Here is a 127,593-nt window from a genome sequence, read left to right as displayed (position 1 = left end):
AAATGAAACCCATTTGTTGGCTTGATTGTGCACGTATTGAATTTTAACGAACATTTATATTTTTAAGCGGAAATTGAAATGTGTGATATTTATATTCATTGGCAGCGCTGACTTATTGAAAACTTTTTACAATCCGTTACTTTAGGGTATGGTTTAAATCAGTACTAGAATGCGTTTTCTGGAAGAGGAAGAAAAATGATGATGCTTTGGAAATAACTGCCGGCTGAGAGATGGCATTGATCAAAAATCTCGGCCGAAATCTTCTTATATATCTTTGCTCCAAAAGAAATCTGCATTTTACAAAATCGAAATGGATAATAAGATAAGTCTAAGAAACGGAAATTGAAGAGTTAAAGTCCTTTGCGGCAAAATGCTATGAAAAAAACTAATCATAAATCAACCAGTGAACGAATTATTTTTATAATCTTGCAACATATTGCTACAGAGCACAATAATTTTGTTCAACTAACGGTTGTACGTTTCACCTAAAACTAATCGACATAGATATAAGGCTATACGAGGGCTGCTATATATATTTCTGACCTAATAATGAAAATAGGAATATTTATCAACGAAAATGGTTTTATTGTTTTTCAAAATATTCTTCATGAAGATTTATATAATTTGCATGCGCTTAAACCAATTTTCGAAGCACTTTTTCCACTCCGAGTGAGACGCCTCCAAAACATGGTTTTTGAATGCTTCAACAGCATCTTCTGGCGACGAAAATCGTTGACCACGCATTATTTTCTTGATGTGTGGGAATAAAAAGAAGTCATTGGATGCCAAGTCAGGGCTGTACGGCGGATGACCCATCAACTCGACGTTTTAGCCGGTCAAAAAGGCGCTGGTTTGAGCCGATGTGTGAGAGCTCGCATTTTCATGGTGCACAATGATTCGTCTTCTCTTGTTCGTTTTTCGAATTTCTCCGAAGACTTCAGACAAACAAATGGTGGTGTACCACTCAGAATTGACCGTCCTACGTTGCTCAAGCGGAACAGTCGCCATATGACCAGTTTTGCCGAAGAAACAGGCGACCATTTGCTTCGAAGTGCTTCTTCCACGAACAACTTTCCTTGGATTTGGCTCGTCTTGGAAGACCCACACGGTCGATTGTTGTTTTGTTTCGGGCTCATACACATATATCCATGATTCGTCACCTGTGACAATCTTCTAAACGTCTTTTAAAGCACCGCGATCGATTTTGAGCGATTGTCAAATTGTGCGGGATCCAACGAGAACAAACCTTTTTTACGGCCAGGTGTTCATGCAATCTGAAGGTATGTTACATGACGGTCTTGCATTATCGATTCACGTACGGCATCGATGTTTTCTGGCACAACGGCTGTTTTTGGACGACCTTCACGGAATTCGTCTTTGAGCGAGCGTCTTCCACGATTGAATTCGTTGTACCAGTTTTTCACAGTGCTATAGGATGGTGCTTCATAGCCATAAAAAGATTTTAGTTCATCGATGCACTCTTGTCGTGATAATCCACGTCAAAAGTTGTGCAAAATGATCACACGAAAATGTTCACGAGTTAATTCCATTTTTTGGCCGAGATGAATTTTTTAATTCCCTGTAAATAAAACAATTCACGATTAAATGACAAAACGTTCTGAGTGATGTTATGCTAAAAAATGTCAAACTTTCCGATGGAAATGTCAGATTGCACCTGGCAACACTTAGTGTTGCTTAGGCCAGAAATATATGTATGTATATAGCAGCCTCCATATATAAATGATCAGGATGACGAGAAAAGTTGAAATCCGGGTCAGACTGCCAGTCTGTCCGTCCATGCAAGCTGTAACTTGAGCAGGGTTTGAGATATCTTGATGAAACTTGCTACACATTTTCCCTGACAAAAAAGTAAGACAGCGTTCGTAATCGAACTACTGTTATGCCCACACACCATTAAAGATAACCCTATAAAGTGCAATAACTAAGCACTAAAATAAGATATACATAGATACCAAGATACCAAGAAGAAATCACATATCTCGGAACCTGCTCGATCGATTTCAACCAAATCCGGTACATAACATTCACCTAACAGCGAAACTGGATTTCAACCACACTTATGTAATTCCCATATAACACCATGAGAATTTTTAAATTTCATATCATTCACTATACAAATCGGTATACAAATTAAGAAGCAATTCATATAAACGAATAAAACTTTGCACTAATAATTCTTTTAAAGTATGCCATCTTATGACCAAAAATTTCCCAAATCCAACCAAAACTGTCAAAGCCCCCATATACCGGAATGTGGACTCCAGTATCTATTGTTGACTTTTGACGGAAAATATCGGTCAATGTGTGAGATATATAACTAAACTTCAGGGATAACCTTTTCCTGACAGTGCTATGTCTGTGTGTCAGAAACAAGGAGATTATACCGCATATATCTGCAAACATGAAAGTTATCTCTATGAAAATGAGAGGGCGTGCTTCACTGGTAAGAGTATGGCTTTGTGCCTGAAATAGATAGAATTGAGCGAAAGCTAGACCTAGTCCCCATATAACAAACATTTAACAACCGGGTGTCTTTTCTCTATATGATTGGTATACCTTAATAAACCACGGGGAACATTTTCTAGTATGCGGCATATTCATAGTATGGTGTATTGACAAAATTGACTTTGAATGTTGGTCCACTGTGATTCCCAAAACTACAAATCAACTGATCCTTATAGATCGATGAAGCGCTTTGAGACCACCACAAATTTGTTAGGGCAGCTAATAGAAATCCCTACAATCTCGCCAGGCTCGCCGAAGCAATGATATGGTAAAAGCTGGTAGAAAATGTTTAAATGGTTTCATCTCGCTTTCTTTCGTATATCTTTTGGCAATTTGCGTCCGACAAGTTATGTGACCTCACCGTATGTAGACTTATTGCTCAGTGTCTAACCAGAGCGCCTACCATGACAGCGAGATGAACCTTGCTAATATGTTTTTGATCAGCGCTAACCAAGCAGACGGCAGGTCACAAATCCAATGCTAAAGCGGAAGAGGACGGCAGAGAACCGACTCGATGCCAATTTGAAGAAATTGAGGTAAGGGTAGCCTCTCCAACCAGCAGTTCCGGCGATTTCTCTGTCAGACAGTAATACAAATACAGTAGAATCTTACTTTCAATATAAATTTTTAAATAAAATGGGTATTTGTTAACGATTTTCTAGTCTTAAACTTAAAATCACGTTATGTTATGTTTTATTAATATCAAAAAGGAATAAAGTGCCAAAGAAAAGTGAACTTTCTAACTGGTCCGTTTGTAAATGTGTTTTATTGATAACAGATAAACAAAGCGACCGAAAAATCAGTTCAGAAATATTTTGACAGGGAACGCCATTGTCTGCTAATATTACATTAAACAGGGATCGATAATAAAATGTACGCCAAATAGATCACGGCAATGAAAAAAAAAAAAAAGCAAAGACAAAGACTAAAAGTTTACCTAAACTGGTGATAATCTTAGAAAATATTCTAATATAACCAATTAAAAATATTTACCTAAAAATATGTGCCCTCTAATTAAATATCTTTTTTGCACTACACTCCTTTTTATGGAAAATCCTTTTCACTGTCATTTTCAATCTACGCTATTTTAACATTAACCAAAGTGCCCAATTAGCTTTTAATTTCGCTAACTTTCGTGGCATATCGAAGCGTTTAATCCTCTTCTAATAATCAATTATGTATCTTTGTATGTGTGTGAGTAAATAATTTATTATTACTTGCAGTAAATATATTCGCTAGACATAAATATCGCGTTCGTCTGAAAGGTCTGCACATTGTCTATTTACTAGATTTTCATCATTTATTTTAAAAGCACTAACAACAACAGCACACATGCAAGCAACTATGTAATGTAGCTGGATTGTGAAAAGCAATTTAGTCTGGTCATTGGCATCCACAGCTTTTTGTTGGCAGTCAGCAGATTGCACTTGACGTCGCCTGCCGGTCTCCAATCGCCTGGAAATGAAATCAATTTCAAAGCGCTTAACACAAACAACCAAATACATATGCACACATATCACACGCATGATACGCACACAAGTGTACATGGTCGTATATGGGTGTGTGTGTGTGAGGGTATGTGTGAAAAGTGTTGTAAAACTGTGCGTGAGCTTTAAAATATGTGGTCACCGAATTAAGCTACCTTGGTGAGTGGACGAAGAGAGAGAGAGGGCGTGAAGTCGATTGTAGGAGGAGATTTTCAACGCCCAAAACAAACCCAATTACAGTTAAGCCGAGCGAAACAATAGAATAAAAGAGTGAGTGGCAATGCGTAAACGGTTTTTTGACTGCCTTTAGTTTTGTTTGGGCGAATGTGTGAGTGTATAAATTTAAAACGATTTTATGTCGCTCATACGCAGTGTATGCCCCTCAAGCTGTCATTGTACGCACAAACGCACACGTACATTCTCGCTTTTATGCGATTAACCGCACTATTTCAATTTATACCACACAAATACATACACCTACATGTGTGTGTGTGTGTAAAAGCTTGAGCGCCGTTGGCTTTATGGCTTGAGCACTATGAGCGGCCATTGTAAGTGGTGGCATTTTCTCACATTACCACCATAACTGGCTATTTTGTAATTGAGTTGAAAATGAGGCGCTCACAGTGTCAATAACTGTTAAAGTGTGTGGTTAAAAAAGCAACAACAAGAACAATATTAAATGTGTACACTACAAGTTATTGGCGATTAAAAGCGGTGAAGCGGCATTGTTGTGATTGTGCGAGAGAAAAAGTGGATCAATTTGGAGGTGTTAAAAATAACACGCCTGAAGCGTGTGTAGTGCTTATTGCCGTAGCTCAAAACTAATCGAATTTTTCCAACACTTGAAAATTGATTTACAAGTTTTTTTTTAGTCAAGTTAGTCCGAAATCAACGCTGACGGCGGTGTTGTGTTTTGCGAGGGAATAAGTGACGTAAGCGAACACGCATGTTTGAGCATACATATATGTATATATGTACGTATGTGTACGGGTATATATACATGTATGGATCAAGTAGATATTTGCTCAAAAGTGATTTATGATAATCGAGCGCCTTCCTTATTTATATTCACAATGCAGTTTTTATGCAGAGCAATGCAAACAAGGCAAGGCACGCTTTTTCAAAGTTATTAGGTTACCGTACTTCAAGAAAATTAAGTTGCTAAATTAATATAATGTTTTCAGATTATCAAACGGTATTAAAGAATTGAGAACTGATTTGAACTGGCAATTTATTTCAAAGCTAGAGTAAAAACGTTAACTTCGGCTACAAAAATTGCCTTCACAGGGGCATTTTCTATAACAACAATATATAAAATGATGTAATTGAAATTTTACAATTATTTTTTATTAATTTTACTTTTTGCAGAATTGTATTATGACAAGTTAGGTTTACGAATTAAAACTTGAATATAAGGAAGCTTAAAACTAGAGACTAAGGAGTAGCGTTCGAAGTCTCGCGGGCCTTCGCTAAAGGTCACCAATTGCTTTCCCTTTCAACTTCTCCGATTGACATTCGCCTGAAACAACTAGCGAAGAATTTTCAGACAGCGTGGAAACAGAAATTGGCTGAGTCAGGACACATGTGAGTTTTCCGGTTGTGGAGGAGCTAACTCAACAATATGTTCGAAAGATGTAACATTGCTTTAGTTATATGTAAGCCCATGCAAAATTTTCTGAAGATATTTTGTCAAATGAATGAATTTTCTATATAAGAGCATACAGGGTTTGTCAGGAAAGTAAGAAATTTATTGAATGAATCGTTACAATTCTTTAAAACCGTCGATTCTGCGCTACCAGCGCGATTTCCAAGCATTTAAGGCGTCACGAAAGTCATTCTCCGGAATAGTCATTCTGCTTGGTTCCCAAGTCCGAGAGGCCACATCTGGGCTGTAGGGCTGCTGCAGAAGCGTTGGTATGCTGACCTTGGTTAGGTAGCTGTTCACAAGAAAGGCGGTGCAAACCGGGGCGTTGTTGTGATGCAACTTCCAATCGGCTGCGATGTCTTGTCGGACCCGATTGACCCTTCGTTGGAGTCTCTTGAGAATTTCCACGTAAAACTTGGCGTTGGCGAATTGTCCATTAGGAACAAATTCATGGTGGCCGATGCCTTTAATCTCAAAAAAAGACAATGAGCATCGTTTTCACTTTGGATTTGCTCATTATTCCGGTCTTCTTTAGCGACCTTTTCCTGACTATCCAAAAACCCCTGGTGCCCCCGAAACACACCACTTTTTGCTAAAACAACATCTGGGCAAGCATGCTTGATCATATCAAACGTCTCTGTCGCAGATATACCGAGTTTCACACAGAATTTAATCGCGTTCCTCTGCTCTAACGAACGTTGCATTTTCGGCTTGCATCACTCACAGAAACACGTCGCGCGAAAATGTTTATCCTGACTCTCCATGTGCTCGGAGACAACTGTCCAGCCGCTCGTTCGTTAGCTAGAAAGCCTTATATCGAATCCAGACGGTGCGCGCAGGCTACGAAGTACAGTCGCGGCGGAAGAAAATCAGTCCTACTACTTTCCGTACAAACCCGGTAATTCTGATCAGCTTGTACTATATGTCACCTCTATGTTGTAGTCCGATTTTGGTGATTCCGAATGAGCAGTTTGTTGGGGAGAAAAGGACGTGAGAGAAATGTCAGAGCTCAAAAATTTATTGACTCGAGTTTTTGAGAAATCGATCAGAAATTTTTCATTTATATACAAACAGACGGACATGGCTTAATCGACTCAGGCTTTATATGGTCTCCGACCTGCCCTTGTGGGTGTCAAAAACTTCGTATTATACTTAGTATAGACTGTCCAGGGTATAAAAATAGAAAAGCTATATTTTTATATTTTAACTGTAAATTTTATAAGCAGACCAGCAGACCAGCGTTTATAATTTTTGAATGCCGAAAAACCATGAAGAATTGTGAAGCACTTTGGAAACGAAAAATGAAATAACAAAAATGAGAGGAAAAATAATTTTCGCGATCTGTGGTCGGGTAGAGGAATGGGAGGGCCATGATTGAATTTTAAAAATGATTTAGTTGCAGTTTCGACAAAATTACGAGACTTCTAGAAAGAGGTTATATGGCACAGTTGGAGGTAATAAAAAGATCTCAAACTTTTGTATTAACACCTTTCATACATAACCTCAAAATTTCTCTAAAAATTTCAAATATACCAAAGACTTGTATTTTTTTTTACCCTGAACAGGGTATATTAAGTTTGTCACGAAGTTTGTAACACCCAGAAAGAATCGTCGGAGACCCTATGAAGTATATATATAAATGATCAATATGTCGAGCTGAGTCGATTTAGCCAAGTCCGTCTGTATGTCTGTCTGTATATATACGAACTAGTCCTAGTGCTCATTTGTCGGAACGGCCGATATCGGACCACTATAACAAATAGCGGCCATACAAACTGAACGATCGGAATTAAGTTCTTGTATGGAAAACTTTCACATTTGACAATGTATCTTCACCAGATTTGGTATAGATTATTTTTTAAGGCAACAACGTAATCTCTAAAAAACTATAGCATATATGTAGCTTCCATACAAACTGAACACATAGTTACTAACAGAAATGCACCTGTGAAGGGTATTTAGCTTCAGTGCAACCGAAGTTAACGTTTTTTTAGTTTTATCTTAAAAAAAATATTTTTTTTTAGGAAATTTGCTATAAACTTACATTCTTATGTCCCAAACACATTTTTTTATTTGAATTATCAGGGAGTAACCCTTGTTCAGATCTAAAATTGAAGAAAAACTATAATTTTTACTGTTTGAAAAGTTTCTGATCCAATAAGTTATTAATAAGAATAATATAAATAACAATAAATAGTTTTGGTGATGGCTATATATGTATATATATGATATACATATATATATATATATATAGATATATTTTTCTAACATTTTTGAAGAATCAACCTTTAATTTTTCTCTTCAGTTGATAGGAGTACATCAAATAGCAAAACAATCTTAAAAGAACTTTTTTCTACAGGGCTTTAGTGACACGCACACTCACATTCAAGCGCACCTATTCTTGTAGATTGGTAAGTGTGTGTACCCAACTGCTAATCGTTATCTTAGTCGCCTGCTTACCTGCCATTTAGCCATTTAGTGGACGTTGTGATTGCTTTTTGTTTGTTCAATGCTGCTTTTACGGTTGTTGTTGTTGTTGTCTACCCTGTTGAAGGATATTTTCTTTTGTGCTCTTGTCGCTTTTGTTATTTCACGCATACCAACATATTTTCTTATGAATACCGTTGGAAGATACGGCAAAGTGTGCTCTGGCTGTTTATCAGTCAGTTTAATCCAATCTTTCCACCCGGCGCCGCCCCACTCAAATGGCAAAGTGCCGAAATTGCCGGCGTCCGCTTTGAGTTGGGTTATACATGATACCGTTTATTTGCGTCTGAATTGAGAGTGAGCCAATGGGATGAGCGCGGCTGAGCTGATGTGTACACAAATGCCAGCGTAAACATAACTTTGCTTAAACGCGTTTATACAGGCGCACACATACACACAAACATATGATTTACTAACGAGGCAAGCATGAAATTTGTGCAAGCGTGAAGAGTTGAAAGAAATATTTTTACTAATAGTTCCGGGTTGTCTTCAAACTTACATAAATATGAATTTGAAGTATGTACTAAAAAAACTTATAAAATATCTTTGCATAGAAAAAAAGTAGTTTTCGTATGTTTTCAAAATAATCTAAAAATATTTTTTAGTTAAGATACTGTAGTCTTTATAAATTAAAGAAAGAAGTATGGTTGTCGAGAGCTCCGCTGAGCCCGGCACATGGGTTTGCCAGACTTAATCTTTCGATTCACATCGGACTCGGTAAAGTAATTATTAAGTAAATTTTGAAAAATACAATAAGCAAACAATAGTAAAATTTTCTATATAATTTTAAAGTTTCTAATTAATTCTTTAAAATGGTTCCCCTCAATAGCCCTTGGCCTCAACACATTTGTGCCAACGTTTTTTCCAGTCCTCGAAAAGGTTCTTAAAGTCAATTTCCCGAATAGCCTTCAATGCGAGTATCGACTCACTTTTAATGACTTCAATTGACTCAAAACTGTTACCCCGGAGCGGTCGTCTAAGTTTGCTGAATAGCCAGAAGTCACTCGAACCTAAACTAGGCGAATACGGAGGTTGCGACATTATATTGGATTGGATTTAAGCTTGGCGAAAAACCCACGAAAAAGTCAATGCAGTTTGCGACGGTGCTTTATCGTGGTGCAAAATCAAGAGTTGTCGCTCTATAATTTTGACCCGTTTTAGCAATAGCTTCGTGCAAACGACACATAGCACTCTAATAGTATTCCTTGTTGACACCTTGGCCGGTCGGATGGAATTCGGTTTGCACCACTCCTCGATAATCGAAGAAAACTGTCAACATAACCTTCATTTTTGACCTGCTTTAACGTGTTGTTTTCGGCTTCGGCTGAGCTTTGCCACGATATTCAGCCGAATAATCGTTTGCATGCGGGTCATAAGCATAATCCAACACTTATCGATAGGAATAATACGTTTCATGCCATCCTCGTAGTCGGAAAGCGTTGTTTTACAGACATTACCACGATGCTGCATTCGAAAAAAATTAGTAATTCGCGCTTTTACTTTTCTTAGGCCTAAATGATCTTTCAAAATGTTTTTCACTGATGCTTCTGATTTCTCAAAGAAATTAAAAGGTCTTGCTATTAATTGCCCACTAATCACTTAAAACAACACAATAACCAAAAAATAAAAAGAAGTAAAAATAAGGAAACGTTTGAGCTCAACAAATTGTAACATTCATTTTCAGAATAACCCTCATGGAATTTCTTTAAGATATCTCGTTATATATAAGAATTTTTCATAAAAGGACTTGTTTTTGAAGAATAAGTTTGATAGGAATGCGATTTGGAGAGTTACTGACGATATAATATCCACCGAGACAATAGTCCATGTCAAATTTCGTAAAGATATCTTGTCAATGTTAAAAGATTTCAACACAACGACTGCATTTTGATCGATCAATTGGTATGGCAGCTATGTATATCATATAGTGGTTCGATATTGGCGATTCCAACAAATAAGCCGTTTTTTGAGGAGAAAATGATGCGTAGAAGTTTTCAAATCGATATCGCAAAAACTGAGAGATCATGCTGAACATTTATTTAAATATATATCCTTAATGGAATCTCTTTCTCTCTGACATTTTCTTCTTGGTGATACAAACTTGGTAGCAAACTTAATATGCTCCGTAGAGGATACAGTAAAATATGCCAGGTGTTGTCACATAAAAAATTTTTCTCAACTGAGAGAGAATTTTTTCGTACATTGTTCTCATTAATATTGGGTAGTCGAAAAAGTCGTTTCGTATTTCTAATCAAACTTCAACTTATTTTTTTGATATTTATATCATCAATACTTATTTACCATTTTGGTCGACCACTATACGCCGCTTTTACGATAGAGATATTATTCCACCAGAGTAAATCGAAATTTCGAAATTTTCCGTGCGGAAGCGAGCAAACCATTACTATGCTACACGAACTGATACAGCATCGTCTCCGTAAACTTCACAAATTTCATTCGTAGCTTGCGTGGCATTCTTCCCTTTTTTATACAAAAATTTCAAAATATAGCGAATTTCTTCATTATTTTCACTCATTTTTAAACAACTATAACTTTTTTTCAACTTCCCCGAAATTAATTTTTTTTGCTTGAATGAAACTTAAAATCTCACCTTTACACTATATGCTATGTCACAATGTGATTGGTAGCACTGGAGATATACTTCCGCAAGCGATATCTATTGACAAAGTACAAGACTTTTTCGACTACCCAATATAATATCCTACTTTCTTAAATAGCAGCTTGTGTTACTACTGGAAACAGAACGGCTGAAGTATCTATTTTTCAGACTACCAAGATTTCAGTAGATACGTGTCCCCAATTTTTTTAATATTTACAATTTCTAGCATCTAATGGTTTGTCAAAAAAGTCTTGCGGTATTTTTATTGAATTTTTTTTTATTGAAATTGAAATGAATTTTTGATGACTCATGCCCAGCTCTTGACCGATGCTACGGCTGCTACTATGCTGGTCTCTTTCGACCAATTCAGCGCTTTTATCGCCATTTTCGATGACAGGGCTTCCGGAGCGTGGCGCATCTTCGACCACCTCTACACCAGAACGAAAACGTTGAAACCATCGTTGTGCGGTGGAAATGGAAACTGTATCGGGCCATAAACTGCACAAATTTTATTGGCGGCTTGAGATGCATTTTTGCCTTTATCGTAGTAGTACTGTAAAATATGCCGTATTTTCTCTTTATTTTGGTCCATGTTTGCGACGCTATAACTCACGAACGACTTAAAAGAAACGACAATCAATCAAACACGTGTTAGCGCGTGAAATGAGCTTTCCAAAAAGGTAAAGCATGACCCGATGCGACGAATAAAACTAGAACTACGCGCTTTCAGCGCTTATAGCAAATATATGGCAGCTGAGAAAGTGTTGCAACAAATGCCAAAAAACTAACAAAATTGCAATTTCTTGAAGCAGAAGCCTTAAATGTAAGCTGCAGTATTGAAAGCGATTTAAATTTCTTCTCTGTCGCGAGCGAGTGAAGGCAGCTCCTTCGTCACTTTCATTAGGTATGCTAGAGCCATAAGCTCTGTTTTTCTTCTACATACCTTAATTACATATGTACATGCTACATACATATGCCTGTATGTCAACTTACAGTAAATGCTTCTGCTATATGCAGACTATATGCATACCATACATGTGCTTGAGTGTGAGTGTTTATATGAGCGGCGACAAGTAAATATCTGTATTATTTTAGCATAGATACAGTAAATAAATATATGCTTACTTATGCTAACTTTGAATATAAATAAGTAAACAAGTCCTAAACAAAGGCGGCAGTCTGAAGGCAAAAGCAAAAATAGAAAAGACCAGCTGAATAACAAACAAAACCTTTGTCCATCAAAATTTCGTTTTTGCCAAAAGGTAATTTGCCACTTGACGCGCATTCCGCTAACACACACATACAAACATTTCAATAGCTGAGCAAATTAGGAAGGGGCGGGAGCGTTAATTTTGGCTGCCAAGTTGTCAGACATACACACATATGTCTGTGTATTAAAGCTTTGTGGATTTTCGGGGGTTGGGGTTAAGAGGACTCACACATCTACACATATGTCTGTGTATTAAAGCTTTGTGCGAATTTGTGAGTCGGCATTTTTGGGGGTTGGTATTAAGAGGACTCAATTGCCGCTGCTCTCATTGTGTACTTTTCTTGTATATTCACGCTGGGATATCATATAACCTTTTTATTTGGATAATGGCAATAAATACTTCTGGTAGAAGGGGCAAAGGCCCCGTAAAAGGGTTGAGCTCTTAATCTTATATTTATATGGCCGTTTTCAAGTTTAAATAGGCAGACAATTTGCTCGTTTCCCATATGACAAACCATTTAAATATATCTCATAAAAATTGAAATATTTGTTCTACTGTATGTCTTCCAAAGCCACGCCTACTCTGCCCTCTTTCACAATTCCCTACTTTATTCCCTGTTCGGTTCTTGATAGGACAATATTTAATACTAAATAAGAAATATTTTGACTTTAGCTTAATCCAAAACCATCGAAGCAATCAAAATCTCGTCTGAAGTTCTTCTAGGTTCAATTGGGCAAGGCGAAAGTAAGGCGAAATATCTCCAGTCATCAAACAAACAGTCGTCGCACTCGCGACTTCGCTCCTACGTCACTGTTGACAGAGTCCTTTGTGATTTACGTGAGTACCTGCCTGCGAAGGCCTAACCTCATGGCGCTTTCTATTTCTAGAAGCACGTAGATCAATACAATGCGTTGATCAGCGCTCCAAGGCATAAATGCATTCAGCACTCATACCTTGGAGAACCAAAGTATGAATGCATTCTGTACTTATACCTTGGTTCCAATTCGTTCGGGTGGATAGGGACACCCTAGCCGCCTTGGTCGGGTACGAGGCCGACCTAAGACCTCTGCCATACCCTAGGTCCGGCACCCGGCTACAACGCGACTCCACATTGGACAAAATGCCCTGCCTGCATTTAGGTTCAAACCACAGCCACCACGAATCTCTACAAAGGGCCAAACCCAATGACCAGATTGGAATTACCTCCAAGGCTAACTGCTCCCCGTGCTACCAGGTTAAAGTCTCTGGTGAGACTTTGTAGCTTTTGCTACTACCAGTTGAGTCCCCAAAAACTCAATGACTGGTGACATTTGTCGCTTGTTAAACAAACGCCTTATATTATGTGAAATAATATGAAGCCTAAAATATGATTTCAAGCTGAATATTATAGCACTATTTCTGACTTAGACCATGCTGACATTTAAAATAAGACCTGTAATGACAGACACAGTACATGTAGATTTTAGTCGCCTTAACGACAGGCATGCTTTACCACGGGTATATTCTACCCCCTCCACACAGGGGCCCCCCTACCCGCAGGGGGAGTCACTCTTGACAGTCATAACTTCGGAGTCGTAAATAATTTTGTCTACCTTGTAACCATCATTAATACCAACAACGACGTCGGGCTTGAAATCCAACGCAGAATAACTCCTGCCAACAGGTGCTCTTTTGGACTGAGTGGCGATTGAGAAGTAAAGTCCTCTCTCGACGAATAAAGACCAAATTCTACAAGTCACTCATCACCCCCGTCCTGCTATATGGTGCAGAGTGTAATAGGCGATGGCAAGATGAATCAGTCGACGTTAACAGTTTACGAGAGAAAGATTCTGCGGAAGTTTTATGGTCCTTTACGCATTGGCAACGGCGAATACGATGACATTGACATAGTTCAGCGAATTAAGAGACAGTAGCTACGCTGGCTAGGTCATGTCGTAAGAATGGATGAAAACACTCTAGCTCTGAGAGTATTCCACGCGGTAATCGCCAGGGGGGAGCAGAGGAAGAGAAAGCCAACCACTGTGTTGAAAAGACCAGGTCGGGAGAGAGCTTTACCTCTCAATTGCTTACTCAGTCCGGTGCTACACCTGTTGGCCAGAGTTATTTTGCGTTGGATTTCGAGGCTGACGTTGTTGGAGGTGTTAGTTTTGGTTTCAAGATAGACGAAATTATCTACGATTTTGAAATTATGACTGTCAACAGTAACATTAAAACAAAAGCCAAAACAAACAGTAAAAATGGGATACAAAAGTAGTACATAACTGTTCAATCGATATTTTTCGATTATACATGAATCGAATTTTCTTGGTCTTTAAAACTGTACGAACTTTTCAGCATGTCTGGTATAGAAAATTTATTTGCAAAACTTAAACAATCCCCCTACTAAGGCATTTGCAAATAAGCCACTGCCTTTATGTAAACAGTTATGTGTCTAGGCAGTTAAGTTAAGTTCTTAGGCATATTTTCACGCCAAGTGTGCAACTTTTTCGTTAAATTTTCCCTTTTGTTTTTGCTGCTTTCATTCTCCGGTTTCATATTCAAGCATTGTTAAATGCGGACGAGTAGTCTTTAATGGAGAGGACATATGCATGGGCGCATACTTAACACATGCGGTGCATAATTTGTGTGAATGTGTAGGAGGATGTGTGAGGCGAATACGTGGAAACCGTGTCAAGTAGTAAAGCAAGCAAAATTGTTGAAGGATATTATATTCTTAACCTTTAGTCACACTTGGCTTAATATAATCATGATATATACATATATATATTATACATATGTATGTATATATACATACATATATGTATGTGTTTTTCGTTGTTTCATGTTTCGTTGTTATTTTTGTTGTATTTGCAGTGCGTGCGAGTGTTGCTTAGAACAATACACGAGAATTAAAAGTAATAACAACAAGCAGCTGGCAACCACTGGAGAGCCACTTACTCAGCCAAAGCAACAGAAGATAAAGAAATAGAAAATTATAAAACAACAACAGCAAGAACAAAACAATAATAATACAAGTCGTTATAACGACGCTAGTGCCAACGTTGACCTCACTGGCGTGGCAGACGACGCCTGACGACCCCGACCGCGACCTCCGTTCATCGATACAAACGGGTAGACAGACGCGTGTATGTGTTTATATGAGTGTGTGTGGGTGTGTTGGTGAGTGCAAAAGTGTTGTGGCACACCAATTCAACCAATTTAACCACTGGTATCCCGCATGCTGCTTTGTAGAAGGATAAGCATCTGATGGCGCTGTAGTGGCAGCCCACAATATTATTGATAGCAAACACCAATACCAACAACAGCAACGCAGATTATTTGCTTATGCAGCAAACAACAATAAAAAAGCTTATAATTCAAGCAGCAGATAACTAACGAACAAAGCGCTCGGAAATCGGTGGAAAGTGTCGAAGGACAATGGCTGAGCGTCAGCTGCGGAGCGGCGAGCAGCGGGCAACAATGCAAATAAATAAGTTTAAAATCGGCATTTGAGGCGTTTAGAGTGTTTAGATATACATACATCGAACAAAAAAAGCTGATTGTGGTTATATGGACGCGTGTAAGTGTTGTTGAGTGGCAAATTCAGCGCCTGCCGACTCCAACCATTTTCGATTTCGCTGCTGTCTCCACTCTTGCCACAAACACTCGACTGCGCTCTCTACACTCGTTTGCTGTCGCCTCTAACCATGCCAAGGCGTTAATGCTGTCGTGTGCATTTATAAATAGGTTAGGAAATGGTTCTATTTCAAATTATATCCAAAGCTTGCTACAAATCTAAATTGAATCAACGAAATCAACCGAATCAATTTGCTGAAAATACACGCAACGCGGTTGAAGTGTACGGCGAGAGAGTATGCTAGAGGGGAGCCAAAAAATAGAGAGAGTGAAAATAGAGCGAATTCCGGCTGCCAATCAGCCGCGCAGCCAAGCGTTCAACCAACCGACCGACCAACCAAATATCCGAGCCGCGCAATCAAACAGCAAAAACAAAAGAAGCCAAAGCTACCAAATAACTAAATTGAAAGTCCGCACGAAGACGAGTCAACCAACCGAAAGACATAAAAAATCGCAAATAAATTGGGAAAATCAAGCAAAAAATAAGAAAAACTTAAACCCAAGGCAGATAAACCCTTACAAGGACACAGCACTTAATAATAATACGAGCAGCCTTTTCGTAAACAACAAATACTAACAACTATCGACTCGCTGAACCAAGAGCGCTTGCAACAAGCGCTTAGAAAAACAAAAACCGAAAAAAATATAAATAATATAGACACATTCGTATCGCCATCAACATTTACCTCATCATCCTCGAAACACTTATTGCCCACTTACCGCACTGAAAGTGAGCAATTTCTTCGTGACCGCCCCTTCACTAAGACTCTTGCAGCACATCAGCCCACGCTGCTTTGAACTATAAACCAGCTGCTTTCTCACAGCTGAGTTAGTAAAAACAACGAACGAAAAAATGGAAGATGCTCCACCGCCGCCGAAGAAGAGCACCACACTCTCCGTGGACCGTGCAGCGTTCCTGCTGTTGCGTGTTAAGAAAGCATTCAAGAAGAAACGTCAACAACGCAAAGAGAAACAGTAAGTTCATGTCATTTTTGTATAACTATGTATATACATACAAATTTTTATTTACATAGAAAATTATTTATATACATATGTAAATAGTGGGAGGAAATTTGGTTGTGGTTGTGCAATAATATAATTATTGTTGAAACTTTTTGAAGTATTTTTTATGGTTTAGTATAGTATCAATTGTGGAGACCCTATACAGTACAATACATAGTGAGGCGTAGAGCCAACGACCACGGTCTGAAGCACTATATAATTTAAGTACATTGTATTACGAGTAAGCGAATTGAATATAGCACAAACTTTACTCAGATTCTTTCTTATGAAATTTATTTATTCATACTAGTTTCCTAGCCTTATTCTTTAAATAAGTTCTCATCGTCAAAACCTGTTAAACTGTTTACTCAGCTTATCTCTAAAATCTGTAATGCTTATAGAGTCTTCATTCGATGTTCATTAGTTCAAGATGTAAAAAATATTGACCTATAAAATATATTATGAAAAAAAAATCAGGATCAGCGTGTAAAATTAACAGATAAGTCTAAATTAAGAACATGCATCATCGCAATAAGCACTTGTCTGTAATACAGATTGCTGAAATGAAATGATTCGCAAGCAATAAGTTCCAGCAAAAAACGTCGGAGACCCTTTAAAATATATAACTATTTATAAATTATTAAATTATCAACCTACTGAGTCCCTCAGTTTTCTAGATATCCATCCGATATTTTGAACACATCCGTTTTTCCCAAAAAAGCTGCTCATTTATTGAAACTGTCGGACCACTATACGATATGTATCAGGACGTAGCGTTGATCCAAAAACTTCTCAAGTGCTCTTAGATCGATGTTTTGAGCTTACCGCAAACTTATTAAGGCGGTTAATATCAATACCAGCCACTTCGCTGTGCTTTCCAAATGTGTGTTCCTGAGATTGTTTAATTTCAACAAAGAGCGTCAGTCAGAACATTTAGAAAGAGGCGAGAATGACTTTTCTAAATGCATGTAGCTCAGAACACTTCTTGAGGTTCACTTTGGCTCAGAAGGATCTTGTAATCGTACGCTTGCCGAGCTCACTGAGGGTACAGCTTTAGAATGCAAGAATATGTCGGAAAACCGATCACTTCCAAGCGGAGTAATTGAAGTGAACTACTGTGACCGAGTAGTCTACAAGTCTAACATGCAAAAAGCTTGAAGCCATTGCTAATGAGGTCATGCACTCTTCGACCAGTTTTGAGCGCACTGTCACTCTGCTTGCACACCACTCTGAAGTAGACAGTATGTACTTTGGTTTAGTATATTTACCGCAACCTTAATGGCAGCCACCTCCGCTTGAAAGACACTACAATGGTCTGGTAGCCTGAAACTAGAGTTGAAGGAGAGCTCCTGATAAATTCTTTCAGGTTCGCAAAGCAGAGGACGCATGGGGCAGGTTCCGCGATGCAGTGATCTAAATTGTTATGGGAGAGAAGGAAGTGTGAAAATTTTTAGAGGGATAGCTGAAAATAGAGGGACTCGGTTCGTATATACAGATGAACCGACATGCCTAAATCGACTCAGCTCGTCCTGCTTATATACTTATATTTTATCCTATTTATATATACTTTATAGGTTCGCCAATGTTTCTTTGTAGGTGTTACAAACTTCCTAGCGAACTAAATATAACCTGCTCAGTTCTAAAATTCCTTTTCTGTTCAGGTTATATAGTATTTAGTTTGGACAGCACAACTTTTTCGCTGCTTTTACCGGGTTCTTTTTCAGATAAGAAATGTATCTGTGAAGATTATTAAAGCTCTGGTGCAGCCGAATTTTACTTTTTTCTTGTTTATGGCTAAAAGTGTTTCCATTGAGGATGCTATTCATCCGTCGGCTTAGAGTTTGGAACCTAAATTAAGTTATTTCTCGAATGCAATATGATCTCTCTGAGAAATAAAGTATCTAAACTTATGCTATTTCCGATTCCGACCAAGGATTGAGAGGTTATCCGACAGCCACCACTTCTTCCTTCCAGAGTCCGGACATCCAACATCCAATTCCAGGAGAATTTTTAGCTGAAAGACTTTCAAAAAATGCCTTCACATATTTTGTATTTATATAGAGGTCAAATTTAAACACTGTGTTGTGGAAGATTGTAGGGAAAGGCGTCATAAATGAATTATAAAACATTTGCCATAAATTTTTTAAGAATCAGAAACTCTTTGTGAATAAAGTGGTCTTCTCTAGACGTTTTTGTTGAATCAGTAGATATCGATCCCAGTAGATACTTCAAAACAGTGAAACCTGAAAAAAAGTTACAGTCGTGTATTTGATAAAAACAAATCTTCTCTGCTTTCTACTCACCGCGTATAATCAGTTTTCAAATCGTTAATGACTGCCGCCAAATTGAGTATAGATTTCTAAATAAAAACGACAATTCTTTGATTGCAACCATTTAATTTTCCTTTTTTCCGTCAGTCACATTTTGCTTTCTTAAATAATTAAATTACTTCGCAGCTTACTGCTCTCTCTTTGTAAGAATCAAAGTCTACCCGCCAGTCTGTCTGACTGCTTGTCTTTTTAAGCCCGTTCACAGTGCCGTTATTTTTCCACCTCATTGATTTGCTGGCAGTTTGTGTGCTGCTTCAGCGTCTTCGGTGTCTTCGCTTACTTTTCAACTTTGTAGCATATTTATAAGGCTTGCCAACCGCATTTTTCAACCGCTTGTCATCCCTGTGCGCAGTGTGAGAAGGAAAAAGAAAATAAGCACATAAATAATACAAAGAAGTGGGGAGGAAAAATTAAGGCGACAGCAGGAAGAGACAAACAGTTTATGAAAATGCGATTTTTTAGCTTTTATCCCTCCTACGGCGCAGCGTATTGTTTGTCTCTACCTCGATTTACCGCCTTAATGTGGTGTGGCTTGGCTTTAAGCGGATGAAAAGTATATACATATTTAAAAACAATATAGGTTCGATAAGTTAGTGACTTTTTGAGTAAAGTGATTTTAAATGCAACTTTGCTTCTGCCAAGTGATCTTATGTGACAAAAAACCAAGGTGTATCGAGTAGCTGACGGTTTTCTTTCCGGTTTGGTTAAAGACTATTTATTCTCTTTTAAAAATCTAAAAATAATTTGAGTCGATTAGAGAATGTCATCTTATCAAGTTAAAGTCGATTTTACAACAGCGCGCCAGTCGTTCTTTCTTTTCACTGTTTGACGCCAATTGTAGATTCCAAGTCTAGCCAAGTCTCTACGGGATCTTTCCAACGGAGTGGAGGTCTTCCTCTACCTCTACTTTCCCCGACGGGTACGAATAGTCTCAGAGATAATAGTCTCAGAGATACAGATATTATCAAGAATACCAAATCTATCGCTATCGATTAACGATAAAACTTTACCAAATGAATTGAAAAAAAACCGATAAATATGATTATAAGAAATTACTTATTAGTATATTTCAATAAATAAAAAAGAGTAGTAACTGATTTATCAAATCACTCGCGTTTCTATTTCATTTTTAAAATATCGGATTTATCGATACAAGCATTTGCCGAATTCATCGATATTTTTTATCGATATACATACATGTATAATGAACGCATTTATCAAAGCACTCGCGATATCAGATTTATCGATACAAACATTTACCGAATAAATCGATATTTTTTTATCGATATGCATATAAAATGAAGTGATTTATCAAATCAGTCGCGTTTCTATTTAATTTTTAAAATATCGGATTTATCGATAGAAACATTTACCGAATTAATCGATATTTTTTTATCGATATGCATATAAAATGAAGTGATTTATCAAATCAGTCGCGTTTTTATTTAATTTTTAAAATATCGTGTTTATCGATACAAACATTTACCGAATTGATCGATTTTTTTATCGATATATATGTATTTATATTAGCATATTTCAATAAAACTCTCGAAGAAAAAATATAAAAGTCACTGTTTAATCCAATCACCCTCGTTGCTAAAACCATATAATATGCACACACACTAATATTAACAATATAAACACATATGAAGTACATAAATATCAACTACCCAGCACAGTTATTATCTACAGTTAACCTGATTTGAGATCCTTAAACCTTTTGCTACTTAAATGTAATAACTCAACTTTCTTGTGACAGAAATACAATATTTATGCTGTTGTTGTTCCTATATTCAAGTAATAAAACTTCTAAAGAGTAAATCGCGAAATGCGAATTTTCATTATTGTTTATTTTATTGCTTTCTTGTTGAATTTTATTAGCAATTCGGGGTTTTCTTTCATCCATCAACATAAAAGCGACACTAGAAACCACAAAATTCATAAATGCACCCACACATACATATGTACTTACACTAATGTATACATTTATGCATATCTTTCATCGACGACTTGCGCTGGCGGCATTCAGCTGTTGTTCTTATTGCCAATCCTAATTTCGCCTTATTGCCAATGGTAATGGTCGCATTACATTGCTAATGCTTTTGTTGTAGTACTTCTGCCGCTTGGCTGTGGTGAGTGGTGGACTCGGTTGCTGCGTCAATGCAATGTCATCAAAATTAATTATGACAAATCGTTGACAATGGCGATGCAAATGCTTAAAATATACGCGCCAGCGTGAGCAAAGCGAAAAGTGCAGAATTTATATACAGTTATATTTGTACATTTGTGTGTGTGTATATCTAAACATTTATGATGTGACGAAACTTGAGCGCATAGAGAATGATGACTTGAAAAACGCCATTATGCGCCATTTATGGCCATTTGAAGTGAGTGACGTAGCGCTTTCGATTGCGAAATTTAAGCTCAAGTGAAATTCTCTCTGATTCTCTCGAGTCAAGTGAGCGAAAAGAACACGCAGTTTAATGTCGCCAACATTTTATTTTATGAAATGGTTACAGCTTCGAAATTTTTGATAAGATATACAATTTTTTATATTATAATTTAAAAAAAAATCGCAAATAGTTAGAAGCCATTTTTACTCAAACTTAGTGTCAGTGTTTTCCGAGAATTTCTCAGGAATGTATCTAAAATTGTCTTTGCATCTCTGTATTCTTTTTTCAGACAAGAAAAGCTTCAGCTTATTCTTTCAAATGGCGATTTAAATTATAGTTCAAAATAAACGGTATAGAAGATAAATGATGTTAGGATTATATTTCATTCATAAGCGCACCAGCTTAGGAGCGATCTTCCTTGCAGTCCACCTGCAGCATGCCTCTTCAGAAGTGGACCTCATGGAAGGACGCTGCGTATCCAGATTCTCTGAGCACATCTTCCATGGGGAGATCCCTGAGCACAGTAAACTCCTCCTGCCCCAACGTCTGCGCCGGGTAGCTAAGAGGTAGCGCAGCCATTTGGATACCTTGAGAGCATCCGCATATCTGCGCCGTCTCTACTCCACACGGGGGAGTTTGGTGCAGAGGGTTAGCTTCTGGTCACCTGTGCGTTGCTGCCCTTCAGTCGTTTAGAGCTGGATCGCTCCTGTCACGTTATTAACCCTCTCTTCCGTTTCGCGGTTTGGAGCTCTTTTGCCTCTCGGACGCGGATTTGCAACCTTTGCATTCCTTCGATGCAGAGGAGGCACTACTCTCTCTGACCCGGTTCCGCGCTAGTACCTCTGCTACCTCAGGAGTCTTCCGAAGGTGCCTCAGGTACCACTTTAAGTTAGCACCGCTCATGCCCTCAAATCGAGAGGCATCTTTCCTGCCAGTGTAACCGGCTGGTGGTAGAAGGGCAATTGGCCCCTTTCTTCTTTCTCCTTCTTTTACGAGCGCCTTCGGTATCCGCCCAATGCGATTCCCCGAGTCTGAGCAGCGGAGCCTGCTTTCTTCTTGGCCTGTTCCTCAAACAGAGCAAGCTCCTCTGGCAAAAGCTGCCAGAGTGCTGACGTTATTGTCCATGTCGTCCTTCTAAGTCTTTCCTTGTGTACGTTGTCTAGGTGTAGTTTTTTGATTAATAATTGTTTTATGTTCTGTCATTATTTTCTTACGACCCTTGGCTCAACGCGGCGAGCTGTCGGGTCTACATTGCTGTAGGGGAACGACAGGGTCCGCCGCGATACTTCTCTATTCGGCACGGTGTGGAGTGGTGCCACTCAATACCCCTCATACCGGTTGGGTGATGTCATGTATGTCTTGCATCTTAAGCCCCAGCACCACGAAAAGGTACTTGCCATTCGCTGAGGTGTTCATTTTTGGACTTTTGTAATTTTTTCAATTTTTAGCCGTAAGACAGAAATAATGGTCATTATGTTTTAAGTTGGATTCTATGTGAAAATGTAGAACTTTGATGGGTAGATTTTACATTTTAGCATCTGTGAAGATTTGAGTATCATATAGAGTAAATATAAACTTTAATTTTTCCTGTAATACTTACACCCTTCTCATCCGATTTGTCTATTTCAGTTTTATTTATCAATAACGTTTGTTTTTGATATAGTATGTTAAAGAATTGACAAATAAGTATTCATTCCGATTTGAAACAGAAATAAAAGAATCTTTTAGACGCTTGCTCTTTTGAGGTCTATTTTACATGAGGTACATATATGAACTTGTGTTCGAAGTTAATTTTAAATATAAACATAAATATTATTACATTCCTATTAAGCACTTTGGATTAGACAAACTTATGAGAGCGGCGAATCGAACATGCTTTGGTAGAAATGCACTAAACTAGCATAACTAAATAGAGTTAGAACAGCGTGACAGGTGTAATCGATTTAGCCATGTTCATCTATTTAAGATATCCCAATAAGCTTTTCATTCATCGGAACCGCCGATATCGAACTATACTAGCCTATAGCTGCCATACAAACTGATCCATCACACTCAAATCCTTTTATAGAAAACTTTTTTACATACTGTTCAATAAAAATCAAGATAAAATAGTTTTTAACCCTTTTTGTGCTAAAAGAAGTGCATCGGTGAAGGGTATTTTAGCTTCGGTGCAGCCGAAATCGCTGTTTCTTGTTTTTTAAATAAATTTAGAGATAATAAGAACTTAATACAACTGTTTCACCTTTCTATACTCCCTTTTAAAATATAAAAAATATTTTATCCAAGCTCACATAACTATTTTATACATAAAACGAACACCAACAATGTTTAACAAATGCAAATCTGTTAGCATAATCAAACTTTTTATTAAACTAAATCCTTCCATTAAAACTATAAAGCTCGTTTTAACTTCATTTACACCAACTTCATTTCGTTTAACAACCATTTACAATATTGCACACCGCCCTAATGTCCACAAAGCAATTAAATTGGTTTAATTAAAATTCCTGCATAAATCATTGACCTTTCGCGGCGCGCACTCGCTTTAACTGCGTCCAAACCATCGCTGCAATGTACTGTCATGTGTTGTTATGGCATTTCCCCCGCCGCCTGTATTTATGTTGTTGGCAAATATTTCCGAACTCAAAATATCTGAAATTCCACCACTCGCAGCTATGCTGGTAATCCGTTAAAAGCTGCCTCAAATTTGTGGGGCGTTGCGGAATGTCTGTGCGCTTGTATTGGCATGTGTACATATTTGCATAAGTGTGCGTGTGTTGGTGTGTGCCTGCCAAGCAGCATTAAATTTACGTCTTTTCTATATAAAATGTAAATAAAATCTGATTGCCTTCTGCACAAACTCTATTAAATTTAATTGTATTTGCTGAAATTTAATTTTTCATTTCATTTATTTTATCGTTATTTAATGGTTAGTCAATTTGATTTGTGTCTGTGTAAACAGGATAATTTCAACCAAAATAAACAATCTGTGAATAAAAATAAATAAATATAAATCCACAGTGTAAATATTCGTTTTGCATTGTTTTAATAGTAAACTTTTTGGAATCAAAATTTAAAGCAACAACAAATACATACTCATATGTGCATATATTGTTGAAAATGATTCGATTCCATGATATTAAAAAGAAACAAGAAAAATGTTAACTTCGGCTCTACCAAAGCTATAATATTCATTACAGGAGCTTACCTTACAAGAGCATGGTTTGGATAGGTCAGTTTTTATTTTTTACTGGTCTCATAACGGCGATTCCGACAAATGAGCAGCTTCTTGGGAAGACGATGAGCGAAATTTCAGATCGATTTCCTAAAAACTGTGGGACTAGTATATACTTTATTGGGTCTCCAACATTTTAAGATTTAAAAAATTTTAAGATCAAAAGGATTTTAATAAATTGTAATAAATTTCGTGACAAACTTAATATACCCTGTTCTGTTTTCTATATTGAAATTGGTTAAAAAAGAGTTAATAAGAGGATAAAGAGGGAGTAAGATAAGAAGGAAGCAGAGAGAAACAGAAGTTAGATCAATTCTGAGCATTCGCAGTAGATACTTTAAAGTAGAGGCAATATTTACGGAGGATATTGCAAAACTTTTTGTAAAAATGCTGCATATGTTATGAATAATCTTTACAGATCATCTTTTTGAGAGCCTTTCAGTGATATATGTACATACTATACATAATCCGTTTTCGGCCATTTTAAGTTTTAGATGAAAGTTTCAATTTTAACTGCTTCATTTGGTGACTCTGAAACGCAGTGTTCATCTGATTCATCCTCTGGTTCAATATCGTCGTCCGCATTACCTACCTCAATATCTTCGTTCCATTCACGAATGGTTGGACAAAAACAAACCTCAGGGTTTAAACTATGTATGAGATCGAGATGTGTTGCTCTTCAAGCAGCGAAGTACGGTTTTCAATTTCTCTTTTAAAACAGCCACCGCCATGATCACAATCGTTTTCCGCAAAATTAAAAATATTCTTCCAGCAATTAGTTAGGGTTTTTTCACTGACACGACTCCAATTACCTTCCTAAGACTTATTGCATTTTTTATTGTTAGCTTCTTCATTGACTGGAGAAAAGCAGATTTCGTCGCTGCTATTGCAGCTAGAAGGCTCTTTCTGTAATGCAGCTTCGTGATATTTGTTACATTCTGATCCATCGGTTGATGAGTAACAATTTGTGGCATAAACATTGCGAAATTTTTTCATCTTTCGCTAACAGGCCAGCTTCATCTGAATGAGAAGAAAAGTTTTCGATGAGGAGAAGACCTTTAATTGCAAATTTCTTTCCTTTAAAAATGATTTTACGTTAAAAACGACATATTAAGAAATATATTGACAAAATTCAAAAGGAACTTGTACCTGCGGAACAAAGGATTCATGAAGCCGTTCTTTAAAAAATAGCCGAAGTCATCATAGCGGATTTTGAGTTCTGTTACTCAGTTGGACACCGAAAATTTTGAAATCAGCGTGGATTCTTTGCCTTTCCAATTGCCAAGATTTAGAGTTTATGGGTTCCAGTGTAGTTTAAGCACACACAAAAACGTGATGCACTGCTTCTTTCAACTCCTTTTCCCCACTACAGATATGCGTTTCTCTGGCAGAAGCTTCCAGTATAAACCAGACTCTTCAACATTATATAGCTGATCCCTGACCAAGTCCAACTCGGTCATTTTAACTCTAAGTTTTTCTATAAAAGGTTTAAAAGCTGAGACTGTGCAGACAACTTTTCGTTTGATATTCCATCGCTAGCGTAAAAATCAGCTTCGTTTTCCGTTAACTTTGAATGCAGGTTTTTTGCTTTTTCTTTTGGCATTAAAGCACTTACTGACCAGTTCGAATTTTGCACATGGATAAACCAACCATAAAGAGCTTTCACCAGTTTGGACAGCTCTGAAGAATGCAGTGTTTTTCTTTTTCCAGGTTAAAAACACTCGTATTTTTGTTTTAATGCCTCAAATTGTGGTTTTAGAAACATTATATTTCTTCGCTAAGAACGTCATACGGACCCTTTTGCTAAATGACCGCGAATTTCTGAATGCTTTCAAACATTGAAACGTGTTTTGTTTATGTTTAAGAATAGTTTTTGCCTAGTTCACGTGCTTCCCAAAGCCTTCATATGTGTACATATGTACATATGTATTATTCTTCGAACAGGTTGCACCTTAGCCCACCCCTTTATGAGATTCTGCATTTTTTGCCTGGAATTTCTCGTGCACACATACTTCTTATCCAAGCAAACAAAGGTCGAAATTGCATCAAACTAATTTCCAAAGAAAATCATTAACCTGTTACCTTGAACTAAGCGCTAAAATAAAGGGTTTGCCATTAAAAAAAGAAAACAAAAGAAGAATGGCTGTCAGGTTTCTGTGCTGCGCTGCTTGCTTCCTACCTGCGCGCTTTACTATATATCCCTCCACAAAAACACTTTCCACACACAGTTCATTTTTTTTCTAAGCAAAACAGCACAGCACAAGTACACCTACCCAAAATCACCTACAATCGCACCTCAGACAACAAATATTATATTGAAGATGTGTAAACCAACTAACGGTCATATTATTTCGGAGAAAGCAACTTCTGCTGCATTTTTAGAGAGATATGGCAATTTTGATACGCTGCTTTCTGAAAATGAATATGCCATAATACTTTCGTGGTTTATCGTCTGGGGTTATATGAGTCTTTATCTCGAGATGCGTGATGTGCCGAACGATCTCTCAATGTAATGGGAAAATTGTCGAAATTTGGAACAGTGATACGAAACCTTGCACATGACTGTAGTGATTTGTTGATTGAAAAGTACTGGGCATACAGAAAAAAATCTGTGAACGAGAATTTATAAACATATTCGTAGGACGAGTGAACTTGTTTTATATTAAATATTTGAATAAATTATAAATTCTTCAAAGAAGTTTTTATAGTATTATTGTTTTAATATATTAACGGCTTGTGCCTGTACTCTTAAGTGGTTCTAGGATTATTTTTATCAATTAAACAATGAAAACATTGGAGGACATATTTTTAGGGGAATTGATTATCGATATTATTGAGTATTCATAAAACATTTTTCCAAAGACTATTAAATATTTTTAATTCCAATTTGTAACGAAATATAAAATATGCAACAGAGGAGCTTCAAGGTCTTTCTCAAGACATTTTTTGTATTAAAATATAATTTTAGTTAAAATACCAATTTTCTAAAAACTTATAGATGCGTCACTTTGTTTAGGTATATATCAAACGATTTCTCAACGCTGAAATATGTTTTCTATACATTTATTGACCTGCATATGACTAAATCTTTTTGGCTGGCGATGAGCAGATAATTTTACGTCTTCGATCGGACACTTTTCGGAATTGTATGGAATATTTTATAGATAATTGTCAACATTATATCTCTGCGAGCTAATTTGTAACTATCAACTGATCGAATAAATGAAGCAAACTAATTTTCCTGACAGTGAGCTTCGGGACCAGATGAACTTATAAAACATTTAGTGCTTAGTTTGGAAGTAATATTCTCCAAGTAGAAATCTGTAAAATACTACTAGTAACACCGATTTCTGGGGTATTGCGTTAAGCGGTCAGTAGGGTAATCTGAACTGTTTTTTGAAATTTTTTCATAGAAATTTTTGTTTACAATAGAACTTTTTTCACATATCATGAGGTATATCGTGGAGTATACAAATATAAACAAATTTTTTCGGAATTTTTTATCACATCTGTCGGAGAAGTGAACGAATCCTCATTTTTGGATCATCTGAAACACAAAAACCCAATTTATTCTTAAAAAGTACGTGATTGGTTATCGTCCTTATTAGAATCATAAAAAAATGTTGATAAATAAAAAAGTTTGTTTTTTAATTTTTCTCAATTTTTTTGCATACATTTTGTTATAATATTGTCAATAAATTATAAAAAAAATATTAATCTAATGTGGACGATACTCAGGCGTTTTGTGAACATTAAACGAAAAAATTAAGCAAATCAGTTGAGTTCGACCGGAATCATGTCCGCCAGTTTAAAAAAGGGTGTTTGGAGAAAAACGCGTTTAAAGTTTGAGTTGTGCACTCCGAGCACTCGGAATGTCGAACGGTATTTTTATTTTTGGGTCTTTTTCGAAACCTTGCAATGGTAAAGTGGGTTTTCTACATTAATTCTAAGGGTCTAAGGGAACAGAAAATGCAAAAAAAAATTAAAAAAAATTACCCTACTAACCCCTAACCCCTTAAGGTTCCTGAAGGTTGTTAAAGCACTTTATAATCGTTTAATATCTGGTAGATATGTATAGTTCAATGTTAAGAACTTTGTGTAAAATTTCCAAAAATTATAAAAATTCTCGGGTGTGAATGATATCTTTTACTTGGAGGCTAATTATCGAGCTATTCATGACTGACTTACTGCATAAAATTTATATTGTGAGTATGAGGATTTTTCATTTGAGGAATAAACAATTCCTGCTGGCAACATTGTTTGCTGTTCAAAGACATTTGTCATAATTATGTGATATAATTAAATATAAAAAAGCTGTTGAACAAATTGTCAAAAATAATGTGAACGCTACTAATATCGGCTCGATCTAAATGTCGCACCCTGTATATAACAAGGGCTTGCTTAGGACACATAATTATATTTTGAAAACTACAGCAAATTTTCCGAAAATTAAACTTTACGACGAATAATATACTTGTATTTACGTCGAAAGTTTCAACGAAGTCGCCACAAAGTCGAAGACCATTCGGTTAAAGATTATAGCGGAAATGCATCAATAAACGGTTTATGATAATCTGCTGCGTGAAATCTTTGCAAAATACTTCTAGGTACCATTAGTGGGTATTAGATATATGTATGTATGTGTGTATATGTATATTCTCATAGTAAGCTAAATTAATTAAGAGTTTTCTAAGTTATTGCCATAATTAAAATTTTATTATGTTGGCATAAATATTTTGCAAATGGCAAACACTATCACACCAACAACTACAATTTGCTTGCAATCATAGCGCTATTGTTTAAGTGATATGCAATTACAGCACGCACTCCCACACACTTACAAACACGCACACGCATACAGCGCGATATGACACACACACATGCTTGACTAAGTACAATCCATACAATCAAGTGGCACTCAATTAGTTATATTCTCTCTACTATTCCTTCTACAATTTACATAAATCATAGCCCCCGCTCCCGCTTGCGTTCGCTGCGGAGAAATAGAGCAGCTGCTAAACTTAGCTAGCGTGAGAACAGCGCATTTTCCATGTAAATTCAGCAAAGCGAAATGTGCGTGTGACGTGCGTTGGCGACATAAATTAAATAAATTACCGAATAAGGAACTTGTCTGAGCTGAACATAGCAGTGCTTACTCAACAACAACACACACACATACATATGCGTGCACGAACGCAACTCGGAAGTATTTAATTTCCTCTGTGTGGCATCACTATCAGCAGCGACTAAAGCTATGTTGCGTTCGCTTGAACTTGGATTTTGTTCAAAGGATTGAAATACTTTCCTTTTTCTGTTTGTGCGTATAAATTCAATTTGATGCTTTAGTTGAAATGCCGTTGGTTGCTGACGTGTTGGTGTGCGTGGCGTGTTGGGAGTATTTTGATCCGCCTGACAGCTGCGTTGAAAGGCTTGTAGCGTAGCGGATGATTGAGAAGTAGTCAATAAGCGTTGACGTTTTAACTGTCAACTAGAAATTCAATGAAATGATTTTTTAGAAATAAAAGGGGGAAAATACCTTTACGTTCAGTAGGGAATTAAGAGAATTATATACACATGTAGATGTGTATAAATATTGGGTAGTCGAAAAAGTCTTTTCGTATTTCTAAACAAACTTCAACTTATTTTTATACCCTGAACAGGGTATATTAAGTTTGTCACGAAGTTTGTAACACCCAGAAGGAAGCGTCGGAGACCCTATAAAGTGTATATATAAATGATCAGTATGTCGAGCTGAGTCGATTTAGCCATGTCCGGCTGTCTGTCCGTCTGTCTGTCTGTCTGTCTGTCTGTCTGTCTGTCTGTATATATACGAACTAGTCCCTCAGTTTTTAAGATATCGTTTTGAAATTTTGCAAACGTCATTTTCTCTTCAAGAAGCTGCTCATTTGTCGGAACTGCTGATATCGGACCACTATAACAAATAGCTGCCATACAAACTGAACGATCGGAATCAAATGCTTGTATGGAAACCTTTCACATTTGACAAGATATATTCACGAAATTTTGTATTTGTTATTTTCAAAGACAACAATGTAATCTCCGAAGAAAATGTTTAAATCGGTTAACTATAGCATATAGCTGCCATACAAACTGAACACATAGTTACTAACAGAAATGCACCTGTGAAGGGTATTTAGCTTCGGTGCAACCGAAGTTAACGTTTTTTCTTGTTTTTGTCAAAACTTGAGCGCCGAAATATTTATTTCAGGAAAGTGTGTGTGTGCGTTTGTGTTTAAATACATGTGACGGACTAGTGTCATGAATGCAAAACATATATTGCATGCAACAACGAAATTGACGAGTCAACACCACAATGCACTCGCTATCACACACACATTTAGAAGCACGTACATGCACATTCACATAACATCTCAATATTTGTCTGTGTGTCAGTATGGCTGTGTCAATGCTTATTTACGCACAGCCTGTCAACCGGATGCGATTTGTGTGCAAGTGTTTGTTGTACTTAGTTAGAGTTGAAGCGTTGTTGTATTGTTGTGGTAGTAGCTGCTGCTGCCATTATTGTCGAATGCCATTTCACGCTGTTGGCTGACATCTGCTAAAAACGATTTTCACCCAACACGCATAACCAAACATCTCCAAAGGGCGCACAATGTCAGTGCCACGCACACATGTAGGCGAGCAAACCAACTTTCACACACACACACGCATACACAATATTTAAATGTGTTGCCAGCATACACACATACATACATATGCGCTTGAATTGCTGAATTGCTTGGAAAACAGGAAGCTACTCCATTTTGACCGTATAAGAGTCAGCTGTGTTGCAACGACAACAAAAACAATAACAAATACTGCGCGCTCAAATGAAAAAAACAACAATTTTTTTTACCGTTTTTCCACTGCAGCGTGTTGATTTAGCTGCGTGTGACAGCCTGTGTTAACAAAGATTTATAAAAATTCCGAAAATTTAAACTGCAGCAAAAATTATAAATTGCATCACATACATGTGTGTGTGTGTGCAAAAAAGCGCAAAAATATAAATTTAATTTTTCACTAAAATTTTTAAATTACAAACATAATGAAATATGAAATATGAATTATCCGTTTAATAAAGTCAGTGCGCAGTTAGTTGTTTCTATTGTTGTTGTTTGCGCCATCAGTTTTCGTTAATGACCTTCAAGCGCTGGCGTTCTGCTGCTTTGTTGCGCAGTTCAGCTGTTGCGTTTGTTGTTGTTGCCTTTGCGGCGGATGTGTTTGCCGAAGCTTTTCACACTCTCAGCCATGATAATCTGCTTGACAATAATGCATTGTTATTGTTCCTTGCTTTGCACTTGACAAATATGAATGCTGCATTTAGTGCGCACAGACAGTGCGATGCCGCAAATAAGGGGGCACGGGGTTGTGCTGCCATCCCTAAGGGAGTGTTTATGTTGGCAGATTGCTTGGCTTTCAAGAATTAAATTTAAAAAGTTTTTAGAGGTTATGACTCATATGTGTACATGTGTGTATGTACTAAATATTTAATAAATATATGAAAAGGGTGATCCATTTCGAGGTTCCCTACTTTTTTAAAGAACTTCAAATTTAATGGGGAATGTTAATCATCATTAGAAAAAATATTCTTTGGCATTTATATTTTGAAGATTATCTCTTTCATTTCGACTGAGAACTGGCGAATGACAAGTGGGATGTGTTGCTCCAAGACTCTTAGACTTTAGACTTTACATATCCTACAGCAAAAAGTCTAACGGTATGATATCACACGATCTTGGTGGCCAATCGACCGACACAAAACGTGAAATTATCTGCTCACGGAAGTGTTCTCTGAATAAATCCATTGATTGATGCGATGTGTGGAAAGTGGCGCCGTCTTGTTTAAAGTAAATGTCGCCGAGATCACGATCTTCAAAAGCGCGATAATGGTGGTCATTGACGGTAACGTGCTCCCTGGCATCATTTTTTCAAAAATATGAACCAATAATTCCACCGGCTCTCAAACCACCACAGACCGTTGTTTTTCTCGATAAAATGACAGCTCTTGAATCTTTTTAGGTTGCTTTTCGTCCCAAATTTGGCAATTTTTCTCGTTTACATACCCATTGAGCTAGACATGAGCATTATCGCTGCACAAAACTTGGATAGAAAACGTCGGACTTTTTAAGAGCCCATAGAGCGAACGATGTCGCTTGGAAATGTCGAGCAGCTTCAGTTCTTATACATGCTGTATTTTGTATGCTTTCCATTTAAGATCTCGACGAAAAATGCACCAAGTCGTTCCAGACGTCAGTCCGAAAAAGTACTTCTATAAACATAAAGGTTATCTGGAAAAACTCGAAAAAGCACAGGAACTGCTCTTGGACTTAATATTTTTTTTTTGGTATTTTACTCTTTACTAAAGAATTAGCAAAGAATACAAGTCTGTGCTTCACTTACGTGCTTTGGTTTATGCCCAGAGTTTCATTGAACCTAGTCAAAAGGGAAATAACTGCTACACCAAGTTCAAATTGGCCAATTATCTGAGGCAATTAAGGTGTTAAATGACTTATTAGGCTTGATTTTCAAATTCATCCATCGCAATCGAATCTTGATTATATATATACATAATTTAGAAAATTCGGTTTGTAAGAAAAACGAAAATCCGAATCGAAAAAAAATTTCCACGATCAAAAATTCTCCAAATCCCACCTAATCTATTGAAGCCCCAAATACCGAAAATGCGGACTTCAGTATATATCGATGACTTTTGACCGAAAATATCGATCATGGGATATACAATCGGAATTCAGAGAGAATTATTTCGTGACAGTAGTATCTCAACGAAAATGAGAAAGCGCGTTTTACTCATATTACTCATTAATGAATATTTAAAATATTTTTTGAGTGTACCCGTTGAGTTGAATCAAAAAAAAATTATTATTAAAAAGGAAAAAAATTCTTTAGAATTATACCCTGATTTCATAATTGAATAGGAACTATTGCATGGAACTTAATAAAAGTAAAAAATATATATATTTAACCCTTTAGCTCCCTCTTGTTTTACAACTCGCACGTGCATGTTGAACTGCAATAAGCCATGACATGTGACACATTGCGCTCCACAGTACATTAACACCTGTAAATGTGTAATAAGCTAATGTGACAAATAACAGAGTTGCATGTAAATCTGCCAGTTTCTGCGCACCTGCTGGCAAGTTGAAAATCTGCATATATACTAGAGATGCATATAAGGGTTTGTATAGCATGTATGTTTATTTAGCAGTGACCTTGCAGGAAATATGCCCTTTGAGGCGTTAATGTGCGCCATTTGCATAAATGGAAGTTCCTGACAACGGTTATACGATTTTAATTGAGTCATTGTGTTTACTACTTTTATTGTTGCACTTCAATTGAGAACAACTTAAATGTAATTATTGAGCTTTGCCGAGTATTCGAAACGTCAACTGTTTTCTTATATTTTTTTTTTTTGATGAAATGACGTATTTAGAACTTTAATATTAATTGGCAATTAAGTGCTAATGGCTTAATTAGTTAATTCTGTATATCAAAATTAAAACAATTAAGGATTCATTGTTCGTCATTTAAAACGCTTATGCAAATTAAATAATTCATTAGTCATAGGAAAGTTCCTCAGTACCGTTTACGAATTGACACAGAGATATATCAGCGTCGTAACAAATTGAGCGGACTCGCCATCAACCCAAATAAGACCGAGATAATTTTATTCACTGGAAGCTACAAGATCCTGGTGCTACCTTTGCCGCAAATAGGAGACATCTGTCTGCAAGAAAGGCAGCGATTGCCTCGTACTGCTGTAGAGTACCAATAGAGTACCCATCCTTCACATATTGCCCGTAGACATCCTCGAAAGGTATATGGCTGCGAAACTTGCCATCAGATTCTGAGAGTCTGGGTTCCTAAAAGAACACGTGTGTGAACACTCGGAAATCCTCACTCACTTTGACTTCATACCGAATCACTTGGATCATTCTCTACCTACACACCGGCGAGGTAGCTGTGGGTGGTAAGAAGGTGTTAGATGAGAGGCACAGTGACCTTCTTTACGGATGGGCCAAACCTTGTGGGGAAGGTTGATGGAGGAGATTCTGGATCAATATTTCCTTATTTTTAAGTTGATGTAATTTTAAAAGATGGAGTAAATATCATTCGACAATAAATGTTGAGACAGTAAGCCTCAACCAGATTCATTATAAATTTTTCTTGATGAAAAAAAAACGTGCCTCTTCGTATTAAAACTGATCGTGAGTTATTCGAATTTTTGTATTGTAGAGAATTGATCATGATTTTGAGTTAACCAATGGTAAACTCCTTTCATTTTAACAAGATTTTTGATAAGGTAATCACCCGTTAAAATATAAGAAATAATAGACTCGTTAAAATATAAGAAATAATAGAAAATATCGGAAGCATTGTTTATACGACGAAACGACGGCGTTGCCTATTTAGAGCATGCAATCCTAATAACCAAAAGGATGAGTCCCGAAATTTCGGGATTTCTAAAGTTGAGATTTTTTAAAGCTTTTCAGTACTTTATCATTATTATTTTAATTTAATTTATAGCATTTCATTAATACACATACTGGTAGATCCCGAAATCGTTAAAAATTGTTTTTTTATTCATTTTTCGAGAAACCTAACTGTATTACATATAAGTTATTATTCACATAATACGTTATTGCATTCATTCATAAATTTTATTTCCAAATTCTATACCTTCGATGTTGCCTTAAATTCAAAAACAAAAAATCGGGAATTCAATATTGTCTGGAATTAAAAAAAAAATCGGGATTTCCGGATTTTGGATATTAGTCTACTTCAAATTCAAAAATAAATAGAAAATCCCGAAATATGTATGTACATATATGTAGTTTCGGGATCCCGAAATCCCGATTTGTTTTCGAATTCCAGAGAAGATCGAAGTCACATTTTTTTTTAATTTAAAGGAATATCGATCTCATAAAGCTGCTAGCGGCAAAATCACATATACAAATATGCAATTACACATTATTTCAAACAGGATCCCATACAAGTTTTAGCATTATATCTGTAAGTAATCTGGTTAATACAAGTTCACTGAAAGTCTTATTGATATCTTAAATACAAGTTCTTTTAGTTTCCTGTTACAAATATTTATCGTTTGTAATTGTTAATAGGAATACATATGTACTATATATATATAAGTATATATGTGTATATGTATATATATGTAATATATAATATATAATTTTACTTGAAAACTTTAATATCTGTTATTTGCGCCTTAATTTTCGCAACTGAAAATACTTAATTGGCAGTATAAAACTTCTACTTCTTTCACATACAGATTCCGCTACACGTAACATACATATATACATATGTACAATCATTAAAAAAGTATTACATTTCCGCACACACAAGCAGATACGTATACATATTAACGTATATTTTACATATTATTCTCGTAAAAATGCAAATTACTTTCGAAATTACCTTTCACATTACGCCAGCAGCGCTGTCAATAATATGAGCGCGCATACATCACGGTATATAAGTAGTATTATATATTTATATTTATTTACACATTGTTATTACATACTTTTACATGTTTTTCTACTGTCACTCACTTGTCTCATTTCCTTTTACGCTCCACCTCCCACTGCCTGTCGCTCTTTCTTGCCTTTGCTTATAGCTATTTCTTCATTGTTGCTCTTTTCCTGCTTCACTTTCAGGACGCAAGCCGCCAATGCCGCCTTAATATCACAGGCGCGCTCTGGCCGTAAACTGCCGCCCCCGCTGCTGCGTTCGCGCACCCTGCCAGCGATTATTGTGCCCGGCATTCCGGTCGTCTCGCTTAATACGGATCGGCAATTTGGTAAGTACCGACATGCTCGCATGCTATTAAAGTATTTAACTTAAGACAAGACGCCTGTGTGTGACAGTCTGGCTAACAGGCAAATATTTTAATTCTTCGTAATTACTTAGTGGAATCCGACTATTCGCATTTGGTGAACTATTGGCTGATAAATAATTGTGGGATGGGGCTCATGTCGTTATTATTCGAGGAGTGTCTTCTCGAAATGGTCAGCATAGTTACAAAACAATATTATTTATTATGTTATTAACATTTTTATAGAAGTATTTCAATGTCTAGGGCTCGTATAGGGTGACTTTAGCTGGTGTTCTATGTGAGTAATTTACTTTATTGAGGTTAAGTTTGACAATTACTAGTAGAAGATTCTTTAATTTTGCCGAAAAAAAGAGAAAATACATGATAAATACATAAACATAAAAACTTTAAAGTTTCCAGCTAATGGTAAAGAAGTGGTAACCGAGTCCTAACAAAATGTAGAGTCTTATGTGATATATTTGACTAAATTTTTAGGAAATAGCTGAATTGCTATCATGTTTTTATCCAGTATATTCCATAGGAGGAGTATAGTTCCTTAGCAAAAAGCAAGAAAATAGGAAACCAGTTGCCTTCTGTGAAATATCCCTCAAAGAAATTTATGTGTCTGTGAATAAATAACCCAAAAAACAACGCATAAAACATTAAGGCTTTTTAAGTTGGAAACAATAAACGATTTAATTAAAAATCTTAAAATAAACTTAAAGCGCTATTTTGACCACGTAGTGATATGTGCCCTCCAAGCGCTCTTAGAAGACATCCTTGGTCACATCGTCTTTCTCTTCCGTTGGAGCGTGAGCGCAAATTAGCGATATGTTGAAGAACTTTGCTCTGATGCGGTTTGTGGCTAGACGTTCATCCATTCCTGACAGAACTCGCCGACGTAGTCTCTCTCCCATCACTAATCCTACACCAAATTGCGCTCCATTATATGACCATTGTAGAAAATACCACAATTACCTACTCGTCTCAGTCCTTGTCCACCTATGGCATTTTTTGAACGGCGGTGATGTCAGCATTCACTCTTCCAAGAACATCAACCAGCTGGGCAACGGCATCTTCGCAATTAAGAGACCGGACACTCCAGGTGCATGCCCTTAAATCGTAATCCTTAATGCGTTTGTAGTGGTCGTCATCAAAAAGGTGTTTCTTATCCGAGGCTGTTGTTTTCTTTTTAATAAAGCCCTTTTTTTCGTGGCGAGTCCCAAACCCAGAGCATAACCATGGAGAGGGATTTTTTTTGGCTACTCAGAGGATATTTGATCTAAGACCGGAAGTCGTGAACTGTTTGAGACTTATGTAAAGGTCACTCTCAAGGGAATAGCGCTCAGAGAACTTTCCTCACTAGCGTGAACTTCTACATCTGACTCCATCCTCCATCATAGATTGATTATGCTATGCAAATCTCTCGAATATGCAATAATGAATTTTCAAATAAGGACCTACTTAAAAATAAATATGCAGTTAGTGTTTTAATAAATTTCACTACAATCAAAAAACATTCTTCGATATCCCGAAATGTTTTCGAGTATATAATACCTATCAATACAAGTTTTGGAGCGAATGGATATGGTACTCCATTTTTACATATGGAATCACCACAATTTTGAAATTTAAATTTGAAGTTAGTTCAATTAAGAGACCATTAAAATCCATTCCACATAAGAATTCTTCACAATTGTGTATCGATGTTTGAATAGTTGAAGAATCGCGAGAATTCATATTCTAAAAGGTGTTCGAGATGTTCAATCTTCTAAGTTTCTAGTTCCTATATTAGATGCTCCTTATTATTTGTTTATTTCCGCACTATTTTCTTCAGAATTTTTTTTATTTTAAAAGCTACACTTTCAGCGTTGTAAATCAGACTGTTTCTCCGTTTTCTCTTCATTTGGCCTAATTTACGATGATTTCCTTTTATATTTCGGGATTAGAAAACAAAAGCAGATACTTATTAATCATTGAAAATCGCTTTTTATTTTAGAAATATTCTTTATTAAAATATATAGACTTTTGTTTATATTTAAATAAAGTTTTCAAGCGGATGGATTCCTCATTCAATCGATGTTTGGAGTGCTCGAAAATGCAGTTGCTTCGTTAGAAACTTAAGATCTTGCATTGTGGTTGTTGTTGTTGTAGCACTGCTGTGCAATATTCCTGAAGCAAATTCGAAGAATAGTGCGAGTTGACAGTCCTTGACGAGTCCGTTTTGGATACTTAGACCCAATTGTCGTGGGAGAGCTTGCATTGTCGTTGTGATCCGTCTTCGGCAGTTGGTTTTCCTGATTTCTTAAAAGGCAACTTGCAAATAAATGTCTGTGTACCACTCAGAACTTACTGTTCTGCTTTTTTCTAGAGGTATAGTTGCGATATGCCCAGTTCTTCCAAAAAACAGGCAACGATTTGCTTAAAAGTGCTGGACTGATCTCGTTTGAAAAAACCCGTACAGTCTACTTTCGGCCTCATACGCGTAAATACCTGTTACGATTTCATTCAATTTAATAATAAAATTTAATGTTTTAATCTGGAATCGCGTATGTTCGATATCGGAGAATTTTAGATATAACCGATCTTATTAGCTTTAAGCTTCTTAATTCTTAGTGACTAACGTACCACATGCCATCATGCCATGCTATGCAAATACTTATCTTAGGAGCAGGACTTAAAAAAGAAAACAGAACAAATGGTTTTTTTCGGTGGTTCAATTCATTTATTTATCCAAATAGCCTATTTCTGCTTCAATACAGCTTTTTGCATGGTCCAAAAGCATGTCGAACGAGTGTTTTAGCTCGTTGGACGGTATGGCTGCCAGTATGCCGGTGCAAGCCTTTTGAATGGCCTCTACGTCTGCATAACGCTTTCCTTTCATGGCCAAATGCATTTTTCCGAAAAGGAAGAAGTCGCACGGTGCCATATCAGGTGAATACGTGGAGTGGTTAATGGTTAAAATGGAATTTTTGGTCAAATAATCGGTCACAAGCTTCGATCGAATGATGGATTCTGAACAATTTTTGGTTGTCAGTCAATTTGTGCGGAACAAACCGTGCACACACCTTTCGTAAGCCAAAGTGTTTGATCAAAATGCGATAAATCGATGTTTTGGAGATCAAGGATTTTCATTGCCCCACATGTTGATCGTCATTTATGTCTTCAAGACCACTTTGAAAACGTTGAAAACACTCGTGCACTCTGCTACGGTATAGGCAATCATCGCCATAAACTTGTTTCATCAATTGAAACGTTTCGGTAAAAGTTTTACCAATTTTAAAACAAAATTTAATGTTGGCTCTTTGTTCGAAGCTCATTTTCGCACCGATAACACAAATATACTGATACTTAAAACGCAATAACTCATGAAATTCTCACTGGACAACACTAGATTCAAAAAGTCCTGTTTACTTTGGAAAGCTCCTTGTATTATATGTTTATAAAGTTTTCTCCTTTACAAGCTACACTCTCAGCACTGTAAATCAGTCCTCTTCAATGTTTATTGCTTGGGCAAGTTTATCCTTCATTTGCCTCAATTTATTTCCAACGAATCTCGCAAACACTCTGTTTTATTACATTTGTACTGACACACGGTGGCAGATCGAAGCTCATGCTGTTGGTACGGCTCCTGCGTCAGCCGTCTGAGCAGAAATGTAAATGTCAGCAATGTAACGGGTAGCTTGATAAACATATAACTCCGAGTGTGTACATACTATATATAATGGAACTTCTAAGGAAACTTTTTTGAATGCTTAGCACTTGGTTTGGATGGATGTAAAAGTTTATCGTTAAAGTTGTTGCAAGTAATTAACAGTGTGACACTGCAACGACAAACGGCACTTGAAGGGAAAATATACGAGGGTGTACAAATAAATTGAACAACGGGAGTAGTCGGCAGAAATAGGTAGAAAAGTAACCGGAAAATGTAAAATCAAATGCATAATATTTAATTATTCATCAATATTTATTTTGTTGCCTTCAAAGTAATCCCCACAGGATGTAATATACTAATGCCAATGATTTTTCCAGTCCTATAAACACTTTCTGTAAGCACCTTTTGGAATGGCCTTGAGCTCTTTCAGCGAATTTTATTTTAACTCTTCGATCGACTGAAAACGAGTTCCACGGAGCGGCAATTTCAGTTTGGGGAACAAGAAAAAGTCACACGGAGCCAAATCTGGTGAATACGGTGGTTGATTTTTGAGCGGTTTTGGGGTATTTTTTTTTTGGTTTCAGCTCGTTCTTCCCTCCATTTCACTTGTTTGTAAGTCAAACTCATAAACCCATGTTTCATCGTCAGTTATAATGCTCGCCATGAATGTGGGATCGGAATTCGCAAGATCAAGCATGTCCAAAGAGAACTGTTTAAGATACTCTTTTTGAAAAAATCAGCTTTATCGGGACGAGTCGAGGAAGAATGCCTTTCATACCAAATATTTTCCCCAAAATCATTCGAATGGACTCATGAGCGATGTCGAGCTCTCTTGCCATCTCTCTAACACTTGTCTGACGATTTTCAAGCACCATATCCCTCCCTGGTTTAATTGAAGAGGTCTTAAACGATCTCTCGACTGTCTTCGAAGGCTTTGTTCCACTCATAGCCATGTGTTTTTGATAAAATTTAAGCACCATAAGCCCTTTCCAACATTCGCCACGATTCCGCACCTGAAATTTTATTAGAAGTACAGCATTTAAGATTCTTTGTTCGATATTTTTATCCATTATCCAGTTAAGCAGCTGCTGTAAACATACACATGGCATAGTAATTAAGGACTGCTCTGCTAACTGGTTGAATTGTCCATTCAACACATAATTCATTAATTTTGTGCTTCCGAGGATAGTCTTCACTGACTTGTAAACGGATCTTTTCCTTTGGACTCTGATGTGATGTCATTGCTTGGTTAATGATATCGGTATTTCTTATATGACAAGTATGCGATGGAAATAGAATTTAGGGACGACTTTTGAATAAAAATGTATTTTTAGTTAGATGGATCTATGCTTGACTTTAGTATTGACAGAGCACGACCTTTTCTTATTGCTCGGTCAAAATTTACGATTTTATCTGCTGTCATGGAATTTCCAACCTTTACCCCTTTATTAGTAGTAAGCGCCACCGATCTGGAGTATATAAGAATCTTACGCAAAATCCACTACCGTCTAGAAGGTAATTATGTAGCTAGCCAACCCGCTATAGTTTTCTGCTATTTAGGTAAGTTCCGCTACCTTCCTAATAGTAAGAAATATTCTGATATAACTGACTACCCTCGCTTTTCAAATGCTGCCTGAAGTTTCGCACCCACGCTATGTGCCGCTCTCGGTAGCATTAGTTGTAATTCAATTAAAGTTCCACCTCTTCAGGCGACACGCCGCAGCTGATCACCATTGACAAGTGTATGGCTAATAGTTTGCGTGTTGTTCTAGCTGCTCCCCTGTTTTCCTGTTCTGGGTTACTCTTTCGTCAAAATTTGGCTTAAGCTTTTATTGGTATTTCTCATCATCATGAGTTTGTCGCTTGTACATATATTTTTGTTGATTTGTATGTGTTGGTGTTTGTGAGCTTTCGAAGGTTATGTAGGAGTTGGCCTGACCAATCCAATTAGTTCGTACGATGTGCACAACAAATTTGCAACTTTTCCACGAAACAATTTATGTAATTTTGCATTTCTATGTCACATACTCTCACCACTACTACTATGCTACCTCTATCTCTTTCTATTCCACTCTCTTTGAACTTACACTTATCGCGACCTCACGTAGACGAGCGCGCTAGCGGTCTTCTGGGCACCAAGTCTGGCAGCGGCACAAGCACCGGCGGTGGCGGCACAAATCGTTGGTCTCTGCTCACCCGCCAAACACCGACAACACCTGGTTACACCAATAACAACAACAACAACAATATGGTGAATATAAAATCGTTGAATTTGCCAAAAGACGACATGGGTGTCTATCGACGTAAGTCCTCCGGCAGCACTACAGGGCACAGCGGCAGCAGCGCCAGCATGAGTGGCACACCAATCGTCGGCTCACAAGTGGCGGATGCGGCTTTGCTAATGCCGACCTGCGAGGACTTCGAGTGCCATGCCGCCGATGGTTCAGTGTTGTTAAGGTAAGTAGCTCCTTCGTACTAAATTGAATTTTCCGTTACCATGACTTTAACTAATTTGTAAAATATTTGCTCTAATATTTATTTTCGCAACAATTGCTGTGCAGAATTCCCGCACCGCATGTTGTGGCCGCACGTGCTTATCGCCTGGCATCGAAGAAGCGCAACAGCAGCGCCAACAACACCCACGACAGTCAACAGCGACAGCATCAACAGCAGCTGGGCGGCAGCAATATGTCAACAGCTGCGGGTATAGCGGCAATGGGTGGCAACGCTGCCGAGCCACAACAGCCGTCAACGCCTGAGGGCACCAGCAGCGGTGGTGGTGGCGAGGTAACTGGCAGCACCGCGAACACGGCGTTGACACGTCGGCTGGCCAAGTTGCTGCACCAGTCGAGTGTGACGGCTTCGAGGCTAACGTCAGCCGCGTCGCCGCATTCTGATCACACAACTGCCAGCGCCGCAGCCACCGCAAACAATCTCCTGCCAATTATGGCTGCTGCGGCGTCAAGAGAGGGCGGTGGCCGCGATGGCAATGGCAGCTGCTTGGAAGAGGCGCCACGGCGACTTTCATGGGAGCGGTAAGTGATAATGCTCGCACAGCTGCGAGCTATTGAAACTCGTAAGCGCTTGGGTCATAGTTCAGCTATTCATTAGAATTGAAAATTAAATTGGTTGCGTGTTATAATTTAATTAAGTTGTTAACGAGACACCGCTTATGCGAGCATATAGATTTCAAAGCCATTACACAAGTATTTCTAAACTACATATTTTTGAGTATATGAGTGTCAGATTTTTGTTGCTGTATGTAGTGGGTTTGAAGTAACAAAATAGCTTCTTCATTAGCAAGCAACTCTATTCTGGGAATTCGAGTTCTATTATACCAGAGACATGAAAATAGTAATAGAATATGCTCTGCTTCCTGGTCCAAAACCGGTATAAATTTAGCTGTTGCTTCAGCCTGTCGTAGATGTGACTGCGCAACTATTGGTTGAAAGAACTTCTGAGTAGATGATATTCCAAATGGTTAAATCGTATGGAATTGAATGAAAGTATTCAATTTATTCACGAAAAAACTAGGGTAGTATCGTAAATCGTGCATTAGGTAAGAGGTAGGTCATTTCAAAATGAAATTTTTGGACATTAAAACTTGTCTTAGTAATAGTACTATTATTAAGGATGTCATTAAAAATAGTTCGAGTAACAACTTATATATTTCAAAAACTTTCGTTTGATATCAATATTGATATTTATTTTTATAATTCGTAGTGGCAACCCTTTTCAAAAATATTTTTAACATGACATTTTCTAAAGTCTATTTAGATTGTACTAGTCCTTACTGTAATATTTGATCAAATTTTATATATTAAATAACAAGTAGATAAGAGCTAAGTTAGGGTATAACCTAACAATTAATACTTCTGTAACTTGCTAGGATTAGCCAAGGAAGTACCTTTAGGTACATGAGGCCTGTTAGTTATATGGGGTCCCGAAAATGTTTATATCAGGTATATGGGGGCTAAGTAAAGTATTAACCAGATTCAACCCAGTTGTAACACACAGGTAAACTACTACTAGAAAAGGATTCGCTCTGAATTTCAATATAAATCTGCCAAATTGACCAATATTTTCCGTAAAAAGTCAGCCTATGGTTGGGTACAAATATTCGGAATCTAAGGGCTTAAATAGCGTGTCGTGGATTTGGCCAATTTTTGCTCATAGGGTGCCAAAAATTGTTCAATTGCAAAGTTTTATCCCGTTATATTAATTACTTCTTGATTCGTACACTCGAAAGAAGGTATCAGATGGAATTTAAAATTGCGTTATATGGGAAGTATGTGTGTCTATAGTCCTATTTGTTCCATTTTCACACTGTAACATAAAGATGTCAGGTGAATGTCACACACAAATTAGGTTTAAATCGGTCGGGCTGGTCTCGAGATATGTGTTCTTACGTTCAAGTGTACAGTGCCACGCCTATCGTCCAGTTTTCAACAGTGCGCCCACTTTTTCAAAACGTTTAGCCCACAGGTTTCAACTCTACTTGTCTTCCTGATTATTTATATATATATGTATATATAACCCTATATCAATCTCGTTTAGCTTTAGGTGATATATACAACAGTTCGGTTTTTAGTAGTTCTTCTCATAGTCACTATATACATATGTATGTATGTATATCACAGTGCGAAAGTGGCCGCAATCGGACTACAACCACGCCTACTTCCCATATAAAACAAAGTTAAATTGCATTTGATTCTTTCACTTTCCATTACAAAAATCAAGAAGTATTTAATACGACGAGATACAATTTTGCGCTAATAATTCTTATAAAATATGCCAGCTTACGACTAAAAATTATAGAAGTCCAATCAAAACTGTTCAAGCCCCTAGATAGCGAATATGTGGACCCCAATATCTATAGTCAACTTTTGGCCGAAAATATCGTTCCATGTGTGAGATATGCAATCGAAGTTCAGACAGAATTTCTTCATGGCAATAGTTATTCTGTGTACCACAAATGACTTGAAACGGGTCAATACTTCCCTGAGCCGCCATATGCCTGGTATAAAGATTTTCGAACTTCCTGGTGACTTTATGCCTGATATATTGCTCAATATGTGAGTTATCGCAATTGAGATTACATGTTTTACTCGTAGCAGTATATTTTGTGGTTTGTAGATTGCTTAGATTTCGATCCTCTGTTTGATATTTTACACTTTAAGGTGTACTTAACATTCTTTTTTTAATATAAGTTTCCTTAAAGCCTTCAATTTAACATTCTTATTGTAGATTTTTGTATTGTTTTTACGTCTCTTCCGAATTTTCAATAAGGTGGCAACCTTAAAATTCTTTTTTTGCAAAGTGTTAAAATATTAGTATTATGCAAATAAATTCAGCTCCATTAAGGGGGTATTCTGGTCTAGAAGCATGAATTTCAGGTAATTTTTAAAGTGTCTTAAAAAAAAGGGAATTAATATTTTTACCATCTATTTTTTTATTAGTCGTTTGTTAATTTTAGAAGAGTACAGAAAAAAAATTAAGAACTAAAAAAAGTAAAAAATTTCAAAAATTATGAGCTGACGAAGTGGGAGGTCTCTAGAAATTTTCACGTGACCATATACATGATTTCAACCCTCCTAGTTATCTGAAAGCAAAAAAAAAGATTATTAATCTAGTATAATGTCGCAATGCCCGGAACTACGGAAAAGTGGGAAACAGTTTTTTTTACAAAATGGCGACTGCCTGAAAAAAAAATTTTTTTGGATCACTTTTTCTGACTATTTCGAATTTTTTAAAATAATAAAAATAAAAATTTGGGGATGGGGCTAGTTCCAACCATAGACAAGCTTACAAAGAAGACTCTATAAAAATTTCAAGTAAATCGGTCCAGTAGAACCTGAGAAATCGTGGGTATCGTTCCGAAAAAGTCAGTTTTGGGAAAAACGGGTTTAAAGTTTCGCGTAAAGTCTTTTGTTCGATTAGTTCCGGTCGAACCAGTTTGGATGCCGGGTCAGAAAAGTGCCTATATCTCCGAAAATAATTTGAATTTTGAAAAATCCTCTTGTACGCATTTATTGAATAGTTAAGCTTTGAAAATATAAACAAAAATTTCGATTTTTTTAAATTTGTAGACCAGAATACCGCCGTAAGGAGCTCTTTATGCTGTCAACGTGACGGAATTTCATTACGTAACACAATTTTGTTACCGAGCATAAAAAAATTTGCTTAAAAATTTTGATTATTGAAAATAATAATTAAATTTTGCTTAATTATTAACATTATTTAATTTTAATTATTAACATTATTTAATCTTAATTATTAACATAAATTAATGTTAATTATTAACATTAATTAATCTTAATTATTACACACGCGTCACCCTGTAAAAATTATCTAAATCAAATATTTACTTTTAAAAAGCACACACACACTATACATACAATGTGTGCTAACAAAGCATTGTTTATTTATGCCTATGTTCGCATGTGTGTGTAAATGAACTTGCGCTTTTGTGTGCTTGTGTGCTAATTTGATACTCTAAGTATGCCTGCACATATTGTTTTATCTGCTTAACACGTTGTAATTAGTCAATTTCATAAGTAAACTTCTATACAAATTTATGTGTGGTTGTGTGGTGAATTTCACAGCAGCGACGACAACAACAACAAAGGCCACACAGCATACCTGGAAGTCACAGCATAGACTTAGGCGCAAAGGCGCATATTTACGAACACAGACTGGCACTCACATATATGCCCATACAAATTTACATAAGTGTACATATAAATGTTAGTATATATGTATGTGCATATATTATATATTTTAATACATTTAACTGTTAATGCTTATCCATACAAAGGCAACAGACCTAATCACCAAAACACACCGATTTGCAAACATTTCAGCTACAAGGGCAGACACATTGTATGCCTTATATAATTGTGTGCTTGAATGTGAATGTAATTTCACACATACATGAGCGTGTGTTTGACACAAGGCGGCTAAGCATATTTATCAGCATTCATTGAAATCTGCATAACAACAACAACAATAAGTTTGTTCATTAAAGTCTGGCATTTTGGTGTTCCACGTCAGTGCTTTCACATACACACACACACACACAAGCACTCATATATGTATGCAATAGCTATATCTAAGCTGTGCGTTTGGCTTCACACAAAAATGTCAAGGTCATTTTGATAAAATCTCAAATTTGTCGGAATTGTCGCTATTAATATGATTTTCGAAAGCACTGTTATTTTGAATGCACATTTTAGCAGTGTTCACACATGCGTGCGTTTACCGTTTAAACTCGAAAATGCAAGGGTGTAAACGCCAACGAATTTAAATTTGAATGAGTTATTAAATTACTCAAAATTTAATTAAAATATTCATTGTTGACAGTTTATACCGTTATGTAGTTACTTTTCGATAATTTCCAGGAAGCGTGAAATTTCACTAAGTGATTTGGTTAGCTTCAAGTGCACAGAACTGTCACCCACCATGCTGGCATTCATAAAATATTTTCGAATTTAATATAATTTCACTTCATTAAAAGTGATGCTAAGATGAAATGACTGCCGATAAAAGAGTATTTTTACGAATATTTTGGTTTTTAGTTTTTATGAACGTCTAACGATTGCAATATTTAAACATGTTTTGTAATGTCCAAATCAGTTATTGACGTTTTTGGCTTTAAAGCTTCTAAGGTGTGTAGCAATGTAAATGTGATTACTGTATTATGTTATATCGTTACCTTATTTTGATGTTACTCGAATAAGCAACCCTGATGTAATTTTTAAAACTTGTAACTGGCGACATGAAAGTGAGAAAAATAAAGAAGAGTCAGTTCGGACGCAGCCACGAAACGAATCGGTCTTCCTACAGGTGAAGTCTTTTGGGCCTGTCACACGTTTAAAATTTATTGTGATATTTAGATCTTGATCCATATTGATGATTAATGTATCGCTAGTGAATGCCACACGTTCAATAATTATGACCTCTATATTTTATTCGAAATAAATCGATTTTTTGAAACAAAAATGTTAATGCACCCGAACATTTTATACTCTTAAAACTTTCAGGGAACAAAGCCAGGGACTTTTAGGTGTAAAATGTCAACCAAAGTATCGGAATCCATGCAATTTTATACATATATACACTATATATAACTCATACACTGACCGCCATATTAGAAAAATGATTTTTTTCTGTTAACTATTGGGTAGTCGAAAAAGTCTTTTCGTATTTCTAACCAAACTTCAGTTTACTTTTTTTTATATTTATAATAAAAACAAAGAAACAAATTGTTGTGCTATACGAACTGAACAGCATCGTCTCCGTAAACTTCATAAATTTCATTGGTCGCTTGCGTGGCATTCTTCCCTTTTTTATACAAAAATTTCAAAATATAGCGAATTTCTTCATTATTTTCACTCATTTTTGAATGGCTGTAACTTTGTTTCAACTTCACCGAATTTATTTTTTTTTTTCAATTAAATGAAGTTTGAAATTTCAGCTTTCTAACACTATATGATATGACACAATGTGAAGAACTGGAGATATACAACTGGAACGACATCTATTGACAAAATGCGAAAAAACTTTTTCGACTACCCAATATTATAATGCCACATACTAAAACAGTATTCCCTGGGCTTCAATAAAGTTCCATGCATACAATCAGCAATTACATGAAGTAAAGTCAGCCGAATGTTCGGAAATACTGATATTAGTTGTACGGGGGCTAGGTCAAGTTTTCGCCCAATTTTGTCTATTTTGGCGCAAGGATTCAGTATTATGAGCAAAACAGAGTCTCTGAATTTTATTCAGATAACTAACATACTGTCCGATATATATACATACATATGTATGTGGTATAAAGTCACCCGGAAGTTCAAAAATATTTATATTAGCTATACGGGGGCTCAAGGAAGTATTCAACCCCATTTTGATACACAGAATTACTGTTGCCATGAAATAATTTGTCTGAATTTCCATTGCATACCTCACATACTGAACGATATTTTAGGCCAAAAGTCAGCTATAGATACTGGCATCCACATATTCGGTACCTAGGGGATTGAATAGTTAGCTTGGGTTTGGGAAATTTTTGGTCATAAGATGGTATACTTTAAAATAATTATTAGTGTAAACTTTTATACCGTTATATTAATTATTTCTTGATTTGTGTACTGGAAAGTGAAGGAATGAAATGAAATTAAAAATTGTTTTATATGGGAAGTAGTCCGATTTCGTCGCTTTTTCGCTTTGTGACATAGAAATATGAAAAGAATGTCACGTACTAAATTTAGTCAAAATCGGTTTGACGAGGAAAATATGAATCGTCAGCTACTAAACTAGAACTCCACGGCGTATGAGGAACGTTCTCGTGTGCTTTATAAGCGAATTGTTCGACGTAATGTTTGAAAGCTTAACTATATTTCAAAGAAAATCCACTTTACATGCTTCAATATTTTTCGCTTGATGCACCGGAATTGTTGTTAGGTGGCTGTGAATTAATTTTTTTCAATTTACCTTCCCTTATTGATAGCTTTATTAACTTATTTTGAGGAGCAACAAGCGACTGTTTGCTGGTAGTGTTTCTTGTGTTATTCTTCCACTAGAAAAGGGTGTTTCAGCTAAAATATTATATTAAATACAGATCGAAGCTGCTAATTTTTCACTATTGCGAAAAGCTGCCAACAAACTGATCCTTTTCAATCAATTTATACATTTTTTTACACTCTTTTACGCTAAGAATAAGAAATGCACCTGTAAAGAAAGTTCTATAGTATTATACTTAACATTTTTATGCACTTGCAACATGTTGCTACAGAGTATATTAGTATTGTTCATTTAACGGTTGCACGTATCAACTAAAACAAAGCGAGATAGTTATAGGTTTATATATATATAAATGATCAGGATGACGAGAAAAGTTGAAATCCGGTTGACTGTCTGTCTGTCCGTCCGTCCGTCCGTCCGTGCAAGCTATAAATTGAGTAATAATTGAGATATCTTGATGAGACTTGGAATGAAAGTTCCTTGGCAAAAGAAAGTACCCCCACAAAAGCCATTAACCGATAATCTGTAAAGAAAAATTAAAATATAAAACTCTAATTTCGCAGCGGCAAGGGGCACCTGTGGAAAAAAATGTTGAAAAAGTGGGCGTGGCCCGCCCTCTTAGAATTTTAATGAAAATGGATGAAATCGGATGATATTTCCGCCCACTCCTCATATAACGGTACTGTTAAAAACTACTAAAAGCGCGATAAATCAAAAAGTTAATACGCCAGAGACATTAAATTTTACCACTTTGAGGTATGAGAGGATTTTTACCATCAGGCGTAACAGCGCCCACTTTAAGGTAAAATCATATAAATCATATCGCATCCGTCATCAATCCGCTTGACTAATTTCAACCGAATTTGGTATGAGGGCATTTTTGTTACAGTGTGGAAAAGCAACCCAAACACATTTTTAAATTTTTAGAAACTTTTTAAGCCCCTTTAAATATAACGCATATTTTCCAAATTATCCAACTTTTGCACTGCTATTTCTCCTCTCTACTTTTCCCAACTTCAACTCACCAAATTATGTTCCCGTCATGCAAATGGCTTTCACGTGGAAATGTGCCAGCTTTAAAGCACCGTTTCTACAATTTTACAGGATTACACTTTAACCAAAAAGTAAAAGCAAAAATCTGTTAAATAATTTGTATGAAACGTGTTCGAGCTTAATCTTCAAATCAGAAGCTAATTTGTTTTATTGCCAAACAGCTTGTTAAAAATACAGTACAAAATACAAAATACATGCACACACACACACACACACACAGCGCGACAGTCATGCTAAAACAACTGACGTAAACAGTTTGGTGAAAATGGAGGCGAACGAGCGAAACCATTTCACTTGTGTGTGTGTGTAAGAATGGATTTTTCTCACGTGCACTTGAATTATGCATACTTTTGGGTGCACGTGTGCGTAATAGCCTGTGTGTGGGGGTGTGTGTGTGTGCTTTCAGCTTTACATTGTAAAGTTCACGCAATAATTCCAACAAAAAACAAAAATCGAAAAAATAAACTTCTCGGTCTTAAATGCTCCGACTGTCGCTATTGTGGCATGCCACACACATGCACACTCAGAGAATTTCACGCAAACAAGATTTAAGCACAGCAGCAACGCAAATCGGAGAAACGCATAGCTCAGCCCATTAAAATGGCGCTTTGCGGGATTTGCTTTGAATTTACTTTCGTTCGATTTTCGCATTTTTGGGTTCTTCGATTCTTCAGCAACGCGCTTAAAATAGCTAGAAATAGAAACTTAAATCTGAGCTAAAGCGTTTTAAAAATAAATTTTGTTGTATTTTTTGTTGGTTTTTAATGGAGCAGATGTTTTGATTAAGGTCATATAAAGGTGCAAGTGTACATATATTTGTTTATACAAAGTAATTTATTAAAAAAATAACAAAAATGTGTTTTCATACATATTATGTCAGATTAAGTTTGGTTGTTGCTGAGTTTTAACAAATCAAAATCAAATCAAGTCATTTTTATACCCCAAACAGGCTATATGACATTTGTCACAATGTTTGTAACGCGCAAAAGGCATCGTCCCAGACCCTTTAAAGTAAATTAATCTAAAACAAAATACAAAAACAGCGTGTCGAGTTGAGTCTGTCTGTCCGTCTGTATATACACGAACTAGTTTCTCAGTTTTTCAGGTATTGGTCTGAACTGTTGCTCATGTCCTTTTCTCAGTAAGAAGCTGCTTATATATTTGTCGGAACTGCCGATATCGCACAACTATAGCATATAGCTGCCTACAAACTGCATGATCGGAATCAAGTGCCTGCATAGAAAACTTCTTTATTTCACGAGGTATCTTCAAGAAATTTGGTAGAGATTATTATACAAAACATCGCTATAATATACAATGAAATTTTTCACATCAGATTGCTATATCAATAGCTGCCATAATACTGACCGATCAAATTGAAAATGTTTCATTTATTAAGGTGTCTTTATGACATGAGTTTGCACAAATTATTATTCAAGGCATTGCTACGAATTCCGAACATATTGTTCAGATCGGACCTATATCTTATTGCTGCCAACGAAATTAACCGAATAAATTCAGAACAAATATATTTTAGAGGTTAGTTCAGGTTAATCTGGAAGGCCAATAAGCCACGCATAGACCAGTTTTGACCCTTTGCGATACCAAATGGAGTTCAGTTCAAGTCATCCTTTAGGATGCCTGCGCATGACGAGAATTTTAACAGACACTGCGGCCTCACTGTTGATACCTTCTCCAGTGTATCAAACCGTGGGGGCCCCAAATGCTTACAGTGTAGTCTTGCCAAAGTGGGACAAGTGCGCAAGAGATGCTCCATTGTTTTCCTGCTGCCCTGCTCTAAACATTTCTTTTAGTCTTCTCGTTCTGTCAGCCCCATCCTGCGGAGGTGTGTCAATTAGTATTCGCATCAGTCTCTTCTATCGAGTGCCAATAGGACTTGTGTTCTTCCGATCTACAGTTTTGCTCATGACTTTTGCAGTTTTGCACCCAGGTAGCTTGTTCCATCGGATTTTGATTTTCTTTCACGTGCTTCTGTCGAGCTCGACGTATAGATTATGCATGAGTTTCCCAATGTTTATCACGTTTTCGGATGTTTGACGTGCACCATTCTTGGCAAACTGGTCCACAAATTCATTTTCCTCGACGCTTTTGTGGGCTGACACCAGTAGAAGTGAAGTTGCTTGCTTCTGGCAACACTTTCCACTGATGCCCTGCTTCCCAAGACACTTCTGGCCGATATGCGATGCGAGGTTGCTGCTTGGCTGTCTACAATTCCTATGTTTTTTTTTATCCTTCTTTTCCTTGATTTCCGTACGCCGTACGCGTAGTAATCCCCTTCCCCTGCAATATACTTATGCCAACGAATTTTACAGTCATCATAGCACTTGGAAAAATCCTCCGTCGTGAAGGCCATCAGAGCCTTCTTCGATTCAGCTTTTATATTCTCCATTGAGTCAAAACGGAGTCCTCGGAGTGGTCATGTGAATTTGCTGAATAGCCAGAAGTTACACGAAGGTAAATCAGGCGAATGCGATGATTGCGGCACGATATTAGTTAGTTGAAAATGTGGCGAAATGATCACGAATAACCAATGCAGTATGAGACTGTCCATTGCATAGTAAAAATCGAACAATTCACTTTTAGAGCCTCACAAAACGACGCATATCTCAAATACTAATGAATATCTTGAAGTGAAATTTAGCACAAATGTCACTAATAGTACTACCAACTTAACGTAAAAAATTAACTATTCGAAAAACACGCGAAGTATGAATAAAAAATTCACTTTTCAATTTGATCATAGTAGTACATTTATATCAAAGGGAAACTCCGTAGAGGAATTTTGTGCTTTCTTTTTATACAATTTAATGCTACAAAAAATGGACCTGTGAAGGGTCGGAGAAACCGAAGTTAACGTTTTTTCTAGTTCAAATGTAAACTTGCTTTACAATGTATGTGCTCTGTTGTCATTACGAGTAAAAATGTGGAAAATATTTTCAACTAACTTAATTTGTTCGAAATATTATATCTCCGAACTTTTGTTTTTACTATGCTGACAATCGCTGATATTAACTTTTTTATTGAAATTCAATATTTAATTGCTCTCAGTGCAACCCTAAATGTAGGCAACGATAATTTTTGTTTAAAAATTCAATTATAAATAAAATTGCCAAATTATGCTTATTTTTTCATTGTTTTTAACTGAATAAAATGACGCCTACAAACTCCGAAAATGCTCGAATCCCATTTTTTAATCCCAATAATTTAAAAACTTTAACTCTAGTTTGTTTGAAAATTTAAAATGACTCGTATAATAAATATATTTGAAATGAAGTAATTATCAAAAACCTTTTCAAAATCTTTAGAAAACTTTTTTTCAACATCAATTGTTTTTTTAAATTTCTAATACACAAATTGAAAAAAAAACAAGAAAAAAAACGTAATTTAGCCTTAAATGCAAAAAAAAATATTTTTGTTCGAATGCACTTTTCAAAATACCAAAGCAAAAACCCCAAAAGCAACTTCCAAAAAAACTTTTACTTTTGAAAAATTTAGGTCAACTACTTAGTAAGTTAATAAATTAAATTTTACTAGTTTGTCATTTTAAAACTAACATAAAAATTATAAGATTGTGCGCAAAATTAAATCCTGAATGAAATGCTTCCCTAAATGTAGGCAACATTTGCTGATTGATGCATCCCTAAATGTAGGCAACATTTTCTGATTGATGCATCCCTAAATGTAGGCAACACTTTCTGATTGATGCATGCCTAAATGTAGGCAACATTTTCTGATTTCTAACCGAATTCCCTACAATGCTTAAAGAGAATAAACAAGTAATGAAATGAAGATTTTGTGTAGTAGAGTCATCACTTGTGTGATCACCATTGATCGCTCATAGCTTTATGTACCAACAAGAGTCTTGTTCCTTCTCTTTTTTCTAAAAGTGTTCAGTTCTCTATAGCGCTAAACTCTTTTCTGTCAAAATTCATCGAAGTATCTTAGGTATAAATTATTTATTATTATTTTCATAAAGTACACTAATAAACTTGATACTTGTATGTATCTACATACCTAAAAATTATATCAAAAACATTATTCACCTAAAGTCTGCTTTGAGTATAAAGCAGTTTCGATTCTTGCTTACATTGAATTATATTTGATTTCTTGAGTTCTAAAAAATGCTAATTTTGTAAAAATGTCTAGGTATTTGTGCCCGATTTATCAAAACTTTATAATTTGATTTCTTTTCAAAACTAAAATCAGTTGAAGCAATCACCGTACATAACTCAAAAAGTTTCAAGTTTATTTACTCCTTACCAGAATATGATTTTCCAATAGAGCTCCGATCTGCTCATTAAGTCATACCCCAACAATTATGCATATCTGCAGTTTTAGTTAAACTCTCGCACGCATACACTTTAAACTAAATATGGAAAATCCATAAACAACTAATTTTCAAAAAAAATTTTCTTTAAGCAATAAGCTTAAGTTGGCATGTGTGATTAAGTGTTCACGAGTGCATGGAAACGACGTGCTTGAACACACCACAGGAAAACAGGAATAACAAACATAGACACTAACTAACTGACACGCAGCGATGCTTCAACAATGCCGAACAACATTCTTATCTGCTGAAAGGAGACTAAGCAAGATACATAATTCCACCAGCGCTACTTAATTGTCATGCATTATTCATAAGCTGGGGAGCCAGCGAGTGGCATGAGTGAAGTGGGGTGGAGGTTGGGCTGTGCTAAAGGCCTTGTGTAGCAAAAGAAATACACAAGTGAGCGCACTTGTGGCGGCAGAACGCCCTACGAGAGGGCTGCCACTGATTGGCGAAGGACAACGAGAAGTGCGTGGAAGTGCAAGAGAGAGGTTAAGGGCTTACGCCAAAGAACGGGTTTGCATTTTAGCTGAATAATTTGCCGCTATTTCCGTGTTGCCAACACATAGCATATTGCATGTGTATCTATAGATTTAAAAGATAATTAATAAAATCGGAGGACTGTGAAAAGTGTGTGTTGTGTGTATGTGGCGGCTTGAATATGCCATTGTTTGCCGCTTATCTCCATCTTCTGCAACGCTTTTGTTGACTTTCAGTTGACTCTCGTTGGTTAAACAATTTGCTCTCACATCTTAACCGAACTTTACTTCACTCTCTCCTACTTTTTTCTTGCTGCTGTTAAACACTTGTACGTTATTTAACTCTTGCGCCACTTTTTCTTTATTAAAGCTTCCTTTTGGTTTCCTTTCTTTGGTGTTATTTTTGCTTTCGGCTTGTCTCGATTCCGTAACCTAACATTATTGCCAGCAAAAAGGTATGTAAGCAGTGCGTAGCTGCCTTTATGGGTTGCATCACGTATAAGCTGCCGTTACGCGTTTTACGCTCCTTTGGGCTGCCGCTCATTGCGGCACGTTCACGGTGCTTAGGTCGAAAGTCGAATGTATTTAATTAGGCAAATGAGTTGAGACTTTGACAGCAAACTAAAATTTTAATGCTACCCAAAGGATTACAACAAAAATAAACTTAATTTTCCCAAAGCGGTGGGAATTTCCCTTGGAAAGGAAGTATGCACAGATCTCCTAATTCCTGGAAGAGTGTCTTAATACGATAAGTGAAAATTATTAATTTAACAGCCGTTTTTGTGCCCTCGCTAACACATATAATTTTTGAAGAAATTACCTAAGACGAATCTTTGAAGCTTATACTTTGCAACAAAACCTCAGGCGGAAATTCCAATTAAATTCCCCGTGTAAATGATATTTCTAAAATTATATTTTGCTAAGTTGGTAGGACTGTCCTTATTTACTATGCCAAATATTGGTGCCTCGAGAGATTATGCTGAGGTTTGGTGGGATTAGAAAGGAATCGCCTTGTCGGACGATTGATTCTACATTTGACTGAGAACAACTGATGAGATTGATGTTTCAAGCAAATGAAAAAAACGGCCTGAATTGATCAACAGAAAGGACAACGCTTGACCACACCCACCTTTGATGACTCGGCAAAAACTGGGAGAGCTTGGCTGATCCACCATATAGACCTGACCTTGCACCATTGGACTAACATTTGTTTCGGTCCATGCAGAACTCCCTTAATGGCGTAAAGTTGGCTTCAAGAGAAGCCGGTTAAAATTACTTGTCGCAGTTTTTCGCTGAGAAACCAGAAAAGTTTTACACTGATGGAATAATGTCTCTAGCGGAAACATGGCAAAAAGTGGTCGACCAAAATGGTGCAAATTTGGTTCGTTAAAGTTCATTATAAATATTAATAAAAATAAGTTGAAGTTTGATTAGAAATGCGAAAAGACTTTTTCGACTACCCTATATGAGACCATTTCTAACCAAAATTCATCTGCGGAATCGGTGCAGAAGGATTACGGTGAATCAATTTTATCAAAACTACAAGCCTGCGAGTGGTACAGGCCTTCGAAGATGATAAAAAGATCGTTAAAGACATGTCCCGTTCTGGACGACCCCAGACCTCATCATCTGAAAAAAAATATTAAAAAAAGTAAAGAATATGGTATTTGAAAATCGTCAAGCAATTGTTAGAGAGATGGGAAGAGGGCTCGACATCACTCGATAGTCCACTCGAATGGTTTTGGTGGATATTTTGGGTATGAAACACGTTCTTGTTCAACTCGTCCCGATAAAGCTGCTTTTTTTTTCAAAAATAATACCGTAAACAGTTTTCTTTGGACATGCTTGATCCTGCGAATTCTGATCCCAGATTCATGAAGATCTTCAATGAGACATGGGTTTATCAGTTTGACATATACAAACAAGTCAAAAATCATGGGAATGGAGGGAAAAAACGAGCGCTGAAACCAAAAAAAAATACCCGACCCCGCTCAAAAATCAAGGGCCGTGGTCTGGTGCGTCATGAATTTATTCCGGAGGGACAGACGGTCAATAAGGAATTCTATTTGGGTATTGAGGCGTTTGCGTGAGAGCATCTGTCGAAAATGGCAGGAATTGTGGAAGAACAATACATGGATTTTACGCGATGACCACGCAACCAGCCACGATTGTGACCGAATTTTAAGCCAAAAACGAGATGGATACCACCGTATTCACCAGATTTGATTCCGTGTGATGTTTTCTTGCAGATCATACTTAGACTCTTATGTACAATCCCATGTGAAACGAAGTGAAAAACTCCTGCAGTTGGATATCAGTAATGGACAAAGCCCTCAGAACCTATCACGAATCATTTTAGGCGCCTTATTTCTATTGCCATTATTTATAAATATGAGATCCGAGGTTTTTTTGCCTTGATCTGGCTTTGGCGGGACATTCGAGAAGCAAGTGTTGAGGTGATTTTATTACATCTTTGTCCAAACAGCTGATGCAACTCGCATCCGGTAAAATGATAAATCTTACCGCATGAATCCCGATCAGAAAGTGTTCAGTTAGAAATTGAAAAGTGGACATTTCCGAAAGCGCAGAGTTCACTAGAACTTTTACGATTTTCCGTGCGCCAGGAAGGACTTGCGACTGCACAGCTACTAGTAGCGGATCAACGCTAGCTGAGTTAGTATGAGAGCCATTAATCCAGTAGTGAATCATGAAGAAGCCAACGCAGTTCCTACCCGTGCCCATTCTGTAGTTATGAAGGCTGAAGTACCTGACTTAACAAACTCATCAGCCTTGCAGTTTCCTGCAACACCGGCAGCGAATATGACTTCTCTCTAACTTTTATACTTGTTTATCAAATATTTTTTTAAATCAAATTACATTCATTTAACCAACATTAAAGTGTTCTCTATGGAGCAATACAAAAAATAGAGCACAAAAAATTAAATTGAATAAACTTAAAAAGCTGACAAGAAATCCATATCGACACACACACACAAATAAATATACTTTGATGAGGACGTAGCGAATCAGCGGCTAGACAAACTGAACAAGGGTCATAAACCTCGAGTGGAGCACACTTGTGCGGCTTCATCAAAGAAGTTGACAATTTTCGCTATGATTTCCAGGAACCACGCATACACAACCATATCCACCATATATTTGTACCGGCGCGCATTTAAGTTTATTATTTGTGTGCTTTCCTTACATATTCACTCATGCAAAATAAGCTTGAACTCTCGTCAAATTATTAGTTGCAAAGAGAAGGGCCAAATATTAGCGCCCGGAAATGGCTCAGCTACAGTTGTGGGAAATGTTTTTACTACATATACAGTTATATATGTACATATACTATATATAAGTACGTTGATATGTACTTTGTGCATAAATAAAATGTTTGCAAGTATTCTGCAGTGAGAAATTAAAATTTGTTGAGTGAACGGCGGGAGCAGCGTAAAAAGGTCACCTAACACGTGTCAAGAATACACAGTCATACATAAAAGTATGTGCGCATATAAGTAGAGATAAGTTTATGCTATTTTTGAGAATTCATATGAGAATATGGTTAGCAATGCTGATGAAAATAAGAAAGCACATGAAAACAAGTGTGAATTGAATGTAAAAATAAATATGAAAACAACTATGAATGAATATTAATGGATAATAACGCCAAACATAAAATAAATTACCGCTCCACATTTTTACTATAAATATGGTAAATAATATGGTATACATTCATATAAGGATGAAAGTGCAAAACAAATATTGTTATGTTTGAGATTATGAAAATAAAATTGTAGTCCAAATAGTTCTTAGCTTTTTATGTGTTTTGAGCATTTGTATAATAAAATTTTCAATTTTCTGTCGAAAATTTTGAATATATGATACTCCAGAGGCTTTTTTAGGTCGGTTCTGTGCTCTCTAACATAGAACTGACATTCTATCGTTCCTAAATGTAGGCAATGTTATACTGTTGGTGTAAAAAATATATATTTTCATATTAATAATGTAGACAAAATGCAATATAGGTTAGATGGATGATGTAGAGGGATCGCACGTGGACTGCTAAATGAGTCCTTTGTGAAACCATAGAAAGGAAGAACTCTTGTGTTCGAAATTATAAATTAGCAAAACGCTTAGTAGTCAATACAAATTTGCACAGGCGTTTAATGTCTACACCCGCCAGCCAAGTGTTAAAGTCTTGACCTCCCAAACGCGGGACAATCAAGAAGCAAGTGTTGAGTTGTTTCCACGTCATCTTCTTCCATACAGCTACTAACATCTGATAGGATTCCCAGCCTTACTGCCGGGACGCCAATAGAGCGTCAATGGTACGTTAGAAGCCCTAAAACTAGGGACAGCCTATTTTACTGAGGTCAAAGAGATCACTAGATCTTTTACGATCGATCTTGAGCCGAAAGGCTTTTGAGACAATGCATGTACCGACGGTGGTCCATAAGTATACTAAGGTTCTAGTGTGCCGTTTCTTGCTAGCTCATCAGCTTTACAGTTTCCTGCAAATTTCGCTGCGGCCTAGCACCCATACTAGTCACTACAGTCTGAAATGTGAAGTGAATTCCGCTTTGCATTACTTTAAAATAAACTTTATTGACTTACAATAAGAAAAGCAGGCCAAACCCTGTCTACCCCAATGAAATTATGCTGCTAAAATGACGTTTTCTTTTCTTGCGCCTAAATGTAGGCAACTTTTCCGTTTCGTTTTTAGCTTTTAACTTATATATATATTATATATCCTCATAACATCTTTAAAAAGGGAAAATTTTGTAAAACTTATTTATGCAATATACGGTTATTAGTAATTACCGTTATATCAAAAAATTACTTAAATTTTAAGAGACCTTTACCGCGCCGCTGGCATAACGCTTATAAATAGATAAATTATTCACAACGGCATTAACACGCCCCTGTTACATAAATACATACAATTCTGTTTGTTCAAGTGGCAACTCTATAAAAGTGTGTGTTGTGTGTGTGTGTGTCTACAGAATAAAGAAGTTAATAGCATTATTAATACTATTACTATTTATTATTATTACTCACGGCTGTGCAGTGCTTTAAAATGCCACTAAAGGCACGCAGATTATTGTGGCAAGTCTGTGTGTGGCATGTTTAAGTTATTGAGAGCGCATGTGCTCGCGTGTGTGTGTGTGGGTGTATGTGAGCGCTAAAGTGCTGGCGACAACATCATTACCAGCAATCATCAACACGGCCGCAACGTCCGGAAGCAACGACGACGGCAAAAGCATACAGACAACAACAACAATATTATGCAACAATAACAAAAACAACACACAATAGCAACAATAACAATCACGTTGATACCCATTGTGATTCGCATTTTGTCGTCATTATTGTTGTTGTCGGTCTTACTGCTATTATGCGTGAAGCCGTGCGGCTTCAGCTGTTGCCACTTCATCACCGCATTTGCAACAGATGCCACCGTTGCCACTTTGCCACGCAAAGGACTCGGCAGCTGACAATAAACGTTCAAAGATCAACAACAATACAGAGATACACATGCATATGTATGTAGTAGTATGAATGCTACTGTGTGTGTGTCTCACATAAATAAGAATTGGGTGTGTATGCATATATATTTACATTGAGACAAAAAAGCACCCGGAAATTGTAATTAAATTCTCCGGGTAAATGATATTTAAAAAAATATAATCTAATTTGTTTAGTTGGTAGGAGGACTGTCCTTAATTAATATGCCTAATAGGAGCGCGATCTGTCAACCAGTTTTTTACAGCAGCTGTCATTACCCCTCAGTAGTGCGTTGAGATTTCTAGAATGCATAAAAATATCGAACAAAGAATTTTCTCAAATTTTGTATTTTCAAACAAATTTCGTGTGCGGAGTCTTTGCAAATGTTGGAAAGGAATTACGGTGATTCAGTTTTATCAAAAACACTAGCCTACGAGTGGTACAAAGCCTTCAAAGCCGGTCGAGAGATCGTTGAAGACATGCCTGGTTCTAGACGACATTTGCCCTCTTCAAGTGATGAAAATAATAAAAAAGTAAAGGATATGGTGCTTGAAAATCGTCCGCCTAGTGTTAGAGAGATGGCAAGATAGCTCGACAACACTCGCGAGTCCGTTCGAATGATTTTGGTTGATATTTTGGGTACGAAACGCGTTTTTGCTCGACTCGTCCCGATAAAGCTGAATTTTTTTCAAAAACAGTACCGTGAACAGGTGTCTTTGGGCAAGCTTGATCGTGCGAAATTCGATCCCAACTGCCAATGTGGCATGGGTTTATGAGTTTCACATGCAAACATGTCGACAATCATTGGAATGGTGAGCAAAAACGAGGCGAAACCATAAAATCACGTCAAAGCCGCTGAAAAATCATGGTGATGGTTATTATATTTTTTCGATATTCGCGATTTGGTGCATCATGAATTTATTCCGGACGAACAGACGAGTAATAAAGAGTTCTATTTGGTCGTATTGAGGCGTTTGTGAGATCATCCTTCGATAACAGCCGGAATTGTGAAAGAATCGATCATCGATCAACCATTGCATTCACCAGATTTGGCTGCATGTGATTTTTTCTTGTTCCCAAAACTGAAATTGTTACTCCATGAAATCCGTTTTTAGTCTATCGAAGAGATAAAACAAAATTCGCTGAAGGAGCTGTAGACCATCTTACAAAGAGTTTATGAAAAGTGTTCGAGGACTAGATAAATCGTTGGCATAAGTGTATTACATGTGGTGGGAATTATTTTGAAGGCAACAAAATAAATATTGATGAATAATTAGGTTGGGTTAGGTTAGGTTATAATGGTAGACAATAAGCGATGCATAAACCAGTCTTGGTCTTTTGCGATACCAGATGGAGTTCAACTCCTAGGTCCAAGAGAAGTAGTCATCCTTTTAGATCCCTGTGCTTTACCCGAATTTTAACAGACTCTGCGATGTCACTATCGATACCTTCTCTAGTGTATCATTCAGTGGGGACTCCGGATGCTTATAGCGTAATCTTGATGCCCTGCTCTATATTACCGCACCAACTTCATCCTCTATTTTCGAGTCATTAGTATAGATGTTTAGAGTGTTCTTGAAAGATAATTAAATATTTGCTTTTTATTTACTATATCGCGGTACTTTTTTGTCACAATGTATATATATGTCTGTTTATATATGCATGTGTGTGTGTATGTGCGCTCTGTGCGTTCGCATTCTCAGTCATTGCAAATTTTATTCACTTTCCAGCAGTTGACGAATATTGCACAAGAAGGCTCGGGAAAAGGCAGTAAAAATAGTGGTGGCTGACGGGAGGTTGCGGCGCGCAGTGCGTTCGCCGTTAGCAATTCACTTGCATAAACTTTGATTGCATTTACATGCGTTGATTTAATGCATTTCGCCTATAGCAAATTATAAATCTGTCAAATGGCATTTCTTCGCTCCGGCTGCCAGTCATGCAATCATTATGGACCTGACAAATGCACTTACTTTTTTTATATAGCACAATTTATGGTTGCTGTTATCGCTGTTGTTTTTGTTACTTTTATTGCTTGCCTTGTGTATGTATGGGTGTTTGTCTATCGATAGCGGATGAAAGTGTCACTTGCCGAGCGATTTTCATTTAAAACTTGTGGTTGTTGTTGTTGTTGGTGCTGTTGTTTTAAGCGAGTTGCTTTTCTGCGCGCTGCAATTTTCGAACGGAAGTTTTCGCAAACTGTTCGATTTTAATTTCCTGCCTTTCAAAAGCTCCCATTTAAAGTGTCAAGCCAATGCAAACGTAATGAGCTGAGGATGAAAGAACTCTTCTGTTGATGTTGTAATTAGCGCTCAATAATTAAACAAGTCCATGCAAGTTAATTAGTTTAAGTAAAATAAATTATTATAGCAAGCTTTCACAGTTTATTAATGAAATTCATTTGGAAGAGTCGAGAGATTTAATGGGAGCTTCCTTGTTTTTTTCCTTCATTGAAAAATATATATGTACGTATGCAGATACGAGTTCAGAAAAGTTCAGATATAGGTACAGTAAAAATTCAATCCAACTTTATATACAGTGAAATCTCCTATAAACAGACACTGGTGGGACCAGCCTTTCTGTCCGGTTAATAGGGTTGTCCGCCTAATAGATTGTCCTTAATAAACATCCAAACATTTTGGAATTCACTTTGGCTGATACCAATGCGCCGGTTAATACAGCTGTCCGCTTAATAGATCGTCCGTTTAATAGAGCTGTCACTGTATTTATATTTCAGGTTTTACAAGCAAATATAAAGTAAATTTAAAGTCGTTCTGAAGCAGTTAAATTCGAGAAAAGCGTGGTCGAATCGAAGCTAACCTTTTAGTTAGAGTCTGCTAAATTTCTTGCAGAAAAAGGATGCTTTCTCTCAAGTGTACCTCCCAAATATTTCTAAAATCATAGTTCTGCGTATAAAAGTGTGTTACTCAAAGATTGCCCGTCTGAAGTCATAGCATTTCCCATCTTATTGTCGGTTTGTCGATTTCGCCCCAAGATAAAGCAAGCCAATTTTTGATCAGAGCAAATGCTAAATAGAATAGTAAGGTCTGGTTTGTGAGGTGATAGAATGAAAACTGGTCTGCCGTTCTTTCACAAACAGTTGTTAAGTGGTTTTGCCACATGAGACCGAGCGCTGACATGATGAAAAACTATTGTCTCATGTCTAGTCACTTAGGAGTTTTTCGGTAATCTCTTGCTTCAATTTGATGAGTTGTTGCCAGTAGCATTCCCCATTTGTCGTTTCACACAGTTTTAAAAAGTTATAATACAACAAAACTTCTGGTTACACCAAATACAGAGCATTGCCGTGGTGTCATAGATCTTCGGCTTTACCGTTAGTTTGGCTGGTTGGCCAAGTTTCACATATGACTTTTTGCATTTAGGGTTGTCGTAGTGTGGCTCCACTTGTTATCACCAGTCACAATTCGATTCAAAAACGACTACTTTTTATAGTGTTTAAACACAATTTCTGATGTGATATTCAAAATTCGATATCCAAACTCCTGAATATATCTAAGTATAAATATATAAAAGGTGATCAATTTCGAGGTTCCCTACTATTTTCAAGAAAAAACACACAAACTTCAAATTTAATGGGGAATGTTTATTATCATTCTAATGAACATTCTTTGTCATTTACTTTTTGTCGATTATCTCTCTCAAATGTTGGCCGCGGCGACGTCTCAGATGATCCATCCGTTGAGTTCAATTTTGGATGACTCGTTCGAGCATTCCAAATGGAAGCGAGATTTCCCGTATAGACTTTAGACTTTACACATCCTCAAAGGAAAAAGTCTAACGATCTTAGTGACCAATCGACCTGCCCAAAACGAAAATTATTTCCTCACCGAAGTGTTTTCTCAATAAATTGGGATTGAGAAGTGGTGCTGTCCCCTTGATACCAAATGTCGTTGAGATGACGAGCTTCAATTTTAGGCATCAAATAGTTGGTTATAATGTTCTCACCTCATTTTTGAGGAAATGTGGACCGATGATTCCAACGGCACACAAACCACACCAAACCGTTGTTTTCTTTGGATGAAATGGCGGCACTTGAATCTCTTCAGGTTTATTTTCGTCCCAAATGCGGCAATTTTGCTTGTTTACAAACCCATTGAGCCAGAACTTGGCCACATCGCAGAACAAGATTTGGCTCGAAAACTCAGATCTTCTTGGAACTTTTCAAGAGCCCATAGAGCGAAGCGATATCGCTTTGGGAGGTTGAGCGGCCTCAGTTATTGTACTCAGGATCTCGTTGTAAAATGCACCAAGTCCATCCAGAGTCAGTCCGAGTCTCCACGGTCTTCCTGTGCACTCTCAGCTACGGGTGCTATATTTTCTTCACTGCTGAACGTGGCATATTCAGTCCCAATAATATTAACCAATAATGAATGCTTAGTCTAAAGATGGGTGATGATTTTGCGAATAGTACGCTCGGTAAGCCGATTATGTCTGAACCCCTTTCCATGATGTCAAATATTAATAATTCGAATACTCGCCATATTAGTGCTCTCAATACAAGGAGATTTGTTTGCTTACTAAGGCTTTATAGATATGATACCATATGCGATTGGTGCCACCAAGACCTATGGACCTCAAAACTAATAAAGCATTTTCCAAACCTTTAAGTTGGGAAATTTAAGAATTTTTATTTATTCTATAGTTTACTAATGCAAAATTAGAAAATTGTTCTTCAGAAGTATTAAACAATGTTTATAAGAAGAAAAAGTTTTGAGGGTATTTTTTCAGTTTTTTAAATAATATATCCTCAATTCAGGTATTATTCAAATTGCTATGCATTCTGCATTAGTTAAACATATGGCAACCCTATGTTTGAAAGTTTAAATATTTTTGTATTGGTGGCAACTCTAAACTCTCATTTTATGACCTATATATTAGTTTTTGTTTGTGAAAAATTACTTTTTAATAACGTGGCAACATTGGTTAAACTTTTTTTGATCTGAGTGTTCTTATATATGCGTATATCTCAAAAACTAACCATTTGACATCAATAATATATTGTGAAAAATTTTATTTTTCAGACAGATGATAAGTCTTTGGTACCGATAAGATCAACGCAAATTGGAACTGTTAACAAAATCAGTTCAATTGTTCCATACAGTATATAAAAAACATACATACATACTTATAAATATAAAACATATTTTTTAATTATTTATTAATATTAATTATTATTTTATTTCCTATTCTATTTAATCCCTCAGCATTAGAAAAATAAGTGCGCTAAAAACTATGTATTTTTATAAAAATTAACATTTTGAACATATGGCATCATTATATACTATATTAAAGGCATTCAAAATCCATCCACGCATTATTGCTTCCTAAGCGAATTCCGCTTTGCTTAGCACTTTCTGCGCGCAACGTTCAATAATTCAGAAGGCGCTCCATTTTCCTCTAAGTAGGTGCTTACTTATGTTGCTTTATACACTCCATATTGTCAACCACTTCGCCGTTGAAATTGTTTTCTTTTTCTTTAACATTTTTTTTTTGTTTTGCTTTTTTCTGATGAGTGTGTGTGTTTTTGTTGTTGCAGGCGAAAGGACAGCAGCGCACTGCAACGTTCCGCCAGCATTGATTCCTTCGCCGAGATTGTGTTTAGCGACACGCCGCGACCATCACTCGACATCCCGCGCCCCACCGTGGTGCCGTTCAGCAAGCGCCCGTCGGCCAGCAGCCTGTTCTCGAACTGCAGCACCACATCGCAAACAACCCAATTGAATATCAATTACGGTGCCGGTGGCGATCTCTGCAGCAGCGGCAGCAGTGCGGGCAACAGTCGACGCGAAAGCCTCTTAAGTCCATCGTCAACGCGCCGCAATAAGCTGACCAGAATTATAAACGGTAAGTGGAGCAAACATAGTGGTGGTCATGTGCGCCGAAAGCCGGCAAACAAGCACACACACAACAACACACATACATATATATACTCTCGCGTAGATTTGCGCTGCTTGGCGCAATTATAGTGGCAATTGTGCGGCAACGTGACTGTTGGATTGGTGCCGCGCCATGTAACGTCATGCCGCTCCATGTCGCAACGCGCGCAAACGGGAGCATTTCGGTATGAAGATGCGGTGAAAGAGCACAGAGGCGAAGCCGAAAACTGAAAGCGAGAAGAAAGCAGAAAGTTTAATGAAAGCGATTCGTTGCGCTCAGCGCGTCAGCGTTCACAAGGTGACTGTGTCGGTCGCTGGCTGAGTTGGCGTTGTTGTTAAGGTTGGTTGGGTGGGGGCCAGTGACAGCGGGGTTTGTCGAACTGTGGCGTTGTTTTGGTTAATTTGCATAAATTGTGAGCACATTGCACTTGCCGCATGCCGCCTGCCGCGCGGTGCCTCTTTTTAGCCCGCAACTCTGCTGATTGTTTAAAGTGGCGATAATAATTCATTTGTTGTTGTTGTTTTGTTGGTGCGTGTAGTAGCAGTTGAGTGAAAAGTTTTGCAACATGTCAAATGAAATATGCACAGCGCCAAACCGCAGGTAGCACACCGAGCTAACGCTCCAACTTGACCAACATCAACAACGGCAACAAAAACCACCAGAGCAGCAACTTACTTTCCCATACAGAATTGGTTTGTTGTTGTTTGTTTGTTTTGTAGGTATGTATTTATTAGATTGTGGCTAAAAGCTTTGCCATTTGTCATTTGTCAGCTCGTCCATGAACGGACAGACGCACATATGAGCGCTCGAACGTGCCACAAACCGAACGAGGGCGGTTCAATAAGTCAATTACTCTCGGATTTCACGCAGAACTGCTGCTTTTCGTGTACCAATATCATATTTGAAGCAAAGTAAAAATGTTTTCGAAGAATTTTAAGAGAATTCGGTATTTGCTGATCTTATGGATATACTTACAATTACCATTACTCCGAGAAATGTTGTCTCTATGGAAATCATATAAAATATCTGGAAATCATATTTCTAGAAATAAAATGCAGCCCAGAAAACAATATGAACCAAAAATACAACAAGAATTGGTGAATGGAAAGTGCTTTTTTGCCTTTCTTACGATTCTTCGTAGCCGAACGCACCCATATTTTCATCCGACAAAGCATTATGAATTCTGCAACCGTCCTCAAAGGAGTTTGAGAAGAATTTCCAACAACTACAACAATAACAAATAAAACGCCGGTCAAAAAACAAGATCTCCGGCATTACCGTCTGAGCGTCACAAACTTCCTGGCAATCTTAAGTAACTATATTTGTTTTTAACCGGCTGAGCGCTGTCGACTCCATTCTTAAAATTTAATTGAGGAATATTTTCTGCCGCTACAACAACAAAAAACACTTCTCCCGACTTGAATGATCCAAAGAAAATGGTCTTATGTCTATGTGGAAGCAAAGCCTGGAAGAGGGAGTGTTACTGCTCTCAATGACCTCAAGGTAATAAGTCCAACAATCAAGAAATATATTCCGAATCGGTTTCCATATTAATGAGGAGACAAATCAGACATTTTACGAAGAATCTTGCAACAAATATAAAGGTGAGACGACAAGATCGGCGCTACAGTAGCCAAAACTAATCTAACCAAATGCTAAAAAAACGCACTGCTCATGGCATTCGCAAGGACATCCACCGTCGCAGTATTTTTATTCGACTAAGTATGAGAACTGCCCACATATGGAGACGTGACAAAAACATGTATTTAAAATGTCTTCTCGGAGTCAGAAGCTGCAACTCCGAAATATATTTCTACTGAACTAATAAAAATGCAAGTCAATATCAGGCGGAAGTGACTGAATGACAAATATCCCATTAGTTTCCGTTGAGCCACTGCGAGCTAGACGGCGCACATAGGGGCATTTTCCTTTATAAAACGGACAAAAGTGAGAATTGCAAACTACAGCGTAACCGTACTAGAATAAAATAATAAACCGATTAAATGACTGACCTTCAGCCCGTTATATTGCCACACAAGTAGTCGGTGTCAGCGCAAGTCAATTCGTTTGCCGTGTTCATATTGCGCATCATTCCTAAAAAAACTGTCTCAAGACACCACAAAATATTAAGAATTTATAAAGCAAGAACAGATCTTTACACATTTTCAGAAATTTTGTCCCTATATCAGAGATGATTTGAACAAAAGATAACCTAAACAGTGTCCGTGTCCGGTAACTGTTTCACATGTCCGGTTATGGAAGGGTTCCGAGTGTAAGGACTATCCATAATGAGGAATTTCACTGTACTTCGAAACTAGAAACATTTTTGAGGACCTTCACTAAAGTAAAAACAAAGGAGGTGTTTGTTAAATATTTTTATGACTTATCGAACTTGTCCCGTAAATTGGCGGCAAAATATTTTTGTTCTAGTGAAAGCCTATTGTCCAAACAACCCAGTAATTAGTGAAATTCATCTATTTTTTCTAAAGATAATGAAAAACGAAGGTAATGTCATATTACCTTCTTTCAAGGCATAAACACCATTCGTTAATGAAAGTCGAGGCTCAATCCTACAAGACTGCTTAATTAATGAGTAGTTAGAATTTTTAAAATTTCGATACCATTGAAAATCCAAATGTGAGAAATTACCATTGAGCTGTTGGTTAATAATAATGAATGACTTCATTACTCTGAAGCTTCCTCGCAAACATAATAAATTTAAAAAAAATATTTCTAGCAATATAAGACTTGAGTGTATTGTTAATTGGTATATAAAAAGTATATTCTGTGAAGAAAAAAAAAATCGGTGTTATATAAGGGATTTAAAGTAAAATTCCAATATTAGCCTAAATAATGTTTGTCGCGATTGCCCTGGCTTAATTGCTTTGCGCACAGCTCTATAGCTCAATGCAGAAATACAATCCAAATTATTTATTTGCATACTTTTACAGTTATTAAATCATATTAATTTATTATTCTGTCAGAAAGTTGGGAAAGCTTGGAAAGTTTCCGCTCCAAGTTTCCCACACTAAATTGCTCTTAATTGCATTTATTGCTCAGACTTGGAGTGAAAAAACATATTTACATACATATAGCATGTATGAAGGGAAGGTGCAAAACAACTGTTACAAATACTTTATTATGAGTTCTTGGTTATTTCTTGACATCTACTCATTGAGTTATACTTTGCCGTCTCACAAGTCGGTTGTGTCATTTGTCATATTCATTTCGATGACATACTTTCTTGCTTTTTTTGCAAGTTAAGAGAGATGAGTGAAAAGAACTAACCACGTGTTTGTAAACAACTGCAAATGTTCCTAAAATTTTCAAAAATCATTGGCATTAATGAACTAAAATGTAATTTGTAGTTAAATCACGGTAAAGGGTGATATATTTCGAGGTTCCCTACTTTTTTCAACAGAACTTTCACAAGAACTTGAGATTTCATGGGGAATGTTTATTATCGTTCGAATACACATTATTTGTCATTCATTTTGAAGATTATATTTTTCAAATGTTGGCCGATGCTCCGTCTCAGATGATCGATCTTTTGAATCCAATTTTCGATGACTCGTTCGAGCATTTCGACTGATAATTGGCGAATGACACGCGTGATGTTTTACTCCAATCCCTGAATCGAAGCGGGATTGTCCGCATAGTCATGAGACTTACCTATCCTCACAAGAAAAAGTCTAACGCTGTGAAATCACACGAGCTTGGTCGAAAATCGATCAGCTCAACACGTGAAGTTATCTGCTCACCGAAGTGTTCTTTCAATAAATCCATTGATTGATGCGATGTGTGGGAAGTGGCGCTGTCTTGTTGAAAGTAAATATCGCCGAGATCACGAGCTTCATATCCAGGCAATCAAGTATGCTGTTATTATGGCGGAAATAACGGTCGCCATTGACGGTAACGTTTTCACCGGCATCATGTTTGAAGAAATATGGACCGACGATGATTCCATCGGCCCACAAGCCACACTAAACCGTTGTTTCTTCTCCATGTTTTCGGAAACATTTGAGGAAACCTTAAGAACTATTCTCACCTTTATTAGTTTCTCTTTCAGACTGTACCAGAAATTTATCCAACCCTAATTTCTAAATTGAACTTTAGTTTAGTTACTACACGGATGATAATGACATTTTTGCATCACATGACATCCACAAATTCATTTGAGCTGCGATGTATGTACATGACTAATTTATTTCAGTCACAGCTTATGATGTCTCTAGTCATACCGTAAGTCTTTTGAAAATTATAATTGCTTACCTTCTCAGCAAGTATTCGCCACGCTCTCTCCTCCTGTCTCACTTGCAAGCTTTTCCAAAGGATCACCACAGTTTAAATCTAAAACTGACACTCCAACTTAACCCCATTTAACTTAACCTTGTATTATTTCGAGAATTTTATGATCCATTTATCATAGCTTACAACTTTCCGCCAGACCCCCACAAAAACTCCAATTACTCACTAAGTTTATCATAAAACCTGCACACACGTGGAGGCTATGGTGCAAAGAGAATGCGTAAGGCAGACCCGCACAGCAGCCTCAATCTGTGGCTGATGCATCCAATTCATTTCGAATGCCAACGAGGTCTACGCCAGATAATACTAATGCCCACATTTGTTAATGCTACCTTTTGCGGTTGCGGCAAATCATGGCTGTCCATACATTTTTGCAATTTGCCGCCGCTCTGAAATTGCCAGTGAATGAACGTGAAATTGCTCTGCGCCACGAGCGTGTGCGAAAACTTTTATCTCTAATACGAGAAGTTTCTTTGTAGACTTTAGTTCAATGAAACGATTACTCAAACTATATATATACGTAGTTGCAATAGCCACAACAACAATAACGGTAACAGCAGCAGCAGCGGGGCTGACCATCAGCAGTCATGCTCTAAGCCGATACGGTGACGAAGCCCAATAGTAACGGTTTACTAGTATTATTTATTTGACGCGACCCCCTCTCAACACCCCCAGCAGCCCGATCTGTTGGTATTCGTGACGACTAACTGCTGATTGGATTTGTTTGCGTTGTTCTTTACTCGTTATAGTTTACTTGCATTCGACGCTCTTCCTCTCAGCCTCCTCGGTGGCTTCAGAGCTTCTATGCTCGAACTCGTGCATTCGCACTCTTTTGGGATTCCAATATTGCGTTGATTGAAAAATTGTGCAACATTGGGCGAGAAGGACAAACTTTTCAATGCGCACACATACGCACATATACGTGAAAGTACGCGTGTGTGTGTGTGCATTTGAGTATAATGCAACAGCGTCAAATTGATGTCGCGCCCGGTCGTCTGCGATTAATGCGAATTTTTATGCGCACTTCGGAGGCGCTTGATTTTTAAATCGTCCACAACAACAACAACAACAACAACAACAGCAACGAAAAGTAAGAACTTTAACAAGCGTTATAAGTCATATTTATGCTGTTTGTATGTATGCAAAAGTGTGCCGGCGGTGATGACAATCGCACTCACTCACACATATTTATTTATTGTGATATTTATTATTAAAATTCTTGTCATGGAATTTTATTGCGCTTTGCTCTTACTTTGATTGCAATTTAAATTTAAATGCATTTCTGCGGAGAATTCGCGGAAGCTGCCTACTTGCAGGTAGTTTATTTCTAGTTTTATTGAAAAGAAATTCCCTCAGAACATGAAAATAATGAAAATTTGAAGCTCTTTACTCAATGGAATGTCAAAAAAAGAAAGACGTTGACTTTACATAACCTTCACGGGGTAATTCTTTAAAAGAGTTATTCATTTCGAGGTCCTACCTTTTTAAAGAAAAAAAAGAAGCTTCAAATTTATTGGGGAATGTTTGTTATCTTTCGAAAGAACATTCTTTGTCATTTATATTTTGAAAATTATCTCTTTCAAATGTTGGCCGTGGCTACGTCTCAGATGGTCTATCCATTGAGTCCAATTATTGTTGACTCGTTCGAGCATATCGACTGATAACTGACACGCGTGACGTTTTGCACGTTTTTGGCGTGCATCGAAGCGAGATTGTCCACATAGACTTTAGACTTTACTTATGTATCTCCACAGGAAAAAGTATAACGGTGTGATATCACACGATCTTGGCGCCAATCCACCGTCGTGCTAAAATCAAATGTTGTCGAGATCACGAGCCTCAATTTCAGGAATTAAATAGTCGGATACCATGGCGCTAATGGTCGCCATTAACGGTTACGTTCTCACCGGCATCATTTTTGAAGAAATATGGAACCGATTTTTCAAAGAAATTTGGACCGATGGTTCCATAGGCGCACAAAGCACACCAAACCGTTATGTTTTCTTGATGAAATGATATCTCTTGAATCTCTTCAAATTTATCTTCGTCCCGAATGCGGCAATTTTGCTTATTTACATGCTCACTGAGCCAGAAATAAGCAACAAAATTTGGCTCGAAAACGTCGGATATTCCTGGAACTTTTTAAGAGCCTATAGAGCGAAGCGATGTCGCTTAGGAAGCTCGGGCGACGTCAGTTCTTACGCAAGCTGTATTTTGTATGCTTTCAATTTAAGATGTCGACGTAAAATGTGCCAAGTCTTTCCATACGTCAGTCCATACGACGGTCCACGGCCTTCGAGTACACTCTCAGCTACGGCTGCTATATCTTCTTCACTGCGTGTTGGGCGATTATGTTGAGCGAAGCGCACGAAACACGTTCTTTACAGAACCTAAATTTTCATAATAAAGCTGAAGGATTTATAGCCATTGTTCAGACGTAAGTGTTTCCATGATGGAAAGACAAACAATACTGAAGAAAAATAACATAACAGCTTGAAAGGGACGTGTGCAAAATTTCAGATCGATATCTCAAAACTGTGGGTAATTACAGATTGACAGGCGAACATAGCTAAATCAACTCAGTACGTCATGATGCTCTTTCATATCATATGATCTCCGACGTCTCCTTCTGACAGAATTGGCCTCAACTACTTAACCAATTTATGTATAGTATTACTGAGTGGAATTAGAAAGTCAAGGTTACACATATACATACATATATGGATATATTGGCATAATGGAATATCTTCTTCAATATCAGTGTTTGCTCCTTGGCTCTTAAACCATACTTGGCAGAGATCCTTCTTATATTTAATCCGCATGCAATGAAATGCCAGTCATTTCCGCTTTTCATGTCAGCTGAAGGCGATTTAACTCTGCTAGTCAAATGTCGTCGATATCCTCAACTTCCTGGAATTTTATACAAAATTTTTGAAGATTTTTTTAAGAAGGCTTGGCATTTCTTTCGATGGCATTACAATATTTCAATCTATACTTATAATAAGAACGAGGCCTACCAAAAAGTGTCTATCTTGGTCAAGAACTTTTCGAACTTCACAAGCATAAGTGTCATATTCACCTATATAGCTCGACAATTAACTAGTAGCTAAAATCTCCATATCGTCCATGCCACGACACCATGTAGCCGGACGGGGATGATGAGTGACTTGTATAATTTGGTCTTTGTCGAGAGATGACTTTATTTCTCAATAGCCTACTTAGTGCGAAGCAGCACCTGTTGGCAATGGATATTCTTCGTTGAATTTCGAGGCTGACGTTGCTGATGGTGTTGATGCTGGTTCCAAGATAGACAAAACTATCTACTACGAAGTTATGACTATCCACAGTGACATGGGAGCCAAGTAGCGAGTGCGACGACTGTTTGTTTGATGACAGGAAATATTTCGTCTTGCCCTCGTTCACTACCAGACTCATATTCTTCGCTTCTTTATACAACCTGAAGAAAGCAGAACTAACGGTACCGCTTTTATGCCCAATGATATCGATGTCAAAGGCGTATGGCAGCAGTGGTACACTCTGGTAGTGGATTGTACCATCTCTATTCAGATCTGCAGCTCAAATTATTTTCTCCAGCAATAGATAGAAGAAATCGCACGATAAGGAGTCGCCTTGTCTGAAATCTCGTTTGGTATCAAACTGCTCGAGCAGATCCTTCCCAATCCTTACGGAGCTTTTGATATTGCTCAACGTCAGTTCACACAGCCGTATTAGTCCAAAAAAATTGTGAGAAATACATACATACATACATACTATATATTAGGGTGATTCAAAAAAAAAATTTTTTTCGTTTGGTTCTCGGAAAAATAGGTTCCTAGACATCTCTAAGAAAGCCTCTCCAAAACCCTATGAGTTTCATCATTCATAATGATTTTTTTTCATTGAGTTATAAAATTCATAAGAAAAAATAAATAAACTTCAACCGTTAATATCTTTAATTATATGTATCTGCCTAAAATTATATGTAATTCAAGAACCAAAATAACCTATTGTTATTATAGATGAATACAGGTAGTGATAGAACCTTTAGTCGAAATTTTTTCAAAGTGGCACATTTCCAAAAAAAGTTGAATTATGTGAAAAAATTCGGAAGTAGTATTATCAAAAATTTGATTCCTTTGATTGCTCCAGCGATTTGAGCGAAATTTTTTTCACCGACTTCGAAAACGGCGTTTCGAGAAAAACATATTTAAAGTTTTGTAAGCCGATTACACTAAGTTGAAAAATTCTTACAAATATGCTCATACCCCCGAAACTATTAGACAGATCAACTTTACATTTCCGGAGAATATTCTCAAATATAGGTACATTTAATTTATTAGCAAGAAATCGATGTTTTAAAATCCATAAGAGCATATAACCCCTTAAAACATGACTCCTTACTTTGAAGTACTTGAAATTCCGTCAATAACTAACTAGTCTAGTTACCAAACTCTAAACTAATCAACTGCGTTTTCTTGTTCGAATTGAGTCGGACGCTTCAACTATTGGGATATACATATATACTCTCACGAGCACCTCGAACACAACCAACCCACACATAGCAAATAATGTTTGTAAATAAAAACCATGACAATCGTAGCGCATACAACTGTGGAGCAACCGCAAGAACGTCCAATCGGAGAGTATGCGAAAAAATACGTTAGAGCGCACACGATCCACAAGCAATAGCAACAAACAACACCAAGTGAGCACTGGAGTTGCAACAACAAACACATCGATTACACATTGACGGCGCTGCTGACTGTGACGTCGCGCAAAGAAGTTAACTGGAACATAACCGCCGGTGGCAATGCCGTTGACTGGCGCTGACTGCAGTTGACTGCGAAGCAGCCGCCGGAGAGAGTGTCCGCTTGACTGGGCCGTCGCTTGATTGCCATAAGAAAATGCAAAGCCAGTTAGTTGGAAGTCGTTTTCGGTTTCAGTTGTGTGAAACGTGTTCGTCTGGCAAACAGTCGCCGTAGACGTCTCAAGTGGTGATCGCTGGTGCAGTGAAGCATTAAAAAGAATTTTTGAAAAATCATAATTAAACAAAATATTAATAAATCAAGTGCTAGTTTGTCGTTTAAACGTGTACGCATTGCGTGCTTCGGCGTTTATACAAAACGCTTTCAACTGCAGGTCTATGTATGCGTGTGTGTATGCACAAGTATGCCTCGATCGTAATCTATAGTGTGCGCGGGTGTCAATCGGTTGGTATTTAGCGAGAAATAGTTAAGCGCGTAGAAGCGGAAGTGTTTCGCAAAGACAAGTGCACGCGATTTACCTTCTATGTACGCACACACATACACAGAAACATACGTGCATGTGTGTGAACGCGATTTTTAGGCGTTTTTGTTGTTTATTTATCATTGTTTTGGCTGCATTATTGGCCAGTGTGAAGATCGCTAATTCGTATTGCACGTCCAATGCCTTTTCACTTCAACAACAATAACGACAACAATCAGTCCAACAACAACAGCAACAAAGCCGACCAAAACGAAGTTGGAACAATCGCAAGTAGGTAAACTACGAAAAGCAACCTTAAAGGAGAATGTGAAAGCCAGTTAAAGCCAAAAGTGAGCAATAAGCAGCAATAAAGTATAAATTTCCAAAAACAAAAACAAACACATAAAGAAAAAGAAAAGTGTGTAAAAGAGTATAGAAAACGGCGACAACGGCTGACTAAAAATTTGACCTTTTTGGTGTGTGGATGACGATCGCTTTATACTTATTTACATACACACGCACATGCACACATACATATGTATGTATGTCAGCATAGTTAAGACGTTTGGTTTTAACGGTCGTTTACGGGCCAGCGAATGTGCGTGCGCGTGTGTGTGTTAGTATCTGTGTCGTCACAGTCAGAAACGAAGCGGTCGCATGTTTTAGGCAAGCACGAGCTGCTAATGCTGCTGCTTTTGCTTTTGTTGTTGTTGTCGCGTTTTTATCTGCTATTTTTTCTTCTCTGCTTTTGCTTGCTGTTTTTGCAAGGCGCACAAAACGAAAATGTATATTGTTATTTTTGTTGTTGTTGTTGGCAACAAGTACCTGCAAGATCCACAACAACATGCCGCGTTCTCAGCGCACACGCTCGCCGCGCAAGACCTGTTCGGCGTGTTCACGAGAAGTTGTAAAAAATGAGCGCTACGGAGATCTGCTTGGACAAGCGCACACATACACACATATTTATATATGTATGTATATGTATGTATGTATGTGTATGCATGTATGTATGTGTATGCATAGGACAACAATAAATAATAACAAGTTTATGGTGCTAAAACCTGGTGGCCGATTGTGGCAGCCAAACGAGCTAAGCGAGCCAGCACTAGCCACTCGCTCGCCGCCGCTGGCAACCCAATTTAAATGGAAACAAGTTGCATGCGCGCAGTGTTTTGCTGCATTTGTGTATGGAAAACTAAACGTTTTAAATAAAATCGCTTTAATTTGCAAAGTAGGCGCTTTGAACATTTAAAAATCATTAGTTCTTTAATTTGTTCCAGAATGCATTTAGGAATATGTCGGCGCGTAAATGAAAAACCGCATGCTTCGAGCGAAATTGTGAATTGCTCATGCCCACTTTCATGCATACATATGTATGTACATACATACAAACATACAGAGTTATAGTTAATGTTAGTTCAGTTTTTTTATAGAGATTTGAGGCACCCTTACGGTAAGATTGCAAAACCACATCCGAACAATTGAAATAAATCTTATATGTAATTAGTCAGTGTTCATAACAATTTCGTTATAAACTCTAAGGAATTCTATAAAAGTTGACTGATTCATTAAATTTTCGAAATAGAGGCACGATTTATCAGATTTATATAGCTCACTGAGACACGTCTTGCAGAGACTTTTACATATGTAATCTTAAAGTCGTAATCAATATTCGTATTATACAACTTCTCCAGAAAGAGCATTCCTATGAATGTTGAAAATCAATTTAATTTCGTAAAGCTTTCTCCATTTACTTCACAAAATGTATAAGAATCCACAAATTTACTTGAACAACGTTCTTTCGAACACCACAAAGGTTATCTGTCAGTCCGAGAATGGGGCCAAAAAAAACTTCCTTTTACCTTTTCGTTGAATTCCAAAGCCAGATTCTTGAAGAAAAATAAACTTGTTTTCGACAAATAAATACAAATGTTTTACAAGTGAGTTTAGGAATCGAATACAGTCAAATGTATTGGACAAATAATAAAGGTTGTTAATTACTTCGGAACCATCTTTTGACTTTTATGATAATAAAGTACGCGGAAATTGTAAATAAAACGCAAAATATTTAATTATTCATCGATACTACACCTATGTCAATGATTTTTGCAGTCCTCGAAACACTTTTTATAAGCAATTTTTGGGATGACCTTCAACTCCTTCAGCGAATTTAGTTTTATCTCTTCGATCGACCGAAAACGTGTTCCACGGAGCGGCAATTTCAGTTTGAGGAACAAGAAAAAATCACACGGAACCAAATTTGGTGAATACGGGGTTGATCGATAGTATTCATTGCGTTTTTGGCTTTAAATTCGCTCACAATAGTGGCTCGATTCAAAGCTGTATTATCATCGTGTAAAATCCATGAATTGTTTTCCACAATTCCGACCGTTTTCGACGAATGCTCTCACGCAAACGCCTCAATAAGGCCAAATAGAACTCCTTAGTGAGCGGCTATTCTTCCGTAATAAATTCATGATGCACCAAACCACGAATGTCGAAAAAAACAATGAGCATCACTTTGATTTTCGAGTGGCTTTGACGGTTTTTTTTTGTTTTTTTGGTCTCGGCTAGTTTTCACCTTCATTCCGATGATTTTTAACTTGTTTGCATGCGAAAACTCATAAACCCATGTTTCATCGCCAGTTATAATACTCTCCATGAATATGGGATCCGAATTTGAACGACCTGTTTACTGTACTCTTTTCGCAAAAAATTCAGCTTTATCGAGACGAGTCAAGCGAGAACACGTTCCATACCCAAAATATCCACCAAATCATTCGAACGGGCTCGCGTGAGCTCTCTTGCCATCACGTTTTTCAAACACTAGATTCTTCAATCTTTGAATAGGGCGAAGTTCGTCCAGAACGAGGCGTGTTTTCGATGATCTTTCGGCCGTTTTCGAAGACTTTGCACCACTTGCAGGCTTGTGTTTTTGATAAAAACTGAATCACTGTATGCCATATATACATTCGTAACGATTCCGCACACGAAACTTGGTTGGAAATATAAAATTTGAGAGAAATACTTTATTCGATATTTTAATCCATTTTAGAAATAGCAAAGCACTACTAAGGTGTATCGACTTAAGCAGCTGCTGTAAACAAAATGGCTGACAGATCGCGCTCACATTTGGCACAGTTATTAAGGACAGTCCAACCAACCTAGCAAAATACATATTTTTGAAATGTCATTTACCCGTAAAGTGTTCTTATTACAAAAATATTTGAAATTGCATATTTTTTCACTGGAGTTTAGTGTTTTCCGAGTATTTTCTCATCCATACGTGACATTAGCAACAATTACAAGCTGAATATCTTAGTATTAGTGATCTCCGTTTCGATAAAGCAATGATCTTTCGCGCGACTAACACCTTAATAACAATAATAGTTTTAATATACAAATTGTTACTAAGCGCCTAAGAATTATATAATAACAAAGAAAACATGCTAATTATTTTCAATTATTGACAAAAGCCCAAATGAACTTTAATCAAAGTGATCATGCCACTTATTTATGGAGTGTTGTGGTGCTTCATAACCCAAATTCATGTTGCCGTGCCTTCACAAAAACCTTAAATCACGACTCACTATATATATTAGATAAACAAACTGGATTATACATAAGTAATATACACCACAATAGCAAAAAAGTATAAATAATTGAAATTAAGAAAAAGCACAAACAATGGTTTGTATCAGCTGCGATCACGATCATCGTCAATAACCGGTTAAGCAAACACAACGCACGACTACATACGAATAGTGGCTATCTGTATATGCTATATATATACATACATACACTCTTATGCATCTTTTCCGATCACTGATCGCTTTAATATCATTCAATTACGTACTTTGCAAGTCTTGCATTTGCTTTATGAACGCCAGTAAGAGCAACAACAACAAAACCGGTGCTAATTTTATTACCCGTACCAAAAATAACAACAACGGAGCATAATTTTCCCCTCCATTTATGCTAACACCTTTAGTGTAAATTTGTGTGATTGCGCTTAGAAATAGTTATAAATATATATGTACATACCAATAAGTATGTGGATATATCTCTGTCTAACCAAGTTGATATAAATACATAAGTATATTTACAATTTGTGGTAAATACCCGCTGATAACATATGAAAAAGACTGTATACTCTTACGAATTTACAGCTGCTCTTTCATATCTATCCAACTTTAAGCTATCAAAAGATAATAAAAAAATTCAAATGATTGATAAACGTTATTTTTAGCTGTTCGTTCATATGTAAATTGATTCGAAAGCGTTCAAATATTATGAACATTGAAATTGAATGTTATCAACGAAGTTATATTTACATTACAGTCTTTTAAGTTCGCTTTCTTAAGACGGCAATTGGTGAAACGTGAAGTGAAACTCACTCACGCCCGCAAATGTGTCTCCTTAGTATGCTACAAAAGTCAACATTGAAGACTAATGATGAGGTGACAGATGGCAGCAAAATAAAATTAAATTGTGTAAAGGCGATAATTACGCTGTCGGTGAACTTACGTTCTGTCAGGACACCAAAGTAGCAGAAAAGGCTGGCAAACTACAAATTCATACCAATTTGGTATCCAAACTTATTAGTAAACAATTAGTGGAAAATTCAAAGTATCCTCAAATACACTCATATGTTCGTCACATGTTTGCATATAGCCCGGTGTGTACCATATGTTCTGTTTAGGTTATGTGGACTGAGCTCTCTTGAAAACGCATATGCATAGATAACCTTCATAGCTGCAGTGTGACTTTGAATACCAAAATCTAATTAGCAAAAGAAATATTCGGGTAGGTTTTGCAATTTAAAAGGTCGACCAACAAGAATGGCGGGGAAATAAAACACTCAAATTTGGTTAAAATGTGTTCTGTTGTTTTTTTATAAATGAATTGTGGACCAAGTTGCCACCATGGCTCCCTTTGCGTATCTCCAGCTGTTTACGACAACTTCCGAAGATCCGGTGCAGGGGTTCGACTGGAATTTCGGCTATACTTACTGTTTGATTAGTGGTTTTGATTTATCATACTTCCAGAGAAAATAATCTAAAAGCGTTAAATCGCATACTCTTGACTGGACCATTTCGCTAATTAACGAGTTGTCAAACTTTGCACGCAATTTGTTCACGTTTAGGCGTGAAAAGTGTATTTTGAAAAATGGAGATCGTTCGTGTCGACTTCATTAAATTCCGGGAAAGAGTGTCGGTCAACATCATCAATATCGTTTCGAAAGAAGTAAGCCCCAATGCTGTCAAGGGGATGCAAATGCAAGAAATAGACCTCATTTGAGAATATAATTTTTCGTTCAACATCGAAAACGTGAATTTACGTAATAATTTTGGACAATTTTCCAGCGTTGTACCAACTTGAAACGTGACATAATGGAATTACAAACCTTTCTGAACACATTACCAAATTTAACACAAATCCATAAACAATCATGGACAAATTTTCAAATCAAGTCTTTTCATTCTTTCATCCAAATTTGACAATCACATCTTCTACTTCTTTATTGGTGTAAATACCGCTTACAAGGTTACAGCCCAGATTACAATAGCGCGCCAGCCGTTTCCTCTATTCGCAATATGACGGCAATTCGAGATTCCAAGAGTAGATCTTCCTCCACCTGGTCTTTCAAACGGAGTGGAGGTCTTCCTCTGCTTCCCCCGGTGGACACTGCATCGAATACCCAAAGAGTTGGACGACATTGACTAAGCCAGCGCAGCCGCTGACTCTTAATTCACTAAACTATGACAATGGCGTCGTATATTTCGTACAACTTAACGTTCCATCGACTGCGGTATTCGCCGTAGCCAATCCGCAAAGGATCATAAATCTTCTGCAGGACCTTACTCTGGAAAACTCATTAGCCAACACAACAGATGTTGTTATCATCCCTGCCTCTACACCATATAGCAGGACGGAGATGATGAGTGATTTGTAGAGTTGGGCCTCATCGAGAGAGGACTTTACTTTTCAATTGCCTACTCATTTCGAAGTAGCACCTTTTAGCAAGAATGATTCCGCGTTAGATTTCAAGCCCGATATTATTGTTAGTGTTAATGCTGGTTCCAAGGTAGAGGAAATTAACTACGTTCCCCTGCGGGTACGGGGGGACCCCTCCGGGTTCGAGGGGAAACCGAATATACCCGCGGTAAGGCATGCCTGTCGTAAGAGGCGACTAAGATCCTGGCCACCAGTCCAGAGCTGTATGGAAGCTCAACTGGTCGTAGCTTCGGCTACAAGGTCATACCAAAGACTTTAACCTGGTACCATGGGGAGCAGTAGCCCCTGGAGTTCGCTCCAGTCTGCTCATTGGGATTGGCCCTTTGTGGAGATTCGTGGTGGCTGTTGTTAAAACCCAAATCGCGGGAACAACTGACTTTGTCAGTCGAATGTGGAGTTGCATTGCAACCGGGTGCCGGACCCAAAGTACGGCAGAGGTTTCAGATGGGCCTCGAGCCCTACCAAGGTGGTTAGTGTGTCCATTCAGCACTGCCGATTGGTACTGAAAATCGTTACCCAGTTTTCAGGGCGCTGATCGACGCATTGTATTGATCCGTTGTGCTTTTGAGCACCGTGGAGTTAAGCTGTCGCCAGCAGGATCCCACGTTAAACACTATCAGACGTTGTGAACAGTGAAATGCGAGTCAAATCTCCAATGCCATGACTATTTCTTTGATGAGAGGAGATATTTCGCGTTGCCTTCGTTATTTTTGCGCATCAAGCTATGACAATCAATAATAAGACGTACGGTAGTTTCAAGTTCTGCTGATCCTACACATTGTCCCTAGAATGTGTATGATCCGCTGAGTTCCGCTGCTCAGACAACCTTCTCGAAAATTTTATTAAATAATCAGAAAATGTAAATCGCATGACACCCTCTTTGAAACCTTGTTTATTATCAAATTATTTAATAAGCAACACTTTTGTTATTATTATCCAATTTCCAGAACAATTTATAAAACTCCCACCTCCCTACGGAGGAAGACACTCAACACCCATTTAAGTCATGTTTAAATATATGTATACATGTATGTATGTATATATGTATGTATGTATATACACTTAATAAACTTTAATGCACTGACAAAGGGAAGTATCAAATTAAGTAATTGTAGGAACTTACTTACTTGCGACGTGCTAAATCAATGGAACGTGCATATCATTATCGCAAGCCTTGACTCGAAAAGAGAAAACAATAATAAAAACAAACAAAAAGGCAAAAATCGGTAAAGATTCCCAAGTTGGGATCACTGATCGTATTATACAATACAATACAGCAAAAGCGTCACTCGTATGACTAAAGACAATTGAATGCAATAAAATTAATTGTGCGACGAGAAACAGCAGTTAATTCGCTTTTATTATATTTCGCCATATACAGTAACTAACAAAAGTAAATACATATGTATATGTGTGTGTGCGTGTGTTAGCGCAACAAATTTGTTAGCAATGTGTAAAATGCTGTAATGAATTGCATATTTGACGCATTCACATGCACCTTTGTTGTTGGCTTGTGTGCATTTCACAGCCACACACACACACTCTCTCATATTTCAAACGCCCGTTTGGCAGTGAAAGTGAATTGTCGCGTCGCGTCGAGTATTATTCGCTTTTCATTGTTTTCCAGCGCAAAGCAAAAAGCACCAACAATTTGCTAGACAAAACAAACGGCAAATATGCAACTAACACACATGTATATTTATACATACATATGTACATATTTGTGTGTATTAAAAAATTTCCCGTAATAATTTTTCCATTTCCCGTTGTTTTGCTTTCCATCGTCGACGTCGTCGTCGTCGTCTTTCCGCAGTAACTGTCAACTGTTTTTGCTTTCCAGGCGTAAAGTTGCAGTTCCCGACCGATAAATAGAACCACCTTTGTGAAGAAAAATTATACATATTTTTTTTTATTATACCAAGTTTTAGTGGAATAAAATGTAAATACAGATTTTAAGAGTTATCAGTCAATAACCTCAGGTCCCCTAAGACTTTGTTACGTCACTGGCTGACATAAATTTACAACTTTACAGCTGCCTACCGCATAATAGAGACATTTTCGCACAAAAAAATTTAATTGTATGTTTTATAACGGTTTTCGCTAAGCCAAAATAATGGTTCAGATATTCATTTATTATCTAAAGAGTGATCCATTTCGAGGTTCTTTAATTTTTTAAAGAAAAACCACAGAAACTTTAAATTTAACGGAGATAGTTTATTATCATTAGAAATAACCTTCTTTGGCATTTATTTTTTGATGATTATCTCTTTCGAGGGTTGGCCGCGGCTACGTCTCAGATGGTCCATCCGTTGAGTCCAATTTTGGATGATTCGTTCAAGCATTTCGACTGGGAACTGGCGAATGACACGCGTGATGTTTTGCACCGAGAACTGAATTGAAGCGGGATTGTCCGCATAGACTTTAGGCTTTACATATCCCACGGCCAATCGACCGGCCCAAAACGTGAAATTCTCTCAATAAATCCATTGCTTGATGCGATGTGTGGAAAGTGTTGAAACCAAATGTCGCCGAGATCACTAGCTTCAATTTTAGGCATCAAACAGTCGGTTATCATGCCACGATAATGATCGCCATCAATAGTTACGTTCTCGCCGGCATCATTTTTGAAAAAATATGGACCGATGATTCCACCGGCATCGCAAACCGCTGTTTTTTCCGGATGAAATGGCAGCTCTTGTATCTCTTCATGTTCACGGTTGATCTGTTAAAAAAAAGGCTATGGAAAAAAGTACCTTTACTTGCATCACCCTTTAGAAATTCACATTTGGAAAAAGAAATACACTTTTGTGTGTTATAAAGATGTTTGGAGAGTACAAATAACGGTATTGATACTCAGTTATTATTTAAGAATTCAAACATAAAATTTACAAACTTACAGTTGCCTACCGCTTAACCTACCGTTTCTTCATTGACTAAGCCATCACATTGACTGAAGAGCTAATCAGCTAATTAAAAGTGTATTCTGAGCTTAGTTCTGTCACTAATGCTGTCATTAGTCAGTGGTAAATTAATAACCTCTGAAAAGTATTATTCGTAAACATAAAGTGTAGGCTCTAGAATCAACAAGCTCGTGCCTCACCAAGAGAAACATTTCCTTCCGCGTTTTGAGTTCTTTTGACGCTACATTACTTCTGAGGCTCTTGGTGCATAGCTAGCCAACTCTGTAGGACACCTGTCAACCAATATTAACCATTCCCGCAAATTATGTAACAGAAAATGCAAAAAAGCCACAAGCCACTCAGCCAACTCCACAGGCCCGCCAACCATAAAGACTTCCAATAGGGTTTATGCAAAATACCTTTGCTTTTAGCCCTGCAACGACAATAGCAGTAATAATGACAACAAACAGTAAAGCAGAAAAGCGGGAAAACAAAAGTGCAACAGTCAACAACAATGTGGCAAGCAGCATTAGGTATCGTCAACACAATTAGATGCAACATAAGTCGGTTTAATGGTGTGCGTGTGTTTTTGCTCATTTCCCCTTCTTTCCAACCAACAACTAACAGGGCAATGTGATAGTAATTCTTTATTGTTGTTGTTGTACAACCATATCTGACATTTAACGGCAACGAAGTTTATTAAGTTTCAATTTGTGTTGCACATTCACGTGCCGCATGTGGCAGTGAATTGCGAAAACCAAAAGCAGAAGTGAGAAAAAGCTGTAAAGTAACTAAAAAAGGAGCGCATAATAAGCAGACAGATGAAAAAACAGCAAACAGTAAGCCAACGGTGCGCAAAACAGCTTTGGAGTTAATAAAAGAAATTAAAATTTTGCAGAAAATAGAAACAAAAGCATGAACAGGTAAGCAAACGGCGACGCGTTGCCAACCATTTGCACGTACAATTATTATTTACTTTTTTTGTGATTTTTTATACTTTAATTTTTTGTGTTTATTTTGTTATATTATATTTATTCTTATTATTTTATTTTATTTTTTTATTTATAATTTATTTATTTTATTTTATGTTTTTTTATTGTTTTTATTTATTTATTTTTATATAATATTTATACCTATTAAATAATATAGTCCATTTTATTTTCATAATTTTTTATTTTGTTAAAATATTTTGTTTTATTATAAATATTTATAATTTATCTATATTATTTTAATAGATTTCGTATTTTACTGTTATAATTTGAGTTTTAATTTATTTTTAATAATTTTTGTAGTTTTTAGTGCCATTGTCTGTTTACTTTTTCCCCCTTTTTGTGTTTATTTCAAACTCTGCGACTTTTAGGCGAACATAGATTTATTGTAGTTTCTCTTAGGTTGTTGTTTTTGTTTTTTAAAACATTTATATGCACATATTTTTTTGTTTACTTTAAATATTTGTTAAAAGCTGGCAAGCTTATGTAAAAAAATAATAAATAATTAACATTTGAATTAAATGTTTTTTTGTTTTGTTAATCGAATATCTTAATTAAAAATATTTTTAAAATTTCTAATCGCAAAAGGATTAAAAAACAAGAAATTTAATCCTCAAAATTAACCTAAAAATTATATTTAAATTTAATTTTAAAGTAAAAAAAATGCATTTTAATTTAGTTCAATTTAATCCTCAAATTATATTTAATTTTTAATTTTAAATTTAAAAAATATCATTTTAATTTTATTTAATTTTACCCTCAAAATTGTCTTAAATAATTAATTTTCTTAATTTTAATTTTTTTAATTTATTTTTAATTTAATTTAATTTAATCAAAATTGGTTTAAAATTAAATTTAATTTTTAATTAAAAAAAAAACTTTTTTTTTTTAATTTTTGAGCCGATTATTATGCTTACAATTTTTTAAGTATAAAATAAAATTCTCAATCCTATAGTAAAAAATCCTTAAAAGTTAAAACAAAATTGTATAAGAATTTACATTTTTTCGCATTTGCTAACTTTATCTTCCACAATTTTGGTTATCTTTTGAGAAGAAAAGCTAGTTTTCTAATAAAGTATACTTTCACATACATACTTTTAATTATAGTGTTTCGTTAAGAAATTCCAATTTTTTATTTCAAAAGTAATGTTTTTATATATTACTCTAATTTTTAAATAAGAAAAGTATTTTTTATTCCGATCTTCAATTTTTTTTTCGGCTGGCATTAAAGCATTAATCAAACAATAGCTTACAAATTTAATACAAAATGTTTGGGATTAATTCAAAATGTTTGAGATTAAAAATTAAGTTTTCATTTCGAATTTGGATGTAAAACTGAAAATTAATTGTTAATCCAAAATACTTGTATTTGAGATTTGGAATAAAAATTGGATTTTAAATTTTTAAGTACAATTTTGTGATTAAAAAATAATATTTTTTAGAGTTGGTATTAAAAACTGAATTTTCAGTTAGAATTGAGATTTAAAAATTGAATTTTTTTAATTTTTTTTTTAATTTTTTAATTTTTATTTGAAAAAGTTTTTTTATTTTTATTAGAAAAAATATTTTTAATGTTTTTTATTTGAAAAAAATATATATAAAAAAATATATATTTTTTTTTTATTTCAGAAAATAATTTTTAAGTTTTGTTTGAAAAAAGTTTTTTTTATATTTTATTATTTGAAAAAATATTTTTTAATGTTTTTATTTGAAAAACAATTTTTTTTTTTAATTTTTATGTGAAAAAAAGTTTAATTTTTTCGATTTTAAAACTAAATTTTCAGTTAGAATCCCGATTAAAAAATTTAATTTTTAATTCAAGATGTTTGAGGCCAAAATTTTAGTTTTCAATTTAAATTTTCAATTTTTAATTCTGAATTCTTATTGCAAATATAATTTTTAGTCCCAGTTTCGGCAATCCATTTTTTATTCCAAAATGTTTAAATTATAAAATTTTCTAATTTCTAATTTTTATCTAAAAATTTTTGATTTGAAAAATTCGCAACCCTGCTTAAAAGCAATCATTGTTGAAATAAGTAGTGTGATTTGCAAAAATTAATACAGACGTTCTCACAAAACACGAAAATCGCGTGCCGCTCGCTTCAGCGCTGAAATTTCGATAGCGCAGCTGCGCTTGTTGCCGCTCGCGGGTGGCCCAATTTCACAATAAAAATTAAGAACTTGAAAAATAAAGCAAAGCAAAAACTTGGCAAAATAAAATCTGTTTTTGCAACGCATTTTACAACTCAATACGGTGATGTTTTTACAGATTTTTTTTATTTATTTTGTTTTCTATTTCCTACAGCGCAATTCTTGACTCGTTAACTGTTCTTTCTACCTTTTGTAACAACTTAATGGTTTTAGCGCGCAAGCTTCCAAGCCGTTTTTTTGCCATAATTCCGTTTTATTTATTTTTGTTGTTTTTTTAGCACTATTCATTCGATGTCTTTATTATTCTCACTAACATTTCCGTTTTTTGCCTTTTATGCAACATACATTTGCTGTTATTTAGACGCCCATTTGTTTGTTATTGCTTTTGTTTCGCAATTTTTAACACGTTGAGTGTTTTCTAAAATTTTTTTGATTGAATCCAGTTTTTGTGATTTGTGTTGTGTCACTGCATTTGTCATGTTAAGGCTATGAAATCTGCATTTTTTCCTATTCGTTTTTAGTTAGTATTTTCCTTTTTTGTTGATTTTCTATTTAAATGGTATATTTACATATGAATAATCTGTAAATAACAACGAAAACATGAAATCACGCTCATAGACATATACATATGTAAAGTCCAATACGGGGTCTGTTCAAATTGTTTGGTGATTTTTTATATACATATATTTTTTTATTTGTTCAGCAATGTTATTATCTCATTCAAAGTAGTGCTCCTTGAGTGTAATACATTTATTATACTTGTACCACTGCTTCAATCTTCCGAACATTGCTTATGAGCACAATTTGTTCCCCTTACAGTGGTGTCTACGTAACCGGAACGAATCCGGACTTTTATCCGACCAAGGACGGCAGAATTTTACCGCTACAACAAAACTATTTGTGATAACCTCAGATTTTTCATACTGATGCTGTTTTCGTCTGATTGAAATCCTTTCATAGACCTCTTCGATTTTGGAAAGAAAAAATATCACGGAGAGTTATATCTGTTAATGTTAGTGCCTCTTTTGGTAGTCAGGTCATTAGGTTCATTAAACCATGGCCTCCAGCCTCCATATTCACCAGACATGGCTCCGTGTGACTTTTAAATATTTCCAAAAATAAAAAAAATCTAACTTCAATCTCTGGGACATCGTTTACAAGCATAGATGATATTAAAAGCTTACAGTTGAAAAAGTTAAGGGCAATCCCAAAAATCGAGTCTAGAAAGTGTTTCGACGATTGAAAGACGTGTTGACATAAGTACATAATATCGACTGGGAACTATTTTGAAAGCGATAACATTAATGTAGACAAATGATTAAATATTTTTTTCAAAAACGAACGTTCCCTTGGAAATCTTATATTTTTTACACAGTTTTTTTTCGTCAATATTTCAATTTTTTTCTTTGAAACAGTTAACTTGATGTGAAAGTAACACATGAAATTCCGAACGACAACCGTACTTTTTGAGTACACCCTGTAAAAAACACATATCTGTACAGATCCATATACACACAAATACAGCCCGGAGCCAGACTGGTTCGTTTATAGTTTGCAACAAGCTTTTTTAAATGTGGCGCCGACGGCACTCCATGTAACAGTTTTAAAACTCATCTCGTACTCAAATTGTTTAGCAATTTTTTTCGAAGCAATGAAATCTGTTGTAGTTGAATATAGAAAAAATGCTATATAAATAAAAAATAAAAGTTTGGCAAAAAACAATAAAAGGGATGCATCAGCAGACAGTTGAAATTTTCCAGAACGTTGTCACATTAAATTCTCTGACTAATTATATCAAAAGAAAATGAACGTGATGAACAGTAATTAAGTCAGCTTAGAATTAGCACAACTAAAGCACCGAGGTAAATATTAACAGATGTGTGCATATATTATGGATGTGTCTAGACAGGCACAATACTCACCTGTCATGTCAACCATTGTCACGCCATTTTTATATTTGCACACAATAATCTATTTCCACGAATTCAATCAAACAGCCAATTCACGGTTTAAGAATTTAAATAGCAAACATTTGACCGTTTAGATTGCGGGATAACAGAAATATTGACATTGTGAGGATATCAAATGGAAAATATGGTATATGTAGCTATATAATGTATAATTAAATGAGGGCAAGGGGCACGTCGACTTCGGAAGAACGATTGCTTCTTTTTAACTCTAACCTTATGAGGCTTAACCACCAACTGGAAGACAAAAAGGTCTTTACAAGGGTCTTCGAGTAAAGTCTCACTCATTTCATAGTTTGAAATTCTCTCTCCAAATCCAGCACTATCACTCCTTCTTCAGCAATTTTTTGCAATTTTTGTCACTAATCCAATCAGTGGCCCCCATCTTATGTCTTCCCCAGGCTACGGCTACTTTCTTGTACGGTCCTGACAACAGGATCAAGAGCGAAAAGGTTTCATTTCACTTCAAATCACAATTAATTACAACAGCCCGTTAAATCAAATGACATCAACTTGACCACGACACACGATTTTTAACACATCAAATAATCGATCACATCATATGATCAAACCAATCAACGATTTAGCTAACAACATAAATCAGAAAGGCAGTATTTCTATTCAAATCACAGCAGATCACATCAACTCGAACAAGTCAATGAACAAGAGCTAGAAGTCTGAAACTGTACATCTCCCAACTCGACTTTTATGTACACATCAAACCAAATTACATCACCTCATCAAATAAAATGACATCACAACATCAAATATAATTTCGTCAGCACATAAAATCACATCATACCGTCAAAACAGCAACACCAATCAGTGATCCAGCTAAGGATATTAATCAGAAAGGCAGTATTTCTATTAAAATCACAGCAGATGAAATTACCTCAAATAAGTCACGTATTTCTATTCAAATCACAGCGGATCACATCAACTCAAACAAGTTATGCGAGTTCCGAAAATCCCCTTAACTTTTTTTATATACAGTGAGCATCGGCTATGTAGAAGTCCACATTTAATCATATCCACACATCACACCAAGTCACATCACATTATCAAATCAAATCACATCACGTCATCGAAAGACTGTATCGTGTCAAAACACGTGATTTACAGTCAACCAACAATTATTTTTACTGAGTATGCCAAGAATTTCACATCAAATCACATCGACATCACCACGCAAGTGCATAAGATCACATATTTTTTTCTTTAAGTGCGAAGTCTGTCTAGTGTAGTTTTTTATGCCTTATAATAATAGTTAGATGAAGAAAATCGACATATTGTTTTTCCCACATTCGCTTCTACCAATCTTGTACCAATATAAAATACATGATTTCCAGAAAAGGCCGTTTAAACATCGCGGTTAAAGATCGACTGCAGCATATTTTCTACAAAAATTAAGATCAGTTTTTGAAATTATCCACTAATTTTCGTAGCGCATATACCTAACGATTTGAGAGCTAAAGCCCTCTCTCGACGAACAAAAACTAAACTCTATAAGTCACACATTATTCCCGTCCTGCCATACATATGGTGCAGAAACATGGACGATGACAACATCTGATGAGTCGACCTTACGAGTTTTCGAAAGAAAGGTACGGCGAATACCGTAGTCGATGGACCGATGAGCTGTAGGAGATGTACGACGACATTGACATATTTCAGCGAATTAAGAAACAGCGGCTAAGCTGGCTTGGTCATGTTCATGGTCGAATAGACAAAAACACTCCTGCTCTGAAAGTATTCGATGCAGTACCCGCCGAGGGAAGCAGAGGAAGGTTAAGATAAAAAATATCGATTTTTAACTTAGCCAGTTTATTTTACAAATTCCTACTGTATCCCAAAATATAGAGTCTTTTAAGACTTTCGATTATAATTGTACTGTTTGACAGGCTTTTTAAGTTCGTTGATCATCTGAGCCTTGCTCTACGATCCACTCTGCGCCCAGCCTTAGTGTATTGACTCAACTACTTTCAAATAAACACAAACTATACATAATTTAGAGTCTTCAGTTTTATTATTCCCACCTATTCTACACAGTTTTATTAGCTTATCCTCAATAAAAGACAATTTTGAGAAAACTAAAAACATACTAATATACCATACATACATATAATATGCACACACACATACAAATGCAAGTGCAAATCCCAACTTTTGCAAGTACATATTCAATTTTTTTTTCCTTTTCTTGTTTATTTTCCTAGTGTATATGTGTTGGTAGTGCGCGTAGTCATCGTGAACGTCCTTGACTCAAATCATACATGCAAATAAATATGCAGATATGTGTCTTAGAGTTAAAGTGTGTGTGTGTGCGAGGGAATACATAAATTTGTGCAAATACTTGGAGTAGAAACATGCAGTTAAAGTTCGCACAAATCCCATGTAAATTGTGAACCACAAGCAAATCCATGCATTTTCGGTTATTTACAAGTAATTCCCGACAAATACCCACACTCTCCGCTCCCGCAATGGCAAATCTGTACAGTGGCTTATCTCTGCTGCTCCTCTGTGTATACAAAAGTCGTAGTGTATGAGCGTGTGTGTATGTGTTGTGGCACTCGTAAGTCAGTGAACAGTAGAATGAGTATCTCTAAGCTATTGGGCTGCTGCTGTCAAAGGTCGACTGTGCTCAAGTCCCCGCTGTCCCTACCAACGCCCGCATGTTTTGCATGCAAATTTGACAGAGTCATTTGCATATTCTCTACTGAACTTTTAACAACTAGCTTGACAACAAAAGGGATATATGCAATAACAACAACAGCTTCTGTACTAGCAAATGCTAGGCAATATTGTTGAGACAATAAGCTGTATATGGTATGTGTGGGTGAGTGTGTGTGTTTCTTCGTATGTAGTACAATCTACGGACTTTACGAGCTGAACGGACAAAAGTCACTTATTCGGCGATACACTATAATATAGTACAACTACGAAGGGATGTGCTAGTCTTTTTTTAATCTATGTCTTTGCCTACAACAGCTGGTTTAATTTCAGGTATACTAGGGTGGCGCTTATATGGAGATTTATAGTTTATATAACATACTATAATATATGAAAGATACTTTATGCGTATTTTTTGTATTATTAAGACTCGGAAAAAAATACCGTTATTAAAATCTAGGTTTTTTATTTTTCTTAAATTGATTGATTGCCTTATTTTTGGGTTATCGTCGATAATTGTGTCGAGAAAATAAAATTCCTAGAATAGTTCTGAAGAACTTCGGCTTATTGACAACTGTTTTAAACAGCTTTGGGCCTTCTAAAACCCAATTTTCTTTAACTGGTCGCAAAATCAAGTCTGACGTAGTAATTGCCGAATTGTTAAAATATAGCAACACTAAGAACAGTCTATCGATTATATTCAAGAACAACTTTTTTATTTGCAGATCTTAAGGGTAATCGTAGTAAAATAAAGAATATTTTTCTATTACTTTTCATGGTATATTGAATACTAGGGAGGTTCGTTTTTTTAAATAGGACATGGAAAGAACAGGGCAGATCAGACGTCCATCTTCAAATGAGTTAAGTTATCAAAACTGCCATATATTGTTATCAAACAGCATGAAAAAATCTCAATATAATTTTTGAGGAATATTTCTAAGATCTCTGCGTATTCATTGTATGCAAATTCGGACCCGATTGGAAGCAAATTACATTTAGGTTAGGTTAGGTCGCCTCATTAATGGTGCGTTCAGGGCTGGGCAAAGAGTGCCTAATCTCGCTTTTAATAGCATCGAGTGTATTCGTGATAAGAGTGGTATGGCTGCCAGACCACAGCGGAATCGAAGGAAAGCGCCCTAATCCACGATCGATCACACGAGATGTCTAGTGATCTCTTTACCCTCAGTAAGGCTAGCCTCTCCCTAGTTGTGGGGTTTTTAAAAGGTCATTGCCCTATTAGCGTCCACGCAGTAAGGCGCCTTCCAGGCGCCATCTGCAAAAGCTGTATGGAAGAAGATAGCGTGGAAACAACTCAACACTTCCTTTTTGACTGTCCCGCGTTTGGAAGGTCAAGCCTTTAACATTTGGGAGCGTATACCTTCAGACATCCCACCGAGCTGGCAGGAATGGAAATTAAAAGCCTGTGCAAATTTATTTTGACTACCAAGCGTTTTGCTAAGTTATAAGTTTGAACACAAGAGTTTGGCTTCACAAGGACTACATACAGCAGTCCACGTGCGATCTTTGATCAGCCATCTAACTTAACCTAAGCCAGGTTAGGTCGCTGGGCTGATCCAAAATCGATGGATCTCACTTGAACAGATAGTATTTTTCCTTCTTCTTACCTGTAGATTCCGGAATGCGAGTCACCAACTTTTTTAGATCGACCAAGCGTTTTGGGCTTACAACAAACTTATTTAGGTGGTTAATATTAATTCCAGCAACTTCGCGCGGTTCAGGTAAGAGCGTCGACAGAATATTGAAATTGACTTTACTAAGAGCCAGTAGTTCGGAGGACCTCCTACGGTTCTCTCCGAGTCAGAACGGTTTCGCAGCCACACAAATTTTGGTTCTTGCTCATTACTAGCTAAGCTCAGTGGAGGTCCAAAGGTTCAACACTAGAACGCAAGAAGAAAACCGACAGGGATGAAAAAATAGTTCTTGATCAGCACTAGCTGAGCTCACTGGAGGTCCAGAGGTCCAATACCAGAATGTAGGAAGAAAACTGGCTCGCTTGCAATCGTATGAATAAATTTAGGACCAACCTAATGTAAAATTTCTCTTTAGTATTATATATAAATTGCCATACTACCTAAGTGAAGCTTAGAATCTCAAATTATGACAGAAAAAAATTCTTGCTAATAATTTGAGTTTTCGGTTTCTCATTTACCGCAATAATACAAATTATCAACTCGCATCAGACGGCCCCAACCTAAACTCGCAGTTACACTTTTGCTAACGTTGCGCGCCAAACGTGTATGTATGTAAGTTGTGTGCGAAATTTGCATAACTGATTAATGGGAATTTAGAGAAGACAGTTAGTCCCCTAAGTCACTTTTCGTACACTACTCATCCGCAAGTCAATACGAGTGCCGCATGCCTGCAGTCTCCTACAATCGTCTTTACGTTGTGCTAGTCGCTTGTTTGCGCGCTCATTCGCTCAGTTGTTCGGCTGCTTGACTGCTCACTTGATGCGCCAGCATAATCCATTAGATTTATTGGTGATAAAACAAAAATCCTATCAACGCGCAGACACCCGAAACCCGCGCAGTCCACTGACTGAGATTTTTCAGCCTTAAAATGACCGAAAGATTTGTCAGTATGTGTGTATGTACTTATATACATACATATGTAAATATATGTTTGTATGGATGGCAGCAAGTTCATGGATAGGTAGACAGCTGGTGAGTAGGCGTTAGGGAGACACCTTATGTTGTTGAAATACTGTGTTACAGGCTGGATTTGCATAATCGCCGAGAAGATTATGGGGTCACGACTCAACCGTCATATATATTACATATGTATGCATGCTTATGTATAAAACGTCAATGCATGTGTGTGTTTATGTGCGTATAGTTTTGCTGGAAATCAAATTTATCCGCTCTCCTGTGTAAACTGTGAAACCTTGAATGTGGGTGGCTTATGATTGCTTAGCTAGAGGAACTGCATAGATTGGCTTAAGCGCAACGTCAAGCGAGTCCAATTGGTGTTTCCGTTGAATTTTCACTCTTATTAAATAAATGTAAGACGATGTTGTGATAAGTAAGGCGGAAAAACGCACGGCGGATACTCACTACACATTTTTATATACTTTTTCATTATATACATATGTATATATATATTATGTATCATAGCTTCGGTACAGGCCAGTATATATGCATATAGGTAATGAAAGACAAAAAAAATGTAACTTCGCCTGTACCGAAGCTATAATACCCTTCACATTTAAACAAAAATGTATGGCAGCTATACTATAGTGGTCCGATCTGAACAATATATTCGGAGATTGCAGGGCTGTCTTGGACAATAATTCATGCCAAATTTTGTAAATATATTTTATCGTAGAACAAATTGTTTCATACAAGGACTTGATTTTGATCGTTCAGTTTGTATGGCAGCTATATGCTATAGTAGTCCGATCTGAACGATTTATTCGGAGATTATAGCGCTACCTTCGGCAATAGTCTGTGTCGAATTTCGCGACAATATCCTGTCAACCAAAAAAGTTTTCCATTCAAGAGCTTGATTTTAATCGATCACTTTGTATGCCAGCTATATGCTATAGTGGTCCGATCTGAACAATTTTTTCGGAGATTATGGCGCTACATTTGGCAATAATCTGCGTCGAATTTCGTGAAAAAATCTTATAAAATAAAAAAAATTTTCCATATAAAGACTTGGTTTTCAACGCTATAGTGATCCGATATCAGCTTACAAACTTCCGGGAAAACTTAACATACCCCTTTTCAGGATATACAAATTACAACTCTAAACCTATATACATATGTATACATTTAAAAACTTTTATGTACCCCCATCATGTACGACGAACTGCAATAAAAGTAAAGCAAGCAATCTCAGTTAAACTAGCATGTCTTAATGAAATTCACAAACATGACCTTCGTTCACCCCAAAAACGCCTCCAACTATTATGACTCCAGTCTGTCTTCAGTTCAGTTCACACATTTGCATATCAGTATTAGTAAATTGTGTTTGCATGTGTGTGTGTCGTGGGCGAATTGGCGAGGACCAGCGCCAGCTGTGCTGTCCGTTTTGAATAAGGAAATTGCAATTAACTTAAATAATAAAGCAAATTTAGTAAAGGAAACAGTCTGCAAGCACACGAACACACACAAACATATATATTTATAAACATACATATGTATATATAATATGTACACACGATTGCAATATAAATACATTTGAATTGATTTTGACTGGCTGCTGCTCTTAAACGCTGTGAAATCGCACTGAAATTAATAGGAATTATGAAGCGTTTATAGAGCAGACAAGACGTTTGTGATTTGCGTATTATTATCACAGTATGCTGTGCGTTCAACACATATATGTATGTATACTCTTTAGATACCATAGTATTTGTGTGCTTATGTTTATTTGACTAAATGATCAAGCAATTTACACAGTCTGATTGTTTATGAAAATAGTCGGCATTTATACTTACATACATACAATGGCATATATTGATGGTTATTTATGCGTTATGTACGGCATATTTGTGTACCGACTGAATGTATATGTATACACATACGTACATATATTAATTTGTTTATATATGGATGCACATTTCACCAATTTAAGGGATTAGTGACTTGATTGACTGTGTTGAATATGTTGTTTTATTGAACGAAAGTGATTTTGTGCTATAAATACAATTTTAAGTTGAAACTAGATGCACTTGAAAATAAATAACTATTAAATATATATATGCTATGTTAACATATACTACTATATGAACAAAAAATAATATGACTTTGTTTATAATTTTAAAATTCCTAAATTATTCCTTCGTTGCGGCACGATATTGGTTGAAAATTTGGCGAAAAACTCACGTGGTGCTTCGCGCAAAAGGCGCATAACCCTCAAATAGTATTCCTTCTTAACAGTTTGGCCGATCAGAAGAAATTTGGAGTGCCCACCACACCTCGATAATTGAAGAAAACTGTACTCATAACCTTGATTTTAGACCTATTTTAACGTGGTTTTTTAGGCTTCGGCTCAGCTTTGCCTCGTTATTCGACCGAATATGATCGTCTGTTATCCGGTCGTAAGCACAGATCCAAGACTCAATGCCTGTAATAAATTTCTTAACATCCTGGTAGTTGGAAAGCATTGTTTCACAAACGTTAACGCGAAGCTGTTTTTCGAAAAAAATTAGTGATTTTGGAAGCAATCGTGCTTTCACCTTTCAAAATGATTTTCATAGATTCTTCCGATATTCTCTTACTATTAATAATCGATTCTCAAACAACAATTCCTTTATTTTATTGACGTGTTCATCATCACTTGATGTTGATGACCGTCCTGGACGTGGTTCGTCGTCAACATGTTCTCGACGGTTTTTGAGTAATTTGTACCAATCGAAAACACTGGCTCGCGACAAACAATTGTCACCGAATACCTTTTCCAACATTCTGAACGTTTTGGCACCACAACTTTGATTTGGCACACAAAATTTTACGAAACTTCTCTGTTGAATAATTTCACTTATGGTAAAAATCGCCGAATGCACTTTATGTACTTCAGAAAAACAAGCGTATACTAAACACTAATGATTATTTTAATGAGACATTAGGTTCATATGTCCATGACAGTCATACCAACCTAGGAAAAAAAAATATTTCGACGAATGGGTTTCACGCGAAATTTAAATTCAAAAGTCTAACTAATTTTAGCCTACCTACATACCAGATTAAATTTAACTCTGACTGCTAAAAAAAACGTATTATAATACAAACCAATACAGATGCTTTCAAAATAGGCTCCTGAGCCAATACAATCCACGTTAATTAATTTTCAATACACTTTTTGTAAGCCTGGGCCGGAATCATGGAAGATGATCCTTTGACCACTTTCATGATGATGATTTCACGACCTTCGTTGAATTCTTTTTATCACTAAAATACTTATGTTCGTCATAAAGTAGACTTCCCGAAATATTTCTATATAATTTTTTTATTGTTTACGCAAGCGTGATTCTCTAGCAAATAGAAAATCTCAAGCAAAGCCACACAAATTAGCATATGGAGATCAAACTTTATTTGAGCAATTTGAATTTTTTGCTTCGGAGTAGGACTCAGTCCCGACGATTTATTTATAGCTATCATTATCGCCAGGGCCGAGATTAAACAAATGCAGCTGAAACCTGATGTTTGTGAAAGATATTCGAAAGAATGCGTTGATATGAAGACACGGTAGTTGTTTGATCAATATGTCCCTTTGATATCTGTAGGACGTCAGCCTCCCCCATCTTATTTTGCGTTAATAGGTTTTTTTTTTTTATTTTCTTTGGACGCTTTCTGAGTGGTCGTCTTCAATGTTTATATGGATTTCAGCACAAAATTTGTTTCACTATCGATTGATTGATACTTTCAAGCTTTATTTGGAACAAGAACTCAATTTCTTCTATTTTTTTTTTTAATAAAATGAAAAACCAGTATTTTTCCTACAAAATACACGAAGCTACTTATTTAAATTTATGCAAAAAATATAATGAAACTTCTGAATTTATTTAAAGCCAATGCTGTAATCCGTTTCCAGAAAGATAATTCAATTTTCAATAAACACTAGTTTTAATTATCACACCATAAAACAAAATGAGAAAGACGGTGAACGAAACTAGTTAGACGAAAAAGAGGAATTAACCATAAAATAATATAAAATAAACCATGGTTCACACATTGCTCTTATTGTGTAGGTCGTTATGGATTCGAGATCACTCCTTACAGAACATAAGATCATTAACCATTCCTTTCCTTCAATTAAGATTATTTATCAATTTTAGTACACTCGTGAGAAACAACTACTCCACTTACTGTTAGGATGCCTGCCAGAATATTACTGTATGTATGTTCTGTCTCTAAATTATCTTAATATCAACAGATATTTATATTTATAATCTAAAAGATTTTTAATTTTAATTACGCAAATACTTTACTTCTCGATTTCTCACAGTGTATAATAAATTCCCACTAATATTTACCACTACATCAATGAGAATTTCCTTTCAACTTCAAATGGCTCAAAACTGGCATAATTTAACTGATCTTTCACAGAAGCGTACAGGTAAAACATATACATATGTGTTTGTTGTAGTGAGTTTGAGACTTTTCTTAGGCAACATATTCCTTTATATTTGTATGTATTCAATTGTTTTGAAATACTTAAGGGACAGACACTATAGGTACAGGTAAAACTACAAGCCAAATTGTATAGTAAAGAGTCTGGAATTGTTTTGTTTTTGCTATGCGTTGGTCGCTAAGGAAATTTGAAATGAAATGAAATGAGAGACTAGGGAAGAGAGCGCCTAAAGCCAAAGGGCACGCATACCTACCCTAACCGCTCGCTACACTTCACCACATACATATGCGCACTGAAAGTGATATATGAAGTTAATGACTTCACTCTGACTGTGTAATCAATGTAGTCTCTCAGCTGAGGGTTGAAACGCTTGCCAGCCTCAGCGCTGATTTAGTTTCGATTTCTGTAACGTACGAGTCGCTTGTTTTTCAAATACGACCGAGCTTATTGTGTGTGATTTTCTAGTGGAAATTCTCGTTCAAAGCGCATGCGCGCCCCGGTTTTAACGGCGATTTCGTGCGCGACGTGTTTATTTAAGAATTTTCATTTAGTTTCTAAGACAGGCTATCGCGCTTCAAAGTACATTTGTGTTGTGATTTCAATGAAGTAGAACAGCCTTCATAGTAAAAAAAAACAATGGAACGACGTCGCGCTAATCGCGCTTATGTCAAATTGCTCAGCCATAAAAAGGATGCACGACGACAGCACAAACACAAACAACTACAAAAAGAAAATCTCATGCACCACCGCCAAAGCGGCGCAGCGGAGAGTGACTCTGATGTGACACTAACCAACAGTAACTTCCTCGATGCCACCGCTTCACCAGCGCCAGTCAGTGACGCTTTCACCTCATTGCAACGTTCGCGCTCGATGCGCGCCTCCTTCCGCCTGCTCAAAGATAAACTGCATCAGACACGGCAAAACGCTTTTCAATCACCATTCAAATTGCACACCCACTTGAGTTTACGCGCACGCAAGTGCAGCGATAACGCGACCGCCGTCAACAAAACAACAACAGCCACAGCAGCGCGTCTGCTCGACGAACTGGATGCGGTAGCGGCGCTGACAAGACCAATGCAACGCCAACGACATGTCAATCAAGTGGATGCAGATGATGCTGCCGTGGCAGCCGCAACAACGCGGCAATTACGGGAACCGCAAGAATGCGGCGCTGCAATGCGTCGTGACGAATGTAAAACGGCTGAAATTGAACGGCTCATGGCGGGACTGCCGCTGAATGGACGCGCGACAGAGACGAACTTTTTAGCCGCCCAGTTGCGTGTGCCGCGCAAAGCCTGCAAATTGCTACAAATACCCGAGTCCTATTGCCTTAAATACCTGAGTGAACAGCAGCGCAGTGCGGACTTGAAAGCCGCTGGAAAAGTGTCAGCGACAGCGGCGGCATCGGTGCAGGCGACCGCAACCACGACAATAGCAAATCAAAAGTCGACACATTGGGCGGATATAGCGGTGCAGGCCACAATGGCCATGTCTGACGGTCAAGAGCAGAATTTCGAGGAGAAACATCTACTGCAAATCGCTAGCGATGGAATTTATGGTACAACGCGCATGCGCACGGCGACAATAAGGAAACCGGTGCCGTACCTGAATAGTCGTAGGTGTCCCAATACAATACAATACAATATAATACGAGTGCAATTCGGTATTTTTTGTGAGCTTGTGTGTGCGTGAGTGGGTGTTCTCTATGTATGTCATAATTGCTGCAAGCGCTGGCACTCAAATGGCTGACTTCTTGTATGTTGTGAACCAACGTGAATAATATTATTTTGAATCTTGTTTACCTATTCGAAATTATTTGTTGTTGAGTTGATATAAAGTTCCTTAGTGCATGCTTAATAGATAATACTACTGTGAGCAAAAAATAGTAAGACTTCTTAATTTAAATTTAGCGCGAAAACCCATGTGTCGAAATAATTTTTTTTCGAGGTTGTTATGACTGTCAGCGACATCTGTGCTAAATATCACATATCAATAATCATTAGTGTTTAGTAAACGATTGTTTTTCTGAAGTAATAAAGCTCATTAGGCGATTTTTACATTGACAAAAATTATTCATTTCATATTAAAGAAGTTTCTGGAATCAAATTTCTGATGTCGAAACATTCCAAATGTTATAAAAGACCCATGGTGGTAATTGTTTTGTTGCGAGCAAATGTTTTTTATTGGTAAAAATTATTCACAGAGGGTCGAAAACCCGTTGACGACGAACCACATCCAGGACCGCCATCAACATCAAGTGATGATCAACACCTCAATAAAATTAAGGAAATGGTGCGTGAAAATAGACGTTTAACAGTCAGAGGCCTTATTAGTATTGTTTGAATATTGCGAGGATAAGTGAAAACCATTTTGAAAGATCATTTGGGCCTAAGAATAGTGAAAGCACGATTGCTTCCAAAATCACTCAAATTTTTTCGAAAAACAGCCTCGCGTTAACGTCTGTGAAACAATGCTTTCCGACCACCAGGATGTCACGAAACGGAGTCAGTAATACCCGTACGATGAGTCTTGGATCTATGTTTACGACCCAGAAACAGACGATCAATCGGCCGAATATCGTGGTAAAGGTGAGCCGAAGTCGAAAAAAACACGTCAAAGCAGTTCGAAAATTAGGGTTATGTTGACAGTTTTCTTCGTTTAACGAGGTGGGGTGCACACCTAATTCTTTCGGATCGGCCAAATTGTCAACAAAGAATGCTATTTGAGTGTTATGCATAGTTCACGCGAAGCTAATCGTAAAAAGAGGCAGGAATTATGGGTCGACAACTCCTGATTTTTCCACCTGATAATGCATCGTCGCATAATCCATTGATTCTTCATGAGTTTTTCGCCAAATTTTCAACCAATATCGCACCGCAACCGTCGTCTTCGCCTCATTTAACTTCGTGTGACTTCTAGCTATTCAGCAAACTCAAACGACTGATTCGTGGAAATCGTTTTGAGTCAATTAAATCCGTACATGGAAGGGTATTCCGGAAATTAACTTTAGCAACTATTTCGCAGATTAGAAAAAACGTTGGTACAAGTGTATTAGGGCCTAAGGAGATTACTTTGAGGGATTTTAAAGAATAAATTAAGAAACAAAGTCTTACTATTTTTTGCTAATATTGCCATTAATAAAATTTCACTTTCTAAAAGAATTTCTATTAAGAATGGAACAGAAAATATAAACAGAAAAAGAAAAGAAAAAATATAGCTTCGTTCAATTTTTCGATCAAAAAAAATTATATTGATGATCTACCTAAAAATTCATGCTTCCTAATGTGAAAAAATCATTTAATTGCGGTCAACTTCAATCCTCTAACGTTTCGTACTTAAAAATCTGTCAGAATGTCATGCGACCTATTGCAAAATATTCTTAAGTTATAAATTTCGTCCAACATAACCTCAAAATTTGTACAATATTACTGGTTGAATGACTGTTGACGAAGGTCTTGTTACGTCTTGGTGGCGAAGATTGGTACTAACCGACGATCCAATTTGTTAGAAGGTATATTATACCGTAAACTCAATGCCAAGTATGATTTATTTGACTAGGTATACCGCTTCGCACCTTATTTTTAATGCAAACAATAGTTTCTTATTTTTTTTTTTACTTTTTTGAAAGTTAGGGCACAAATACTTAACCGAAGCAAAAATAGTTGATTAGTTGTATTCCTCAATGATTTTTTTTGTTTTTTTCAAACCCAAACTTTTTATTATCTAACCTCAACTTGGCTTTTCGAGGAATTGTATAACTTGTATTGTACTCAAATAACTGCTACGTCAAGAATTCTTGCCTTTCGACAAATATTCGAACGTAAATAAAATAACCTTGCTAAAGATAACTAATTTGGAGTTAGCTGTTGACTCTGATCTGTTTTTGGTTAAAAAGTTACTTATATTGTATACCAAAATTTTAGTATTCCGCGCCAAAATGTAGGCAATGCTCTGCGCATAATTTAGACGCTCAGGTAGTAGAACGTTTTCTAGAGATAAACCACTTATTTTTCTTACACACATTGCCATAGAAAAGGAAAACACTCTATTGGGAAAGGAAGAACATTTTCTGATCAGCTATTCGCATTACCCTAAATGAAGATCATATCTCTAAATATTTAAATTTATTAGAACAAATAACATTGGAATTTGATAATCATTCGATAATGAATTATTCTACCCAGAGAAGCTAGATTTGCCGAAAGTTAAGACTAAATTTTAGTACAAAAAGTTCTATGCTCATAAGATTGTTAGATTTATTCTATATCACTTTTTAACCCTAAATCGAAGTCAATCTACACTTCCCCCTATCGACTCATATATTCTTTACAGGTGTTATAATAATGAAAGTAAAACTTTCAAGAATCTACCAATTGGCGGTTGTCTGCGTTCGCCCGGCGCACTATTACGCCAAAAGTCCTTTCACACGCTCAACGAGTTGAGTCGTTTCTGTCAGACAAACAGCTGCGATGTCCGTGCGTCAAGGGCGACGAAAAAGGGTCAGACGCGGACAAGCGCGCCTGCGGGGAATGGTAAGAAGTGCCTATAATGAGAGTATGCCAGTGGTGCAAACTCGACCTTTACAAACAACAATAAAAATAGCAAATAATTTTTTATCACAAAAATATATGAAAAAGAAACATTCACGCTAACCAAAGCACTCACACGCCAATAAATCACAAGTTACATGCTCATGACTACTCTTTCGGCCTTATTCCTCACAAAATTTTACATATTCATTTACGCCACATACTATTACATGGTATTCATCCACTTCACTAGAAGAAGCTGGTTTCCGTTACATGCAAATGGTGTGGAGTTTTGGGTTTAATTGGCAACCGCATTGTTCATCGATTAAATTGAATTGCTCATATCGTATATAAATACCTCGCATTCAAATGCGCACACATACATACATACATATATACTTCATATTATTAATTTAACACAAGCCCACAAACATGCACCCTTAATAATATATATTCATATATATAATAGGTTCTTAATTACAAATAATCACGCAAATAAGGAAAATATTCTACTCATACATCATGCATTTGGGCAAGCTCTGGGATGTGCTTTGCTTATGTCATTGTATTACTACAGTGGCTTCAAAATGTTTATGCTTATTGTATTCAAATGTTTCATTCGTTCAGTTATAAATTGGTACGGTATTTTGTTCAAGCTAATTGCACACAGTGAGAAAATGGGAGAATATATTAATTATATAAAATTTTTTGAACGAAAATTATTTACAGTCTATATTTATACATTTACTATATATTCAGGGAAATAATTTTTTTCATTTCTTTGAAAAATTGGTTCCACAATATTTTTATGATTTTTCTAGGAAAAACAAACAGTATGGAATTCAAAGCTAGGTTGTTTTTAAATCATATTCCGACACAATTTTATAGCTTTCATAAAAAACAACTTGGCTCGAATTTCTGAAAACAATTCGAAGTGCGATCACAAAGCGCCGATTTTTAAACCGAAATTATACATAAATCAATTATATCTCGTTTATGGTAATAAAAAATTAGCTTACTCGGGCGACCTGTTGTCAAAACTCTGAGAAATGGAAGAAAATATTTATATAACTTTGAACAAAACATATTACAAATTTTTGGTTTTTACTGTTATCATATCATTTTTTCTTTGATTATATATATCATTTTCAATCGATCTTTTTTTAAGTTTATTCTTCTGCAATTTTTCGTTTGGATCGTTAAACATACATACATTGTTAACAGAGAAATTTCGAATTTTTTGAAAGAAAATATTTTGAATTCGGTCATTGGGACGCCATTTCTAGTGAAATGGCAAGAGCAGAACGCTTTACAAGATCATCTAAAGTGAAGAACTTACGTTTTTTAGGTTAAAACCCTAACTTAGAACTTGAACGAAGGAAAACAACTGAAAATTTTATTTTTGGCAGACATTTTTAAAAAAATATATAAATTAATATAATTTAATAATTGTAAGCAAAAAAAAAAATACTTCATCCAAGTCGTCAAGAATTATATCTCAAAGACCTAAGTAAAATTTCATGAAGATCGGTTGAGTAGTTCCTAAGAAATCTTACAAACTGACTTCACAAACACTGTTTCGAGGAAAAACGCGTTTAAAGACGGCACACTTGGCCTAGCCTCGAGCGCGCAAGTTCTTAAGGCTGTATCTCCGAAACTATTACTCGGATCAACTTAAAAATTTAGGAAAATATTCTAGAGATGTTGTAGCATTTAATAAGACAATAAAAGAATTTGATTTCTTGAAACCCGTAAACTCATGTAAGCCCTTAATTCAGTAAGGCAAAATGCTCGGAAATTATGGCAACAAATCAACAAAAAGTCGCGACGATAAACGTATGCCAGTATAAGTTATATAATCAGAGCATCGCAAAAAATTTGTAATTGTTATGTTTTGATTTTATTGCTTGTGTAATCATCATAAAAATCATTCAAACAGTCACTTAATTTTGACTTGCGCTTATTTTCGCTATTTTCTAACTCAATTTGATTGAAGAGAAAAAGAAATTAAATATTCTTTGTATATATTTTTACTTACAATATATCAGTTACAACGTCCTTTGGTGTTTTTGGGCAAAACTATAAATCAATCTTAAACTGAGAGCTTTCAAGTAGGCTTGGGTTCGAAACATTCTCATCTTTAACTAAATTATTCCTTAAATCGCTAAATGGTGTTGCAGTTTTCCTACTGTTTGCTTTCTACTGTTCTTTTGGCTGACTAAGGGCCGTTTTTTCAATGTCTGGTTAGCTGCCAATTGTCAGTTAAGTTCTGCTTAAAAAAGGATTCTTCTTTAAAAGAGACTTGGTTGAGTTAAGCAGTATTTAACTGGCAGAAGTCTGCTAACCAGGCATAGAAAAACGGCCCTAATTTTTAGATTAGCTAATTTTTCATTCAAGCAAAGCTATTTTCGCCTACTTTCTATCTTCCTAATCAATCACCTTTTGGCTAAAGTTAGGTTGTGGTTTTGAGGTCTAACTTAGCCGCTTTTGGTTTGGCGCTTTTGTTTTTTTTATTATTAATTTTAAATCTTATTATAATTTTTAAAGATAATTTTTTTTTCTCTCGCCGCTTTTTATTTCCGCTTTACTGTTATCATTTCATTACGCCAATTTTAATTGCTTACCATTATTTAGGTTTTAAAAATTTTATTTCAAAATATTCTCATTTCTTATTTTTTACTTTTCGTTATCTCCGCAAATCGAATTGGTTGCTTTGTGCCCACACAGACAATATTCTGCCGCATAGTTTAACGCTCGATCGTGCGAGTTGGCGTAAAGCGCGTGCCGATAAGCGTCAAGAAGCGCAAGAAGAGGAAGAAGAAGAAGAAGAGCAAGAAGATAGTGGTGGTGTAGGCAGTAGCTACTACTTCATTGATAACACACCTGACATTGATGATGCTGATAATGACAACGGCGGCTTTGTCGATGCAGATGCCGACAGCGTTGTGGTGTTGAGACGTGCAGCGTCTACGCACAGCCAGCACAGTAGCAATAACAATAATAACAACAGTAGTAGTAATAACAATAACTATAACAATAACAATCGTAATAGAAGCGATAACACCGAAGAACAATACTACAACGCGATACGTGCGTCATACAATAACAATAACAACAACAATAACAACAATAACTCAACACAGCTGTCTGTAGCGTTGAACGGTGATAATAGCGACGATAACGGCTGTGATGCCGCAAATACGTTCCGTTGGTCTGAGCAATGGACGCCAAATGTGGCTGTAGCCAAGATACGCACGGCCATCTCGTGTACGTCCAACGATTTGCGTGAAATGGAATTTCTATTGCCGCAAACGGGTGTAAATAATATAGCAGCAGCCGCAGCGACAACAACAACAGCTACAGCGATAGCAAGAAATGCCGTAAAAATGGCAACTACAATGCCACTAAGTGCCAACAACAGCAACAACACAAACAACAACAATAATAACAATAACAGTCATCACAACAACAACGATAACGGTGGAAATAGCAATAAAATTTTGCGAATGACTGCGGACAAGCAGCGCAACAATGGTCCAAGTAGTGGCCTGAGTGTGGCACGTCAAGCGCGCAACTCTGTAGCCGCACAGCCACAGGCGCCGCCAACGGCCAAACAACCGAAAATAAACGCCAACGAATCGCTGGAGTTGGCACTAAAACCGCCCAATTTGGCCATTTACCGACACTCGGCGTTTGTGCGTACGAAAATCAATGGCGACGGCAGCATCAGCGGCGATGGCCTCACCTCCAACGTCGGCGCTGGCAATTGCGGCAACACGCCGTATCGCAATAAAATGTCGAAGAAACAATTAAAGTTGGCTCAGGCGCAGCTGGACAAATTGAATCAGATCAATTTACATCAACATGGTAGGCTAGCCTAAAAGTAGGCAATGCGTTTTTAGTAATAAACAAATGCAAAGTAGTCTCCACTAATCCTTTAATTTAACTTAGCTGTAAGAATTAACGTATAAGCTTGCTACACTAACAAGTAAGGGTATTTAACCTGCTGCTTCTTCTTCTCCGCCAGTTGTTGAGCGGCTTTTGTGCAACGAACGCTGCGCTTTCACTAATCCTAAAAACCAAATTTGGCATACATTCTAATTTACACATATGTACATATGTATAGGTATATTTTTATGTACGATTAACTAACCTATATTACTTTACTTCGATTTCCTCTTCAGCTCTGTTTTCGGCAGTCGAACATGGACATCTCGACAAGGCGCGCACCATTCTGGAATCAACCGATGTGGATGTCAATAGGTATGTAAGATTTAGAATTGCTTGAAATAGCGCAATTTTATTTATGTAAAGGGTGATCCATTTCGAGGTTCCCTACTTTTTTAAAGAAAAAACACACAAACTTCAAATTTAATGGAGAAGGTTTATAATCATTTGAAAGAACATTATTTGACTATTTTTCGAAGTTGTATGTCTTTCAAATGTTGGCCGCGGCTATATCTCATATGGTTCACCCAATGAGTTCAAATTTCAATGACTTATTCGAGCATTTCGACTGTCAACTGACGAATGACACGCGTGATGTTTTGCTCCCAGTCCTAAATCGAAGCGAGATTGTCTGCATAGACTTTAGACTTTACATATCCCCACAAGAAAAAGTCTAACGGTGTGCTATCATACGATCTTGGCAGTTTTACTTGTTTACATACGCATTGAGCCAGAAATGGGACTCTTCGCTGAGCAAAATTTGGCTCGAAAATGTTTGATCTTCTTAAAAATTTTCAAGAGCCCATAAAGCGAAGCGATGTCGCTTGGGAATGTGAAGGGGCTTTTGTTCTTGCACAAGCTGTATTTTCTACGCTTTAATTGTAAGATCCTGAAATAAAATGCGCCAAGTCATTCCATACGTCAGTCCGAGTTGCTGCGAACGACGCCGAATCGACTCTCCACGGTCTTCGTGTACACTCTTAGTACTCAATAATGAATGCTGGGTCTCAAGATGGGTGATAGTGTTTTTCAAAAAGTACCACCACTTGAATCAACAATTAATCTTCATGATTTTTTCAAGGAGAATTTTGAATAAAAAGCTGTATCGACACAGTTCCTGTAATCTCTGTGAAACCGTCTTTTTGAAATTGGACTGATAAAAGTAGTATTTTATTAGTTTCTACACAAAAAACTATTAGGAGTTCGGTATTATTATATTTTACTTTTCCCTTATTGTAAACCAAAGAGAATATAAACATCACAAGTGGATAGTACTGCCACCTGCAGCACTAACATTTCAGCCACAAATATTGACTGACTCTTTGTAAACGTTAAAATAGCCACTGGTTAAGGTATATACATTCCGTTTGACTTTAACGAACAATAGCAAAACTCAGCCGTACCTAGCTGTCTCTCTGCCAAAACTTAGCACTGGCAGGTAATGTGTATCAGCCAACCCAAACGATTGACATGCGTCAGTTGTCAGAATGTAATTGCCCATTGACCACAAATAGTCAAAGCGTTTATGAAGCCCTTTTACATACACGTGTGCTTCATCCTAGGCAGTTTCCAATATTTGACATACTGATTAAAGTTTATACTCATACTTATATGCAGTGGTCTTTATAGGACTCGCTTTTAAGAGGTTGTATTTCCTTTGTAGATTGAGGCGAGAACATGAAAAAAAATATACTAAGAGCTATAAAATGTTGATCAATCATAGTAATGAAGTTTAGAAACGAAACAATAATAAAAATTATCTAAAATATTATTATCGACCAAGCTTTCATTAAAGTTTAGTATATCTCTAAGTACTGCTTCCCAATTATTTCTTTTATACTTCAATTACACTTTTATATTTTTTATTGTCTTTTTTATACAAATATATATTCTTTCACATTTTCGGTTTGTTTTCATCACAAAAATTGTGACAACAACAGCATAAATAGTGATGGCCTGTCAGCATTGGATGTTGCTGTCCTCAGCAACAATCGCTCGATGACCAAAATGTTGCTGCAACATGGCGCAATCGAGGGCACACAATGTAAGTAGTATAAATAAATATGTATATATGTACTTCTATTTTTTCGCTATATCTTCGAGCTTAATTAACGTTCGCCTAAATGCAGGCTAATAATTTTGAAAATAATAGTTTTAAATTTATAATAAAATAATATTTAATAAATTTTTTAAGTTAATATACGAGGCATACATACATTTCGGGTTTTTAAAAATTTGTGCAAATACTTACATATATAAGAATTTTAATTAAATTTAAAAATTGAAAAAAAAAAACAAATATTTTTATTTTTTTACTTTTGCTTCTTAAAAATTTTTAAAATTAGTTTCATAACACATTTTTCAACCTCCCATATATTTTTTTTATTAACACCCATTATTCTCATTGGTTGCTATTGTTTTGTCAGTTTCCTCAGATACCATCGGAAACAAATTGAATGGTCTGCTCAAAGATGCTGAGTCTCGTATACAGGACTTGAGCGGCACATCGGATGGTGGGCTTTGTCAGCCCACATTTGCATCACGACCGTCCATATCCAGTATTATTATTGGTGAGTTTTCAGTACACTTTTAAAGCCAATTTGCAACTATTGTTTGAGTTGCAGTTGCATACCATGCGAAATGGGGAAATCGCAAGTGTGTGTGTAAATGTATGCACGTCTAAGTGCATTAGTAATTGGAAAGTGAGACGTGTGCGGAATAGTAATACAATTGTATGTACGGTTTTGAGAATTTTGCTGTACATTTATGAAAGTACAATTTAGCTAAGCAATCAGAGGGCATTTTTAATGACTTTTATTTATTTTTAGCTTTCAAATTTGATCAGAGGGATATTAATACATATGCATATCTATATATGTATGTGTTTGATATATACCATATATTCTCTGTGTTAGAGTTAATTTGAAACTTACGATTGCCAGCTGAGCAAAATGATGATTGAATTAAGGCGTTTTTGAACGAAACTGAACTTAAATTTAGCTATAAGGGATTGTATGCACTTGTAAATTTCCAAAAATCGATTTGGTTTTTTGCATGCCGGTAGTCGAAAAAGTCTTTTCGTATTTCTAATCAAACTTCAAATTATTTTTTTTTTTATATTTCTAAGGAGCTTTAACGTACCAAATATGTACCATTTGGTGGACCACTTTTTGCCACTTTTTCCGCTAGAGACATTATTCCATCAGTGTAGAACTTTTCTGGTTTCTCGGCGAAAAATTGCGACAAGTAATTTTCACAGGCTTCTCTTGTAGCCAATTTTCCTTCATTAAGGGAGTTCTGCATTGACCGAAATAAATGGTAGTCCGATGGTGCAAGGTCAGGGCTATATGGTGGATGCATCAAAAGTTCGCAGCCAAGCTTTTCAAGTTTTTGTCGAGTCATCAAAGATGTGTGTGGTTTAGCGTTGTCCTGATGGAATACGAAGCCATTTCTGTTGATCAGTTCTGACCGTTTTTTTTCGATTGCTCACTTCAATCTCATCAGTTGTTGACATTAAAATGTAGAATCAATCGTTCGACTAGGCTGGAGTAGCTCATAGTGAATGATTCCTTTCTAATCCCACCAAACCCTCAGCATAGCCTTTCGAGGCATCAATCCTGGCTTTGTGATCATTTGTTGAGCTTCACTTCGCTTGGACCTTGAACGTTTTGGCACATTATTGTCGTATTTGATCCACTTTTCGTCTCCTGTTACCATTCGCTTCAGAAATGGTTCGATTTCTTTCGTTTTAGCAAAGAATCTCATTTGTTAAATCGGTCCATTAAATTTTTCACAGACAATTCATGTGGTACCCAAACACAGAGCTTCTTTTTGTAGCCAGCCTTTTTTCATTGGTTCAAAACCGTTTGATGATGAATGTTAAGTTCCTTAGCGATGTCATGGCTGTTTATGTGACGGTCCTGGAAAAGATTGACGATAATTTTTCTCTTCAAATAAATTGACGAAAAAGTGATTATTTCTGACTTTCAAGTGGGAACTGTTCCTTCTCATAGGCAGGCCTTTGACGATTAGAAAAAATTATTTTAGCGATTGTATGGAAAGAACTCAGAAGTTTGATAAAAATGCATGCGAAGCTCGATTTGAATCAATATTTAAGGGTGAAAACATACAAATCTTGGAAAACTGGACCTTGCGGCGAGACTCTGTACCAAATTACAGATCAAAACCAGCACAAATTGTACAGTACAATTGTGGAGTTCCATAAAATATTTTACATATAGACGATATAGATAAAGATCTGTTAAATCGTCGTTTTTGTTGTTGTAGCGTAGGAAATTATTACCAATAATGTTGAAAAATGCTAACAATCTAAAAGTCCTTGACCGAACAGCGATGAATTCACGGTTCCAGAAACTCCAATACATTGAAAGAATTTGCACGGAAGCCAACACATACACACCGAGTAACTCATAAAGCCTTATAGTAAGGGATGAACGATCACATGTGCATAAGAGTTTCGGTTAGAATTGTCAATTGGACCGCAAGAAACTTATGGAAACTGTAATCGAAATTCCAGGTAGCGCTATTTGGTAAATAACTGGTGACTTAACCGATATTTTGCTTGTAGGGTATAATTCTGTGTCCATTCCGGTCACCTAACACGCGAAACGTCGGAACGAAGAATTGAACACTACCACTAGACAGAATGCCAAACGGGGAGCGTGCGATCCCTTATTTTTCAACCGCTGTTTGGTAGGCAACTACTTCAGAGTTTAGTTAAACTAGATTTTTGGAGCCGGCCAAAAACTTGCACGTTGTTCCATTTTGTAGAATGAGACCGGGCTTTACACAACAAATAGTGTTTGAGTTTCTATTTGTTGTTCGGTAATGCAACCACCAAGAGACTAAATATTGGTTTCTAGATTGTTTTAAATTGTTTTTTTAACACCATTTGTTAATCTGGAGGCACTGTCAGGGTATAATTGAATTATAAAATTATTTAACATCAAATTTAGAAGCTCGATCTCTATTGAGTTCTTTTGAATTCTACTCGCTTATGCAATTAAAATCAATACTAGAGAGCTTGTGTCATCGATTCACCATTTCACTGCTTGCTAACTTTGTACGTTGCTCTCTCTTTAGCGAAATTAATTCGATTAGAAAAACTTTGAGCAAAACTCTTTAACGAGGTCAAGAATTTTAATTATATCAGTAATTATACCAGTTGTTCAATTATACCAGATGTTTAAATATACCAATACTTATACCAGCTGTTTGTTCGATTTGCATCTTGCCAGGCTCCGATGACTCAAAGAGAGAATTAGAAAAATAAATCTTGTCACCCGTTACGAATGTGCAGCAATTTATTCTTTTATGCTACGTGGCCTGCATTCGTCCACAAATGCCACTTAACATGATGGATACACTCGCCATTCTGCTATTCAATTATTTGTCATGCTGATCATGTCCAGCATTGAATGATCTCAAACATAATTGAAAAATATGAGCGCACATACAACAAAGCAATGAGAAGAATATTTACACGCAGTGTGGCGTTACCCGGAACCACAATGAAATGCAATTCGCAATCAACAGCGCCACTCGACGCTAGATACCGAAGCGCTGGGGCGGACCAAATAAACAATCGAAATGCTGCGACTAGAATTGCATATTTATAAGCACAACTAACCACACTTTTTGTTTGCATGCCTGTGTGTTTGTATGTTTATACGCACGCCCCACTCCTCCAAACCGCCATTCAATTGTGCATTCATTTGTTCATTGATTCATTGAATGATTCGTTTATTTATTTATTTGTACGCTTGCGACAGGCAACACTGGCTCCTCCGTGACCGGCTGCACAGGCAACGAAATCGAAAAGCAAATCGGCAATTGGGAGCGACGCGTGAAGGGCTTGCGACGCCTGCTGCTCGGCTGGGATCAGACGCGCCCACCGGATGCGCCCGCCTCGGTGGCGGTGGATGTGACGGGCGACAACTCGATAGCGCTGCAAATACTCGAGCCGTACGAAGGTGCAATTGCCACGAAATTCAAAGGTAAGCGAAGCAAAAAAAAGAGAGTAAAAAATGACACCAAACCAGCACTCAAGGGTAAACAAAACATGAATGCACACAGTTGAGTGAGGATATTGTTGCCTCACCAATGCGCCACTTGTCGAGTCGGAGTGGTGTTGACTCTGTGTATGCATTGGCATTTGCTCGTCCAACCGTAGCCATGTGCTGCAACTGATTTGTTTACTTTCGATATTTTCATTTATTTATGTATTTTGTTTTCTATGTGTTTGCCATTGTTTGTTTGGCGCACCACAAATTGGACACCGCAAATTCCCTTAAACCAAAAACAACAAACTCTGCAACTCACAACACCCAATAATCCCAACCAACAAATCGGTACGACACCCACGCACAGTGCAATGGTCGACTCGTGCGGATTTCAGCAACATTGTGGGCGAACGCGAAATGGTCGACTGGACGAGTTTCCACGGCAATATGGGCACACAGTTGCAGATTGGCGGCTTGACGCAAGGACGCCGCTACTTCATACGCGCTGCTTGTGGCAATGTCAAGGGTTGGGGCGCGTACAAAACGTCCGTGCCTGCAAGCGTCGTGCCATCAAGTAAGCTCAGGAAGAAAGCTTTCTTTTGTTTCCACATTTAATTCGTTATTGTTTTACTTTCCGGATAGGTTGGCGCGATTTCAATAATCGCGAAGATCGTTATGTGGGACGTCAGCGTGTTTTGGACAATCTTTTTACGGCAGTACGTTTGGCGCGGCCGGCGGATGTATCGGAGTTGACATTGGACGTCGGTGCGGCACAGCGACGCAATCCAAAAAAGAAGACTACGATAAAGCAACTATTTTCGGTGGCATCGAAATTTCAAAAGCACTTAAGACGGTAAGTACTGCAGTCGTCTTTGTCTATAAATTTTATATTTCGTTCGCTGACTGGGGTTGTTAGCATTATATGATATCGGAATCCTTTAGAGGTGTCTTCTGTTTACATACCAGCTTCAGTGTTGTCAAATGCCAAAAGAGTTGTCAGATGCTGAATGCGAAAATAGTTCGGTTGGTTGATTTAGAAGGGACAGCGACAAACCCAAGTTGGAGCCTTGGGAGCCGTGTAAGATATCCCGTCTTAACAGGCAGAAGGCGAATCCCTCTTACGTAGAAGTAGCAGCTTTTTGATCTGTCCACCATAAAAACTATTCTAAAATATCTTTATGGTATGCGCTGTGTCGCTAATGTTCCAAGAGCTGAGGTGTTCCCCTAGGATACATTACTTCATGCAACCCTTGTAGGAGCTGAATGGTCTAAGACAGCTTGCTTGTCCTTGCATAACCTATCCCAGTAAGACTTAGTATAGGTGCTACGGACGGTCTTAATTGCCGCTGTTCTGTCCACTAGAAGGTTTATGGACTTGATGGTTAGAGCAGAGGCCCACTTGGCACCTTCTGTTACGCCAAGTTTCTTCTTGAAATTCTGAATTGTAGTCATTTAGTTTGTAGCTAAGGTCTGATTATGGATTATTACAGAAGAGTTCTTTGTTCCGTCGGTGCATTATAGATTTCACCTTAGGAACTGTCGATCAGAGAACCATTGCTTGATTTTGCTCTACCGGGGAGTTTAAACGTTATGTTTAATTCCTCATTGATCTCTTTTTCTCGGTCACATATGCAATTTAGCCCAGTCAAGATTAAGATCATGCCCGTAGTAACACCGGGCCTAGGTTCCATTGGCCTGAAATCATTCGTATTGTTCCGAATACCTTAAGATATTCTTATAATAACGATTATTCATTAACTTTTCTCATTACCAGCGGCGTCTACTTGGCTAGTGTCGTTTATTGTGAGGACAAAGTGCTGGTGACTAGTGAAGATTTCTTGCCCGTTATCGAGATAGATGAGACATATCCGAGCAGCTTATACAGTGATTACCATTGGCTTATGAAGGTAAGTACGACCGCTTTAGACTAAAAAATTAAATAATTTCGTTTTCTAATGAACCCCTCTACATAGGTTGCCTGCACCTGGGACGATGTGAAGTCGTTACGCACGGATATGGAGCGTAATTTAACATCCGCCGTACATTTTCGCACCAAACTCCTGTCCGCAGTTTGTCAAATGCAATCGACATTGGGTCTCAATGACTTGGGACAGCTTTTCTACAAACCACTACGTGATTCTCATGGCACAGTTGTCCTGACCTGCATACAGTCTGTGAAGAGCCAGAAAACCGTATCCATACTCAACTCGCGGTGGTTGCCACTGAATAAATTGCAAAAGAAGATAGTCGCATTGTTGGAGGACTACAACATCAGTGAGATGTTAATATCCTCCATCAGCGAGCAAATACACTACCATCAAGCATCTACGCAACGTCTAAGTCCAGGTTTATATTTGGGCTATCTGAAAATGCAGTGCTCTATGGACCAGATACAAGTGGTGGTGCCCGTGAAGACACCCAATGTGCTGCCGCATTACAAGGTGCGTGACAACAGTCACATCACTGCCGATGAATGGCAAATACTGAAGCGTAAAAAGTCCACGAGTTCCAACAGTCGCAGCAATAGTCCCTTGAATATGGCGCTGGAATTCAATACAAGTACTGAAGAGACCACCGAAGGCCAACGTTTATTCCTCTACGACCTCACTAATGCCGCGCATAAGCTATTCACCTATATGAATATAAAGCCGGAGGATGCCAAGACGCATCGTCTGTATGACATCGAAGTCATTGAGCACAGCAAAGATATTAGCTTTCTAGTGATCTGTCCCGCCGTCGAGCTGGCTTGTGCCGTGCCTGGACAGTCAGAGTTGCTGTTACAACGTGACGATCTCGCCAGTCTGAGCATACAGGCCTTCGAGATGATACACCTGCGCACTTACCAACCTGGCATCATACAAAAATATGCACGCCTCTCTTGCATACTGGAATTAGATACAGCATTGGCCACACATTCGCAACGTGAAGCCTTCTCCACAAGCGAACTGCAAACGGCCAAGGAACGTTTGGCGAAATTGCAAGAGCTATCAGCGAACTTGAATGCCGTGTGGAAGAGTGTGCGTTGGTTGATGGACGTGATTGCATTTGCACGCGATAAAAACGCACAATCCTCAGAGATCATGAAAGACATACTTGCCTATGACAATGGTCGCGATAAGTGCAGGGAGGGACGTGCAGTGGATAAGCAGCTGCTACAACCACCAACACGCGATGCCAAATACACAAAAAGTTCCGGACGTGGCAGCTGGCCAGGGCCGGGCGCCAATTCGCAGGGTTCCAGCAGTAACTGCTTAGCAGCCGAACATTCTAAGTCCGAACAGAATCTGGGACGTAGTGCTATAACGCCCACCTCCTGTGCAAGCCTAATACCGCCGCAACAGTCTGCCACCAAATCGCAAAGCAGTAGCGATTCACGTAAAACTGTCAGTTCCACCGGTACGCAACAATTGTTGCAAGTCAGTATGGGCGGCTACACGAGCTCTGACGTTTCGTTGCGCAAAAATAGCGGTGACTCAATGACCTCGTCGCAATACACAACGCGCAGCTACTATTCGGGGGCGGAATCGGCGCTAGGTAGTAACAACGAACTCGGACAGATCTTTGCAATACCACCCTCACGTTCCGATGACACACTAGCACTGGGCAGTTTGGATGGAACAAAACACACACATTCCGCAGTCACGCATCGCAAACGTACCAGTTCCAACATTACACAACATGTAACGACGCCAGCATCCTTGGCCACCGCAACACATTGTTCCAGTTCAGCGCCTTATTTGCCCACCGGCTCGAATCTCTCACTGAAAACCGCTTCCAGCTCTGACTATGACATCAAAACGTCCAAGCTCAGCAGCCAATCGGCCGTCGAACATTCCATTGGTGGCAAAGTGAAGGCTGCCTCAAGCGCAAATCTACGAGATGGCGCTCTCTACTTAAAAACAACGCATACTGCGCTGCCCAGCGGTGTAAAGCCTATCAGCAGTGAGGAAGCCTCCACCGCGGCTGCGTTAGCAACTACTGCAAAAACTGCCTCCATAAAAAGTCTCTCGCGACACAGTAGCGAAGAGGACACTGCGAGTGGTTCCAGTCACACCTCTGAACAAGCAACCAATGCCGCCGCACTGAGCAGCGCGCCCAGCTCAGGTATCATACAAGTCTACACTGCATACAATACAGGTCTGGCGTCCGGTACTAGCCTCAAATTGCACGTAACGCCGAAAACAACTGCGCGTGAAGTGATCAATTTGGTAGTGAAACAACTAAATATGGCGGCAGTGCTGAAGGGCAACAACGGACCCATCTATACGGCGGATATGCTGGAGAACTTCTGCTTGGTGGCCGTGATAGGCGCACGTGAGCGTTGCTTGCGTGATGACTTTAAGCCATTGCAATTGCAAAACCCCTGGCGCAAGGGTAGACTCTACGTCCGACAAAAACACGAACTGCTGGCGGCCATTGAACATGCAAATCGCAAATCTCATCTGATTTGAGTGATGCGTGAGAAGTTACGGGCATGAGAGAAGCCAATTAATATATAAAAGAACTATGCGTTGCTGCTGCCGTGTGGTGAAAGTAGGAACGTTCAAAACTAGTGAATTGTTGTTGGTAAAGTTCCACACTTTGTTTTTTTCCAACACACTACCTGATCCAACAAGCTTGTTAGTTGTAGGTATATAAATGAGCTATTTACATAAGTATGTAAAAGTTGGCAGGTGCATAGTAAAGACTAGTCCTTAGCTAATCATGACTCCGGAATGTAAGAGCGATGTATTTGTATTAATATTTAGATGTATACAATACTGGTATAATTTGTACTGTTGTCATCTCTGAATAACTGTACATACGCTGTTGATCAAGAACCAAGTTTAGATTAGCCGAAGCAAGAATCTATTTTAAATTGATATTTTTTTATTGTTTTTTTCCAATTAAAAGTAACTTAAAATATTTTTGGATTATTTTGTTGCTTTCTGTTCCGAAACGGTTCTAATTTAAACTCAAAACTGCAAGTTTTTTGCGTTTCGATCATAGAAACACTTCTTGTCTATAATTTTTTCCGAAAATTGTTTGTAAAAATTTTATTTTTTCTTATTATTGCTAATTCTTGCGACATCAATTGGCGCAAACACTTTTCGAAATATTTTTAATTATAATTACTTTATTCATTACCTTCAAGTAATCATCATTTATAAATACAAAGACCAGATATTTAGGATCCCTCAATCAAGTATATATTGTTTGTTTTGTATTAGCACAACTACATTTCAAAACATAGAATCAAAACAACAAAAATGGCTATTTTTTTAGTCCGTTTAAAACCCAGATTTTTTTTTTATATATTTCCAGTCGATCTTTTTGAGTCCTTCGAAACTCAGACCTTTATTTTTCTTCAATAAATCTGCTGGAAATGCATAAATAACCCATTCGATACGGCTTATTCATAATATAGTCATGTTGAATTATGAATTTAAAATAATTGTCTTATGATACAGTTTTCTTCATATACATAAATACATGTACATAGGTACATATATGAATGTCAAACAGCGTTCGGCAAACTCATTTATTAAATACATTCCAATCCACCAGCAAACTTTAAGTGCATTATGACACAATCCATTCCCAAATTAGACTGATTCACCATAGTATATATAATTATATATATATTTATATAAATATATATATGTACATTTGCAAAACCTTTTTTATTCATATACACGCGTATTATCCTGATAAGTTACACTGTAATCCATGACAACAAAAGTAAAATATGAGAATTCGTAATCGCGCGAATGAAAAAAAAGAAAGCTTACAGAGTGTTCCACTGATTTTGAATTCAAAGCACTGGGCATAAACCAAACCGCTTAAGTTAAAGCAAAAACATTTTATTAAAAATATATATTAAATTATGGCAAAAGCTTATGCATAAATATTTATGTGTATATACACATACATGTACATACTATATATATGTAACTAAGTATGATTTAGACTGGCGAAGGAACGTACATATATGAATTTTAAAGTGTACACGAGTGCGCAATGCATATGTAACTAACTGCAGATACATATGTATATATGTATATATGTATGTATAAATATAAGCATATTAAGTCCGCATACGTTTAGCGTAGACGCAGAAATGATACTATTGTAATAAGCAAGTTCTGGTAATTCCGAACTGTAACGAAACACACCAATATCACAAATCGTAGATTTAAGCCATACATATGTACATAAGTATACGTGTACGCATGTAACTATACAACTGAATATTAGGCTAACGAAACTATATGGTATTTTTAGCGTAGTTTTTAAAGAAATGCATTCAAAATCATTAGAAAACATACAATTTATGAAGTGTCTGTATAATTGTATGTGTGTTGATATACTATTTTTGTGTACTTGTTGTTTTTATGTATCAAATATTATCATATATTCATAATGTATGCTCATAGGGTATGTATTTAACATGCACACATATGTTTGTGTATGTGTGTATATATATTTTTAGCACGAAAAATTTTAAATTTATAAATGTTTTGCAATGTGAAAAAGTGCAAATGCTTTAACTACATACCTATAAGTGTATGTATGTATATACATATATGTATGTACATGCAATGATGTGCACTAGTATTAGTTTTATAATATGTGTGTGAGTTATTTTTTAATAATCATACGTAGTGATTGAAGTGGAAAAACAAAAGTATTTGTTGTTTTTGCAATAGCATTAAATGTTTAGAAATGTGCTCAAAACTGAAAAAACTCAGCTAAATGTTAAGCAAAAGTTGAATTTTTTTATGTATTTGATGTATGTAAGTTACATCGCATAATGAATTATATAGTTTATTGAAGCATATTTGCAGCATTTAGTTTTTATATAAAATATTAATGTTTTGCAATGCGAAAAAAATAAAATGTAAAGAAATTGTTATTTTTCGCTGACTTAGAAAGCTTATGAAGTCTTGTTGTTAGTCGTAATTAAAGTGCTTATAAGAATTGTATTTTATAGATAAATAAAGCAACAAAATATATATCAAATTACATATACACTCAATTTTTTCTATTAATACATGATTTTTGGTTTTTTTGTTTGGTAAATGTTATTATTTATTTATTTTAATCGTTTTTTAATTTTTTTCATTTATTTTTATGTATTTATTTTTTGCATATTTCAATATAATATCTGAAAGTGCACTCATCACAAAACTTTTAGGCATTGATAAAAAAAATATAGCTTAGTGTGAGAGTATTATTTGTCAAAGCAACAAAAAAACTCTTGCTCTTCAACCGTTATCAAATAACTTTTATCTTGCAAGCGAAAAATAATATTGAAAATATAACGTCCATTTTGTGAGGAAAAATATAAGTTGAAAAATAATTATTAAATTTTATTTTTTGTTCATTTCCTCATGACTGTTGCGGTGCTCGAAAAATGTTTTTTTTTAATTTGGTTTTATATTTTGTGTTTTTATTTTTTATATTTTTATTTTTTTATATTTTTTTTTTTTTATATTTTGTTTCTATATTTTTTTCTTATTTATTTATTTATTTTTTTGTCTTATATTTCTTTATATTATATATGTACATTTTTTTTATTTTATTTCTTTATGTTCTTTATTTAAATTATATATTTTTATTTTATTTTATATCTTATTGTGTTTAATTTTTAAATTGAAAAATAATTAAATTTATCTTATTGTAAATTTCCTTATGTCTGTTGCGGCGCTGATTTGAAGAAACATAAAATCGAAAAATGCTTGTTGTTTTGGTTTTTATTATTTGTATTATTATTTACTTATTTTTCATAGTTTTTATTATATGTTTTTTATATTATATATATATATTTATTTTATATCATTTAATTTTAATTTTCATTATAAATTTTAATTTATTTTATCTTTTATTGTTTTTATTTTTTCCGTAGACAATCGATATTACTGATCGGCATTTGTTGAAAAAATAAAGTTTTTCAGTAATTCATTCTCATTTTATGGGCTCAAAAATAACATAATTTTTTAAGTAATTGCTTCTTTTCTTTTAATTTGTATTTTGAAGGTAATATTATATTTAGGGTAAACAATTTTTTTTGCCATTTAAAATTTATATTTTTAGGTTATACGGTTACCATATGTTTGAAAATTTAAGTTAAAAATTATTTAAAAAAACTATAAAATAAAGAATCATAATAAACTGAAGAGGTTAAGAGAAATTACAGAGAAATATATTTTAAAGGAGGGTTGCCATATGTTAAAAAAATACTTTAAAAAAAATTTAAGAAATTAATGAACAACAATACAACAATATGTCTAAACGTAAAGATTTTAGGGAAGAATGGCAATTAAAAATATTTTTTTGACAATGGTTGCCAACTGTTTAATTTAAATGGATTATATCAATGCAACACACAAGTAGACGAATTCATAATTCATTAAGCATTTTTTTTATTTTTAATTTCATATAATGTTATTTATGTACTTCAAAAAAAATCAAATAATTATGTATTGATAAAAAGCAAAATAGTTTTGGGGTTCATATTTTGAATAATAACCTACTTAAGTTTTTATATCAGCCAATTATTGTAATAAAAAGACTAAAATAGCATTACTTTACAGAAAGTTTAACACATCTAAAATTAAAATTTGCTAATTTTGCGAAGCAAAAATCGTAAAAGTCATATAATTATATAATTAGATGCTTGACCGAAACCCAGTCCAATATGCTTTAACTTTCCTCGAATTGAATCGATAATAACAATATATAGTTATGAGCCTATCCACATTGTTAAAATTATTAATTGTTAAAATTATAACAAGATAAAAGATAAAAGTACCGATGATGATTTGAGTTTGTTAAATTTTCCTAACATACTATAACAGGTCAATTGAAAATTCTCCGGCCCACCATGCTATAAAACATTTTATTTGGCAAAACTCGTTTTATTTTTATTTGATTCAACATAGTTCTCCTAAAGGGTGATACCCTGTTTATAGCCACCCTCCAACTTAACGACATCATTTTTGTAGTAAGATTTGACCTCTTTGCCTCAAAATAAGACTCAGCTTCGGCGATCACTTCTTTATTCGGTGAAAATGTCTTTCCAGCGAGCATTGTTTGAGATCTGAGACCAGAAAATAGTCGCTGAGTTCCAGATCTGTGAAATACGGTTCATGCGGAAGCTATTTGAAGCTCCGTCTTACTTTACTTTTATAGGTCAAATTATTCAAAATATAATATTTGTTATCAATTCATTGATATCTTCATAAAAAACTGTTTAACCGGACTAGTTTATCATGTAGTTAAGACAGTTGAATTATTTGCGAACCATTTATCTAATCTATTTTATATAACTTTTATATGTTAGATCTGTTATTGTTAAGATTTGAAGTGCTTGCACAATTCGCCCCTGATAGAAAATCGTTAAGCCATATAAACCTTAATCAACTCCAAAATAGCGAGTTATTTTCAAAGGTCAAGATATTTTCAAACGATTAGATTATTATTTTCACTTGTCGGCAATTGCTCAGTAACTGGAAAAAAAATTTTTTACGACTTTGTTGAGGCTGGTCTGTTATTCATGTTTTGTCCGAAACTGTTTGCTGAATCCATAAACTACAACAACTATTTGCTGTAATCTCGTTTTTTGAGTTATCAACAAATAATAGTATGTGATTAGGCAAAAAACATTAAGTTTACTAATAACAGCCTGACAAGATGGTAACCTAACCTTAAGGGGTAAATGTGTTTCCTCGGTTAAAAAACAGCCTGTTTTCAATAATTTTTTTTCTTATATAAAAAAAAGAAATATTTTTTTAGATTTTTTTTGTTACAAGCATACGAGTACTATTAATAAAGAAATTATGAAACTTTTGAGAAAAAATATTTTAAACTCGGCCATGGCGACACCATTTTCCGTGATCCCTTGGAAAAACGATGCGCCCGTGTATGCGGGATAACTTCTTACAAGATCTTCTAAAGTGAGAAAAGTACGTTTTGTAGTTAAAACATTAACTTAGAACTCGGACGAAGGAAAAAAAAACTGAAAATTTGATTTGTGGCAGACATTATTACAAGAAAATTAAAATTTCGCGACTATTTTTTTTTTCAATATTATAGTTGCAATCGAAAAATAATTCTTCGTCCAAGTCTTTAAGCATTGTATCTCAAAGATCATGAAGATCCGTTGAGTAGTTCTCGAGAAAACACAGTTTCGAGAAGAACGCCTAGCTAGCCTCGAGCGCACAAGTTCGCAAGGCTGTATCTCCGAAACTATTACTCGTATCAACTTGAAAATTTAGGACAATATTTTAAAGGTGTTGTAGAACTTAATAAAAAAATAAAAAAAATCGATTTTTTAAACCCATAAGCCCATGTTACCCCTTATAAACAATCTAAACGACGCACGAATCATTATCATATCGACCAAAAAATTATATTTAATTCAAAATACACACACACATTTTAGTTTTACCACATTAGCAATTCCTATTTAATGACAACGAACTATATCTAATATAAAAATTTGTTAAAATCTATTTCAATGTTGAAACAATTTCATTTTTACATGTCAAACTAGAGTTACAAAAAACTTGGCATAAAACACAATTATTAATAATTAAGTACGCATGTATGTATGCAAGTTTATAGCAATTTACGTAAATGTTGTAGGTGTGCATAGTGAATTAAAATTTTTTAAAAATATTTTATGCATAATTTCCGCTGTAGTTCCTGGGTATGAATTATGCCAGCAGTGAACCGTCCAATATCCCTATTTGGAATAAAAAAAAGTGAAAACAAAATATGTTTGTATGTAATGGAAATGAGTTTTAGCTTTAAAAAGTCAAATAGTCAAGTGAATAACAAAAGTGCTAGAAGAATGATTAATGTTTGTGTATATAATTTTTACAAAGTATTTAAGTAGTTGCTGGCTCTGCCAGTAGGGGTATAAGGAATTTAAATTTACAAACTCAATTGTTAATAAGTGTGTAAGTGTTTTAGCGGAACTAAATTTTAGGCTAACAAAAAGTAAACAAAATAAATTATAATTAGTTTTTTAAATTATTATGGAATATATTGTTGAAACTGTAGCATTAATTCTAGTATACAATGTTGGTTGCTGATGAAAAGCTCGATTTTGTGTAAAGCGCTGTACACTCACAGTCGGTGGGCAATGTTTTGTGTACGTTAAAGACGTAATAATAAGGAAATTTTAAGCACATAAACATACGCAAGCGTTAAATTTAACTTCACAAGACCCTGCCTCTAAAAATCCAATGAAGAATTTCGTGAGCATATTGTGGAATATACTGAAATATCGAAATGAGTAGCCAAACTTGATTATCTCGGTAAGAGCTGATGACACTACGAATGAACTGAATTTTATTTTAACTTGAACAGATAATATTAAGTTTGCCACAAAGTTTGTAACACCTAGTAAGAAACGTCGGTGACCTTATAAAATGTATGGTCATTTCCCTGTAGACCCTGTAGACCGTCAAATTTTGAGATATCGCTCGGAAATTTAACACACGTCCTTCTCCTCTCCGGCAGCTGCTAATTTTCTGGAACGAAGCCGTCCTTCTCTCCTCAGTCAGCCGCTAATTTTTTGGAACGATATCGATACTCAAATAACTATTGAGTATAGCTGCTATACTAACTGACCAATCAAAATCAACCTCTTGTAGGGAATTTTTTTTTATTCTTTTTTACTTTAACTAAAATTTCAATTTTCTTAAATAGCTTTGAGCGTAAGAATGCCGATATGCTCTCTCAATTATATAATTAAATTACAATTACATAAGAGTAACTCGATTATCATAACTGATTTTTCAATAAGAGCGCTACAAAAGTTTTTTCAATAAAACCAAAACGGTTTAGGATATCAATGAAATTCTTTATTCCTGTGGAAGTACATTCGATGCCATTATGTATGGAAATCGATTCTTTTTTGCATGGCTACCACGGGCACGCTTGCAGAATCCCAGACGCTGAACCCAATTTTCGAGGAATTGCAAGCATAAATCGGCCGATACTGCTGCAATTTCACGTTCGACATTAGTACGAAGTTCATCAAGCGTCGCTGGCTTGTTGACATAGACCATTGACTTGACGTAGCCCCAGAGAAAAAGTCTAACAGCATCAAATCGCACGATCGAGGCGGCCAATTGACTGGGCCATTTCGTGGTTTCAATAAATCGATTCTGACATTCGCAGTATGGCTTGTGGCACCGTCATGTTGGAACCACATGCATATTATCCAAGTCCATCGAATTCGGGCAAAAAATATTCGGTTACCATTGAGCGGTAGCGATTCCCATTCACAGTAGCGCGCCGGTCTTGATCATCACGGAAGAAGGACGGCCCAATGAAACCGCCTAGTGACTCATAGAGTACCTGACCAATAATGCATATTTTGCTTATTGATTTGCCAATCAGCCAGAAATGAGCCTCATCGCTGATGATGATTTTTCGTTCAAGTTCAAGTTTTTGGTCAGCCTAATTCGCGAACATACGATGATTCTGGTGGTCAAGCGGCTTCAGTTCTTCCATCAATTTGATCTTGTAGGGACATAGGCCAAGATCTTCTCGCAAAATTCGCCACAACGACGTCACAGAGATGTCCAACGACTTGTGAGAGACTGATTACGGTCTTCTTCAATTGATGCGCTATCGGCAGCAATATTATCGACACTGCGCGGACTTCTTTGTCTCACTATCACGGGAACATTTTGTACGGTGCCTGTGGATTCAAGTTTTTCCACTAGCCACTCAATTGCTGATCTAATACGACGATTATAAAGACCATAAATTGGACGTAGCGCCACTGACTCCGAATTTCGAATTTCGGTAGTAAATTACAATAATAACAACTCGACTTTCGTTGGATCGTATATCTATCCATGATGAAATGGCAAACCTTACT

The 127,593-nt window shown here is 36.5% G+C and overlaps 2 protein-coding genes across 5 annotated transcripts; both read left to right on the top strand.

Annotated features, from left to right (window-relative positions):
• Positions 1-16,444: 16,444 nt before the first annotated feature.
• Positions 16,445-69,954, top strand: LOC120774252. Its single transcript, XM_040103756.1, has 6 exons — positions 16,445-16,566; positions 36,266-36,408; positions 42,187-42,535; positions 42,640-43,113; positions 66,543-66,850; positions 69,944-69,954. The coding sequence occupies exons 1-6, from the start codon at positions 16,445-16,447 to the stop codon at positions 69,952-69,954; spliced, it is 1,407 nt and encodes a 468-aa protein (XP_039959690.1).
• Positions 69,955-76,139: 6,185 nt separating this feature from the next.
• Positions 76,140-121,717, top strand: LOC120774975 (ankyrin repeat and fibronectin type-III domain-containing protein 1). 4 transcript variants are annotated; one of them, XM_040104893.1, is made up of 10 exons: positions 76,626-76,767; positions 85,963-86,258; positions 108,924-109,002; positions 110,628-110,731; positions 111,114-111,257; positions 114,480-114,704; positions 115,078-115,284; positions 115,353-115,563; positions 116,485-116,617; positions 116,684-121,717. In XM_040104893.1, the coding sequence occupies exons 4-10, from the start codon at positions 110,686-110,688 to the stop codon at positions 119,159-119,161; spliced, it is 3,444 nt and encodes a 1,147-aa protein (XP_039960827.1). In that variant the 5' UTR covers positions 76,626-76,767; positions 85,963-86,258; positions 108,924-109,002; positions 110,628-110,685; the 3' UTR covers positions 119,162-121,717. The 4 variants fall into 4 exon arrangements, with proteins under 4 accessions (XP_039960819.1, XP_039960827.1, XP_039960836.1 ...); XM_040104902.1 differs by having other exon boundaries at positions 76,644-76,708; XM_040104885.1 differs by lacking the exon at positions 85,963-86,258 and having other exon boundaries at positions 76,140-76,708.
• The last annotated feature ends 5,876 nt before the right edge of the window (positions 121,718-127,593 follow it).

The sequence above is a fragment of the Bactrocera tryoni genome, chromosome 1 (assembly GCF_016617805.1).
Source record: "Bactrocera tryoni isolate S06 chromosome 1, CSIRO_BtryS06_freeze2, whole genome shotgun sequence".
Lineage (NCBI taxonomy): Eukaryota > Metazoa > Arthropoda > Insecta > Diptera > Tephritidae > Bactrocera > Bactrocera tryoni.
The sequence above is the reverse complement of the archived record's forward strand: the minus strand, read 5'-3'. Positions and strand labels throughout refer to the sequence as shown.

Bases quoted from the DNA above. Each gene is read 5' to 3' on its own strand.
- LOC120774975 (XM_040104876.1), top strand. From the start codon at position 108,030: ATGGAATTTCTATTGCCGCAAACGGGTGTAAATAATATAGCAGCAGCC. The intron at 109,003-110,627 runs GTATGTAAGATT...TGACAACAACAG, and splicing joins ACCGATGTGGATGTCAATAG to CATAAATAGTGATGGCCTGT. The intron at 115,285-115,352 runs GTAAGCTCAGGA...CTTTCCGGATAG, and splicing joins TGCAAGCGTCGTGCCATCAA to GTTGGCGCGATTTCAATAAT.
- LOC120774252 (XM_040103756.1), top strand. From the start codon at position 16,445: ATGGAAGATGCTCCACCGCCGCCGAAGAAGAGCACCACACTCTCCGTG. The intron at 16,567-36,265 runs GTAAGTTCATGT...CTTCACTTTCAG, and splicing joins CAACAACGCAAAGAGAAACA to GACGCAAGCCGCCAATGCCG. The intron at 42,536-42,639 runs GTAAGTAGCTCC...ATTGCTGTGCAG, and splicing joins GATGGTTCAGTGTTGTTAAG to AATTCCCGCACCGCATGTTG.